We start from the raw sequence: 144,179 nt of genomic DNA on the forward strand, positions 1-144,179 counted from the left end.
AAACTCAGTAAAAGTGCTTTTTTTCCTTCCCTTGGAATATTATTTTCCAGCTAAGTCAAGTTTTTGTTTTTTAAATTTAACTCCTAAATAATTCTGCAATCTAATATTCACGTTGCTTTTTGAACTCTCTCTCTCTCTCTCTCTCTCTCTCTCTCTCTCTCTCTCTCTCTCTCTCTCTCTCTCTCTCTCTCTCTCTCTCTCTATCTATCTATCTATCTATCTATCTATCTATCTATCTACAGTATTTGACTTCTATGCCGTCCAATCCCGAAGGACTCAGGTTGTAAGCACCACCACTGCTTTGATTTTATGTTTTATATGATTTTTATGTTACCGAGATGTCATTTTTTTTGGCTATTCCATTTCCTGAGGTATAAACTGCCTTCCTACCAATCTTGTCCCTTTTCAAACTGCAGAAACAGGTTTGTGGGGAGACGAAAAAAAATAGGATGCAGTGTGAGCGCATTTGTTTAGTTTCGGCACTTCAAAAGGAAAAACGAGGGAGAGAGGAAGAGAGAGAGAACCAACTTTGCGCCAAGCTACTTATTATGGGTACTCCAAATATCTCATGCTCGAAGGAAACTGAGTAATCGAGACTGGATGCAATTTCCTGTTTTAAAAAAGCACCGATGGGAGGCAGAGCTTACAGAATCAGGGGGAAGAGGCTGAAACTTGCCCGTAAGTTTGCAGCTAAAACTTTCTAGAGAAGAACAAGGCGAGGGAGAAGGCAGAGCGCGCTCGCGGCTGAAGGCGTTTCTTCCACTTCTCTGGCGCTTGGGAAAACTTGGGAAAACTTGGAGAAGCGCACCGGGAGAAAAGTTTACACAAACTTTATAAAAGAGGATCAAGCAAGCGAGGGGCGATCCGGGGGTCGCGTCTTTTGTTTCCCGAGCTCCGGGTGACGGTAGGAGCCGTGCAGTGGAGCAGTTGGGCGGGGGAAAGAGAATTGCACGTGGAGGAGGCGAGATGACCGTCCGCTGGCTCGAGCGCGGCTGAAGACTCGTCCCAAAGTAAGTCCCCTCCTTTCCCTGCCAGGTGGTGGTGGCTGTTTTTCAAGAGCTCCTTTTGAAGGGGGGGCTTGCGGGATTTCTCCCCGCCGGCCGAGGGGGCTGGAGGCGGGTTGGGCTTTTCTGGGCGAGGGGGACGATCCAGGGGAAATGAGAGAGAGAGAGAGAGAGAGAGTCCGGGCTGACGCGGGGCGGGTTTTCTTCAGCGAAGCGTCTGATTCATCCTCCCCCAGCAGGGCTTGAAGCGTCTGGTGGGCCGGCCGGAGAGGGAGCGTCTTCAATGAACTTCGCTCTTGTCTGGCTCTGCGTCTCTGCGGGCGGCGGCGGCAGCGGCGTCTTCTCCTCCTCCTCGCCGGGCTCCTTCCGATGTCCCAGGTGCGAAGCGACCTCCCGAGCCCTTCCGCTGACTCGCCCGATGGAGAGCCCCGAGGGGAGTCCAGCCTCATCCCAGACCCCAGTACAGGTGGGTGGCCTTTCTTTTCCTTCCTTCCTTCCTTCCTTCCCTCCCTCCTTCCTTCCTTCCTTCCTCCTTTCTTTCCTCCTTCCCTCCCTTCTTTCCTTTCTTCCTTCTTTTCTTTCCTTTCCTTTCCTTTCCTTTTTCCTTCCTTCATTCACTTTGTTCTTTCCTTTCCTTTCGTCCTTTCCTTCCTTCTTTCTTTTCCTTTTTTCTTCCTCCCTCCCTCCCTCCTCTTTCCTCCCTCCCTCCCTTCTTTCCATTCTTTTTCCTTTCCTTTCCATCTTTCCTTCCTTCCATCCTTCCTGCCGTTCTTTCCTTTCCTTCTTTCCCCCTCTTCTTTTTTCCTTTCCTTTTTCCTTCTTTCCTTCCATCCTTCCTCCCCTTCTTTTCTTTCCCTTCCTTCCTTCCCTTTCCTTTCCCTTCCTTCTTTCCCCTTTCCCTTCCTTCCTTCCTTCCTTCCTTCCTTCCTTCCTTCCGTCCGTCCGTAATGGAAGGCATGGAAATCCATACCCCGTCTCTCTCTGCTCGGATTTTCAAATACTTCCAAGCAGAAACACAAATAAATATCTCTCTCCACCCCCTCCCTCGTCAGACTTTGCGTGTAGGTATGAAGTTTCACAAAGCTCCTTAATTCGCAGCGGCTGGTTCCCTCCCTTGGTGTTTTTTAGACACATTCCGATATACCCACCCTGCCTGGGCTGCCATTCCCCCCTCCCTCCCTGCCTCCCTCCCTGGAATCCATTTCCGAGGAAAGAAGGGCGCAGGGGCGACACTGGACTTCTCAGCCACCCCCGTCCTTTTTCCTCTCCGCCTCAACTTTGCTCCCGAAAGCTGCGGGCCACTTCTCTGGCTGAGCTCGGCCAGCGCTTGGTTGGGGGAAGGACCCTTTGGAGAGCCGAAAAGGGGAGGGGGCTGAGAGCGAGGGCCGTTGGCTTTGCAAGAGTATAATAGAATCGAATAGGATTCTTTATTGGCCAAGTGTGATTGGACACACCAGGAATTTGTCTTTGGTGCTTATGCTCTCCGTGTACATAAAAGACAAGATAAGTTCGTCGAGATTCAAGAAACTTTAAGGCTGGGCCTCCAGGCAGCGTCTCTTGCTGATTCTGGGCCAGCGCCTTTGGACACCCCCCCCCCCCGGGCTGATTCTTTCCCTGCCTCGCCTCCTGAGTTTTTAAAAGTTACTTGCTTGCATCCTCTCGCCCAATCTGGAGCCTTTGTCTCCCTTTGTTCCCTTTTAATTCTTTCAACAGATCTGGCTTGGAAGTGGGGCCGGGAAACAGGCTCGGTGCTCCAAACCAGGGGGTTGAATTCCACCATCCATGCAAGCAGCTTTGGGAGCCAAAATAGCTTTTGGGGTTTGGAAGGACACCACAGTGCTAATATTCACACAAGATTCCAAAAAAACCAGTTACGCTTTTTTTCTGGGTTTGCATAAAACACTGGAATAACCGAGCCAGCTGTGGAGATTCTCAGTCAAACAGGTCATGATTGTCTTAAAGGTGCTTCTTTAAAAAGACAACTAGACTATGTTTTTTTTCTTGAGGAAGAAGACCTTTCACTTCTCATCCAAGAAGCTTCATCAGTTCTGATGAACTCCTTGGATGATTAAGCGAAAGGTCTTCTTCCTCAAGAAAAAAAAAACATAGTCCAGTTGCCTTTTTAAAGAAGCACTTTGAGACAATCAAGTCAGCTAGGTTCAGTTAGTTAACCTAAGTCACAAAAACTCTAACTGCGATATAATATGTGACATGAATGCTTCTCTTGGGTCAATATCTGTCCTGGTTAAAGGTGTCATGTGAACAAAGTGGAACAGCCACTTCACACAAGAGTGGAAAATACAGATTGAGAGAATGAAGGCTGAATTTTGGTTCTGAATGGACAGCTATTGTGCTATGTAACTATCACCACACAAGTCTTATTGTGAGTTATTTCCCAAATTCTAACACTATGAACTATCTCCAAAGTAAGTTTTTAAATATTTTTAAAAGTGCATCTTCTTCTGCCCAGTCTATGATGAAGTTGTAGCTTTTCAGAAGTGCCTGAACTTCAACTTCCGGTGCCTAGAGCAGGGGTGTGTAACTGGATTTCTTTGAGGGTTGTATCAGCATTGTAGTTCTCTTCCGCAGGCCAGGCCAGAAGTGGGTGGGTGGAGATACAGGATGGATGCCTCCTGAAGCACCCTACTGGCCAAACAGGTGGGGGAAGGTGAGCATAATCTCCCCAATGCCCGTTTAGACTGGCAAAGTGCTGCAGAAGGCCATCCAAGTAAAAAAATGTAGCGCAGGGGGCCATGGGCAGCCTCCCAGGCTGAAAAAAAGGGTGCAAGGGGCATGTGCAGGCCCCCCAAGCCCCCCTTTGGCTGCCAGAGGCAATGGGCCAGTCCATTGCTATTTCCAGGACAGCCCTGTGGGCCAGATTTAAGCACCCACGGCATAGTTCCCTCTAAGCTGAGCAGTGAGCAATCGCTCACTTAAAAATCATCATCAACTCAGAGTTTTCCAAACCTGCCCAGAAGCCGAGAGGGAAAGAGTGAGAGGGAAGGAGAGAGAGAGGAAGAGAGAGAAACAGATAGAAAAAAGAGAGGAAGGAAAAGAGAAAGAAAAAGAATGGGAGTAAGGAAGAGAGGAAGAAAATCAAAATCTAGTTTGAAACTAGCTCAACTATTTAAGTGGCATTTTGATATTGAGTTGCCCTATTATGAGCTCACTGTTATAGACACACAGTACAGTATTTTATTTTGAAATTCTCTTAGGCAAAACAGGGTGGGTTTTTTATTTGTTTGTTTGTTTGTTTGTTTGTTTGTTTGTTTATTTTTTCTGTGCTGCCCAGTCCTGAAGGGACTGCCGCTCAGACACTATACTTTTCCGCCCACCCCCCCAAAAAATTAGAGGGAACAATGATCCACGGGCCGGATCTGGCCAATGGGCCTGAGTTTGATATGGGTCATTCTTTGTCAAGTGGACCAAGTGCCCACTTGACTGATTTTTGCACGTTATTTGAAAAGAAACCATCACAAAACAACACATGTGATAGGAAAAAATGTGCTCTTTCTAATGAAATAAAAAGGAAGATGATTGAACACGGGAAAACAGAACTCTGTTTCATCACCTTCAAACATCTTCATTAGAAAGAGCACATTTTTCCCTATCACTCTCTATTTTCTCACCTTCAATCATCTTCATTTTTATTTCATTAGAAACAGCATGTTTTCCCCCCTATCATATATGTTATTTTTGTGATGGTTTCTTTTCAAATAAGGCTTCAGTTTCACCTGGTCCACTTGACAAAGAATGACCTATATTCCTGACTTAAAGTGTCATAAGAACTCCACATCCCTATTTGAATCAACCCTTACTGTTTATATTATTATTTTACTAAGAAATATTAGATATAAAACAGAGAAAGGAGATGGAGGCAGATTTAAACAGAATGATTATCTATCTTTGCACTGTAAGATGAGCTATAAACTTCAGCAAGCAACCATAAAATGCCCTTATTATTCCACCAGTTATCTTTCTGTAACAGGCTTTAGATTTACCATGCTGGACTGTATGATTGGGGTTTTTAGTTGATTTTTAAAATTATTAGATTTGTGCTACATGTTTATGTCTGTATCTACTCTGAAAGCCGCCCTGAGTCTTCGAAGAGGGGCGGCATACCAATCTATTATTATTATTATTATTATTATTATTATTATTATTATTATTATTAATGCTGTTTCAACTCTTATATTCTAAATTAGGACAGACCTAACACAGAGATTGAATTAAATAGATACTGAGACTGTTTACAGTGTGAGTTGTCTGTTTAGGTTTTTGCACACATTGGAGGTGTGCTGATTTACACAATACTCCTTCTTTGTCCTATTTTCCTCACAACCACCACCCTGTGAAATGGGTTGGACTGAGAGACAGTGTCTGGTCTAACGTCATCCAGCTGCCTATCAAGTCTACAGTAAGGCAGGACTAGAACTCACAGTCTCCTGGTTGCTGACTTCTATTGACTGTTGACAATTTAAATAGACAAGTGCAAGGTTATGTATATTTATGTTTTCAATCTGATCCTAAAGCTTCAGTTATAAGCACAGATAGTAGAGAACAAAATGCCAAGCTCCAGGGAAATCGGAAGATCTAGGTCAGTGATGGCGAACCTTTTTTTCCCTCGGGTGCTGATAGCGCGTATGCGCTATCGTGCATGCGCAAGTGCCCACACCCATAATTCAATACCTGTGGATGGTAAAAATGGCCTCCCCATCCCCCCCAAAGACCCTCTGAAGGCCTGAAACAGCCCATTTTTCAAACTCTGGTCGGCCCGGTAGACCTATTTTTCACTCTCCCCAGACTCCAGAGGCAAAAATGCCCTCCCCCAATCCCCTGGAGACTCTCTGGAAGCCGAAAATGCCCTCCCCCCGAACCTTTGGATGAGCCGAAAATCAGCTGGCCAGCATACACATGTACAATATCTCCTTCTGCCGCACGAATCCCAGCGACCAGTTAGGTCCCACAGAGTGGGCCTTCTCCGGGTCCCGTCAACTAAACAATGTCATTTGGCGGGGTCCAGGGGAAGAGCCTTCTCTGTGGTGGCCCCGGTCCTCTGGAACCAACTTCCCCCAGAGATCAGAATTGCCCCCACCCTCCTCACCTTTCGTAAGCTCCTTAAAACCCACCTCTGTCGTCAGGCATGGGGGAATTGAGATATACCTTCCCCCTAGGCCTATACAATTTATGCATGGTATGTTTGTGTGTATGTTTGGTTTTTAATAAGGGCTTTTAGTAATTTAAATATTAGATTTGTTATATGCTGTTTCTTATTATTGTTGTTAGCCACCCCGAGTCTAAGGAGAAGGGCGGCATACAAATCTAATAAATAAATAAAATAAAATAAATAAATTGGAGCTGAGCTACAGTAACGGCTTGTGTACCAGCAGATATGGCTCCGCGTACCACTTGTGGCACCCAGGCCATAGGTTCGCCATCACTGATCTAGGCATTTCAAATGAGGATAAAAGTTTTTTGCAATCTTCTTCTCTCTACAAGAATCTGAACTACTAATGTTCAAAGCAAATTGGTGGTAGATAAGAGTAAAAGGAATTCAAGATCAGCTGGACTTAGATCTCTTGTGGGCACGAAGGGACTCAAGACTGATGGTGCATTTGACTCCTCCCTTGAACTCAGCTTGGTCATCTCCTACATAAAGGCTCTAATGAACATAAAGAGGATATAGTTGGGGGAAGCTGAATATAAAAATGGCACGAAATGTATATGTTAGGGAAAGTTGCATAGAAAAATAAATGTGCATTATCTTGGATTTTTATAATGCACTATTCATTTCAAGCTTTCATGAAACAGAGATGTGAATGCCATATGGTCAGATATAAATTATATATTTTAAAGAATACTGGCAGGAACTAGATATAGGATGAAGTATACTGTACTTCTTTCGGAAAATATGCGCTATTGAATTTACTCGGGTTTATTTTGGAAAAGTATATTTAGAATTATAATGTAAAAAATGTTGCTCATAAGTACTCAAAGCCCTTTCCTGCAATCCCTAGGGCCTCCCAAAAATCATGTCTCCATAATTTGGCTAGAACCTCCTGACAAACAGAAGAATAACGTCTTGCCTATTTTTTATAGAAAATAAACCTTAGCCTGCAATCCTGCCAAAACAGATGATCGTACACACCCAGAAATCACTATTTGCATGATGTCATGATATAATCAATTTGCCTACTGTTACTCTCAACTTTCTCACCTCCCCCATTAAATAACATGTAGCTTCTGGGCTACCCAACGGATCGCCAGACCTACAGTAAAAGTTCTTCTGGTGGATTTCTATATAGTTTACACTTTTGTGAAATAGTTTTTATAGGAAACCCAATTCTTTATGCCCATGAGAAATGCAGTGATCAGATTTTTCTGCAAACTATTACACTATTGTGAGTGTTGCCTCACCGAAATGTGTGCTGGGTTCTCTCTACAGTAATTATTTCCTGGGTGGACTTAATGTTGTAAGTACTGTCTTTCTGGATTACGCGAGGAATTAATTGTCAGCATAATCTGACAGATATTTATGAAGAAGCAATTCTCTTTGAGTGCAATGGAACTTACTCCCCAATGCATTTAAGACAGAAATCAAAGGCTATCACCTTATCTTAAAATGTGGCTCACATTATGGCATAAAAAAGTGAACATTAGGAAAACAATGATTGTACCCTGTTGTTTGTCACAAATCTCTGATAATGAAAGTCTACCTATGGGCAGTCTGTTCTGGCGGTCTCATGTTGCTTTGTGCAAATAGGTTAATGAATACAAGATAAAATCATGGAGATAAATTTGAAAATATTTGCTAGTTTATGTATATTCCCTGTGTAGATGTATCTTAAATTTGATGCTGCTTTTATAGATCCTACTTGCTTTAACCTGCAAGACTTCATCATCTATAAGGCATGAATGTGGTGCAAAAGGAGTAAATACAGTGGTACCTCTACCTAAGAACGCCTCTACTTACAAACTTTTCTAGATAAGAACCGGGTGTTCAAGATTTTTTTGCCTCTTCTCAAGAACCATTTTCTACTTACAAACCCGAGCCTCTGAAACTGTAACCGGAAAAGGCAGGAAGAAGCCTCTGTGGAGCCTCTCTAGGAATCTCCTGGGAGGAAACAGGGTTGGAAAAGGCAGGGAGAAGCTTCTGTGGGGCTCTTTAGGAATCTCCTGGGAGGAAACAGGGCCTCCGCCCTCCCTGTGGTTTCCCCAATCGCATGCATTATTTGCTTTTACGTTGATTCCTATGGGGAAAATTGCTTCTTCTTACAAACTTTTCTACTTAAGAACATGGTCACGGAACAAATTAAGTTCGTAAATAGAGGTACCTCTGTATCCTATAATCAGTCTAACAAATTTAGCAGTGTTTAATTTTGTCTTAATTTCAATTGTTTAGGAAACTTCAGGAAGGAATGCAGATTGTTTATATTGTTTTATTTCAGATCCCCAATGCAAATGTAAATCTTATACCAGTCAGAAAATTGATTCCCATTTCTGCTGCTGTGTGTTACCATAAAGAAAAGCCACTTGCTGCTCACCCGTGTTTGCATCATTCAGGATTTCTGATTTCAGAAAACAAAACAGGGATTGACTAAACCTGTAGGTACACTTTGGAAATGTTTAGCTGATTGAGGATCTACATCTTCAAAGAGAACTGACAGCTAAATACTAGTTCTTCTTAAGTAGAGATGTCTCACAAGTCCTTGCTCAACTATCAGACTACCAGAGGAATATTTTATTCCGCCCTCTTAATCTTGTATCCCAACTCCCTGCTCTCTTTGTAAAATCAATACAAAGCTAGTATGTCTCTGCTCATATAGTGGAATGGTATCAAGCTCCTTATTTTGTTAAAGGCCTTCTCATGATATGCACCCATCTTACAGAAATAGCAGGAGCTGGGAGGTCTGGCAAGCCGGTTGTCCCTTCCAGGGACCTCACATAGCATGTCCTTGTGGTGCAGCCACACAATGAAGTGTTGTTCTTTATGCAGTGGCAGCCATAGCTTGAAATGAAATTTCCCCATTTGAAGGAAAGTTCAAGGATGCAACAAAGAAAAGAGGGACTTAGCATGATGGCAAGTTTTGTTGTGGCATCATTGTGTCATTCAGAGGCTTAAAATGACCCATGAGCAAATCTTCATCATTGTCAAATTCTCAGAGAGAGGTTCTTGGATGACTTAGAATTCCTAGATTAAAAAAAAACACATCTTGACACTTTCAAGGTGATATGTCTATTGCAGTCTCAATGGTATTTTCTTGAAATGTAGTTCAGACTCTGACAGCCCATCTGTCTGGAACGCACACTGCATTTCAGACATAAACACTCCAGAGAATGTCCAGAGATACTTTACTAGAAGAGTCCTCCACTCGCAACAGAATTCCCTATGCAACTAGACTTATACTCCTAGGTTTAGAAAGCTTAGAACTATGTCACCTTAAACATGACCTAAGCATAGCCCATAAAATCATCTGCTATGATGTCCTTCCTGTCAATGACTACTTCAGCTTCAACCACAACAACACATGAACACACAACAGATACAAACTTAAAGTAAACCGCTCTAAACTCAACTGCAGGAAATACGACTTTAGTAACTGAGTAGTTGATGCATGGAACTCACTACCAGACTCTGTAGTATCTTCACCTCACCCCCAAATTTTATCCTTAGACTATCCACTGTTGACCTCTCCCGATTCCTAAGAGGTCATCAAGGGGCGTGCATAAGTGCACCAGAATGCCTTCCATCCCCTGTCCTAATATTTCTCTTTTATCAGTATCATGTATATAAGTATTATTATATCTTTGTATACCACCAATAGGTACTTGACAAAACAAACAAGAAAACAAACAAATAAATAAACAATAGATTTGAATAAAAGGCAGATCTGCTAGTCCACTAAACAGCTAGTTCACCCAAAGTATTCAGATATTTTAACTATAAAGTTTAACCGTATCAACAAACTCAGAAGATTAGAGGGGTTTGATTCCCTATTTAAATAATCATCAGCAAATATAAGCAATGAGAGAATCAATACAAGCCATAAGGCTTCTGCGTAGGAAACAGCCACAGATTAAGGTTAATGAAGCCATGAATGATGTCCTCATTTGTCCTTGTCCTCCCACTTCATTATAAAAAATATTAGCTTCTAGAAAGCTGGAGTTCTATATTACATCAAAATCAACAGACCTTAGATTAATGCCTGTAAGAGAATGTGTGGATGACTTTGGGAAATGAGGGGAAGAGATACTGCTTAGGAAACAGATAAGAGAGGCAGGAGCCCCCAGTGGCTTAATGGTCAAAGGGGGAAAAAGACTTAGGAAAGACTCGCCTAACTGATCAGGTGATTAAAAGTAGTGGCAGGAAGTTTGTATCTTCAGACTTGGGATATTCTATTAATATAACCTTACAATAAAGTAGAATTAGCTCATCTACTTATGTTTCCTGTCTGATTTGCTTGAGTGGACTGACTAGTATTGTCGGGATTTTTGTCTTGAAGTGGGGAGGTGGAGAAAAGAGCATTTATTTTCCAAGCTATGATTTATGAAGTCCCAAGCATGAAGGCCAATGTGGGCCACTAATTGTTGTGGTTGGCTCTGGCCCAACTCCTGCCCCAGGGAATGTGGAGGTGGAGGCAGAGGAAACGTCAACATGTCCTAGGCTTGTTTTGTTGCCGGCAGAGTCAGGGAGTGCAGTTTCCTCGGACGAAGAAGAAGGTGGGTGTGACTTGGGAGAGGGGGTCTTGGCACACAGCCCAGGAAGCCAATCTCCATTATCTTCGGTCGATTTGGATGAGGAAGTGTTAGACCCACGCAGGCGCAGACTTATGCATCGAAGAGACCAATTAAGGAAATATTACAGGAGATAAGAGAGGCCACTTGTGTTTGGGTGGGGCTCCAATAATTAGAGCTGCTGCTATAAATAGCAGTGTGTTAGTTTGGCCGTTGTGGAAGATTATCTGATTGCAGTTCTTCAGGATTGTGCCTCTCTGTGTCTGAACTTTGTTTGTGGAGTTTTCACGCCTTTGACACCAAAGCAGAGTAAAGTATGTGTGTGTTTCACTTCGTGGAACAAGGAGGGCTGTGATGTTTCTTCACAGCTACTAGCTAAGTACTTAAAGACTGATTAAGGGACTTGTACAGCCTACAAGGTTGTTTTGGGGAAGAGTGATCTTTGCAATACAAAAGGGGTGCTTTGTTTTTTTTTTTGAATTTTGTGATAAAGGACATTGTTTTGAATATTCAAACGTGTGTATGTCTGAAATGTGTACCTGTGAATTTTCGGGAGGCTTGTACCAGAGAGCCTGGCAGAAGACTAATTAGGGAAGAATTGTTGCCCATTAGGTTATTCAGAGCCTTTTTTGGATAACCGTTGGCTTTCACAAAATCAGGAAAAAATGCAGGGTCTCAACTCAGCTCAGTAGCAAACTAAAACATTCTTACCCTCCTCCTCCTCTCTGAAATAAGAAAAAGGGACATTTATTTTATGTGTTGATGTGGAATAGGAATGAGTATGCAGTCACTTAAAATAGATCTAGTAGAAGAAATTGTTACTTCATAGGCAAATGTGAAAACAAAGCCGAACAAACCATGGCAGTTATGACATGAGTGTCTCTTGCTCTTCTTTCCTGTCACTCACCTTTCCGTAATCAAAATTCTGTTTTGCTTTTTGATTTACACAGAACTGCATGAAATGTACATGCATTCCTAGAATTTTATTTTTCTGCTCTCTTGCTCCGGCCTTCCTCTTTTGCTGTTAGAACCAGTAGCTCTGTGGTATTTTTTAGGAAAAAAAGCACAATGATAGCACTAAATTGTCCCAGACATACAGGGCAGCTTTCTATCTATACCCAGCTAGTTTGCCCTGAGGTATAATGTGTGTCTTAAAAGCTATTCAGTATCCAGATCCTGCCTTAGCTGTGTTGTCCAGCCCCTCAAATACTTCCAAACAATGCATCTTTCACAAAACACTGGGGCTTTGCTCAGAGTTAAACTTGTTGAGCCAAGCAGAGCATGTATCTGGCTGCCAATCCATCCATTCTTCAGCCTAAATATTCAGCCTTTTTTAAAAATGGCGACCCTTCATGACATAGGAAAACCATCATTTTATGTGTCAGTTTCTTGGCTTAAATCTGCCTAATATTCAGGGCCTCACAATCTGGATTTTTCAGCAGGTAAAATGAGAACATTTTAAGTATAGCAAAGGAGAAGCTGAGTTGATTCTTTCTCTCAGAGATTAGTCCTACTCTTGCTATGGTGTGATATGTTTTCTTTTCTTCTAAATATGGAACCTTCCAGACAGCATCTGGCTGCAGGTGTTGTGCCAATGCAAACAGGGTCTTTATCCCTTTGCAGGAAAAGATTTGTACTGCAACTATTGGCACCAGATGTGGAGTGAGGGAGAGGCGGAACGTGACATCTATGCACAAAGTTTGATTGTACAAGAACCACTGTGGTGAAATAAGAAGGGTCCATATAATTCTATAATAGAGCAGACAGGATGATCATCTGTGATTTTGGGGGAGAAGCTGCTAACAACATTGTATCACATAGATATTGATCTGACTAAGTTTACATTTTGCTCTTATTTTGATCTGCTCATTTAAAATAATCAATATAAGTTGTATAGCTACTGAAATCTATTTAAACTGCAGCTGATAGCAATATCTTAATAACAGAAGTGGAGGCAATATTGCCTCTGAAGTCAAATGACTAGGGAAGTATCCTTCAAACTGGGCAACTTTGGCAAGAAGGCTGGACATGTTGGTTGGAATGGAAGTGAACACATCGTAAAAGTTACCAAGTTTGAAAAACCCTGGACTAGGGCATGCAGTAACACTTTTTGGTGGGAGACCTAATATAGAATATTTTTAATTCAAAGCCAAAAAATGCTTTGGAACACATAACACTTGATTTTAACTCTTAAAACTTTTCAGTTCCTGAGCTTGTGCAGCTATAGACATCAACTGTACGATTTTGAGAAAAGATGTAGCTATTTTAAAGAGGTGAAGGTACTGGTGCCCTTAAAATTCAGTGCATTAGTTTTGCCTTCAAATCCCAAACCACCCTGCAGTTTGATTTTTCCAAGGGGAAATTTTCTTTCTTTCTTTCTTTCTTTCTTTCTTTCTTTCTTTCTTTCTTTCTTTCTGTATGTATGTATGTATGTATGTATGTATGTATGTATGTATGTCCGCTTAACATATTTCTGATGATTTTAAGTTTATTGCTTTCAGTTTTCATTGTTTTACAAGATTTTTTTTTAATTTTAAAATATTTTGCAATCAAGAATCAAAACTAGAGCAAGGATTCACAACCACTATTCAACATAAATTCACTTTACATTTTCCTCCAATTTCATTGCTAACAGTTTCTAAAGGATTGTAAAACTGCTCCAACTCTTGGTGCATACAGTCCAAAATATTCAGGGTCTGAGCTGCTTAATTTCTGACTCAGCTATAAGGACACTGAGATCCCATCAAAACTATTACTGTCCTTTTGTCACTTTCTGCTTCCCATTTCCTGGACTCAATAATTTGTCGTTCCCCCTTCTCAAAAGGGTTTATCTTTGGAGTAAATCCGCTAAATATTTATTTCAAGAATCTTGATTGGAGATGGTGGCTGGGCGGGGGAGGGAACGGGGAACATCAGTTTGGCAGAAGCCAGCTGGTCTTCTATGAACCAGAAGATAAAAACAGAGAACACTCTAGTCAGTTTCTCATCTGTTCTCTTTCCTCTTCTCTCTTTCCCCAAGAAGAATTTCAGTTCCCCCACAAACAGTCAAAACAGCTCTGTGCATTCCTTCCCTCTTGCTGTTTCATCCACCAATTCTGCTTAAGGCAATTGTGGGAATTGTAGATGCCAATGGGTTGCGTTTTTCTTGTTTCACAGCTCACAGTGGCATTAGTATAAAAATAGAAGGAATCTCACCTCTGTTGTTAATTTATTATTATTATTTATTAGATTGTTATGCCGCCCCTCTCCAAGGACTCATAGCAACCATTCCATTGTTTTCTCCTTATGAACAGCAAAATACACTATACTAAATGCAATAGACTAAAATTGTGGTTGGGGGCACCAGCAGTTTTTTTTAAATCTCCCCATATTCAACTATTAGGAATGCTGCTTGGTACAGTATGTAGTCTCAGTGTGAATTGGGTGACTATATAAATTGAATAAAATGAATAAATCAACATATGCACAGGCCAGCACCTTTGAGAAGACAGCTTCCAACTTCTTTTGTGTGATTTGGGACTTATTGAGCCTCGGTGGTGCAGTGGTTAGAGTGTAGTACTGCAAGCTACTTCTACTGATCACTGGCTGCCAGCAGTTTGGCAGATCGAATCTCAGTAGGCTCAGGATGGCTCAGCCTTCCATCCTTCCAAGGTCGGTAAAATGAGGACCCAGATTGTTGGGGGAAATATGCTTACTCTCTGTAAACCGCTTAGAGAGGGATGAAAAGCACTGTGAAATCTAAATGCTACTGCTATTGTTATTAATCAAGATTGATGTGGAAGAATTCCCACTTCATTTATTTGTGAGCAGCTGATCATTGTTTTATCACACAGAGAAAGAGTGAAAATTCCTAAGAGGTCAGTAAGGGGCGAGTACAAGTGCACTAGAGTGCCTTCCGTCCCCTGTCCTATTACTCTCCCATATCTCCTATACCTTTCTTCTATTCCTATATCTCTTCTTCTATTCTTTCATAGATATATTTTACTATGAGTATCTCCTCTATAACCTTCATCATGTATTTTACTATGTGTGCGTGTGTATATATATTCCTCCAGTAAGGAAGGGTGTGGCTAGCTGATGAGGCCAGAACAAGGCCGAAATGGGACCATCCTACTCTCCCTTAATTTTTTTAAAAATTCCAGCTAAAAAAAATCATTTGACATATATATGACGGTCTTGGTATATTCGGGTTTCTTCCCGTGTAGGATTTAGAAATTTCTGGCGACGTTTCGACAAGGTCCCACTCGTCATCTTCAGGCTGGTGCTTCTGTCTTGTTCTAGGGCGAACACAGCGAGACCTGAGCTGCCTTCCTTCTATAAATACTGGTGGCTGGGTGTGGTTTGATGGCTCAGCAATTGCCTGCTGTGTAGAAACTTCCTGGTGAGTCAGTGGGGTAACACCTGGGGTCGTTGATGTAACTGAGGTATGCTGATTAGTTAATGATTGTGGATTAGGAGTGATATCCTGAGTAGTTGGAGCTTGCAGGCTACTTGGTTGTTTTGCAAAACTAAAACTCTCATTGTGTATTGGACAAAATAAATAAATAAATAGTGTGCAGAATGTATTCAACCTTCAGAATGTCTATGCTTAACTATAATCCAAGCATTGGGAAACAAGTATGTCTATTGATTTTTTTTATGTTATAAAAATGTCTATTGTAATAATAATAATAATAACAACAACAGAGTTGGAAAGGACCTTGGAAATCTTCTAATCCAAACCCCTGCATGGGCAGTAGTGTAGGATCTACTTCAGTCAAATGGTTATTCAACATCTTCTTAAAAACTTACAGTGTTGGAGAATTCACAATTTCTGGAGGCAAGTCTATTGCAAGACATATTTCTCAGAAAAAAAATCATTTATGGTTGTAATCTACCGTATGTATGATTTTAAACTGGTATCTCCAATTTAAACTGAAATTAAATCATTTACTGCAGACTGTCCCTCTGTAATTTTGTGACTCACTTCCCTTTCTCAAATAAATTTTAATTCCCTTTTGGGTGTGCTGTATAACCAAGAAATAACTGTTGAAATGTATCCTTGATGGTGCTTAGGGGAGGTAGAATTGGGGGAGAATTGTGTCCAGAAATGTTAAATCCAGGTTGTTAGGTGGAGAAGGTGATTCTATTAGCTCCCCACTCTGACATTGAGGTTTTGGTAGTAAAATCAGACAGAAATGTATTGTGGGAAGTTTTGAATCTGCTGAATTAATAATTTCACATGATATAAAATGTTCTTCAGATATGCAGTTAATGTGCTCACTTTATGTCAATGTTTCTTCCTTTCTACTATTATCAGCCTATATAATTCTATACACATTTTAGTTTACTATGCCGTCAGATTGTTGGGGGCAATATGCTTACGCTCTGTAAACCGCTTAGAGAGGGCTGTAAAAAGAACCATGAAGTGGTATATAAGTATAAGTGCTTATTGTTATTGCTAGACAAGGGGATTTTTTAAAGAAGCATTTTTAGTATTAAATAGTTGCCTGCAAGACGTTCAGCAATGAATGTTGTTACTAGAGCTCTTAAAGTAATAGACAGCATCTTAAAAAGAAAACCAGAGACACTGAGAATTGGTCATTATTAAACATTATTATTATTATTATTATTATTATTATTATTATTATTAATATCAATATTTAGATTTGTATGCCGCCCCTCTCCGAAGACTCAAGTTTAATACGAATAAAATACACAGGATGACACTGATCTGTTCTATTCCTAAATTAAAGAAAATCCTTATGTACAGATTATGTTTATGATTTATAATCTGCCTGGAATCACTTTGTGGGGGAGATGATGAGTAGCATAAAAATGCAATAAATAAATAAATAATGAGGATTGATGTTGCTCAAAAATCATAATAAGAGAATTGTATAGAAACAGGAATAAGAAGTTAGACATCAATGGTCAAAAGTAATTTTATGAAACAATTTCTCTTAAATGTTTGTTAGTTATCCTTTCAATGATAGCAAGTTTCCCTGAAACAGATTTTCCTCTGTCTCAATTTCTCCTTGACTCTTATCCAGATCCTTGTAGTTTCCAGTCACTTAATTCCAAGGATGGAAGATGTTTCTTTTCTCTTCTCGGCCAAGTTCCATCTGTGTTTTAAAAAGACACCGGTTTTCTCTCTAATAGAATTTCGTCCCCTGTCCAATTATCTTTCCTTTCTTTCACCTATCTTATATATTCTCCTCCTTTCATATATCCTCTCCTCTAAGTTCACTTTCACCCTCTTTTATATTATCACATGTCTATTTTTCTTCCTATGTATTTGTGTATTGGACAAATGAATAAATAAAATAAAATAAATAATAACAAGGGGGTGGAGGCTTTGGGTAATATGATGTTGCATTGACCCAGAGTGTACATCTTTCCTTAGGCAGATGAAAGTTCCATGTCTGAAATGAATTTGCATGTGTATTGAAACTCACCCATAGCAATAGCAATAACATTTAGACTTATATACCACTTCATATTGCTTTTACAGCCCTCTCTAAGCGGTTTACAGAATCAGGAAATTTCTCCCAACAATTTGGGACCTCATTTTACCCACTTCAGAAGGATGGAAGGTTGAGTCAACCTTCAGCTGGTGGTGAGATTTGAACTGCTGAACTACAGCTAGTAGTTAACTGCAGTGTAGCCTGCAGTGTAGCCTGCAGTGCTACACTGTAACCACTGTGCCACTCTGGTTCTTATGGCAACCCCTCTGGCTGTCATTGAATAAGTAGGGAAGATTGCCTGTCCATTCACTACACACCTCACCTCATTTTGTCTGGATATGTCACATACATCGAGGGCTGTTTTATTTTCATTGCTTTCTAAATGTAAATCTTGCATATTCAGGTCACTGATGTTCCCAGAGTGGCTTACCCTGAAATAAGACACAGACTGATATAACTGGATATAATTATAACTCTAACCAAAAGCAACACAGAAACATTGTGAAAGAAAACACTATTTTTTCTGCAGTTAAATGATTGCAACAAACCCTTCAATAGAAACACTGGAACTATGTTGGAATAGGCAAATCCCACGGGGGAAACAGAATTTTAAAGAGGCAGAGTGCTGTCCCCCTTCCCTCAGGCCTCTGATCAAATTTCATTAAACAGAAGGACTTGGGGCTTATTCAAGAGATTTTGCTGTCCAAGTGAAAGCACAAGATGGCTTCTTCATTAACCATTCTGGCTGGATTAACATCTGGTTGTTGTTGTTGTTTTAATTCTGCAGATGGGATAGCTTATTCCATTTATCCAATGGTAACAGTTTAGTCAATAAAAGTTAGCAGGAAGTCCAACACATTCAAATACAATCAAAGGGTGGATTTTATACCAATGTTCCAGGGTATCCTTAAAAAACCAATTCTTAATGCCACCTCCAAATTATAATACTGTGTAGTAGAAGTCAAGACTTGGCAAGAATTACTTGGAGTGGCCTCAATTATCTAGCCATTAATTGTTTATTGTCAATATATCACTACAGAGTTGACAAATAGTTGTAAGCAGGTTAAAAAAAATTGTACTTACCATATCTATCAGTTCCATCTCAAGCCTATTTTCAAGAGGTAGTGATTTCATTTTCTAGCTTAATTGCAACATGTGAAATATCTATATATGTTTAAAATAGCAATATACTGAAGAAAAGAGAAAAAGAACAATAAGCTGCCTTTTGCCCTGTTCAAAAGTTCAAATTTTAAAGCAAAACAAACAGATCCCCCTTCTGGGATCTGCTCTCTACTGCTTAAGCATTGCATTCTTGCACTTATTCTTAATTGGATTTCCTTCGAAATTGCCTAACTAGATTCTATTAGTTGCAGAAACCAAACAGTATCCCATTTGAGTATTCTTGAGTTTCATATTCTTATTTCTCATTCTTTCCCAAAATTGTAAAATCACATGCATGACAGGCTTCAGGCTATACTCTTTCCATCCATAGACTCCCTCATCTGATCTAGTTTAATCTATTTGAATCAAACATTATTGATGAAATGCCGTAAAATGGATGACGTAAGCAGTGATGGGCTCCTATGGGAATGGTCAGATACTCAATACTGGTAGAAAAACTTTGGTCAGATAGGCAAAACTGGTAGAAAATTTTTGAATTTTTTTTCTTTTTTTCCTTCTGGGCTCTGGGTATGTTTTTCCTATTGCAGTAAATGAGGTTGAATGTGTATAATTTTAGAAGAGCTCTGTGTGTGTGTGTACATATACATACATTTTATATAGTAGATAATATATATTTTTGTGTGCCTGTGTATGTACACATATGGCATATATACAAAGAATTAAATAGTATATTTTGGATGTTCAGTAATAGTAAATAGATAGGAAAATTGTATCTCTTTGAGGAGAGGAGAACACTAACCCTAACCCAAACCCTTGACGTGAGTGATGTCAAGTTGACCACCTTTAAGCCAGTCACATGACCTTTAAGCCACCCCGGACACCTGATCGTCGAGCCACACCCGCAAAATAAGCCACGCCCAGTAGTAGAAATTTTTGTAGCCCTTCATTGGATGTAAGTAAAGAAATCTTTTACAAAATGTTAAAGGTACAATATAAAAGGGGATTAACATCAAACAAATAGTAGATGGTAGCTATCCAAAGACCATCTAGTGACTTACAGAATAAGGAATAGAGCTGGAATAGAGCTCTTGTACATCTTCTAGTCTAGTCTTCTAGTCCAAGCTCCTCCTTAAACAGGAGACTCTATGGCTGTCCAGTCTCTTCTGGTGATGGAGCACCCACTTCTGGAGGCAAGTTGTTCCACAGATTATTTGTTCTCCCCAATAGAACATTTCTCTTTAATTCTAAATTGGATTTCTTTTTGATAAGTTTTCTTCTGTTTGTTACTTCTTGTCCTGCCCTCAGGTGCTTTAGAGAAAAGGGTGACGCTGTTCTCATGACAGCCCTTCAAATATTGGAAGACTGCTATCATGTCTCCCCTAATCTTACTTTCTAAGGACTAGAGTCACTAGACATTCCCAGTTCCCACAACCATTCATTGTATATTTTAGCTTCCAGTCTCCTCATCACATTTGTTGCTCTTTTCTGCATCCTTTCTATCTTTCTTTCTGTATTGTGATGACCAAAACTGTGGTTTTACCAGTGAAGATCCTACTTAAAATAGGAAATGTCCACCTTTGCAGCATTTGCATTATGGTTTTTTGTTGATATGTTGCATAATTTTTCATTGGCTGAAATAAAATTAATAAAACATACAATGTCGAACTTTGAAATCAGGGTCTGACTGTCTGTAAGAAATATTGCAATGGGGGGAAGCCTAAATTATCCTATCTTGAAGCAGGGATATATATCTATTCCATCCTTTTAGCCATTGATAATCTCGTGTGTCACTTTTCTCAACGTCATGCTGTCTGGGATGATAGGAATTATAGCCCATCACATCTGGGCAACACCGATTTAGCAACAATTAACCCATCTCCATTCTAAGAATGGAAGCACACAATTCAGTACAATAACACAAGAGTTTTCACAATGTTTGCTTGATATAATGTAGTTTGTTTCCTATTTTTAGATTGCTTCACATAAATCTACAATAGATGTCTAATTATGATATATCTATATCCATATAAGCCTATTATTAACTTTAAAATGGTCAGAAAGCTGAGATATTTGTATTAAAAATGTAATATTTTTCGAGAAGGAGCTGGGAAAACTTCAAAGAAAAGATTCTGGACTTCTAAATGATAGAGTCAAAAAATACTAATTGTTCTTAGATTTTTGACCTTGGAATTCCAGTAAAAGAACAAATAAGTGCCTTCTTGATCTTTTCAGATAATAAATTCAGTTATTTATTGCAGCATGCTGACTAGGGATATAATGGGAGCTGCAGCATTAATAGCTACTTCCCCAAATACAGTGACTCTCAACTCAACCAATGTAGTCCTGCATTAATAAGAGTTAACAGTCTAGCACAGGGGTATCAAATTTGATTTGATTGAGGGCCACATCAGGATTGTATTTGATCTTGGGGACAACTCAATGTCACCTATGGTGTCATTGCACTATGTGAACCGAGCACTCTGCCAGTAAAAACAAGGTCCCAAACTACATTTTTAGCTGCGATGGCCTCATTAAACTCTCTGCAAAAATGAAGCTCAGGGGGGCTTGCGAGCTCCATTTTTGCTGGCAGAGGCACCAGAGGCTAGTCATTTGCTGTTTCTGGGGCAGCCCCACAGACCAGATCTAAGCACCCCGCAGGCTCACACCCCTGGTCTAGCATATCTGGGAAGGGCCAGATCAAGGAAGAGTGCAATAGAATCCAATTATGCAGATGATGCTGTTGCCCTAAAAATATGGATAGTGGGAGGAGAGAATGGTGCTGATTTCAAAGCAAAATTATTTTATCCTGTTGCAAGATGTAAGAAATTCATGAGTCTGCAGAGAAGGGCGGCCTAGAAATCTAATTAATAAATAAATAAATTGCAGAAGAATTTGCACTTGCAAATGACAAGGGAAGAAAATGGAAGCACTGTTGACCCTTGACCCAATTCTTTACAAGCTAATATGACTTTTTTTCTCCATAATCCTTAAGGATTGCTCAAAGCACCTGGAACATGTCTTTACCCAACTGACTTACACAGTTTTACTGCACTTTTGCACAGAGAAAAATAATATGTCCACACCAGTCATTGCTCATAAATTCCAAGCTAGCTGTGATGGAGGCTAAAGATTAAAGGCAATGTGACAGCATCTGGAATGTAAGGATTTTGCAAGATATCATTAACTATATTTGTCTTTACAAAGTTCATGGATTTTATGTATGTGCTTGCCTTGCTTATGTCTAGGGTCCATATTTTATTTATTTATTTTGTCTAATACACAATGAGGGTTTTAGTGGGTATATATCTATATACACATAGTAAAATACATGATGAAGGTTATAGAGGAGATACTCATAGTAAAATATATCTAAGAAATAATAGAAAAGAAGGTATAGTAATAGAACATATCAATGAAAGAATAGAAGAAGAGATATAGGAATAGAGGAAAGGTATAGGAGATATAGGAGAGCAATAGGACAGGGGTCGGAAGGCACTCTAGTGCACTTGTACTCGCCCTTTACTGACCTCTTAGGAATCTGAATAGGTCAACCGTATATAATCCAAGGGTAAAGTGTTGGGGTTTTGGGGATGACACTATGGAGTCCGGTAATGAGTTCCATGCTTCGACAACTCGGTTACTGAAGTCATATTTTTTACAGTCAAGTTTGGAGCGATTAATATTAAGTTTAAATCTGTTGTGTGCTCTTGTGTTGTTGTGGTTGAAGCTGAAGTAGTCGCCGACAGGCAGGACGTTGCAGCATATGATCTTGTGGGCAATACTTAGATCTTGTTTAAGACGTCTTAGTTCTAGGCTTTCTAAGCCCAGGATTGAAAGTCTAGTCTCGTAGGGTATTCTGTTTCGAGTGGAGGAGTGAAGGGCTCTTCTGGTGAAGTATCTTTGGACATTTTCAAGGGTGTTAATGTCTGAGATGCGATATGGGTTCCAAACAGATGAGCAAACAGACAAGCTGTATGCTTAAGGATTTCCTCTGACTGGGAATTTCTTGTTGGCGTCCTGCAGTTTTTTCCCTCATTAAGGGACTTTTGAAGTAACATTATAATGTTGATTTTACAGTGGTGATAGGGGGAACTTTTGAAAGCACTGCAGGACCAGGTGAGGAACAGATCACCATGGAGAAAATTCATCTTTGAGGTCACTAAAAGCTGCAATTGATTTGATGGCATGTAATCAATCAATAACTAACCAAGAGCCACATATCAGTATTTAAGATCCTCTGGATTCATTTTTTAAAAAATCTGACACATCTCCATGCTGAAGTTGAAACATCTGTATCTATCCCATACTCAAAGCTTTGCCTGGCCTCACAGTTAAACAAAGAGAGGTAGATGCCTCAGGGAGTAGATGGAAAGAGGCAGCAGTAGAAGCTCTTTAGATACATTTTGAAACCTTCCAGCTTCTTCTTTCTGTTCAAGTTCTGGAATATTGAGAGGAAATTACTAGGAAATAACAAGGCTGGTAGGCAAAACTGGTAATTGGGTGAAAAAAAATCTTCCCAGAAAACATCAGTATTGTTGTGTTTTAAGAGCACAACATGAAATCACCAAAAATCAAGCTTGACTTAAAACTTTATCGACTAGTGTTGGTGAACCTTTTCAGCACAGAGTGCCAAAACACAAGTGCGGCGCATAGGGTGGGGAACACCGGAAACCAAAAGAGCAGCTCACTGGCACACACACGCAGAAGTGCCAGAAAGTGGAAGAGCAGCTCCCCAATGCATATCACTTGTTCTTCCAATTTCTGGCATGTAGGCACTCGTGAAGACCAGCTGGCTAGTGCCCAAGTGCATTCCGGAAACCGGAAGATCGGCTTCCTGGCACATGCATGCATGCCAGGCAGCTGTTCTTCTGGTTTCTGGTGTTCCCGGGTGCTTGAAATCCAGCTGGCTTATTATTATTATTATTATTATTATTATTATTATTATTATTATTAACAACAACAATAACAATAACAATTAGATTTATATGCCGCCCCTCTCCGGAGACTCGGAGCGGCTCACAACAACAAAACAGTACAAACCCAATTTAAAACCCTTAATATAAAAAAACAATCATACATCTCATACAAACCGTATGTGAAGCGGAAACGGTCCAGGGGAATCAATTTCCCCATGCCTGACAGCAGAGGTGGGTTTTAAGGATTTTGCGAAAGGCAAGGAGGGTGGGGGCAATCCTAATCTCTGGGGGGAGTTGATTTCAGAGGGTTGGGGCCGCCACAGAGAAAGCTCTTCCCCTGGGTCCCACCAGACAACATTGTTTTGTCGGCGGGATCCGGAGAAGGCCAACTCTGTGGGTCCTAACCAGTCGCTGGGATTCATGCGGCAGAAGACGGTTGCAGAGATATTCTGGTCCCATGCCATGAAGGGCTTTATAGGTCATAAACAACACTTTGAATTGTGACCGGAAACTGATCTGCAACCAATGCAGACTGCAGAGTATTGGTGTAACCTGGGCATACATGGGGAAGCCCATGATTGCTCTTGCAGCTGCATTCTACATGATCTGAAGTTTCTGAACACTCTTCAAAGGTAGCCCCATGTAGAGAGCGTTACAGTGTGCACACCGGAACCCAAAAGAGCAACGGACGATGGCTGGGGTATGCACTTCCGGCCCGTGAGCCATAGGCTCACCATCACAGTTATAAGCTATACAGCCCATTTTGATTTGAGGTGTGTATGTGTGTGTGGTGTGAGTCATATTTGTGTAGTGAGTTGTGAATCTCTAGATATGACAAAGCTGATGCAAAGTGGCAATACCATATCGCTCCCTTAGATATTCTTTCTTTCCTTCTACAATTTATGAGGGTAGGGAATGAGGAAGATATTTTTCTAACAAGATTAGGTTTATGCTATTGTTTTTGTTTGCATGCTGCTTGCCTCAATATGTTGCAAAATAATGTTTCCAATTTTTAATCCCTGGGGATGAGGAGAATTTGTACTGTATGTCTCAGATTCTTTGTAATGGTCTTGAAGTTTCAGGAGGCTTTGAACCTATGTAACCAATTCCTCTCGCCAATTGTTCATTTTGTATATGTGAATAAAAGTTTGGGGTCAAGACATTATATAGTGGGCATCTTAGGCTGAAGAAAAGTTTATATTGAAGATTTGCTTCTAACTTTTTCAACCCTGGTTGGCACTAATAACTTGCCCTAATCAAGTTAACAATACTGTCATACATTTTCCATTACATGTATTTATGCAAAATAACGACTATTTTGTTGTTCCTAGCCTTTCCTTGCAGTAATTGAAAAAATGTGGAATTACTGCATCATTACAGAGTCTTCAAGTCTTTTTATTTTTTTTAACTAATGCCTGCAGTAGCAATTACTCTGGAGAATTGGTTTTGTTGCTAAACATTCTATTTTTTTCAGCATTCTATTGTGTAGATACATTGCACAACTGAATTCCTAACTGGGCTTTACACATCAAATGCTTTGGCCTTTTGTGAGTCCCAAACAGTATAAAGTTTGAGGAGTTTGAAAAATTGAAAGAAAAACATTGTTCATAGAAAAGAAGGTAGCAGATGCAAAGGAACTAAAGCCATTCATGCCACGTTGCTTGCATCTTACCTAGAGACGTGTATATCTGCATCTATCTATAGTCTTCTAAACTGTGCTGTAAATCTTCAGTTTTATACATCTTCAGCTGATGAATAGAGTCCAGTTCTTGCAATATAGTGCCTTTGGGGTCTTTTTCTGCTGTTGTTTTTGTTGCTATTTTGTGCATGGTGCAAAATGGCAGATGGACATTTGGGGTTTTTTTTAACAGGATTAGGGTTCAGTGTATCTGCACCTACTTTCTCTCATTTGGTTAGGGTAAGCACACCCTCTCCTGGATTAGCCGGTCTTCCTCAGGGCAGCTACCCAGCTTTGAAACAATCTGTCATCTAATGATTGAGGGAATTGTTCATGGAGCTCAAACTGGCCTCTGTGTGGTATTTATTTATTTATTTGTTTGTTTGTTTATTTGTTTATTTGTTTGTTTGTTTGCTTGCTTGCTTGCTTGCTTGCTCGCTCGCTCGCTCGCTCGCTCTCTCACTCACTCACTCACTCACTCACTCACTTACTTACTTACTTACTTACTTACTTACTTATTTATTGGATTTGTATGCCGCCCCTCTCCATGGACTCGGGGCGGCTAACAACAGTGATAAAACAGCATGTAACAATCCAATACTAAAACAACTAAAAAAAACCCTTATTATAAAACCAAACATACATACATACAAACATACCATGCATAAATTGTAGAGAGCTGGGGGGGGGGGAATATCTCAGTTCCCCCATGCCTGACGGCAGAGGTGGGTTTTAAGGAGCTTACAAAAGGCGAGGAGGATGGGGGCAATTCTAATTTCTGGGGAGAGTTGGTTCCAGAGGGCCGGGGCTGCCACAGAGAAGGCTCTTCCCTGGGTCCCACCAAACGACATTGTTTAGTTGACGGGACTCGGAGAAGGCCCACTCTGTGGGATCTAACTGGTCGCTGGGATTCATGTGGCAGAAGGCGGTCCCGGAGATAATCTGGTCCGGTTTATATTTTCAATAAAAGGGCCTCTTGACTATGTTGCTTACAGATAGCTTACAGCTTGCTCCAATGGTCACTTGTGGTTAAGGTACTTCTCTTTCCTCTGAAGTTTCTGACCATGATGCTGGTGACTAGTTGCTCCTGTTTCCAGGAAGATAATGACAACAATCAACCCTGAGATTAGAGCATGTATGCCTTATAATTTGCTTTATCTACAAACTTTGTGACTGATTAATTCCATCTACAATTTTGCTTATTCACAGTTTTGTGGCTATTGATAATATGGTCGGTACAAAAATGTCCCATTTGCACATATATTATGAAACTCAGTGACTCAGGAGCAAACTATGCTGTTATCTGGCTTTCTTTGGTTTTCCTCTGAGTACAGAATAGGGTTTCATTTTGTTCCTTGTTCTTCTCTCTCACTATGTAAAGAAACACAGTGATGGGGAAAAGAAATTATCAGTAGGTTATTCAAGACATAAATTGTACTTTGGATTGAAACAAAAGATGATACAAAACCCGTGTATCTGTGTCAGGGCAAAAGTCCAAACGTTAAGACAATTGCAAAGTTGATCAAGATACTCTAGGCACATTTCAGAAGTGATGGGAAAGATGTTTAGTGCAGAGAAGTTAAACAGAATCTCTGATATTATGGTTTATTCCAGGATTAAAATAAATTAATTCTGATTATAAAATTGGGTATCTGAAGAATATGGGGTGTAATTCCTCTTATTTTGAAATATGTTTCAGAATATAGGAAATAAATGCTGAAATCCCAGAAGGCACTAGGGAGATATGCACATTTTAGGCCATACAATATTCTACATGACATATTATGTGATTATAAAAAATGCAAAATGTTACCCTTATATTACAATTGATAAACAATTACCATAAATTTTTTTCTTCTTATGTGAGGTATATATATATTTATTTATTCTACAAATAAATAGACTAAATTACCATTAAGGAAACATTAAATCATCTGCTAGTGCATCGTAATAGAAAATGTTGGAATTTTTCTCAAGTTGCCATTTTTATTCTCTTCATTGTTTATGATCTTTATCAACAAAGTTTGAATCCCGTACAGTTTAAACTTCATACACAAAATAAGTAGAATTGGAGTTATTTGAAAAGTAAAAATAAATCGAAAAGAGGACAATATTACACATTTTTGCAATATCACTAGGCTGATATTCAAAGGCTGAACATTTAGAAATGTCTATAGATGAGCATTCAGGTATATAATTTCATTTAAAATCAAAGGCTGTCTTGTCAAACCAATCAAAGCTGTCACTGTATGGTATTCTACAATCTACACTGAGGGATTAGTATGATTTACAGTAAAAGGAGTCAGATAAATTCAAATTATAATTCTCATTAATAATAATGTCCACTAGCTCCCATATATCTAATCTTCAATTAACTTCTCCAAAGATCTCTTAAAGGGTTATAGAAGCACAATTTCCTCTTGAAGAACCTGTGCTGGTTTGACCTGAGAAGGTTACACAATTACTGTACCAGCATGTCCTTGATTAGGCTTGCCATAATTTTTGTTAGCATGATGGTCCGTTTGAAAGGTCTACTGCTAACCAGATCTGTTCCACATGTGCTTTTTCTCAGCCTTTAAGCTCATGTCTGCATTGCTAGAGAAACAAACGAAGAATGGAAAGCACCACATTTATTTTTATTTATTAAAGAAATGTATATATAGCCATGTCACTTCCTTCCTTAAAGAAGTAACTTGCAACAGCAACTGCCAGTGTGTCTTAAATATGAAAACATTGTGCTGTCCTGTAATGATCTTTCCTAAATATTGCCAACCAGGATATCTAAAAAAATAAATAAATCAGAATTTTGGTAATGGTTTCGATAGTAAATATGATTTCCCACAGTTTGGTGGTAAAAGAAGCTGTGAGCTGCATTTTCTACCAATCTTTTAAGATGCTCCTATCTGTGTTAATAGCTTAAAGTGCCCTTATAATAAAACATTCCCAGCACACTGAATTGACCCTGAGTAGACAAGAGGGACAACCAGACAGGAAACAAGGCCCAGTAAACCACATTGTTTATATTGACTGTCCATATCTAAAGATGGTATAGTTAGCATACTCTCCTCGCAGGAAGGAATAAATAATAAGAACACCCAGACAGATTTCTCAAAAACAGTCCAATATCATTGTTGTGGTTAGCTCTGGCCCAGCTCCTGCCCCAAGGAATGTGCAGGTGGATGTGGGGGAGACATCCACATGCTGCAGGCCTGTTTTGCTCCCGATGGAATCTGCCGATGAAGCCTCCTCTGACCAAGGCAGCATGAGTGACAGGGAAGAGGGGAGTTTGGCAGACAGCCCAGGAGGAGATCAATCATCTGTATAATCCCTGGATTATGAACAAGAATTAATGACACATCCACACATGCGTAGAGTGATGCATAGGAGACAACAACTAAAGGATTATTACAAGAGAAAATGAGGCCACCTGTGGTTGGGTGGGGCTCCAGTAATTAGCAGCGTGTGGGTTTGGCCATTGTGAAAGAGTATCTGATCGCAGTTCTTCAGGAATCGTTTGTTGCTGTTTTCTGGACTTTGTTGATTTTTTCACGCCTTTGAAACCAAACCAGCGCAAAGTGTGTGTGTGTGTGTGTGTGTGTGTGTCTCACTTTGTTGGAAGAACAAGGGGTGTGTAGTTTCTTCACAGCTGCTAGCTAAGTACTTAATGACTGCTTAAGGGAAATTGTACAGACTACCCGGTTGTTTTGGGAAGAGTGCTCTTTGCAATACAAAAGGAGTGCTTAGTTTATTTTGAATTTTGTGATAAAGAACATTGTTTTGCATTTTCAAACATGTGTGTGTCTGCAATTTGTACCCTTGAATTTTCGGGAGGCTCCTATCAGAGAGCCCGGCAGAACAATCATACTATAAATGATGATACTATAAATGCTTCTGTCTTGCCTTTGAACTATAGTAGGCTAAAGATACGTAAACCATGGTTCTGCTTTTATCCAAGACTGCCAGTTTGGATGTAGTGTAGTTGTCTTCATGCTTAACACATCTAGTTTGCATCTTCAAAATGATTTGGTTGATTTAGGTAAGGCAGACTTTGTCCAGAACACAAAGCAATGAACTCCTTGGCCATTGCTGCCCCTTTTCTAAATATTTTGAATGTTAAACTGTGCTACCTGATAATTTCAGATTGAATGTAAGTGATTTAGTTGAACAACCAATTGCTAATTCTTCAGTGCTATAGAATGCAATGAACATTTGGGAGAAACTTTAAAGTGTATTAGTAACAATCTTGCTTAAATCCATATGTTTGTTTAACTTCATTCTCCATATTAATAAAACTCAATGTAATACAATCTTCTTAGGATACATGTATAATAAATGCCTTTTCCCATAAAAATGAAATTTAGGTTTAACACTGACAAAATGATGCCATATGCCAATGATGGCGAACCTTTTTTCCCTCAGGTACCAAAAGACCATGAGTGTGCACATGCCCAAGTGCCCATGCCCATAATTCAATACCTGGGGAGGGCAAAAACAGCCTCCCCCACCCGCTAGAGGCCCTCTGGAGGCCGGAAACGGCCTATTTTCCAACTTCCGGTGGGCCCAGTAGGCTCATGTTTTGTCTTCCCAAGCTCCAAAGGCTTTTCTGGAGCCAGAGGAGGGTAAAAACACCCTTCCCCATCCCACTGGAGGCTCTCTGGAAACAAAAAATGTCCTCCCAGAGCCTCTGTGTGAGCCAAAAATTAGCTGGCTGGCACGCATACGTTGCAGCTGAGCTAAGACAATGGCATGCATGCCAGCAGATATGGCTCTGTGTGTCACCTGTGGCACCCGTGCCATAGATTTGCCATCACTGGCATATGCAATAAGTCGCTGCCAATATATTTATAGAATATGGGATGCACTTTTTAAAATTACAGCATTTACCCCAAAGGAAGGCAAATACTGTATTAATTTGACATCCATCTCCAAAGGAAGAGTAAACAGGAAAAAAAATTAAAACAAGACAAAAAAGTCTTAGCTTAGCTTTCCTATACAGTACTTAGAATTTGATGTGGTTGGTTTTTGCCAGGAAAACTCCATTTTGTTGAATTCATTTTGCTCATTTCTATTCCTAGAAGTTTTCACTTTGGACATTAGCCTCTCATTCTTGGGCCTAACATCCTTGCCCTAAAATTCCTGGAAGGCTTCATGATAGCTTTATCAAAGAGCATGTACCATTCTGAATGAGGACAGCAGTGGAAACAAAGCTGGTCTCTTCTTCCTGTTGTAAACAGATTAGTTAGAATGTGCTAACTCCCCTTTTCTTGTTGCAGATAAATTAGCTAGAAAGCTTGGTATGTTAAATTAATGGTCTTATCAGTTAGATACAGAAGGGCCAAGGTCTGTAATATTTTAATAATTAACCCACCTGCTGGGTGGGCCATCCTCTACATGGGTGTGAATATTTTATTGCTTGCTAAGGATCATGTGCCTCTGTTTTCCAAAAGTATGTAAAAGCTATGCTAACTTGTGCATTGGGGACTCTCGATTTGTGTTTTAGTCCAGAGATGAGACTTATTTGTGCTGTACAGAATAAACAGGCCTGAAATTTCCTGCCTTGTGTGATAATTGACTACTTTGCACCAGAAAAGAACAATCCAGCATTGGGCTGGCTAATCAATAGTTTGGCCAACGGTTTGACCAATAGTTTGCCAAACTAGGATTAGCAACCTTACATTGAAATCAGTCCTGCAGATTCTGTTTCATTCTAAATATCAACATATCTCCTATGTATACATACCTATGTAATGGTGTGCATATATAACATATTTTTCGGAGTATAAGATGCACCTTAGTTTGGGGGGAAGAAAATGGGGGGGGGGGGAATCAACTTACCAGGTACAGTCGGCTCTTATCTAGAAAAGTTTTTAAGTAGGGGCATTTTTAGATAGAGATACCACTGTATTCATCTGGCTAGCATCCTTAGTCTGGTCAGCTTCAGCACATTACTTTATCCCCGGGTTAAGGCTGAAAAATAATCTTCTTCGGGAGGAGTAGCAATGAAAACAAGCCTGCAAAGACTTGGGACAGGAAAAAACTTCAGTATGGCAATGAAAAAATCCTGAAAACTGGGAAGGGAAGATTGTTAGCACCTCGTTAGGGCTGAAAAAACTTTTTCGGAGGGAGTAGCAATGAAAACAAGCCAGTAAGCCGGGAAGAGCTGGGAGGATTGTTATCACCTCCTTAGGGCTGGAAAAAAAAGCTTTGAAAAAGCTACATTCTGAGTATAAGACGCCCCCAAATTTTTAGCCTGTTTTAGAGGAAGGAAAGGTACATCTTCTACTCCGAAAAATGTGGTACTTGCCAAAAATTCAAGAGATGATATTTGGAATTTGTATCTATTCATTAAAATGTCTTTCCTTTAAAAATGGTTTATAAAACTGATTCACAAATCATTTTCTCAAGTCACTTTCTCACACACATAATGTAGAGGAGATGAGGAGAACTTGACTCTTCACTTGAGGTTTCATTACCCAACTAATTAACATCAACAGTTACCCAGTTTTCAACACTAATGTGTTGAACTCTAAAATAAATGCTTGGCCTTATTGCAAGGCACTCAAAAGCCCAATTGGGCTTATTATCAAGGGATGTCTTATTTGTGGGGAAACAGGGTAGTATTGTCCGACTATTCCTTTGGTAGCAGCTCTTTCTCTTGTCTTTCAAGGAGATTTCCTATTCCTCTACACATAAACAAACCATTCCTGCACCATTCAGTCATAATGATGGAGAGAGAGATCTGGAAAGCTCAACTCTGGGAAAGAAAGATAAAGAAAAGCTGAGGAAGTTGAGGCAATGAGAAGAAATAACTGGATAGAGAAGAAATGAAAAGAGAGCAAAACTTTTATTTGGATATCATAAAAAGATTTAAAGCTCACCATTTAAACAGCCTTCTTATATAAAGGATAATTTTCAAAGTCATCCAATATTTTCAGCCTGCTTATCTAAATAAACCAATTTGGAGGGGGGGGGGAGAATCCCTAATGTTCACATTGAAAAGTATGGTGATTGTGCTACAGGAAATTTATAGATTTCGCTATGTCACAGAAATGGCACAATTATTTTTCCCAATATGTTCTGTTTGTTCTTCTAAAGAATCTCATTTTTTTTTGTTCAGTTTAGTTTAGCCTTCAGAGAGGGCGGCATACAAATCTAATATATTATTATTATTATTATTATTATTATTATTATTATTATTATTATTATTATTTTAGTTAAGCCTATTTTAAAAAATTGTCCATCTTATTTGCAAATCAAACTTTTGGCATTCAATAATAGTGAAAATATGCAGCATAAATTTTGGCTTTAGAAAGTGCAGTAAAGATTTTGGGATCATATGCAGCCTAAAATTATGAGCCGGAAAGTTATGAATTGATATTTCCATAATGTTCAGATATGTATGTGCATATGAGGTCCATTTCTTATATCAGGAAGATTTTATGGAAAAAAACACAATATTTAGTTTTCCTTTCATTCATTTAGAAACATAGAAAAGAAGACTGATGGCAGAAAAAGACCTCATGATCCATCTAGTCTGCCCTTATACTATTTTTTGTATTTTATCTTAGGATGGATATATGTTTATCCCAGGCATGTTTAAATTCAGTTACTGTGGATTTATCAACCACGTCTGCTGGAAGTTTGTTCCAAGGATCTACTACTCTTTCAGTAAAATAATATTTTCTCATGTTGCTTTTGATCTTTCCCCGAACTAACTTCAGATTATGTCCCCTTGTTCTTGTGTTCACTTTCCTATTAAAAACACTTCCCTCCTGAACCTTATTTAACCCTTTGACATATTTAAATGTTTCGATCATGTCCCCCCTTTTCCTTCTGTCCTCCATACTACACAGATTGAGTTCATTAAGTGTTTCCTTATACGTTTTATGCTTAAGACCTTCCACCATTCTTGTAGCCCGTCTTTGGACCCGTTCAATTTTGTCAATATCTTTTTGTAGGTGAGGTCTCCAGAACTGAACACAGTATTCCAAATGTGGTCTCACCAGCACTCTATAAAAATAATAATGGATGTCAGCCTTCCTACAATGCATGTAAAATTTGTTATAAAACTCAGCTCCACTCTCCTTATTATAAGACCCAAGTGTCTGTCTATAAATATTCAGAGAGTCCAGCTGCTGCAAAAAACATGTCCTTCCATTTGTGGAATTATTTTTTAACCGATTTCACCAAAGAAATATACAAAATCTCAATAAACTTGGGAAAGTTTTATTGTTGATACAAAGAAAGTGCTCTGTTTACATATTCAATTGCTCATCCCCTCTTTTATACAGTTTTTTTGCCGTTTAATTTGTCATTTGTCATTTAAGAGCTTGAATCCAGAAATAAGGCTAAATTGTTCATCACTGATAATAAATGTTTATATTACAACATTGCCTAGAAGCATCTGATACCTTTTCTGGTATATATCACAGATAGGAAATAAATGACAAGTTCTGTATTACAATTATAACATTTACTAGACAGTGTATTTAACTGAGCACAGATTTATTATACCTTGAGGGATTTGCATTTCTATCCAGATATTTTTTTTGTTAAATGAATTATTTCCATTAAGAGATATACAAAAAAGGATGCCAAAACATGAGCGGATGAATAAAGGAAAGTAGTGATGCTTAGGTGCCCCATAAAATGGCTATAATGAGCTACTGTCAGTACACATTTGAAGATCCATCCAGAAACAGGTGGGGCTGAATGCTAAGCAAGCAGCAATCCAACCAGTTCCTTTTGCCTCATTAGTGTTCTTCTGAGTCTTTCAAGGGATAAAGCAAGAGATAGTTTTGATACTACAAAATGATAACCTATATAATACCTGCCAGGTTGTTTAGCACTGCTAACACGTTTGGTTATATAAAGTACCACTCACCCAACTTTTCATCCTATCAATTTCTCCACCAGGTTTTAGAACTTGGTGCATTTTGAAAGCACACCTCAGAGGCTGAGATGTAGGATGATCAGTATGTGGTCAAAATGGGTCAGATTTTTGAATGATACTATTAATTCCAGGCTTTTTTCTGAACCTTCTAGTTCTGAAAGTTGTACTACAAGTTTGAGTCAATTGCTGCTGCTGCGTCTGCACTCCTTACTTTTTTCCACTTTCCTCCTTCCTGGCCTTGGACGAGCCTCCCTCTCTCCTGCCCAGCTCCCCTCCAGCCTCACGTGGCCACCTCCCACCTGAGGTGCAAGCAGAAGGCGTGAGTGGAAGCAGCGCCGGTAGCATTTATGCTTCTGGCAGCACCTAATATCAATATCAATATCAACTTTATTTAGCTACCCAGCCTGAGGTGGGGGAGCAACCAAGGAAAGAGATCGCGGGAAACGCGAAGCAAATTGTCACCCCAGCGAGCGACACTGGTAAGGTTGTAAATCAAGGACTTAACAGTTCACTTGAACGATGATGATCGTTTAAGCCACTCCCACCTGATCACATACCTGGCAAGTCACTCCTACCCAGTCACATGACCATGAAGCCACACCCACAAAATAAGCCACACCCACAGTGTGGCAGTAAAACTTGGCTGCCTATTACTGGTCCCAACATTCTTTTTCTATTATGACAACCAAAACTGAATGTAGTATTCCAAGTGTGGCCTTACCAAGGCCTTATAAAGTTGTATTAACACTTCATGTGATCTTGATTCTATCCCTCTGTTAATGCAGCCTAGAACTGTGTTGGCTTTTTTGGCAGCTGCTGCACACTGCTGGCTCATATTTAAATGGTTGTCCACTAGATCCAAGTTCCCTCTCACAGTTACTACTGTTGAGCAATGTACCACATATACTGTACCTGTGCATTTTGTTTTTCTTGCCTAAATATAGAACCTTACTTTTTTCACCTTTGAATTTCATTTTGTTAGATAGCAGCCAATGTTCAAGTTTGACAAGTATTTTGTGCCTATCTTTTGGAGTGTTGGCTTTTCCTGACAGTTTGGTGTCATCTGCAAATTTGATGAGTTCCCCATCTATCCCCTTGTCCAAGTCATTGATGAAGAAGTTGAAGAATCAAAGACATCCCTACATTGTGGAATGTTGATGTTTCCTGAGCTTGTAGGGTTGTTGTTGTTGTTTTTTGCAAAGTTATATAGTCCATGTTTTGAACCAGGGGTTTGGTTATTTATGAGTAGCAGCTTGTTTACCTGTTTTGATCAGGGTTGTTGTGTATATTTGTCTGCTTGATCTCCTTTGCATGGTTGAATATATTGTTTATTCTAAAGTATCTCCAGACTCAAAGTTGACTCAGCCTTCCATCCTTCTGAGGTGGGTAAAATGAGGGCCCAGATTGTTGGGGGCAATATATGCTGTCTCTGTAAACCACTTAGGGCTGTAAAGCACTGTGAAGCGGTATATACAGTGTTCCCTCGATTTTCGCGGGTTCGAACTTCGCGAATAGCCTATACCACGGTTTTTCAAAAAATATTAATTAAAAAATACTTCCTATACCATGGTTTTTCCCACCCGATGATGTCATATGTCATCACCAAGCTAATAATTTTTGCAAATAACAAAAAAAATAATTATTGTTAATAAATAATTATGTTTATAAATATCAGGATCACTAAGTGTCTTATTCAATGGTGAGTACCAGCAATAATGGTGAGTAAATGGTTGTTAATGGAATGGGAAATGGTAATTTAGGGGTTTAAAGTGTTAAGGGATGGCTTGTGATACTGTTCATAGCCCAAAATGGTGTATTTACTTCCGCATCTCTACTTCGCGGAAATACGACTTTCGCGGGTGGTCTCGGAACGCATCCCCCGCAGAAATCGAGGGAACACTGTAAGTCCAAATGCTAATGGTATTTCTATGTTGGTTGCCCCTTATCTATGTGAAGAGTGCTGGGTATGTGATAATTCTTAAGGAAGGCATCTTTGGTGTGGCAGTCTAGAACTTTTCAAAATGGAAGATAATTATATCTTGGCTTTTGTAGATTTCTGTTATTCCCCTTTTATAGTTTATATATATGTTCAACAATAAAAATTAATACAAACTAAAGAAAAGAAAAGATAAAAATAGAAGGTGCAGATAGGAAAAAGAAAAAATAGAAAGAAGAAATAAGAATATAGTAAAAATAAGAAATGTATAAGGAAATATATAGTATTTATTACAACAAATATTTAAAAAATCATATTTATCACCACCTTTTAAAATGCAACAAATGATGTACTAAATCTCTGATCTATAACTAAATTGTTGAAAAGCTTCATTATTGCAGTCCTGATGTGAGCAAAAGACCATTAAGGGTACCAGAGGTAACAAATTTATTTTAACTTTGGTCAAATAAACCAACTTTATATTCCTCTTACTTTTAATGATCCCAAATCTTTAGTCTCTTCAAATAATCCTCTAGAACTTGATTTCTTTTCATTTTGTCTTCTTTGACCCTTCTCATACATTTCTTCAAAACTTCAACTCATCTCTTTTGTAAATATAATATGAGAAAATTATGCAGATACTCTTCTTGTTCGTTATCTGTATATTCCTTTCAACTATCCAGAAGGCTTTTGAATGTCCAGTGTAGCATTTTTACTATTTTTCTTATAGCCTTCCATTTTTAAATCCTCTTTCAAAATAGACTCAATCTTAACTTATTTGTTTCTCTTCCATATGGTCTTTTAAATATATATATATACTGTATATATATATATATGGAGAACAACACTTTTAAAATAAAGCGATGGTTGATTATTCAAAAATATTATTCAATATGCCCAATGTTAATATATTTTCCTTCATTCTGTATTTTATGTTGAGTTTAAGTGTTCTTCTCTTTTAATTGTAATTTTTAGCTCTTTTTACTTCCCTCTAATATCCAACCTTTAAAGCTCTAGCCTATCACGTATATTTTTTTAAAAAGAATTCAAAATGAAAGCATTTTCTCATGGGAAGGATTCTTTGCAATTAATTCCAATATCTTATTGCAAATTTATTGGATTCTTAGTCCTTTTATACTTTTACAAAATAAAATGTTTAATCACCCTTTTTCTGTTCCAGAAAAAAAAAGCAATTAAACTTATATTTAAAACTTCTTTAATTAAAACTCACCAAGTATTTTCAGACTTGTCAAACCAAAGGTTTCTAATAGCTGAAAATGGAATTATATGACCTCAGAAAATAGTCAGGGGAGGGGGACATATTCTTACGTAATGAATATTCTACTTTATCCTGAGGCTACATTAACAGAATCTTACAAATCTCCAGTTGTCTCCTTTACAGCCTCTTTCTGAGTTTCTTTCTCTGCTCATTCTGCAGCTGTGGGCTTATGAGGGGCAATGAAGTTGAGGCTGCTTTGGAAAAGCAGCTGCAGCAGGTAGAACCACTTCTCACCTCCAGTTCCCTCCTTCTTTTATACATTCACTTTACTTAGAAACATTCAGGCCAGTGTTGTAGCTGCCTGTGTTCCTTTAACCACACTCTGGTGTTTTCAGGGATGAGCAGATGTCCAGCCTCAGCCTGCCCACCTATGTTCTCAGCCAGGGGTCCCCCAAACTTGGCAACTTTAAGTCTTGTGGGCTTCAACTCCCAGAATTCTCCAACCAGCTGTGTCTGTGCTGGCTGGAGAATTCTGGAAGTTGAAGTCTACAAGTCTTAAAGTTGCCAAGTTTGAAGAGCTCTGCTCTTGGCTTACTAAATCAAATGCTACAACAGAATTGGGAAAGGGATGTAGGAGGAAAGGTAATAAGCAGACAGGGAAGTGGAAGCAATACCTGGAGTTTCACAACTATTATAAACAGGCAAGAGGATCATAGTTCAATTGTTAGGACTATAAAATTTGGTTATCAGCATATCATGAATTAATAGCTTTGCTGGGAGCTTGGTAGCAAGTAGAAGAGGAACAACCATAGTAAAATAGCATTTTATCCCAATTAGTATAAGAACTTTTGGTAAAAGGCAGGTTTTATGTTACTTTATAGATTTTGAGATTCATGTTTGAACTGAATATTAAAAGATTGAGTATAAAGATGTGTAAGTGGCAGGAGGATATGTGGCCCAGTAGAGGAGAATGGAGTTGACCCAGTGCAATAAACTATAGTGCACACTTGGGAAACAGGTAGTACATTGTTTACAGCTCTGTTATACTGTGGTGTTGGCAGGCCAAAGTCTCTAACTCCAAATGACTCCAGTCCTTGAAAAACAAAGAACTCCATTTGTGGATCCCCTCTTTTACTAATCATGGCACAGCAGGTAGAGTGCAGTACTGCAGGCCACTGAAGCTGACTGCTAGATCTGCAGGTCAGCGGTTCAGATCTCATCACCGGCTCAAGGTTGACTCAGCCTTCCATCCTTCCGAGGTGGGTAAAATGAGGACCCAGATTGTGGGGGCAATATGCTGGCTCTATTGAAAAGTGCTATTGCTAAGATGTTGTAAGCCGCCCTGAGTCTAAGGAGAAGGGCGGCATAAAAATCAATCAATCAATCAAATAAATGAATGAAAGAAAGAAAGAAAGAAAGAAAAAAAGAAGAAAGAAAGAGAGAGAGAAAGAGAAAAAGAGAGAAAGAGAGAAAGAGAGAAAGAAAGAAAGAAAGAGAAAGAAAGAAAGAAAGAAAGAAAGAAAGAAAGAAAGAAAGAAAGAAAGAAAGAATCCTCTACGCCGTGTTTCCCAACCTTGGCAACTTGAAGATAATTGGACTTCAACTCCCAGAATTCCCCAGGCTGGGAAATTCTGGGAGTTGAAATCCAGGTATCTTCAAGTTGCCAAGGTTGGGAAATATTGCTGTAGGCAGCATCTCTTCCTCAACACCCTTCTTCAAAGTTATTCCTATATACCATTACAGAAAAGCAGAAATAGCCATTTCCAAAAGTAATTATAAAAAGAAGTTAACTCAGTGCCCTTTTAAGACACCAAGTGTTGTTTGAGAAGAAGACTATCCCCACATCTCCCAAAGCTCTTTAACCCACCAGAAACCTCTATCTCATGGTCTCCTTTCAAGAAATAATTGTCTGAAACACTTGTGATTTCAAGACCTCTCATTAGCCAGGAGGAATTATGAAGAGGTGGCTTAACTTGCTGGCTCTTCATTCACTTTTTGTTTTGAGTGAAGCCTTCTTCAATTCACCATTTCTTGATATTATGGAAATCCATTGAGGTCCACTTAGGAATATCAAATCCTGAAGAGGTTAGGCATGTCCTTAGGAGCTTTAAAGTGAAAAACCAGTACTCTGAATTGCTCCCGAAAACACACTGGCAGCTTAAAAACTAGAGGTATTACACATAATGAATCACTGGCAACAATTAAATAACTAGTAACAATTACCACTGCAGCAGTTGACACTTCCAAATGCTGTTCAAGGGCAGCTCAACTTAACATTAGGATGACTAATATAAATTCCAACCATTGATTAGTTTTTAAAATATGATTATTCTAAGACAAGGAAGGAAGGAAGGATGAAAAGAAGGATGGAAGGATGGAAGGAAGGAGGGAGGGAGAGAGAGAGAGAGAAAGAGAGAGAAAGAAAGAAAAAGAAAGAAGGAAAGAAGAAAGAAAGAAAGAAAGAAAGAAAGAAAGAAAGAAAGAAAGAAACCTCCTTAGTGATTTCCAGAGTGATCTAAAGTGATGCCAAGAGTTGCTTTAGCTTGGCAAGATTTTTGTCTATAGTGAGGAACAATAGGAAAATAATAGAGTTGGAAGGGACCTTGGAGGTCTTCTAGTCCAACCTCCTTCTCAGCAGAAACCATAGACCATTTCAGACTAATGGTTGTCCAATGTCTTATTTAAAACTTTCAGTATTGGAACATCCACAACTTCTGGAGGCAAGTTGTTCCATTTCTCCTTAGTTCTACATTGCTTGTCTCCTTGATTAGTTTCCATCCATTGTTTCTTGTTCTGCCTTCAGGTACTTTGGAAAATAGGTTGACTCCCTCTTCTTTGTGGCAGTCCCTCAAGGTCCCTGCTTCAAAAACAATAAAGGACACTGCTTAGAGGACATGTATTTCTTGGTTCTTGGGTCTGTCAGTTACATAATTAACTAACTACACAGTATAGGGCTTAATTTTGGGGACACACTATGTCTATTTGTGTACCGTGTGCATGTGTATGTTTTATATATATATACACATGTTGTGTATGTGCTATAAAACCTTTCAGGAAATTATTGTGGAGTGTAACAAATATTTTTAAATAGTATAAACTTTCTGGTATTCCTTACAGTAATCTTAAGAGTCAATATGTCGAAAAGTCTGTTCAATCTTTCACTGATAAAAATGTTAAAATGGGAGGTTCGCCTTAGAATAATCCCAGTATTGAGGAGGGAAGAAATGGCAGGCCAAACCAATATTTGTCTTCCTGTTTTTAGACACCAAGCTGTATATGTTTGAAGTTTTTCAGAGACCTCCTTCTTGAAATATCACTGAGTGCATTGCTTTAAGCACGGCTGAACCAGATCAGGAAAAGTGCAAGGTATTTTAATGCATGACCTGGTCTTTTTCCCTTCCACAAAGCTGTAGGTTTCTTGGAATTTCTCTTATGCTGTAGAGTGTTATTTAAGGTATATATACCACAGTATAGGTAATACATTTGTGTGATCTGTGATACTCTTTAATAACAGTTCAATTCTCTTTTTGTGTGTATGTAGAAAGACTGCATGAGCCTGTCTGCTTAGCTAAAATAAGTTATGTCTCTGTGCTGTTTCTGTTAAAATCAAAGCAATTTATGTGGTTACCTGTGCATAATAGATCTGATAAGAGAATCTATGGGGAAGGGAAGACCAAGTAAATAATCCAATCTTTCAGTTAAAGGCAGAATGAATATGGAACATCTGGCTGTTACTATGATCACATAAGTTCTCAGATGATGTCTGAACACTCATTCACTTGATAATAGGTGGCATTCCATAAATCAGAATACACCTTATGAAATAACATGGGAAATATGTGGCTCTCTTAAGTTTTGCCAAATAGCAATTCCAAGCTTCCCTGGCTTGGAGTATGGCTAATAATGAAGAAGCTTTGAAGGAACAGTTGTACCTCTACTTACAAACTTAATTCGTTCCATGACCAGGTTCTTAAGTAGAAAAGTTTGTAAGAAGAAGCAATTTTTCCCACAGGAATCAATGTAAAAGCAAATAATGTGTGTGATTGGGGAAACCACAGGGAGGGTAGAGGCCCTATTTCCTCCCAGGAGATTCCTAGAGAGGCCCCACAGAGGCTTCTCCCCACCTTTTCTGGCTCTGTTTCCTCCCAAGAGATTCCTAGAGAGGCCCCATGGAGGCTTCTCCCTGCTTTTTCTGGCCCTGTTTCATCCCAGGAGATTCCTAGAGAGGCCCCATGGAGGCTTCTCCCCTCCTTTTCTGGTTACAGTTTTGGACGCTAGGTTTGTAAGTAGAAAATGGTTCTTGAGAAGAGGCAAAAAAATCTTGAACACCTCGTTCTTATCTAGAAAAGTTTGTAAGTAGATGCGTTCTTAGGTAGAGGTACCACTGTATAGGTTTTTCAACTTCTGACAACAGGTTCTCCATCTTGGATGATAATCCAGATTCACACTGTATTTAGGTAGTTACTGCTCAGCTGTTTGCTCCCAACTCAAAATTAGAAAAGTACTAAAAAGCATAGTTTCTAATTACAGAGGCAAGTTATATTTAGCAGGTAATATATATATATATATATATTGCAGCATATTTCTAGGTCTGCTTTTTGGCTTAAAACAGTTTCATAGCTGCTTGTAAACTACAATACAAATGCAAAAGTCAGCGTACAATACAATGAAGACAAGGTAAACACCAGCCCACTTAAACTGAGCTCACAATATCCAAATTAACATAATTGAAATAAAAATACCCAAATCCACAACATATCCTTCCTCTTACCTTAAAGAAAAACAAAGCTCTTCTCCTCCCCAAATATTGAATGAGTAGGAGTAAAAAAAAAACCCACAGACAAACAAACTCAACAGGTTTCTTGCCTCTTAGCAATATCTGCCTGGTTCAAACTTTATGGCAATCTGTAATTGTTGGAAAACCAGAAACTGCATGGTAATGGGAAAGGCAAATGAACAAAAGTCTGACTTGGTTGTGACATCTGAGTAGAGTCAAGGTGTTACTGATTCAATTAATAAGGTCTTGCAGCAGGAAAGATTGCAACTTCTGCAAAGTTCTGAGCATCACATGTCATAAAATAAAATATTGGGATTAGAAGACATATTACTTCTTTTTTATCCTAGATACAAAATAAACCAGATGCAATGTTGTGCTTATTCCACTCTTTGATTCTAGATTGAAAAAAGTATAACAGCAATTTTAAAAAAATAGAATTATGAGCAAAACACCTAATGCTTTGCAACTGGATGTTAAAATTAAATTAAAATTAAATCAAAATTGGTAGGAAATGTTTTACTAACACATTCTCCCTCCTTTGCTACTTTAACGGAGCACAACTATATATACCACTGGAGGGTTGGTGCCTTGAGTCCCATCCAGCAGTGGGCTAGCCAGAATGCTAAATTGCACTCGCCGCCGCGGCTTGTAAGTGCTTGCAGGGCCAGCACGATTTTGCTTCTGCACCTGTGGAGGTAGCAAAATCATGCACGGAGCTGCAGGTTCGCCCGTGTTTCGGCATGCGCGGAAGCAAAAAATCCTCACCGAAACACGAGCGCACCTTCGGCTCCATGAGTGATTTTGCTATCTTCACAGGTGCAGAAGCAAAATCGCGCTGGCCCTGCAAGCTCTTATGAGCCATGGCAACGAGTGCAATTTAGCGTTCCAGCTAGTAGCTCGCTGCTGGTCCCATCAAATGAGAGTCTCTAGGGTGTTAAAGAGAACCATGAGGAAGTACAGTGATCCCTTGGCACTTCGCGGTTCACCTTCCATGGCTTCAGTGCATCGCGGGTTGCTGAAGGAAACGGAAGTGGGCGTGCTACTGCGGCCATCCTACGATGCTGAGGGACAGGGGGAGGGGATGAAAGAAAGATGCATCGAGCTCTTCAGCACCTTCTTCTCCAACTTTGAACTTTGTGCCACAGTTTAATTCTGCTGTGTCTTTCTTTTGTCGTCTTCCCCCCCTGTCCCTGCCATCAACAAGGCAGCCTGCCAAATCAGTTTGGCTTGACAGCAGTGGGGAAGCAGCTGGGCAAGGAGTTGGAAGCGTGGGCAGCCAAGAAGCAAAAAGAAAAGAAAGACCCAGCTAGGCAGGCAAAAGGAGACTCAGACTTCACACTCACCTTGCCTCTACCTGGGATCGAACTCAAAACCTCCTGATTGTGAGACACGAGCTGCACCTCTAGGCCACAACAGACTTCTGTCAATTTAATAAGGACAGTGAGGTTGAACTCTGGAGAGTCCAGTCTGGTCTTTCTTGGAATTAGGTAATTTCCCAATTTAGTTTGCTCACACACTTTATTGGGGTGGAAGGCGACAGGATTGCTTGTAAATTATAATGTTATTTGTTTGTTTGTTTGTTTGTTTAATCTATAGGCATTTATATTTAAATGTAGAAGATGAGCAGAGGTAATGGTGGGAGGGATTTTTAGAGAATTTTTAATTTTTTAAAAATTCCTCACATAGAAAAGAGACCTGCGAAAGCATGGCTGAGGTTTCCAGTATGATAACAATAACATGATTGTTTTGTATTTTTGAAGAAAAGGCCAGTTTTCTTAAAGTAAACATTCAGGGAGGGAAGATCATGCACTGAAGTACCAAGCAAAGGCTTCTGTTTGATGAAGCTTGCCAATCGCTCGAGCATTCTGATACTAGTCAAAACAATCATTTCTGGAAAGGTTTCTACAATGCTGCTGTATGAGTCACCTCAAATCATTTGTTGGTGCAGATGTTTATGAATCACACAGAAAATAGCTTGTTAAACTACAGTACCCCTAGACTCTATCCCTCAGTCTTCATACTGGGCCCTGTGCTACACGGTGACTAAAATTATTTGTGTGCGGTCTGCCTTCTTTCCTCCCTGACTGCCTGCATGTAGGACCACTTGTTCTATTCAGAATAATGATGGGTCCAAAGCTCCTTATTTCCTGCCTTCAGCCCCCTGCCTGGCTGCAAGAGGAGGAGGAGGGGCTTGTTGTTACCGGCAGTGTAATTATGGGTGTTTGGTCTTACTCTCTTCACCTAAGGTGTAATTTACTTTATATAAAATGTGGCTCCACCCCTCCAAAGCTGGAGCATCCAGCTGCTCGTCTCGTGCGCAAATTGTTGCTATTCTGAGTGCCCAGCAGGAGCAGGAAGGAGACCAGAGAGTAGGAAGGAATAGTGCTGTGGTGAAACCGAAGAGGTTTTAGGGGTGAAGAGAGAGTTTTGTCAGCCTGCCCTCTCAGGGTCTCCATGGGAGTCTGGCTGCTGATTTCAGTGATTTCTCCAGTTTTCTTCTCATGCTTTGATATGCCTCTCTTTCAACAGGTTCTATTTCTACCCAATAACATTTTTTATTTATTTATTTATTTTTATTTATTTATTCTTTGTCCAATATACAATACATATGAAAGAGAATAGACATTAAGTAATATATATAATGATAGAAAGTAAGAAAGAAGAGAAGTAGGAGGAAAGGAGAGAAAATGTATGATATATGAGATAAGGAAAGAAGATTGGACAGGGGACGATAGGCACATCAATGCACTTATGTACGCCCCTTACTGGCCTCTTAGGAACCTGGAGAGGTCAATCGTGGAGAGTCTTAGGGAGAAATGTTGGGGGCTGGGGGCTGACACCACTGAGTCTGGCAATGAGTTCCACGCTTCGACAACTCTATTGTTAAAGTCATATTTTTTACAGTCAAGTTTGGAGCGGTTGATGTTAAGTTTGAATCTGTTGCGTGCTCTTGTGTTGTTGCTGTTGAAGCTGAAGTAGTCAACAATTGCATCAAGCCATCTCCCAATGACACACAGCTCACTGTTGTTGCTTCACAAATTCAACTCAATGCCATTTTAGTTGGTGCATGTTTTGCCAGAAAGGAAAAAAAGGAGCAATTACTATGAAGCACATACATAGCTGGGGTAATTTCAATACTTTTATTTCACAGCTTTGAGTCTTCTGTGGACTAAAAAAATGGACAAAACAAAGTGATCAATTTAAGTAAGTTTCAACGAGAAATGACAAATAGTACTAAAATCTAAACACAACAAGATTAAAGTTTTATTACAGGAATCTTGGCACATATAAAATAGTAGCATTAATCATAGAAACATAGAAGACTGACGGCAGAAAAAGACCTCATGATCCATCTAGTCTGCCCTTATACTATTTCCTGTATTTTTATCTTAGGATGGATATATGTTTATCCCAGGCATGTTTAAATTCAGTTACTGTGGATTTACCAACCACGTTTGCTGGAAGTTTGTTCCAAGGATCTACTACTCTTTCAGTAAAATAATATTTTCTCATTTTGCTTTTGATCTTTCCAACTAACTTCAGATTGTGTCCCCTTGTTCTTGTGTTCACTTTCCTATTAAAAACCCTTCCCTACTGAACCTTATTTAACCCTTTAACATATTTAAATGTTTCGATCATGTCCCCCCTTTTCCTTCTGTCCTCTAGACTATACAGATTGAGTTCATTAAGTCTTTCCTGATACGTTTTATGCTTAAGACCTTCCACCATTCTTGTAGCCCGTCTTTGGACCCGTTCAATTTTGTCAATATCTTTTTGTAGGTGAGGTCTCCAGAACTGAACACAATACTCCAAATGTGGTCTCACCAGCGCTCTATATAGCGGGATCACAATCTCTCTCTTCCTGCTTGTTATACCTCTAGTTTTGCAGCCAAGCATCCTACTTACTTTTCCTACCGCCTGACTGCTCACCCATTTTGAGACTGTCAGAAATCACTACCCCTAAATCCTTCTCTTCTGAATTTTTTGCTAACACAGAACTGCCAATACAATACTCAGATTGGATACTCAGTATCCACTTTTGCAATGTGTTTCTTGGTATATACAGTGAACCCTCGAGTTTCGCGTCCTCAAGTATCGCGAAAGGGCTATTTCGCGAGTTTTCAACCCGGAAGTAAACTCCACCATCTGCGCATGCGTGCCCTTCCACGCATGCGTAGATGGTGGAGTTTCCCCGCCGGGCAGAGGCTTCCCTGGGTCTTCCCCCCTTCCCCCAGAGGCTTCCCTGGGACACCCCAGCTCCGCTCCCCAGCTGGGAAGCAGATCTAGGGAGTCCCCACCGCGCGCGCGTTGCTGGGGAAAGCGTGCGCGCTTGGGGACATCCCAGCTCCGCTCCCCAGCTGGGAAGCGGATCTAGGGAGTCCCCACCGCGCGCGCGTTGCTGGGGAAAGCGTGCGCGCTTGGGGACATCCCAGCTCCGCTCCCCAGCTGGGAAGCGGATCTAGGGAGTCCCCACCGCGCGCGCGTTGCTGGGGAAAGCGTGCGCGCTTGGGGACATCCCAGCTCCGCTCCCCAGCTGGGAAGCGGATCTAGGGAGTCCCCACCGCGCGCGCGTTGCTGGGGAAAGCGTGCGCGCTTGGGGACATCCCAGCTCCGCTCCCCAGCTGGGAAGCGGATCTAGGGAGTCCCCACCGCGCGCGTTGCTGGGGAAAGCGCGCGCGCTTGGGGACATCCCAGCTCCGCTCCCCAGCTGGGAAGCGGATCTAGGGAGTCCCCACCGTGCGCGCGTTGCTGGGGAAAGCGCGCGCGCTTGGGGACATCCCAGCTCCGCTCCCCCAGCTGGGAAGCGGATCTAGGGAGTCCCCACCGCGCGCGCGTTGCTGGGGAAAGCGCGCGCGCTTGGGGACATCCCAGCTCCGCTCCCCAGCTGGGAAGCGGAGCTAGGGAGTCCCCACCGCGCGCGCGTTGCTGGGGAAAGCGCGCGCGCTTGGGGACATCCCAGCTCCGCTCCCCAGCTGGGAAGCGGAGCTAGGGAGTCCCCAAGCGCGCGCGCGCACCCCAGGCGCGAGCAACGGGGTGGGCGGGCGAAGGGCGGGTGGCAGTGGAAGCAAAAACACCATCTGCGCACGCGCAGATGGTGTTTTTACTTCCGCACCGCTACTTCGCTAAAAATCGATCATCGCGTGGGGTCCTGGAACGGAACCCTCGCGATGATCGAGGGTTCACTGTACTGTATTTGTACACAGCCCAGCCATACACAAATCCTTTCCTTTTCTCTTTTTGACACTGTGCCATAATTTCTCATGATGTCGGAAGCACATGATATTCTAGCCTGATTCAGCACTAAACTAAACCCAGCAGTGCCCTGAAAGGGGAAACATTATGGGAGGGGAGGATGGAGCACTCAGGCTCATATATAAGTCTGCTTCTAAAGCTAAAATGATACCCTGTCACATGTGTACATAAGGTATATCCAGATGGATCTTATTTAACAGAATAACAGAGTTGGAAGGTCTTCTAGTTCAACCCCCTGTTTATACAGGAAGGCCTATAACCAAGAGCCACAGTGGTTAGAATGCAGTACTGCAGGCTATTTAAGCTGCTTGCCTACGATTTAGCAGTTTGAACCTCACCAGGCTCAAGGTTGACTCAGCCTTCCATCCTTCTGAGGTCGGTAAAATGAGGACACAGATCGCTGGAGGCAATATGCTGACTCTGTAAACCACTTAGAGAGAACTACGTATAAAGCACTGTGAAGCAATATCTAAGTCTAAATGATATTGCTATTTCAGACAAATGGTTGCTCAATCTTATCTTAATAACCTTCAGTGTTGGAGCAGCCACAACTTCTGGAGGCAAGTCATTTCTCTGATTAATTGTTCCGTCAGGACATTTCTCTTTAGTTCTAGCTTAGTTCTCTCTATTCGTTTCCATTCATTGCTTCCTGTGCTCTTTCAGATGCTTTGTGGCACACCTTAAACATTGCTATCATATCTTTCTTTTCATCAAACTAGACACATCCATTTCTTGCAACTGTTCTTCATATGTTTTAGGCTTACATACCAGCCTAACAAATCCTTCTGTCTATAGAATTTTGAAGGCTGGGCTAATAGAGGCCCAGAAAATACCACACACATAAAACCCAAAAATAGGGATATTTGAATATTAAATATAAAATCAAAATGAGGATGCAGTAAAGCATTTGGCCTATATCTTCAAAATTGTGGGATTGTTTTCTGTCCTATGCAGTTTCTCATTTTCATTGTGGAAGAAGTAATATGTGAGAAAATGACAGCCAATATAAAATTGGGATGCTACAGATCACTGACAGATTCTGGGGAATGGGGGGGCAGTTTTGCTCATGCCCAAAATGGCAAGTGAACTACATGCAAATAACAGAGGGTCACAAATCCATTTACTCTTCATTCAACCACTGCCGATACATGATAATATATAATGGGATGACAGACAATGAAGTCCACTTTTTCTAGGCGTTTGCCCAGGTTCACCTGGTGCACCAGTTGCGGCCCTACCTGGACAAGGAGTCATTGCTCACAGTCTCTCATGCCCTTATCACCTCAAGGTTCGATTACTGCAATGCTCTCTACATGGGGCTACCTTTGAAAAGTGTTCGGAAACTTCAGATTGTGCAGAATGCGGCCGCGAGAGTTATCGTGGGGCTTCCCAGATTCGCCCAAGTTTCTACAACACTCCGTGGCCTGCACTGGCTGCCAATTAGTTTCCGGTCACAATTCAAAATGTTGGTTATGACCTTTAAAGCCCTACATGGCATTGGACCAGAATACCTCCGGAACTGCCTTCTACCGCACGAATCCCAGCGGCCGATAAGATCCCACAAAGTTGGCCTTCTCCGGGTCCCGTCGAACAAACAATGTCACTTGGCAGGCCCCAGGGGAAGAGCCTTCTCTGTGGCAGCCCCGGCCCTCTGGAATCAACTCCCCCCCGGAGATTAGAACAGTCCCCACCCCCCTTGTCTTTCGCAAATTACTCAAGACCCACCTTTATCGCCAGGCATGGGGGAACTAAGTCATCTCCCCCAGGCTTTTATATTTTATGTTTGGTATGTATGTGCTGTATGGTTTTTTAATTGTTGGGGTTTTAAATATCTTTTTTATTATTAGATTTGTTCTATTGTTCTATTGCCCATTTATTACTGTTGTGAGCCGCCCCGAGTCTTCGGAGAAGGGCGGCATACAAATCTAATAAATTATTATTATTATTATTATTTCTCTCTGCATACATAAAAGAGAGACAAACGCTCCTGTGATGATAGTTCCACTTTTATCCGCCTGGATTTTCACATGCTGTCCATACTATAAGTAAGCTATATTAATGCTGAAACTCTCTATTCCCTTGCAGGCCAAGATACAAATTCATGCCCTTCCTCCAGGCCAACTTCAGAGGTAGCATCAGCAATTTCAGACTTCATAACTTCTACTCCTAGTTCTCAGAATCAGACCACGGTTGTGAAAGAGGAAATCTCACTGGAAGAGCGTTCAACATCTCATAGATCCCCGATGAATGGAAATTCTTCATCCAACACAGAATCTGAGGGCAACTTCTCAGCAACAGAGGCAGTGACGTGTATGTTTTTTTCCTTCCAAACACATCATCTTTTTTTCCCTTTTCTTTTTTAAATTGAGAAACAAAATATCCCGATAAAATAAAATCAACTTACAAAATGAAAATAACTTTACAAAAAATAAAAGCAAATGTATGTAATATAGTGGGTGGACGGAAGCATCCCAAACATCTAAGCACCAATATTCAATATTTCTATTTAGAACAAATATTCTAAAGACAGAGTACGGTAATTTTTTAGGGAAACCAGTTTTAATATAGCTAATACCATAATAAAATTTTGAAAAAAAAATCCCTTATAATAGATTATTTTAAAAGACTCTTTGTCATTCTTTGAAAATTTTCAACTAAAGCAATTTCCCATGAATTTATGACTGTAACTTGTTGCGTATATCCTAAGATTTTTATTAATATTGCTTCTTCATTGCTTATTTGACCCCTATGACAATCATTAAGTGTTGTATCACATGATTCTTGACAAATGTATATTTTATTTTATGTACGTTGAGAGCATATGCACCAAGACAAATTCCTTGTGTGTCCAATCACACTTGGCCAATAAAAATTCTATTCTATTCTATTCTATTCTATTTAAATATCTCTGATTGACTGAAAGATTTATTTCCTTTTTACATTTCAGTGGTGATAACAAACTGGGCAGGCAACTGAATCAATATTTTTTTATTTATTTAAATATTTTTATTTACTAGTATTTATTTCTTAATATTTACAAAAAGAAATAGAAGAATATCATACAACTTAGGAAATAAGGTCAATAATTCAAAAGCAGGATTGGTTATGAAAGTTAGTTTTTCAATTTCTTCAAAAGCTTGTGACTAAAAACTTATGTGTATTTGGTGCATCCAATAAAGATGATAATGTAAACATTTATATTTACAGTCTCCCAAACATATTTGAAAAATCATTACAATGTCTACTTTTTGCAGATGGTAATTTTATTTATGAATTATGCTGGTGTTTAATTTTTGGTACCATGCTATAGAACAGGGATGTCAAACTCAATTTCATTAAGGGCCATATCAGGATTGTGTTTGACCTTGGGGGGGCAGGGGGCATGGCCCACTTGACATCATTCGTGTTGGGTGCCTGTGGTGGCCCAAGGGCTCTGCCACCAAAAATGGGCTCAGTTTTTGGCTGTGACAGTTTCCTTCAACCCTCTGCCAGTGAAAATAGCCCATGCCCCTCCCAAGCTACATTTTGCTGGCAGAGGTACTGTGGGCCGGTCTTTTGCTGATTCCAGGGCAGCCATGCATCTAAACACCCCATGGGCCAGTTATGGCCCCCAGACCTTGAGTTTGACACCCCTGCTATAGAACATTTGAATGCAGTTCTATGCTATAAATAGTTCCAATGAACATAGGGTTCATATCATAAACAATCCTCCTTGAACTTCTTAACCATTTCAAAAGAACCTGTTGCTGTTAACCTTAACAAATTCTATACTCTGTACTGTTAATAAACAGGCTTGCTTCGGATATGTTGTATTAATAGGTATGTTTAATTATTAAAACTGAATTTTGACTCTCAACATGTAACAAAAGTGGAAGGATGAGGTAGAAGCAAGTAGAATCATTGAGTTGAACTTGCTTGGGCTTGAAAGCTTGTTTTGGCTTGACATAAGGACAAAGTTGGTTTGTTCTCAGATGGGAGACTAACAGTAATGTTAGATTACCATATTTTTTTGGTGTATAAGATGCACCGTTTCCCCCCTTAAAAAGGCTGAAAATTTGGGTGCATCTTATTCTCCGAATGTAGCTTTTACCAAGCATTTTTTAGCCCTAACGAGATGTTAAGGCGATTTTCAGTCCTTTGCTAGCTAAGCAATCCTCTCTTTGCCTGCTTCTTTCATTGCTGCTTCTTCCAACAATCAGCTGAGCCTTTTTTCAGCCCTAACAAGGTTCTAACAGTGAAACAATATTTCCTTTCACGCTTTGCTAGCAAGCCATCTTTCACCTTTTTTTCAGCCCTAATGAGGTACTGTACTAACAAGTGAAGTGATCTTCTATGCTTTGCTAGTGAAGCAATGGTCCCTTTCCCTGATTTTCTCATTGTTTCTCTCTGAAGAGAAAGAAAAGTTTTAGAAATTGTTTCTTAATCTCCAACCAGGGGATTAAAAGCAAGCACATGGGCTCAAAACCAACAAACTAATGTGCTGAAGATGACAAGACTAAAGACTACTAGATGTATGCCTGGTAGGCAGATTATTTTTTCCCTATTTTTCTTCCCCCAAACTAAGGTGCATCTTATACGATAGCTGTCAGGACTGTAGGATAAATTGGGAAATAAAAAAGCAAACTAGAATCAAACAATGGTAATCTTTTCTTTCACTTTTACTAAGAAAATTGCCTGCTAGTGTACATGTAGCTGCCGGTTGAGCTCAGCTGAAGGGCAGTGCTCAGATTGAGTTGAATTCTAAAATCATAGAATCTCTGCAACTGAATATAGGAGCCAATTCTCTTTACTTGGTTGCTAGTATAATTTAGGAAGGAAACAACTTTTATACAATGTAGCCCAACTTACATTATAACAGTAGTTGAAGCCAAGTCAAAGGAAGGCCATATTGCTATTCTAAATATGAGAGTATGGCATTTTTATCAGTGCCTGAGCCTTTGAGTTAAAACTTTTTGCTACAAAATCTATTTTTTCCCAAATTAAAAAAAATCATATTTATTACATTTCCCATCTGTAAATGTGCCATACAAATTTCCTTAGGTATTTTTTTTTTCAGACAATTTTTTTCCTATTAGTTTGAGTGAACTCTCACTCTTTTTTATAGCTAGTTTGTGAGAAGCTCTCTGTTGACCACATAAATCTGAATCAAAGAGAACTTTAGAAATAATTTACATTGCTAATGGAGCACAAGGTGTTGGTCTGGTTTGAAAAGGGAGACTGTTGGAAGGCCAAGAAAAATTGTAATAATGTACTGGGAACAACATTCTTTATCATCAGCAAAATTCCCACCTATAATTATCTTATTAGGGGAGTACCCACTCTATAATTTTATCCCTAAAGTAATGATGATTATAATGGTTCATCTATGTCACTGCAGTTAGGGTCATGTCAGTGAATCCATATGCTCTTGGGCTCCATTGAACTCAGCCAGCAAAAGTCATTCTTAAACTTAGAGCTGAAGGTTTTTCCTCTCAGAAAGCATTTACATACAAAGACAGAACTTGCTCTTCTTATTCTGCAGATATAGTTATAGATACAGTTGGCAACCATTATTAGTAACAAACTTTCATGAAAAATAGCCATTAACATGCTAATGCAGCCTTTCCAAAGTCTCAAAAAGGCAGAAAGGAAACTACAGTGCAGACTGTTTTCAGAATGCTGATGTTTGCATACCTGGGTCATGGATGGGTCAAAAAACAAATTGCATTTAAGGAACAATTTCTTTTTAAAAGAAAAAAAAGGGGGGCACTGTATCCTAACAAGTAGCCTAAGAAATGTAAACTTGATTCAATTTTAGTTATAAAATTGTACAGTTGTACAGTGGTACCTTTATTTAAGAACGCCGCTACCTAAGAACTTTTCTCAGTAAGAACCAGGTGTTCAAGATTTTTTTGCCTCTACTTAAGAACCTGAGCCTGGAAAAATTTCCCAGGAAATTTGAGAGCGGCACGAAGGCCTGGCCAGTTTCCTGCCATTCACCCTTTAATCCCGGCCATCACAGGCTTTTCTGGGCTGCCAGAGGAGCCTTTCGGTGGCGCTTAAGGAGGCTTTGGCAGCCCAGAACAAACAGAGCATTTTATTTATTTAATTTATTTATTTATTGGATTTGTATGCTGCCCCTCTCCGCAGACTCAGGGCGGAATAAACCACTTCGCTGTGGTGATTCCTTCGTGCTGCTTCCCCTACAGCTGGCGCGAGGTTGCCTCCCGGAGCATCTGGGTGTGGAAAGGCAAAAGAGGGCGCTTTGCCCCGGCCAGATCAACTCCGCTTCAACCAAACCGAGGAGTCACCACAGTGAAGGAAAGGCGCTGGCTACAAAGCTGACCAGAGAGAGGAGAGGGGAGCCCTTCAGCATGGGAAGGAAGAGGTAGTAGGTAGCAGCAGCAGCCACCTTTTGGTCAAAGGAGCAGGAGGTTCCCTCCTCTCACCCGCCTGGGTTTCTCTCTCTGGCACAGTGTATGGGAGGCAACCTCGTACCGTGTGTATGAGAGGGAGAGGTGCGTGCTCCTCCTCCCCACCTCAGAGTCCCTCTTTTTTTTTTAGACTTAAAGTTTTAGATTTTTTGATTCCCCTCCCCTCACCTTCTTCTTCCTTCGGCAGTGACTGTCCTCCTTCTCTTCTTCCTCCTCCTCCTCCTCCCACCCAAAATTCTGAGCTTTTATTTCTTTCCTAATGGGTTTGCGCACATTATTTGCTTTTCCATTGATTCCTATGGGAAAAATTGCTTCTGCTTAAGAACGTTTCTACTTAAGAACCTGGTCACGGAACGAATTAAGTTCTTAAGTAGAGGATATAGGTGATATTTGTAGTAATATGCAGCAGTACCAGGGGTGGATTCTAACTTACCTCGCTTCCGGTTCACTTTCTCGCGGGCCATGTGGCTGCACTTAATGGGTGTGCACATGTGCAGTGTCAAAAAGTCAATTTTTTAAAAGCCAAAAACAAGGTGGTGGTGGAAGCGCAGTGCCGCGGAAACTCTACTTTTGCACACGTACAAAAAAATTTTCCCATAGGAATCAATAAAAAAATTCCCAATTTTTTTTAAATTGAAAAAAACACACCAGATTGCAGTGCCCATGGACCGGTTCTGACTGATCCAGTTCCATGCCATCATCTTGACATCATTAGCAGGTCACTACTGGTTCGAGTAAACCAGCCTGAACCTACCTCTGAGCAGTACATACAGTACCTCCTCTTAGTTCTTAGCCTCATAGTTATGAATCAAACAGGACAGTTGTGGCTAAGTGGTTAAGGGCAATATAAAATGCAACCAAACCTTGGTTTGGAATGCTTTGAGATCATCAACTGAAACATTTGTTATTTATTATTTATTAATTTGACTTCTATGCCACCCAATCCCAGTGGGAGTCAGTGTTCTCCAACCCCCAAATCATAGACAGCACCGGGCCACGGCATACCAAAAACCGGTCCATGCAAACAAGTGAAGCCCCATCCATGGGAGGCAGGCAGCATACAAAACCACACCCCCTCTGATTGGCGGAAAAACCTCTATCCTCTGATGCCCAAATGGTTGGGGGCTACTGTTCTAGAAGTCTTTAAAATAAAGCTTTAAAATAGTTAAAGATGGATATTTCATAATCATGAAAAATACTCATTGGTCAGTAATTGTTTCTATCTATTCTCCAGGAAAATAATCCAAATTATTATTCCGTTACATTCTTTAGGAGAAAAAATTGTCACAGAATGCTTTCATGCTTATTTCATGCAACCATTATTGATCAACTGGCTTGTAGATAAAAAAAATGCTCTTGATGTTTTATCTGTCTAGCTTTGCATTCTCTTATGCATTTGCCGCTGGGTTTGCAATGAAATTCTTCTTATAAATGACTGCACTAGAAGGAGAGTAGTACAGTTTTGTTGCTTTTGCAAGACTGAACATCCGATTTTATTGATCAAAGCAAAATCAAAGCAACAAATTATTTTCTGTATTCCCCTAAGGATGTATATTTAAGTGGAAGCCACAAGATTTGATTTGATTTGATTTGATTTGTATGCCGCCCCTTTCCGCAGACTCGGGGCGGCTAACAACAGTAAAAAGACAATATAAACAAATCTAATATTAAAAGTAATTTTAAAAAACCCAATTTAAGGAGCCAATCATACATACAGACATACCATGCATAAATTTTATAAGCCTAGGGGGAAGGGAATATCTCAATTGCCCCATGCCTGACGACAAAGGTGGGTTTTAAGAAACTTAGGAAAGGCAAGGAGGGTGGGGGCAACTCTGATATCTGAGTGGAGTTGGTTCCAGAGGGTCGGGGCCGCCACAGAGAAGGCTCTTCCCCTGGGTCCCGCCAAATGACATTGTTTAGTCGACGGGACCCGGAGAAGGCCAACTCTGTGGGACCTAACTGGTCGCTGGGATTCGTGCAGCAGAAGATGTTGAAAGAAAATGCAGGACATCCTGCATAAGCCACGCTCACAGTGTGGTATTAGAAATTTTGGTAGCCCTTCACTGCCCGTAACTAAAGAAACTGGGACTATACAGGCAGGCATCTACTATGCACTTCCTGGCTCCTCAGTATCTTGACACAAGGAGCATCTTGTGCTTGAAGGCCATGCATGGTGCTGTCAGCATGACTCAGTGTGGCCTTTTTCATCTGAGAAGTTCAGGAGCCCTGTCCAGCTGACACCCCAGAAAGAATATAGCTTCTGTTTCTTGAATTGGCTCATGGTGCCTTTAGCTTTCAGCACTTTCTGCTAATGCACTGCTGCTTTACAAAATCACAGAGAGGAAATTTTTAATCTCCCCCTCACAAAAAAAATTGCAAGATTTAATAGAGGGGATGGTTCATTGCTTTTAAAACAATCCTACCTTTTGTCTGATTGTGTTGTTTGTTTGTTTGTTTGTTTGTTTGTTTGCTTGCTTGCTTGCTTGCTTGCTTGCTTGCTTGCTTGTCTGTCTCTATGTCTCTCTGTCCATCCAGTTATTTATTTATTTACATCTATCTATCTATCTATCTATCTATCTATCTATCTATCTATCTATCTTCTATCTATCAACTCCCCCCACCCTCCTCGCCTTTCGTAAGCTCCTTAAAACCCACCTCTGCCATCAGGCATGGGGGAACTGAGATATTCTTTCCCCCTAGGCCTTTACAATTTATGCATGGTATGTTTGTATGTATGTTTGGTTTTACAATAAGGGTTTTTTAGTTTTTTTAGTATTGGGTTGTTACATGCTGTTTTTTATTACTGTTGTTAGCCGCCCCAAGTCTATGGAGAGGGGCGGCATACAAACAAACAAACAAACAAACAAACAAGCAAACAAATCTATCTATCTATCTATCTATCTATCTATCTATCTATCTATCTATCTTCTATCTATCATCTACCTACCTACCTATCTATCAATCATCTATCTATCTATCTATCTATCTATCTATCTATCTATCTGTTTGAATCCAGGAAATAATGAGGTGAGGCGAGTGTCATTTAACTTGAAGCCTTTAATGAAGGCTCGAACAAAGAACAGTACAACAGAAACCCAAATGGAGTCGCTCAGAACAGAATCACATTAGCTGAGCCTCACAGTGCAATTTATATGCAGCTGTCAAAGCAGTAGCCAATGAGAACCCAAGAATTTCCCGCTCAGCCACTGAGTTGGTTCTAACCAATCAGTGGCTGTAGCGGCAGTTAGCAAACGTCCTGAAGGGATATAACCTTTATCAATAGCAATAACATTTAGACTTAAATACCACTTCGTAATGCTTTTACAGCCCTCTCTAAGCGGTTTACAGAATCAGCATATTATCCCCAACAATCTGGCTCCTCATTTTACCCACCTCAGAAGGATGGAAGGCTGAGCCGGTGGTGAGATTTCAATCATATTTATATCGCCACCCATCTTACATGAAAGTGACAATTAAAAAATTATTAAAAAGGGGAGAAGAAGATATTAATCACAGTAAAGAGGCCGTATCAGTATCACTGCGTTCAGTTCTGGAGATCTCATCTACAAAAAGATATTGATAAAATTGAACGGGGGGACATGATCGAAACATTTAAATATGTTAAAGGGTTAAATAAGGTTCAGGAGAAAAGTGTTTTTAATAGGAAAGTGAACACAAAAACAAGGGGACACAATCTGAGGTTAGTTGGGGGAAAGATCAAAAGCAACATAAGAAAATATTATTTTACTGAAAGAGTAGTAGATGCTTCCAGCAGACGTGGTTGGTAAATCCACAGTAACTGAAATTAAACATGCCTGGGATAAACATATATCCATCCTAAGATAAAATACAAGAAATAGAATAAGGGCAGATTAGATGGACCATGAGGTCTTTTTCTGCTGTCAGTCTTCTATGTTTCTATCACAAAATCTCTCCAGTCCCCTGGCACCCTCAGGCCTGATAATATAGCCATATCTTGGGGGACTTTCAGAATATTGAGATGGAGATAATCTCACATGCATACACATACAATTCACATGTATTTATAGTTCATAACTTGTTTAAATTTTGCTTTGTTTCCTTCTAGTATCTTTCCTGGCCAAGATAATTTAAAATTTTCCATGGATCTGCCCATTGTCCGTTAAATCAACACATTTTATATACTCAAGGATCATTCTGTACTCTTCTAATTACAGAGTGCTTAATTATAGTTTTCAGAAAGTTAAACATTTGACTAATACTGGACAAGTTGGGATGGATTCTTTAAAAGTGTACAAAATGCTCCTTTACTTTTTCCCAATTATTTTGAGTAGCACTTTTTAAAAAGCTCACCATGTTCTGAATTCACATACTGTATTGTACTAAAGTGAGAATGTATTTTTGGCAGACTTTGGTTTAGTGCTTTATGTGAATCCAGCCAATTATGACTGATAACACTTGGTAAAAGTCCATGATGTAAATGTGTGAACCTGGCCATTTTCTGTATATCCTATTCATTCCAGACATAACATAGACTATACAAAATCTATGCACCAAAATTAGAACCTCACATGCATGAACTATTACATGAAACCCATAGAAGTATGTCTGATTTGAAAATACATGGCAGAATTGAAACATGGATTTCAAAATATCATGCCCTAAAAGAGTTTAGTTAAAGCACCACCATTATTTTTCAGTCTTTAAATTAGAATTTTTCTGAATTTATGCTTAAAGGAGTTTTGAGCATTCACAGCCAAACCACAATCAGTTAACATGTTGCCTCGAAAAGAGTGGTTACCATTAAGATCTGGTTACATCTTGCTCCTCAAGGAGCTGGTGTATATAGTTTCAAATCTGGCCTGCTGGTGATGTGGCAAATTACTGTATTTTTCAGTGCATAAGACACACTTCCCCCCACCAAAGTGGGTGGAAATGTCTGTGCATCTTATATCGCGAATGTTGCCATAGCCCTGCCCATCCCAAGTCTTCAGAGAGGGACGGCATACAAATCTAATAAATTATTATTATTATTATTATTATTATTATTATTATTATTATCCTCTGACCCCCACCCTTCAGTGTCTGCTTTCCAGCAATTTGCCTCCTTGCAACAAACAGCAGCAAACAGACTAGTCAGCTTCAGCATAGATTTAGCATGATTGACAGTTGGATCTGCTCACGGAATACCACCTATCAACTGTTCCAGGCAGTGGTGATCACCGCCCATTGCAAACACTGTCTATCCCTGCAACCTGAAATGGGCTGAAAATGGGATACACAGAAGCCAAAAACGGGAGACACGGAGACCAGAAATGGGGCACTTGGTCAATAGGAAGCAGCAGTGATGGGTGATGGTAATCCCCCCCAGCCTGGAACAGCTGATAGGTGGTATTCCAGGAGGCAGATCCAACCACCAAACAGCTGCTCATGCTAAATCAGGTTGCGCTGAAGCTGACCAGGCTGTTTGCTGCAAGAAGGCAAATTGCTGGGAGGCAAAGGCAGAGGCAGATTCTTCCACCCCCTTTGTATTCCTCCCCAAAAGCTAGATGTGTCTTACAGTCCGTAGCATCTTATAGTCCAAAAAATATGGTAAATCGTGTATACATATGATCTCTTAGGCATAAATTCTTAGCAAGGATCATTGAATAAAATGCAGCCACACAGTTACAGTTAGACAAGAGTTTTATTGTCACATGGTTTATAGTGGAAAATAGCTGGATAACAAATCAGCCAGCACTGGGTTAGGCTTAGGTTAGGGTTAGTGCTCAAAGAAGATAATAAAGCTGCTTAACACAGAAAAGGTCACTGCCCCAAGGCATCACATACAGCCAAGGAGTTCTGTCTTATACCACTACCACCAAGGAATACTTAAAATCAGGATAACGTTTGTATTTTTTTTCAAGCAGTTTTTCCCAGATAACTCAATTTCCTTAAGGGGTTTCTATTTGTTTGTTTTGGATTTGTGCTGTGATCTTGAGTACAGTTACTAATATATACATGCAATTAAAGGTTTATGGAAATACTTCCAAATATGTATTTCCTTTTTAATTTTTTTTAAAAAACTGACACAAAATGAGTATTTAAATTACCCTTTTCATGGAAAACATGTTGCATTACATAGATTCAATTTTGGCATGTGCAACTTTCTGAGTTTTAAAACTCATAAATCATTCTTACGAACTCTGAATATGATTGTTCATTACTATTTATTATTAGCTTAATATACTTCTATTCCATCTTTCTGCCTGATAGCAGGCCCCAATGAGACTGAAGGTTAGGGAGAATGAATGCTTTAATGCTCTTTAAAAACTCTACTGATTTACAGATGTTCACTTTCTAGGTCTTAGGAATTGTTGAAATGCAGAAAAATATCATATCATTCCTTAATCTACATGTTTAGTTTAGCTTTATTTTTTGGTCATATATAGTCTGACTGGATGGTGGGGAATGGAAGAATTTATCATTTTTGCAGACCGCTAGTCATTTGTATTCTTTTAGAGAGTTTAGAGAGTTGTTGAGGCCACCTGGGTTGTTGTGTCGTCAGTGTCACCTGAGTATTGCAAATAGGTGTGGAGCCGTCTTGGAACTGTTGAGAGAACTGGACTGTGGACTGGAGATAGGTGATGTCGTATCTCTCCCCCTCTGTTGAGAGAAGGACATTCAGTTTTGACACAGATGGCCTCTTTGACCCCTCTTTCAAACCAGCGGTCCTCTTCATCCAGAATGTGGACTTTGCTGTCTTCAAAAGAATGATCTATGTTTGTCTTTTAAATGCCGATGGGCTGCTGAATCTAGTCCTGATGGGTTTTTTCTCCTATGTTGTACCATGTGTTTAGGAAGTGGTGTTTTTGTTTCCCCAATGTACTGATCTGCTCATGGCTCACTATAGTACATTGTGCTACATATACCATGTTGCTCAGTTTGGGTGTTTTAGCTTTAGGGTGAACAAGCTTCTTCAGTTTAAAGTGTGCATGTATGTTGTGTTGACTGAAGATCCTCCTGAGCTTTTCTGATATTCCTGCAACATATGGAATGACAATATTGATTGTTTTATTGTTCTCTGCGTTGTCTGTTATGGAGGAGCTCCTGTTGGGTCTTTTTTGAGATTTGATGAAGACCCACTTGGGACATTCACTATTTTGAAAGACCGTACTATTTTAACTTTTGGAAAAAAATATTTCCAGACAGTAAATTTCTATGCATATGTAGCATATGGATTATATAGTATATGTCCTGGGTTTGAAGAGCTTTGTAGCTGTGTTAAAGGTCAAAAATGATTATTGTTATGGGAAGAGGAACCATCTCATCCTTAGCTACTTTCTTCTTCTTCTTCTTCTTCTTCTTCTTCTTCTTCTTCTTCTTCTTCTTCTTCTTCTTCCTCCTCCTCTTCTTCCTCTTCTTCCTCTTCCTCTTCTTCTCTTCTTCTGTACTGCTCCTCATAGGAACAGCTGCTGTCCTCCCTTACAACATAATTATCTTTGATTACTACATCATGTTTGTTTGCATCTATCATGAGAGAAATTTATCTATGCTAAACTTGTGACCAACCTTTGTTGCTCACAATTGAAGCTACTTCTCTGAGAGCTGACTCATGATGGAACAAATCATTGCTAATCCCTTAGTTGCCCTGAAACAGAAGCAATACAGTAATATGAAGAGACTTTTAATCATTGTTATAAAGAAGCTTTACTTCAGTTATGAGTTAAAATTTAAAAAAGATCTTAGTCACAGGAAAGGACATTGCTGGAAACCATTTTTTGTTACATGCCTAGTTAATAGGTTTAATTACAGTAAGGACTGTAGAGGGAAAGCAGACTTTAAAAATAGAGTTATTTTTCAGAATGCTTTCTGAGACATTAAAGCCAATAAAATGATTGCTCCAGGAGCAAGTTAGGCATAGGAGAAACAATAAGAAGAAATAGATATAATTCCAAGAAATTGAAATAATTCTAAGAAATCTATTCTTTTTTGCTCCATTAATAAAATACTATTATAAAAATGATAGCACAGGATCTTAATTCAAGATAAAATAATGCTCATGTCCCAAATGTGCTTTTGTCAAGAGGCAACTGGACTTTCTGGTTTTTATGGTTTAAACCCTGCTCCAGAAAATCCAGTTGCCTCTTGAAAAAGCACCTTTGGGACAACCATGACCTGGATGACTGAGAATCCCCAAAGATTCTGCCACTCCCAACTTAATCTTGTGGAAGCTACAGTTACAATTTTATGCTGTTCTATACAGTGATACCTTGTCTTACAAACTTAATTGGTTCCGGGCATAGTTCCCTCTAAGCTGAGCAGTGAGCAATCGCTCACTTAAAAATCATCATCAACTCAGAGTTTTCCAAACCTGCCCAGAAGCCGAGAGGAAAATTTTATTATTATTTCTGTGCCGCCCAGTCCCAAAGGGACTGCCGCTCAGACACTATACTTTTCCGCCCACCCCCAAAAAAATTTAGGGAGAACACTGGTTCCGGGACGAGGTTCTTAAGGTGAAAAGTTTGTAAGACGAAACAATGTACCCCATAGGAATCAATGGAAAAGCGATTAATGCATGCAAGCCCAAAATTCACCCCTTTTGCCAGCTGAAGCGCCCGTTTTTGTACTGCTGGGATTCCCCTGAGCTCCCGTCCATGGGAAACCCCACCTCCGGACTTCTGTGTTTTTGCAATGCTGGGATTCCCCTGCAGCATCACAAAAACACAGAAGTCCAGAGGTGGGGTTTCCCATGGAGGGGAGCCTCAGGGGAATCCCAGCAGCGCAAAAATGGGCGCTTCACTGGCAACAGAAGTCCGGAGGCGGGGCATCCCAGCGGCAGCGGTGGGTTTGTAAGGTGAAAATAGTTTGTAAGAAGAGGCAAAAAAAATCTTAAACCCCGGGTTTGTATCTTAAAAAGTTTGTATGACGAGGCGTTTGTAAGATGAGGTATCACTGTATCTGTTTTTATCCAGGTACATTTCAAAAGATTATTCCTGGTTTAAAAAATTAGCCATAGGGTTAAAAAAATTAGCCACAGATTCATCTGATTACTCTGCTTCTACCCAATTCTGCAGTGATATAGATATTACATAAAGTCTTGTTAGAATTTTTTTCACTTTTTTAAAATGTATGCATCAATTGATGAGTTAACTTAAAATTCTGTATAAAATAGTGCTAATAACTGAAAAAGAAGAAAAATACATCCAGGAAATTGAAAGAAATCCAGATAGTGAGCATTTCGTTGATACTGAATTAAAAAAAGATGATTTGCTGTTTAAAGTTTATTTCCTTTTCACACAGTGTATGTTATCAAGTTAAGATGTACACAAAGCTTAGTACAATTAGAATTTTTTTAAAGAAAAAAATTGTCTTTCCTCTTCCAACAGGTCAGCCTCAAAGCCGAGTCACTGTCCAGATTCCTTCAGACTTGACTTGTGTCCCATTGCTACAAAATGGTGCTGGATATATATCAGATGACCTCAAGAATTCGAAGGGAGAGACTGGCAATGGGATCTTATGTTCCGAACTTCGATCATTGTCAAGTGCCCAGAAGCCTCATCGGAAATTACAGTCTCATCATTCCATCAACAGCCACATCAGCAAAAAAAGCAAGGGCAGCTCCAAATCAGTATCTTCTCAGATCCCTAATGAAGCACAGGAAGGTAGCTCTCTGCTTGCATGACTATTTTCACCTACTTTTTAAAATAATTTTTTAAATAATTTTTTAAATTAATTTTTAACAAATTTATATTACACACAGCATAAAACAGTGCATAGTGAAATGTGCCCACCACCCAGACACACACACATTCCCCACCACCAAATAGGGGGTGTTTCTTGTATAGTCCACTTTGACCCAAGAGCAATATATCTATTTACATATTATAGAGTGATTCCAATTTATTTCTTGTAGCTTGGTCTCAGATTCTGCTTGTCATATATCGTCTTACCTTGTCCCACCATCCCATCAGTTGTCCCAACTCAGTTTCATTATCCGAATTTATCCTTTTATCCATAATTTCAAATTGAATATGTTTATGTTTATCCACCATGTACCTATACCAATTTTGCATTGTCCATTTTGTCGCATCCTTCCAACCCAAAACTATTACTGCCTGAGCGCTACTATTTTCACCTACTTGGAGTCCTCCAGGCTTAAAGGTGCCAAGGTTGGAGACCCCCTGCTCTAAATGAGAGAGAAAAACCATGTTCCTACTTGGTCCTTTCATAGTGACACAATCCAAGAACAGCCTCCAGAACTGTGAAATTGGTTAGACTTTGATTCCCCTTGAGCAGTTTTTTGTAACTTTAGTAACTTTGATATGTAAGGACCAGGCGGGGGTTGCTGTTACCACCACTACCAGTGCGCTGCGCACATGGTTTCACATCTCCAGTATGCACATGCATGCGCCCGAATGAGATTTTGTTTCTGCACATGCGCAGGAAGCAAACTCTCACAAGGGGACATGCATGTGAGATGTTGTTGGAGCCGTTTTGCTTCCGCACATGCGCAGAAGCAAAAAACCACCAAAATCTCCCATGCATGCAAGTCCCCTTGCAAGATTTTGCTTCCTGAGCATGCGCAGAAACAAAATCTCATTCAGATGTGCTTGTGCGCATGCCAGGGACACAAACCTGTATGCACAGCTCAATTTTCTTTACCAGTACGGCATCCTTATCTCTACCGGTAGCAATCCGCTACAGGTATGGACTTCCCCTAATCAGCCATGTTCAGTGGAAAGATTCTGGGAGTTGACGTCCATACATCTTAAATAGATTGGGGAATATATCTGATTTAGATTGCAAAGATTCAAAACAAGAGGAATAGAGACAGAAGAGATATAATGAAGGTATATAGCATAGTTCAATGCCTGGGGACAGCAAAAATGGCTGCCCCCCCCCCCCCCGGCCCTCTGGCGGCCATTTTCCAAACTCTGGTGCACCTAGTAGTCCCTTTTTTCACCCTCTCCAGGCTCCAGAGGCTCCTCTAGAGCCTGGGGAGAGCAAAATGCCCTCTCCCCAGAGACTCTGCAGAAGCAAATATTGCCCTCCCAGAGCCTCCTGGTGAGCCAAAAAGCAGCTGGCTGGCACATACATGCACATTGGAATTGAGCTAGGGTAACGGCTCACGTGCCAGCAGATATGGCTCTGTGTGCCACCTGTGGCACCCATACCATAGGTTCGCCATCACTGGTATATAGGATGAGAAAGAGAAAAGCATAGTTCTCATCCAACCTCAGAGATTGAAGAGCTTGTTCATTTACTTTAGTTTTGAAATTCCCTCCCCTTTCAGAACTTAGTTAATTAAGATAGGATATCAGCTCTAAGTCTTCAACCGGTTCTTCACCTTGGGAGGTTTATTAAGAAATGGGCTTGCTTTTTAAAACATGAGTCATCGATCCCACAACATTGGTATACAGTGATCCCCCGGGTATTGCGATCCCGATCATTGCGAAACGGCTATATGGCGATTTTTGAACCCGGAAGTAAAAACACCATCTGCACATGCGTGCCCTTTTTTTCTATGGGCACGCATGCGTAGATGGCGCCGGGCAGATCAGCTGCTGGGCAGCTTCCCTGGGTCTTCCCCCTCTTGCTTGTGGGAGGGCGAAGCCCCCCCCAGCACCCGCTCGCCCACCGTTCGCCTGGCCACCCACCGTTCGCCGCTCGCCCGCCCTTCGCCCGGCCACCCGCCGTTCGCTTCGCTGCTCGCCCCGGCCACCCGGGTTCGTTTGGCTTCGGGACATGCCGGCAGCGACGTTTTAAAACAGCCGCGCAGCTTCCCAACCAACTGAGTCCCGAAGTTCGCCTTTGACTTCGGGACTCAGTTGGGAAACCGCGCGGCTGTTTTAAAACGTCGCCGCCGGCATGTTCCGAAGCCAAACGAACCCGGGTGGCCGGGGCGAGCAGCGAGCGAACGGCGGGTGGCCGGGCGAAGGGCGGGCGAGCGGCAGGCGCGGCAGCAGCGAGGAGTTTGCGTGGGCAGCGGGGAAATCCCAATCTTCGGCTCCTCGCTGCTGCGGCGGAAGTAAAAACACCATCTGCGCATGCGCAGATGGTGTTTTTACTTCCGCAGCGCTACTTCGCGCAAAACCGATCATTGCGAGGGGTCCTGGAACGGAACCCTCGCAATGATCGGGGGATCACTGTACTTTCCATTCAGATTTATCCACTAACATGGCCAAAGGGCGGTGGAAGAAATCCTGTATCTTTTGGATTAAGGGAATTACTTATATTGCCACTATCCTCGAAAGCATTAACTCAAAACAGGAAAGCACTGGGCAATCGTGCCTTTATTCATTTAGCTTTAATTATTTCTGGGTCCCTGTGTGGGAATAGCATTTTGGGAATCACAATAGAGCAATTTTGTTGTGTATAAGTTTGGGGAAAGTTTTCTGCCTTTGAAACTAGGCAGGTCAGGAGTTTGGATTCCATTGCTCCTTTCTGTGTTTTGTCCACACACTTACATTTTGTTTTTCAATATAAATGCCAAACTCCTGCTTCGCTGTCTATTTTTCCTCACCCTTGCAAATTGCATTCCTGAGTGTATTATGTTTTTTTGGTTTTAACTATCAAGAAGACACTGTAGAAATAGGAGAAGATAGTTTAAAAAAGAATAAGTACTGTAAGCCAATACTCATTTATTTGTGAGACGATTTAGGAGAAATTCCACAACTATTCGCAATTCCGGAATCTTTCCTTTTTTTGCAGTCTTTCTGTCCTATCACAAAATTCCCAAAAGTTAGTTGACTGCTTTCCTGTCATTTTAATGTGGGAAACGCAAGATGTGTTATAACCACTTGCAATCATTCAAACTTGCAACAATGTTGAATAGGGAAGACTTACGACGAGGCCTCAGAGCTCTAGTCATCGTAATATCCCCACAGTCACATGATCATGGTCTGGGGGTTTGGCATGGGCCTCACAATTACAGTATCACAGGGAGCAGGAGCCCAGCAATCACAATGTCCAACATTCCCTATCAGCTTTCCACAAATGAAGTCAGCAGTAAGTCACGGTAGCACAGTCACATGACATCATGCTTTAAGGCTATGTTGCCCAATGACATCAATTCCGGTCCCAACTTCCAAGTCCAAGGACTACCTATATAGCAAAACTGTTATGAAAACCTTAATATAGGCATCATCTCTATTCAAGGGTTCCAAAAACAAACCACCTAAGGGAAGTCCAAGTCCATGTGAGAGTTTTATATTGAATTTCCAGTGTTGTTCTTGCAGGATTCTTCTTGTAGGAGATCAGTGTTATGTGAGCAATATCCTTGAAGACCAAGGCTTATCTGGCACACCCTAGATAGATTTTATAGCCACTTGTCCTTAAAGCTCTCTCAAAATCAAGAAAGAAACAAGTACATTCTGCACAAGGATCTCATCCAATATCACATCATCCAATGTAGTCAGTACTCCCCCAATTTTTTCCCCCAATCTTTTTTAAAACACTGATCTTGGACCTTAATATTGTTTTAAGGTATTTTAAAGATGTACTTTCATTTTTGAATTTACTGGGGGCTAGTGGTTATTCTGCCAGAGAAGCAGTTGTTTCCAAGAAATTGATGGAAAAACCCTTGCTTACCATCTTTTTCAGAATTGTAGGACATCTGGCCCATCATGAAATCATAATAATTAATAATAATAATAATAATTTATTGGATTTGTATGCCGCCCCTCTCCGTAGACTCCGGGCGGCTAACAACAATGATAAAAACAGCATGTGACAATCCAATAATAAAACAACTAAAAACCCTTATTATAAATACCATTGACAATGTGCGGTATGTTTAAAAGGACAGTCCTGCCATGCCCTTCAGGGTTATATAAAATACATCTGTCAGAAGAGCTAATGCTAGGGTCATGGAGAACAGGATTGCCCCCACCCTCCTCGCCTTTCGTAAGCTCCTTAAAAGCCACCTTTGTCGTCAGGCATGGGGGAATTGAGATATTCCCTTCCCCCTAGGCCTATACAATTTATGCATGGTATGCTTGTGTGTATGTTTGGTGTTTTAAATAAGGGTTTTTAAATTATTTTAAATATTAGATTTGTTACATGTTGTTTCATTATTGTTGTTAGCCGCCCCGAGTCTACGGAGAGGGGCGGCATACAAACCAAACCAAACCAAACCAAACCAAACCAAACCAAACCAAATCAAACCAAATCAAATCAAATCAAATCAAATCAAATCAATCAATAAAATGGAGGGGCTTTAGTTCTGCAAAAAATCTAGCAGGGCTACAAATATCCCTCTCGGTGCTATAAATAGTGAGACCAGGAAGGGTTCATCAAAACCCATCCCTACTATCTCTGGAATTTTATTGAGAGCTCCGAAGGCATTATCCTCTAATTTATACTCTCCTGCATTTCTTCCATTCCCCTGTTTACCTTTCAAAGAAAATCTGTAAAGTATAGAAAGACTATCTATCTACACTGTCAATTGATAGTACTATGAGCTGTGCATCTGGAAGTACGCCTATTCTGATCCATGGAAGCAAGAGTTTTATATTATGAGGCCCAGCCACTGCTACCACCTCCATCTGCATTCGCAGGGTTTTCACAAAATCTCCTAAGGCTGGTCCTAAGTTCTTTCACTTGCTGATTGGTTTGTTTCAATATTAGTGCTCTTCTTGGCCTCCTTAGAGCTTCAGAGTGATGCCTTTGCAGCATCCTGCTGTGCTCTGGCTATGCAAAAAGTTGTCCTTCATGTCTTCTTCCTTCCAATGTTGATCCAGCCTTCCTGCCCTGTTTCAGCCTCTTGTGCTTGGCTACATGTGGCCTGCTTTTGATAGTCTTGTCTCTTTTCTGATTCCAGACTGCTGCGTCCACTGTATTCTCTCCTGCCTCTTCTGCGAGTTCCTGACCCTCTGCAACATCATGCTGGACTGCGCCACTTGTGGCTCCTGCAGCTCTGAGGATTCTTGCATCTGTTGCTGCTGCTGTGGCTCTGGGGAATGTGCTGATTGTGACCTGCCCTGTGACATGGATTGTGGCATCATTGATGCCTGCTGCGAATCAGCCGATTGCCTGGAGATCTGCATGGAGTGCTGTGGCCTTTGTTTTTCTTCCTGAAGTCAAATCTTGACCTTTCAACAGGAGCTCCAAGCAGGACCCTTAGGGGAAAACTGTGCTAATTACGTCTCTGTTGTTCTTCTTTAGTTATCAGATGGCTGAGGTTGGAGAAGTTCCAAGTTTGAAACCAGAGACCTGAGTAGAAGAGTTGACAGAGTTAAGTCTATTGGATTCGATTCTGGGCTCAGAAACTGTTTAGAAAATGTGGTTCTTTTTTTCCCCGGACTGCAATGACAAGTTTGAAGAAGTAGCAGGATGGAGTAATTGCCTTTATTCTTTCTCTTTGCCCTCACATCAAAACTTTCCACACGGAGGCTGGGGAATAGCAGTGTTCCTGCTGCCTGAGCCAAATACCAGAGAAGATTAGTTGCACGGCTAGCTATGCCGGTTGGTTGAGATCTGAAGCTATTACACAATGCCAAAGATCATTACAGACATGCCTAGGCTGTGTTTAGTATGACAATATGTTGTTCCACCTACTGGTCCAGCTGCGGGGGTTGTTCTAACTTTGGCAGTTACTGCTGCCTTATCTGATGCTCACTAGTTGGTAATTAGCTTCCTGCTAGGCATCCAAAGTCATGGCAGCTCCCCTAATGTTTTCATGCAGTTGTTCTGGATTTATCCCTGACACACCAGCTAAATTCTTCCAGTGCCATGATACAGGGAACAGCCTCTAATTCATCTATGTTAATGTGGATCTACTTGGTATCCGTCATCAATTAGGAGGAGATCTTTCCTGTGAATTCTTGGACGGGATCCATATCTCATTGCTGCTGCTCCATCCTCCATTTGTCCTTTGATTGGGACACGTCAGTGTCGGCATTGAATCATTCCATAAGACCAGAACATGCCGCTCTTCATGTTCAATGTACAGCATTGAGGGCCTTTTTGCCACCACTGACATCTGTCAGGAAAAAGCTTTTGAACAGATTGGGAGAGATTATTGGTCTAAAAGGAGACAAGGGAAATTGTTGTCCTTTGCTTTTTCCCACAGCAGGAAAACACTAAACCTAACTCAAAGACACCGGATATGAGTCACTTACTATTCAAAAACAAAATCATATCCTTTTCAAAAGAAAATTGACAATATGACATCAAGACATCCAGGATCTTGGGGGGAGTAGATGAGACAATTTGTAGCATGTAAGGGCAGTCGTCTGCCTCTTTGTAGTATGGGAAAAGTTTTATATTTTGTCTGTTGCTGTTACTGTAAATAAAAATATTTTTCACTTTTGACTTAAAATATTTCAGTGTTGTGTATTGGCTTGGGAATTGAAACTACTATATATTCAGGGGTGGGCTGCTGCCCGGACAGGGAGGAACACAGTGGGGTAGCGAAAATGGAGCTCCACCCCAGAGCACCCAATTTGCACAGAAAGAAGTTGAAAGAAAATGCACGCTTCTCCTAAATTCTGCTGTCCCCTGGGATTGCGATGTCGATGATCCATACTTTCTTTTTCTCCACAATCAGGATGTTTGGTGCATTATGCTTCAGAATTCGGTCAGTCTGAAGTTGGAAGTCCCACACACAGTAGTTTTGTTTGCTCATTTTCGACTACTTTTTCGGGCTCATGATCCCACCAGTTCTTTGCCACTGGTAAATGGTAGTTCCGGCATAAGTTCCAGTGGATCATCTGTGCCACAGCATCATGTCTATGCTTGTAGTCAGTCTGTGCAATCTTTCTGCAGCAGCTGAGTATGTGATCGATTGTTTCATCTGTTTCTTTACAGAGTCTGCACTTTGGATCGTCTGTTGATTTTTCAATTCTGGTTTTGATAGCATTTGTTCTAATGGCCTGTTCTTGTGCCGCCAATATTAGTCCTTCTGTCTCCTTTTTGAGTGTTCCACTTGTAAGCCATGACCGGGTCTTTTCTTTATCCACTTTGCCTTCAATCTTCTCCAAGAACTGGCCATGCAATGCTTTGTTCCACCAACTGTCCATATGACATTGAGTTACAGTTTTTCTGTACTGGTCCTTAGTTTGCTTCACCTTAAGAAGCTTCCTAAAAGGTTTGGTAGCCCTTCACGGTATATATTTCAATTTAAATGTTTCTATATATAAATATAATCACTGAAGGGCCACCCGCCATCAGCGCTATTGGTACACTCCTAGGCGTGCGCCCCTGGCATGGGATTCGGCTTCTGCGCATGTGCGTAGAATGAAATCTCACACAAGGACACTCGCTCATGGTAGATTTTGGCAATTTTCACTAATTTCTCTGCTTCCGCACACGTGCCGGGGGGGGGGCATTGAGTATGCACAGCGGTGTACTCATCACCATTTTTACCAAGTGTTGATCCCAGTTGTACTGGCTGTGGCCCATTACTGAATATAATGCCACAATACAAAATATATCTACAGAATGCCTCTTCTTGAAATTTCGAATGTACAAATTTCAACAATTTGTATTCTTTATAGTAGGGGTCCCAAACTTTTTACACAGGGGGCCAGTTCACTGTCCCTCAGACTGTTGGAGGGCCGGACTATTAAAAAAACCTATGAACAAATCCCTATGCACACTGCACATACCTTATTTTAAAGTAAGAAACAAAATGGGAACGTACTATTTAGAGGGGGGAAAGAAGTCTGAAATTCATATATGTTTATGTTTTGTTTTAATTTTCTTTTGTTAACATCTGATTGGCTATACAAGGTTTTCTTGGCTAATAGAAAAAATGTATAAAGAAAGAAGGAAGCACTTTGGCATAATGGTTAATAAGTTAGAAATATAATTGGTGTACTTTTTTGAGGAGGGAATTTAATTAAAAGAAAATGAATGTAACTGGATGACAAAATTAGAAAAAAAACTTTTGCAACTTTTTGATGATTGATATTAGTTATTAACAAAATACCGCATTTTATTGATGGAAAATTAGATGTGCTCCTGTCACTCACCCGCGGGCCGGATAAATGGCCTCAGCGGGCCGCATGTGGCCCATGGGCCATAGTTTGGGGACTGCTGCTTTATAGTGTAAGCATGCAGGTCTGTGAGGGCCGTAATGGGCAGCCAAAAATTTTACTGCCACACTGTGGGTGTGGCTTAATGGTCATGTGACTGTGTAAGAGTGGCTTGCCGGCCATGTGACCAGGTGGGAGTGACTTTAACAATCATCATCGTTCAAATGAACTGTTAAGTCCTCGACTTACAACCTTACCAGTGTCGCTCGCTAGGATGACAATTTGCTTCGCATTTCCCACATTCTCCTTCTTGGGTCGCCCCCCCCATCTCAAGCTGGGCAGTTAGGCGAATGGGTGCTGCCAGAAGCATAAATACTGCCAGAGCCACTTCCACCCACGCATTCTGCTTGCACCCCAGGCAGGAGGTGGCCGCATGAGGCTGGAGGAGAGCCAGGCTGGAGAGAGGGAAGCTCTTCCGAGGCCAGGAAGGAGGAAAGAGGAAAAAAGCAAGAAGTACAGCAGCAGCAGGGGGGAAAAGGAGAGCTGAGCCTAGACTAGTTATCCAGGAAGTGACAACCACCGATTAGATGGAGTTGCGCATGCATCTTCATTTCTGCCAGTGGAACCATCCTGCCTGCTGCCCACCCTGTGTGAGGGGAATTTACACACACTTATTTTGTATTACCAGTAAATGAAATTGCTTTAAAAATTGCAGCTATCCATCAATAATGGGTCTTGGAAATAGAAACATAGAAGACTGAGGGCAGAAAAAGACCTCATGGTCCATCTAATCTGCCCTTATACTATTTCCTGTATTTTATCTTACAATGGATATATGTTTATCCCAGGCATGTTTAAATTCAGTTACTGTGGATTTACCAACCACGTCTGCTGGAAGTGTGTTCCAAGGATCTACTACTCTTTCAGTGAAATAATATTTTCTCACGTTGCTTTTGATCTTTCCCCCAACTAACTTCAGATTGTGCCCCCCTGTTCTTGTGTTCACTTTCCTATTAAAAACCCTTCCCTACTGAACCTTATTTAACCCTTTAACATATTTAAAGGTTTCGATCATGTCCCCCCCTTTTCCTTCTGTTCTCCAGACTATACAGATTGAGTTCATTAAGTCTTTCCTGATACATTTTATGCTTAAGACCTTCCACCATTCTTGTAGCCCGTCTTTGGACCCGTTCAATTTTGTCAATATCTTTTTGTAGGTGAGGTCTCTAGAACTGAACACAGTATTCCAAATGTGGTCTCACCAGCGCTCTATATAAGGGGATCACAATCTCCTTCTTGCTTGTTATACCTCTAGCTATGCAGCCAAGCATCCTACTTGCTTTTCCTACTGCCCGACCACACTGCTCACCCATTTTGAGACTGTCAGAAATCACTACCCCTAAATCCTTCTCTTCTGAAGTTTTTGCTAACACAGAACTGCCAATGTAATACTCAGATTGAGGATTCCTTTTCCCCAAGTGCATTATTGTACATTTGGAAACATTAAACTGCAGTTTCCATTATGTGTTCCAAAATATTGTTTTAATACATCATGCAAGAATCAGAAATGTTTCTAAACTTTGAATCAGTTATCTAGCATAGGAGTAGGAATGCTAACACAAATATATACACAAACACCAAACTTTGAAAATAAAATCATGTTAAATGGCAAACAGTCGTTTAGATATCAAATTCTTTCAAGAACAGAAATTTTCCTTATCTTTGGGAGTTATATGAATAAAGGATACACCCAACATCCACCATTCAAAAGGATATTTCACGTGCAAAACATCTTCTGGAATTCACCTTAAATCCATTAGAAGTATAATATTTTTTTATCTTCTGTTTCTTTTAATTATTTAACCCCACCCCACCCACCCCAATATAATTTTGCTACCCACCTGAACTATAGGCATGTCCTAAGCTTGGCCATCTGGCTGGGAGAATACTGCAGATATGAGCAAGGGAAGAGTTAATCAGGCTTTAGGGAATTAATTAACAACAGATGTCTTTAGTTTCAATTAATTAATCTCTTGCCACATTTGGTTTTTACAGTTCCCTGGGAAGCCATTCTGCAATGACCAGCTGTTCAGATGCCAAGACAAGCTCAGTGCTCATAGGGTTGGTGGCTCGCGTAGGAACTGGGCAGGGAGTAAATGAGTTTGTTGTTCTTCTATTTGTGTTGTGCCAACTAGCAGACAAGCAGACTCTTCCTGGTGTTAGCAGAAGTGACGCACTGCACATCAGTCTTCTCAGACAATTTCCCAAGGATTTATGGGTCAGTGGCCAGGAATAACTGCCACCTGGTACTGTGTGTTTTTGGAGATGTTAAAACTCAGTCCATATTAGAAAAAAAAAGTAGCGTTTTGATCAGTGACAAAGGAAATAAGGGCAACAGATTCATACATTTGCAGGGAATTTTTTTTTAATGAGGTGATTTATCTTCAACTGATGATTCACATGTACAGCAAATATTTGCTGAGTTGCAAATTGTCGTGCTGAGTAAGCACTAGTCTCATGGGGAGTGGGGGGCAGAGATGCTTTTTAAAAGGGGAATGGATAACCAATAACTCTGGGGCATATAGACTCATAAAGTGTTCTGTCGGGCTCTCTGGTAGAATCCTCCCAAAAATTCACAGGAACAAATTTCAGACACACCCACGTTTGAAAATTCAAAACAATGTTCTTTATAATGAAAATTCACTTAAACTAAGCCCTCTTTTGGTATAGCAAAGAGCACTCGTCTCCAAACAAACTGGTAATTGGTACAAGTCCCTTATCAGTTCTGAGATACTTAGATTGCAGCTGTGAGGCAATTCAAAGTCCTTCTTCTTTCACAAAGTGAAACACACTTTGCTCTGGTTTAGTTTCAAAGCAGGGAAAAATCAGCATACAAAAAGTCAAAGTCAGTAAAGCAGTCATGAAACACAACGATCAGATAATCCTCCACAATGGCCAAACCCGCAGGCTGCTATTTATAGCAGCCTCACTAATTACCACAGCCCCACCCAACCACAGGTGGCCTCATTTTCTTTGATAATAATCTCTCAGTTGTTGTTGCCTATGCATCGCTCTCCGCATGCGTGGCTGTATCATTAACTCTTGTTCTGAATCCAAGGAGGAGCTAGATAATTGATCTCTTTCTGAGCCGTCTGCCACACTCTCCTCCTCCCTGTCATTCATGTCTTCTTGGTCAGAGGAGCCTTGGTCAGATTCCACCGGGGGCAAAACAGGCCTGCAGCATGTGGATGTCTTCCCCAAATCCACAGTCCTTGGGGCAGGAGCTGGGCTAGAGCTAACCACAACATAAAGCAACAGAAGATTAGGCACAAGCACTTCTTAAGTTAGGAGATGCAGACAGAGGAAAGGCATAAACTCTTTAGATTACAGTATAGATTTTCTTTCCAAAGGATTTTTGATGCTCTGATAAAGACAAGAGCAGATTATTCAGAAACAAGAATCATTGTCTATGCCAGGGATTCCTGATACCTCCCCCCCCCCCCATTGGTCAATGGACTGACACCAGTCCACAACATGCCAGCAACAAGTGGCAAACAAGTGAAGCCCCATCTGACTATTGCAACACACTCTACATGGGGCTAGTCCTGTAAAGCATTCAGATACTTCAATTAGTCTAGAATGAAGCCGCATGAGAGGTTGTGGGGACACCTAGGTACACCCACATCACACCAACCTTCCGCTAGCTGCACTGGCTTCCAATCGATCTCTGGACCAATTCAAGGTGTTGGTTATTATTTATTAAAGTCCTACATGGCTTAAGGCCAGACTATCTGCAGGACAATATTCTACCGCATAGCTCCCAGTGACCGATAAGGGTCCACAGAATTGGTCTTCTCCAGGTTCAGTCAGCCAGGCAGTGTTGGTTGGCAGGGCCACGAGGGAGGGCCTTCTCTGTGGCAGCACCACCACTCTGGAACCAACTACCTTCTGAGATCTGTACTGCCCCCCACCCTACTGGCCTTCCTGAAAGCCTTAAAGACCTGGCTCTGCCGGTGGGCCTGGGGCCATTGAATAAATAATACACCTCCCAGATCCAGTCACAAAAAAATGTGAATGTTTTTATTAAGGGATTTTAAATGATTTTTAAAATTGTTGTTAGATGATATTCTTGTTGTAAGCTGCTGGCAGCATGCAAAAAAACACTGCCTCTCATTCACAGAAAAACCTTTCTTAATGGAACCGGTTCCTGGTGGCCAAACTTTAAGGGCCACTGCTCTATGCCAATTGGTTTATTCCTAATAATAATAATAATAATAATAATAATAATAATAATAATTATTATTATTATTATTATTATTATTATTATTATGTCAATACAACACAGCAAACGAGATCACTATGCTGGATTTCGTATTTCATCACCAGTCGGACGCTTCCCAAGCAATAATTATTATTCCCAATAATAATAATAATAATAATTATTATTATTATTATTATTATTATTATGTCAATACAACACAGCAAACGAGATCACTATGCTGGATTTCATATTTCATCACCAGTCGGACGCTTCCCAAGCAATTATGTTTGCCAATCCCAGTAAAGTGACCTTTTGCAATTGACAGATGGAGATTTTGTCAATTCCGATGGTTTTCAAATATCCGCTGAGATCCTTTGGCACTGCGCCCAGCATGCCAAGTTCCACTGGGACCACTTTCACTGGCTTATGCCAGAGTCGTTGCAGCTCGATTTTTACATCTTTGTATTTCACTAATTTCTCTAGCTGCTTCTCCTCAATTCTGCTGTCCCCTGGGATTGCAATATTGATGATTCATACTTTCTTTTTCTCCACAATCAGGATGTCTGGCGTGTTATGCTTCAGAATTCGGTCAATCTGAAGTTGGAAGTTCCACAGTAGTTTTGCTTGCTCATTTTCAACCACTTTTTCGGGCTTATGATCCCTCCAGTTCTTTGCCTCTGGTAAATGGTAGTTCCGGCACAAGTTCCAGTGGATCATCTGTGCCACAGCATCATGTCTATTATTATTATTATTATTATTATTATTATTATTATTATTATTATTATTATTATCATCATCATCATCATCATTATCATCATCATCATCATCATTATTATTATTTAGATTTGTATGCCGAAGACTCGGGGTAGCTCACAACACAATATCAATACAATATAGAAACAAATCTAATGTTAAAAAATTGAAAAAACTACCCTACTAAGACTTGAATTAGGATCTCCTTCCAGAGCTTCCTGGATAAAAATATCTAGAATATTCTTAGAATGCCACCTAAAATACTGAAACTAAACTGGAAGTCATTCTTTGGTTCAGCTCATGCAGATAATTTAACTTTCCATTCTACCTGTGGCTTTATTCAGGCAATATCAGTGATGGCTTTGGAGAAAGCTACCTCTAACACAAACGATGCACTTTTGGTTTCAAGACAAAAGATAAAAGGTATCTTCTATCAATAGAATATGATAAAATTATGCATCAGACAATTTTTATTACATCTTCATTTTTTTAAAGTACCGTTTAAAGATTATCCCCCCCCAAGCAAAAATGTGATTTATATTAGCTAACTTTAATATCCTGACCTTAAATCTAGTACAGAGGCATCGCAGTAACAATCCTTATCGTGCCATTGCCTGTGTTCAATGAAACAACATCTGACATTTTTGTGCACTAGATCAGGTCTGGCAATTTTATTACTGTATTGCATCCAGTCTGTGTTTGTGTTAAACAGAGTCCAAAACTGTACAGTTTTTATTAGCAGATATTTCCACAGACACATTCCAGAAGTCACTAGATTTTTCTACATGACATTTGTCATGAAAAGTCAGTGGGATCAACCCCACCCAAGCCTGGATTGGCCAAATGTCATTTATGGAACTAATATGTGCTTTTCCATGTCAGCTACTGCCTTATTGATTATTAATATTTTATTATTTTACTTTCTGAGTGTATGCATAAATCATATTCATTTCTATGTGTCTTCTGTTGTATCCTGGAATGGCTACCTTGTAACGCTGTAAATAGTTTGTTCCTCTTTTCTAGCGCTGTCTGAGCCCAAGCAGGAAGTCGCTCCTGATTGGCTCAGACGCGGCCGGCTCTAGCTTTGGCGGGAACCGCAAAAGTATAAAAGAAGCGGTTTCTCCCGGCAGAGCCAGTCGGTACTCGCTGAATTGTCACTTTACCTTGCTGAGCTGTCACTTGTTCTCTGAGCTGAATAAAAGTACCGATTGCTCAAAACCCTGTCTCTGGGTCTACTTCACTGGCGACGAACGAACGGAAGAAACTTCGCGTGCAACATGGACAAAATCCAGATCGGCCAGGCTCCAGAACTCTTCGATTCCGAGAAAATGACATGGGACGAGTACATGGCCACCTTCGAGATATTCCTCGAGGCGGCGGGAATGCAGGACGCCGGAGCCGATCGCAGACGGGCTATTTTTCTCAACTACTGCGGCGCAGAGATCCGTAGACTTGCCCAAACTCTCACCGAACCAGAACAAGCAAGAGCCACAGCGTGGGACGTCCTTCAACAGAAACTAGCGAGCCATTTCAAACCAACCAGACCAGCCATGGTTTACCGGCATCAATTTCACATGATGGCTCAGAGAGAAACCGAGTCGATCAGCCAATTCACAACGCGGCTTCGAACGGTACTTGCTCAATGCAAGTTTCAAGACCCGGAAGCTCGCCTCACCGACGCCTTGGTTTTCGGCATGAAGAGCAACACAGTGAGAAATAAACTCCTCACCGAAGAAGAGCCGACTCTACAAACCGTGATTAAATTAGCGCAAACCGCGGAAGCAGCCGACGCAGCGGCAAGAGAATTAAAAGAGCACGGAAGGCGAGAAATCATTGCCAAAATCGACGCCGAGTCTCCCAGCGCCATGGGAACAGACGACCGCAGCCAGCCAACTAGCAACGGGGACAACTGCCTCCTCCTGCAAGACCAGCCGAGACACCCTAGAGCTACTCACCCAGCCCCCTGCGCGGGCTGCCGGGGAAATCACCAGCGCCATCGATGCCCTTTCCGAGACGCTACTTGCCACCGTTGCAACCGGAGAGGCCACATCGCCATCGCATGCAGGGCAACGGCACCAGAAGAAACTTTTGCCACACAACAATACCAGCGACCTCAAAACCACCCCCCCCAATCGCGAGAAAGGAGACCGTTCCGCAACTCGGGTCAAAGGAATTACTCCACCGCTAACCGAGACTACAATAGAGGTAACTCTCAATTTTCCGTGAATAACACGGCAACCAAAAAGGGGGCTAAAATTGTTATCTCATTGTTACTAAATAACCAGCCTTGCTCAATGGAGCTGGATACGGGCTCGAGATATACCATCATGCCCTGGGAAAAATTTAAGCTATATATGCCTAATGTGTCTAAGGCTGACCTAATTCAAACCTCTTTGGTGATCAGAGACTTCCAAGGGGGGGTAATCTCGGTCCTGGGAACAGCAAATGTACCTATTGCATTTAAGAATGTTAAATGTACCCTTCCCATGCTTATTGTGACGGGGGCCAAACACTCCCTGCTAGGTCTAGCGTGGATGGAACCGTTGGGGATCGAAATTTCGGGTGTGTGTAATGTAAACTGTGATATTATGCCTAACTTTGTGAAAGAGTTCCCTGAAGTGTTCAGCCCCACCTTAGGATTGTATAAGGGACCCCCTATATCTTTCTCTATTGACCCCAAGGTCCCACCGGTTAGACTGAAACCTCGCAGGGTTCCCTTTCCGCTTCTCCCCAAGCTAGACATACAGCTGGACAAACTCATTAGTCAAGGTATCTTGGTCCCTGTGGAACAGGGGCCATGGGAAACTCCCATAGTGACACCCCTGAAGCCAGATGGCTCCTTAAGAGTTTGCGCTGATTACAAATCAACCCTGAATAAGGCACTCCAACACCACCCCTACCCCATTCCGGTTGTGCAACAACTCTTACACTCCCTGGGGGAGGGGAAAAGGTTCGCAAAGATCGACCTGGCGCAGGCTTACCAGCAACTTCCGGTCGATGAACAAACAGCAAACGCTCAAACGATTGTAACACACAGGGGGGCTTTCAAATGCACGAGGTTACAGTTTGGGGTAAGCATAGCCCCAGGAATATTCCAGAGCATCATGGAACGCCTATTGTCAGGGGTAAATGGGGCAATTCCATATTTTGATGACATCTTAATTGCAGGGGAAAACCAGGAACAAGTGAACAAAAGAATAAGGGAAGTACTTAAGAGGCTACAGGACAAAGGGTTACGAATCAAGCCTGATAAATGTGTCTGGGGAACTGACAGTATTGAATTCCTTGGGTATAAGATAGATAAAGAAGGTATCCACCCCACAACAGAGAAGCTGAGAGCAATTAGAGAAGCCCCAGAGCCACGAGATAAGTGTGAGTTGCAGGCATTTTTGGGCCTCCTTAATTTTTATTCCGTTTTTTTAAAGCAGAAGGCAACAGTAGCAGAGCCTCTCCATCGTTTACTCCAGAAGGAAGCCCGCTGGACATGGGGGAAAACTGAACGTGAAGCTTTTTGTCAAATAAAAAATTTATTAACGTCTAAAAGTGTAGTAGTCCAATATAGTGCTTCACTACCCATTAGGCTCACGTGCGACGCTTCGCCGTACGGCATAGGAGGAGTTTTAGCTCACGTTCTACCCAATAAGACAGAGGCCCCGATAGCATTTTTTTCAAGAACCATGACCAGCACGGAGAGGAATTATAGCCAATTAGACAAGGAGGCTCTAGCATTAGTGGCAGGGGTAAAGAAGTTTCACAATTACATTTTTGGAAGAAGCTTTGAGCTAGTCACTGACCACAAACCCCTACTAGGCCTGCTAGCCCCCAACAAGCCCACTCCACCTTTTATGTCTCCAAGACTAATCAGATGGGCCCTTTTCCTCTCAGGGTATCAGTATGAGCTCACCCACAAGGGGGGGAAGGAAATCAATCATGCAGACGGCCTCAGCAGATGCCCCATAGCAGACTTAGTAGAAGACCCTGTTCCTGCCACAGATGTGCTAATGATAGAACTCGAGGAAAACCCACTAACCACAGCAAAAGAGGTAGCTGCACACACGCAGCAAGACCAAATCCTTAAACAAGTGGTGAACTGTGTTCTAAAGGGATGGCAAAATGATATTGTTAAACCTGAATTGTGTGATTTTAAAAACAAAAGGCTTGAATTATCATATGTAAAAGGTTGTTTGCTGTGGGGGGATAGAGTGATCATCCCCAAACGCCTAAGGGAAAAGGTACTCAGAATGTTACACGTGGGCCATCCTGGGATTGTCAGGATGAAGAGCCTAGCAAGGGGGCATTTATGGTGGCCAGGGCTAGATGCTGATATTGAAAGTTGGGTTTCAAAGTGTGACCCGTGCCAAGAGTCAAGGCCCAGTCCCCCCAAAACAACTCCGGCTGAGTGGGAACAGCCTGCTGGCCCTTGGTCTAGGATCCACATTGATTTTGCTGGCCCAGTGGGGTCTCAGTACTTTCTAATAGTGGTTGATGCCTTCTCCAAATGGTTGGAAATAATAGCAATGAACAACATAACCACAAGTGCCACTATCAAGGTATTGAGCAGATTGTTTGCATCCCATGGTTGCCCTGATCTACTAGTGTCTGACAATGGGCCACAGCTAACAGCCAGGCAATTCGAATTATTCCTAGATGGCCTAGGGGTCAGGCATGCCCTCATCTCGCCTTACTCGCCCTGGGCTAACGGGTTGGCAGAACGTTACGTAAGGGTGGCAAAGGAGGCATTGCACAGGTCAGGCCCTGGGGATGTGCAACAGAACTTGGACCAATTCTTATTAACCCAGCACATTACCCCTAACTCGCACACACATGTAAGCCCTGCAGAGTTATTGATGGGGAGAAAGTTGAGGTCACCATTAGACAGGTTAAATCCAAGGTTCTGTGTGAATAATAACCAAATGTGTATGAAACCAGAAAGAGAAATGTATTTGGGACAAAATGTATATGTAAAATGTTTTGATGGAAATGTAAACTGGATGAAGGGAATTATTGTTAAGCAAAACGCACCCAAGACTTATGTTGTTAAACTGGAGGATGGTCGTTTGTGGAAACGACACATAGACCACATTCGGAAACGAACTGAAAACCAATTGCAACAACCCGCTGACTTGGACTCTCCCCCTTCAACAGACTTTAGTACATTGCCCGAACTAAGAAACACGCAAAGAGACTTATCGGGCCAGGGGGAACCATCCAGCGACGCCGAGCCATCCTCGTCCTCCGAGGCCTTCGTTGGGCCCGCCAGGCCAAGTCCGCCGCACCGGGAGAGCAGCGGCGAGCCATCCTCCACAGTCAGTGGCGAAGGAGAAATTGGACTGCGCAGGTCAGCGCGAGAGCCTCGGAGGCCTCACCGATTGGACGACTTCGTCACATGGCTTTCTTGATGGATGAGTCCAACTATGAGGGGAGGGGTGTTGTATCCTGGAATGGCTACCTTGTAACGCTGTAAATAGTTTGTTCCTCTTTTCCAGCGCTGTCTGAGCCCAAGCAGGAAGTCGCTCCTGATTGGCTCAGACGCGGCCGGCTCTAGCTTTGGCGGGAACCGCAAAAGTATAAAAGAAGCGGTTTCTCCCGGCAGAGCCAGTCGGTACTCGCTGAATTGTCACTTTACCTTGCTGAGCTGTCACTTGTTCTCTGAGCTGAATAAAAGTACCGATTGCTCAAAACCCTGTCTCTGGGTCTACTTCATCTTCAATTTATTCTATTATTTATTATTATTTATAATTATTATTTATTATGTTATATTATATTTATTATAATTTATATTATTATTTATTTCTATTTTTAATTTAATCTTTGACAAAAAAAAAGTTAAACCATCTCAGACTCTAAATTCCCTGGAATCATATAGCTGAAATTCAATGTGTATCACAGAAAAATAGACTGCAATTTCATACTAATCTTGATTGAAATCAAGCTGTTTGAAAACACCTTTAGAAAAGTTTATCATAGGCTATTGTAGCATTAAATTCCAGCCACTCCACATGCATGCCCTAAATTACTTGTTCTGTTTAAGGTTTACAGTAATGTTATTGTAATCCTAAACACTATAATTTGAAAAAAGTTTGCCCCCCTGGCTTCTGAAAGTATAAAGTGTGATTGTTTCATGAAAGAAGAGTGTAAACAAATATGACAATTATGGGTGAATGGCACACATATTGTGTTTTAGATTTACAGGTGGTTTTGCCTTATCTGAACTTGGAAGGTAAGAAGGATTAGGTTTGTCTAATTCTTGGCAATTTGCTATTTTATGATTATTAAGAAGGCTACTTAAAGTCAGCAGGAGCCAAAATAATTTATTTTATGTGAATTTCCTGGCCATTGTCTGTATGTAGGGTTGCAGCCACAGTAGAACAATTTGAGATAATGCAGCCCAACATTTGACTTGGCTGTGTGAAAACTTACTTAAGTCATAAAGTCATTGTGAATGCCCTTGTTATTATCATTCTATTGTTGCATGAACTAAATTTGTTTCAAATAACAAATTAAAATTGTGAGGATGAATCAAAATTGCTGAATGAAAAAAAAACCAAGTAGGTAGAAGACCTTGAATACATTTTTAAAAAGAGTGATTGAATTTATTGTGCAAATATGTTTTATTGTGCAACACTTTCCATACAAAATTTCCCTGTGTGGTATTCCTTTTATTTCTTTCCTGGGAGAAATATGTTGATATTTCAAGTGCAACTTGATGAGCCAAGATCAGATCAAGATCTAAATCCTGATTCTAATTTTTATCCTTTCCAAACTGAAGGGATTACTGTATGATATTTGCAAAGGATCTGATCTTTACTGAGATTATGGTTTGACTTCTGCTTTGATCTACTTTTATATAATAGCAATTTTGATACTCAACAAACATCAGGACATGTTGAAATCACAGGGTCTCCTAGTACTATAGCAAATAGACATACCGTACATTCACATGCAAGAAGCTCTTAGGGAAAGCTTTTCCAGTTAACTAACCTATGCAGTGCTTATTCTATGAAGAAAGAACAGTCAAATGGACTATATGTTTATTGCCTTGGTCAGCATCATCGGCAAATGAGAGATCATAACTTCAGGAAAATAAATATCCCCAGAGCCTACAAATCCCTTAAACCAGTGAAGGGCTACCAATTTTTTTACTACCACACTGTGGGCACGGTTTATGCAGGATGCCCTGCGTTTTCTTTCAACATTTTTCATTGCAAATTGGGTGCTCTGGGGTGGAGCTCCATTTTCGCTACCCCACTGCATTCACCCCCATCTGGGCAGTAGCCCTCCCCTGCCCTAAATTATTTTTATGTCACTCTAAGCACATAAGCAGTACAGATTTAAAGGGTCAATACAGGACCAAGCAATGCTTTAACTTTCGCAAAGCTAAATGGCCTAGGGATCATAAAAATGGTAAATGTGATGGCAGTTACATTCAAACATAGGAGGAACCCAACTTTGGGTTACCTGCAAAAAATGTTTTGTTAGGAAGAAAAGGGAAGGAGATGTTCTGCTCTGGCCTACTCAGATTGGAATAAAGGGAGAATCCACATGCAGAGATTTCAAATCAAACACATTTATATTGAAAATAGGATTTATATAAGGTCAGCCATTTTTGTCCATATTGGCAGCTTTCACAGTTAAATTAGCCAAGAGAAGCGGGCTGCAGCCGATGTTCAAAGCTAATTAAAACATTCCTCAGTGAGATAATGTCCTTTGATCACACACAGTTCTCCAGGTTTTGCTCAAACGGCTGCTTCTCTGCTCGATGGATTTAAAAGAATAATAGCAGTTTGCCAGCAAAGCATTTCTGGAACCCCAAATCTAGGACAGTCACAATTACAAATGTTGGATCTCCACACCTTCTTTACTCATGATTCCTTTACTCATGTCCGGGTTGGTCAACTGTTTCCTAGAGATATAACTGTCTAGACTTTCTTTCATAGACTCACCTTCTGGAACTTTCCCCATAAAGATATTCTTGCCTACTTTGTAACCTTCTGACCCAGGCATCTAATAGGGACTCCTGATCCCCAATGTTTCTCTCTTGCTCTGACTCAGACATTACCATCATTGGTGTTTCTACAGTCCCTGGGAGATTCCTTGGGTGTCTCAAGTTCTAATTCCCCCTCAGTCTCACTCTCTGACTCAGTTGTCAAAAACACTGGCCTAGGATACCAAGATGGACCCGATTCATCCTCCTTAGAATCTGTGACTAACTGAGCTGGTTGGGGATCACTCACCATAGGAGATAGCTTCAAATCAGTTATGTCTTCAAGTGAGGAAATAACTGATTTTTACTAGCCATTCATAAGAGACTAGTACTAGCCATTCAGTCACAATGTGTTGGAGGGTGGGGGCATGGGCTAATAAACACTTGGACTCTTAAATATCCATTAGATTGCCTAAGGATGATGTTTGTGAAAAGGTAAGTTGCTATCAGATTGTGCTTCTAAATTGCTACCTGCATTGGAATGATGTGGGAGGGATGTGAGTAAACCATTGCAATGGCCTTACACTCTATTTAGAGAAACAGCCAACTCTCCTCTCTTTTCTAGATCAGGGGTACGCAGTCTTAGAGCCATTGAAGCATTATGACTTTCTGAAAGAGAGTAGTGCATGGCCAAAAATGATTCTTGTTCCTTTTTTTGCCTGCCAGTGATTTTGGCTGTGTATTTCAACTGTGTCAAATGCCTTCTGCACGATATATCTATGGCTGCACAATGCTCCTGTAACAGAGCTGATGATTAATAAAAGTTTACAGGACTTGCCTAGGCAATTTTAGCTGCTCTTAGGCAAAAACACTTTATACATGACATTTTATTACTAGTGACAGGTAGAAGAAAAAGGAACAAGAGCCCCCCTCCCCCGCTTTCCCAATTTCTGAAGAAAGTGATTAAAACTCTCTGGACTCTTATGTTTTTTTTAAACTTAACTTAAATTGTGGGATAAAATGGGGATGGGAGTAGAAAATAAACCTGTTTCCATTCCAATCCCATTCTTATAAAGTCTCTTGGAATTTTCAGAAATGCCACTGAATTTCAAAGGCACAATCTTGGAATTTTTAGGGGGATGCAAATGAGATGTTGGGTGGGTTCCTGGTGGTGCTGAATGTGTCCCATGGATTTCACACTCCTGCTCTGGAGGCCTAGAGTGGCTTCTACCTGTGCATAATAGCAGAGGCAGCTTCTGTGGTCTGAGTTATAGGCAGGAGTGGGTTCCTCCTGGTTTGGACCAGATCGCCTGAACCATTAGTGACCTGCTGGTGATGTAATTTGGGTGACACAGAATCAGTTAATTTTTTTATTTATTTATTTATTTGTCCAATACACAATACATATGGAAGAGAATAGACATGAAGTAATACAGTATATATAAAGATAATATGTAAAAATAAAGGAGAAGATATATGAAAGGAAGAAAATATATATGATATATGAGATAAAGGAGAGACAATTGGACAGGGGACGAAAGGCACACTAGTGCACTTATGTATGCCCCTTACTGGCCTCTTAGGAACCTGGAGAGGTCAATCGTGGATAGTCTAAGGGAGAAATGTTGGGGGTTAGGGGTTGACACTATTGAGTCCGGTAATGAGTTCCACGCTTCGACAACTCGATTGTCATATTTTTTACAGTCAAGTTTGGAGCGGTTAATATTAAGTTTGAATCTGTTGCGTGCTCTTGTGTTGTTGCGGTTGAAGCTGAAGTAGCCATTGACCGGTAGGACGTTGCAGCATATGATCTTGTGGGCAATACTTAAATCGCATTTTAGGCGCCGTAGTTCTAAGCTTTCTAGACCCAGGATTGTCTGTGCTGGTCCGTGCTCACCACAATCTTTTTTTTTTCTGAATTTTTGGTCAATTTTCCTGTGTTCGGATGGCTTGTCCTCGTTCTGTGCCCCCAAGTTAAAACTAATCTTTATTTCTTCACCTGAAGCACAGCTGATCAGCTCCTCATCTGTGTTTTGGGGTGAATCCACTTTCTGAGATGCACGGAAGTGAAATTGCATGAGGGGATCCACATGCACAAGCTGAGTGAGTGTGTGTGCGTGAAACATCACGATGCAAATCGCTGGCGAAGGTTAAGTAGAACCTACCCCTGATTATAGGGGGGTTTTTTTCTGGGAAACTGGATGTTAAGATAGAGAGGAGAAAAAGAGCAGGCTATACTGCAATGCCTGGAGCCCAACCTCTTCTCCACAAATATTTTTTTAAAAAACCAGAGGATGTGGGCAAGAAAAACAGATTTGTTTAATATTGCAAAGAAAATGTTCCTAACAAAGCCAAGAGTATTTTTCTGAATTATATTTGGAAGTTGGGAACAAGGAAGAATTTACTGGATCAGGCCCGGCTGAAATGGACATCCTCTGAATCAGGGGTCCCCAAACTTGGCAACTTTAAGACTTGTAGACTTCAACTCCCAGAATTCTCCAGCCAGCTATCTGGCTGGAGAATTCTGGGAGTTGAAGTCCATAAGTCTTAAAGTTGCCAAGATTGAAGACCTCTGCTCTGAATGGTCTGACACCAGTATTGGGTTGTAAGCCAGCAGGGGCCACACTATGTACCGGTAGCGAAAATGGAGCTGTGCGCACAGCTCCATGTCACCAGAATGTGTGCATGCACATTCATGCCCTGGAAAGATTTTGCTTCTGTGCATGTGCAAGAAGCAAAATCTCACAAGAGGACATACATGCGTGTGAGAGTTTGCTGATTTTTTTGCTTTATGCGCAGAAGGAAAAAAAAATCGCCAAAATCTCTTGCAGTTCTGGAGACCTCACCTACAAAAAGATATTGACAAAATTGAACGGGTCCAAAGACGGGCTACAAGAATGGTGGAAGGTCTTAATGAAACAAATGACAAATTAAATGGGAAAAAAACTGTATAAAAGAGGGGATGAGCAATTGAATATGTAAACAGAGCACTTTCTTTGTATCAACAATAAAACTTTCCCAAGTTTATTGAGATTTTGTATATTTCTTTGGTGAAATCAGTTAAAAAATAATTCCACAAATGGAAGGACATGTTTTTTGCAGCAGCTGGACTCTCTGAATATTTATAGACAGACACTTGGGTCTTATAATAAGGAGACTGGAGCTGAGTTTTATAACAAATTTTACATGCATTGTAGGAAGGCTAACATCCATTATTATTTTTATAGAGTGCTGGAATACTGTGTTCAGTTCTGGAAACCTCACCTACAAAAAGATATTGACAAAATTGAACGGGTCCAAAGACGGGCTACAAGAATGGTGGAAGGTCTTAAGCATAAAAGGTATCAGGAAAGACTTAATGAACTCAATCTGTATAGTCTGGAGGACAGAAGGAAATGGGAGGACATGATCAAAACATTTAAATATGTTAAAGGGTTAAATAAGGTTCAGGAGGGAAGTGTTTTTAATAGGAAAGTGAACACAAGAACAAGGGGACACAATCTGAAGTTAGTTGGGGGAAAGATCAAAGGCAACATGAGAAAATATTATTTTACTGAAAGAGTAGTAGATCCTTGGAACAAACTTCCAGCAGACGTGGTTGGTAAATCCACAGTAACTGAATTTAAACATGCCTGGGATAAACATAGATCCATTGTAAGATAAAATACAGGAAATAGTATAAGGGCAGACTAGATGGACCATGAGGTCTTTTTCTGCCGTCAGTCTTCTATGTTTCTACGTCTGTGCCCTCTCGTGATATTTTGCTTCCTGTGCATGTGCAGAAGCAAAATCTCGCTGGGGCGTGCACCCATGCATGCCCCGATGTAGAACTGCATGCACATTGTTCCAGTACCAGCGGTAAGTAGCAACCCCCGCCTGTCTGACACCTATTATGTCCAGTGATGGGCTACTACCACACTGGGTGTGGCTTATGTATTTTGTTTCAACATCTTTCAGTGCAAATTGGGTGCTCTGGGGTGGAGTTCCAAATTTTGCTACCGGAACTGCGTTCCTGACCATACCCGTAGGAGCCCATCACTGGTTATGTCTCACCTGGCTGATCTGGAATTGCATTTCTTCCCAGTTTTTCAGGGAGGGATGATCCTATGACAAATAGCCCAAGCGGTGATTGTTCAGCGATAGTATGTGGCTAGCACTGCTATACTATCCTCTTGTGGATAACAGCCAAAATCTTCTCTGCTCGAGTTCTTTCTGGCACGTTCTTTCACTTAAAGCAATCATTGCTTTTCTGCCTCCAACGCTATTTTGAGTTTTCCAACAGAACAGCAATAAAACACACCTTTTCCTTTTCAACTGCACAGCTTTTCTCCTGGTTGGTCAGGAACCAGATTGGGGCCTGCGGTGGAGTGCAGCGAAATGGCCTCCGAGGCCAGTCACTTGACTTTCTTCTCATCTCCAAGGGCCTCTGTTGGTCACCTCCCCTTAACACACACACACAAAAATGGTTTCCTCCCCTATAACAAGCTGAACATTGAAAAAGCATGGAAACACATGGTGCTGAAATGAGCCAAGCCAAGCCAAAAAGAAAAATAAATCCATGGGAGATGAAGACTTTTGTTTAATCACCAGGCTGCACTGGGCTCTCTCTGTTAAAGCAGTGCCAGCGCAGAGAAGGCTGCAGTCTATTAAACTTCCTTTGAGAGCCTGCCAGACTGACAACAGCTGGAAGAAATTAACATTTCAGATCTATCAGCCAACTTCGCTGCTTTTCCCTCCAGAAAACAAATGGCTTGACAGCTATAGTCTTGGCAGTTTCGCCTTGTCCTGCTCACTTCAGACAATTGCTGGCGTGATTTTTGCATTTCTAAGATTCTCTTAACTTCTATCACCTTCTCCTCAACCTGCAAAGAGAACAAATAACCGGGGGGGGGGGGGCAGGGAGAAACAATCCAGTAAAGAGGGTTGTGGATTGAAAAGTGCTTATAGGTCTGCTTTCATAGAAGGCCTACTTCTGTGAAATCTGCACTGACATGGATAAATAGGTACCAAGGGAGATGTATAACCTAGGCGAAGAAACAAACAAAACATTGACAAAATGTCCTCATTACTTCAAGCCAGGGGTGAAATGTTCCGGGTTTGCTCATGCCTGTCAATCATCAGAGAGCCGGTCGCGAAGGGAGTGCGAGGCTCCGCCCACCAGCCCAGTTGCCGCCATTTGGGTACTTTTACCTTCTGCAAATGCACAGAATGTTTTGAGCATCCATAGAGGGTAAAAGAAACCAAATGGCGGCATCCAGGCTGGTAGGCTCGCCAACAACTGACAGGCATGAGTGAACTGGGAGCCTTTCACCCCTGCTCCAAGCTCACTGAAATATCAACTGCTGTTCTCTTCAATAACTCAAAAAAGTTAAGAGAATTGGTCATGACGTTCATTTATTATTTTTGTTTTTCTGATATGGCTCCAAGAGTTGGTAACAGATGAAGCACAATACAGTGGAAATTTAGTTTAAAATAAGCCTGTTGTATACAAAATTGAAATACAGTATTAAAAAAATTAAGGAACTTGGGGGGAAAAAGAAAATTAAAATATCTTTACTCAATATCAAAGAGAAAAATTGGAGTATCACTGAATGAATTTCTGAAGGAATAAATTCTAGAACATTTTAACTTGGATCAACTCAGGTTTCTTGCCTTCACCTCTTTTGAAGAAGTTAATATTTTAGGGAGCAGAAAAAGAACATTAGTAAAGAAGATGGGAAATGTTGGCCTAGCATTCAATGATTTGCAGACAAAAATTGTTCTTTATTAGTTGAGTAGCCTTACAGCCAGTAAAAAACTGAAATGTTTTTAATTGCATGGCAGTAGTGTAGAATTATGTGGGATAATATCATCAAAGCTTTCCACTAATCAGTCCAAAAGGATACAGTTGAACATGGACTTCTGACCCTAACCTCTTATATTCTACAGGTTGTCCTCAATTTACAACCAATTACCATACTGAAGTTACAATGGACCCAAAAAATGGAACATACGACCCAGATTTGAAGTTCCAACATCCAGGGAACTTCATGAACACATTTTGATGCTCAGCAAAATACTACCTCAAAAAATGCAATAAGTAGAATTATCTTAAGAAATAGGTAAATTGTGCTTTTAATATTCTGTCATCATATGATCAAGAATTATATTTCCCCCCAAAAAACAGCATTTGCTGGAGGGGGGGGGATGCCCCAGAGCAAACAATGAGTTTTCTTAATGACTTCTGCATTCCCTTTATGACTGCCATTTAAAAAGGTCATGAAATTGTGTGTGGTCACTATATGATCTGCTTTATGACTGCCATGATTTATTGCATGCTCAATTACAGTCATAAGTTAAGGACTACCAGTATCCATTGCTTCATTCTGGCTCTTTGGGGCTTTTGACCATAAGAGTATAGTCAATAACAAGACTATTATAATCCCCTAAATATATTCAACAGCCATAAATAAAGCATTCTTTGCCTCTTTCTATTTTTAAATAGAATTTCGTCCTGCTTGACGAAATGCAATAAACAGAACTATCTTAAGAAATAAACAAATTCTGCTTTTAAAAGAGACAGACTAATTTGTCTTTGCAATTTAAAGATTTGCATTTTACCTGATTTACCTTCACCTCTAATTTCTCCCCAGTTGAAGACTTTAGTTCTGTCTTGAAACCCTTTGCATTTTTATTGACCAGTAGTGGAAGAATTCCAAATCTGATCTGCATTGCTATCTTATAACGTCTTGTGGGAACAGAAGCACTTTGGTTCCTGTAATATTTAACACAAGGCCAAATTGGCTGACTGACATCAAGGTTGTGCCAAACTACAATCTGTTTGGAAACTTTAGCCTCTCAGCACAGCCCTGAGAGAAAATAAACCATAGTTTTATAAATTCTGTTTTGCTATTAGTCTTGAGGAGAACAAATGCAAGTTATTTGAAGTTAAGTCTGGCTGGTACAAAAACGCACATTCTGGGGTTCTCCAGAATTTTTAGGCTTCAACTCTCATTAGCCCAAGCCAGCAATGACAAGAATTTGGGGAGGTATATCTTGAAACTTCTGGGTGATGCCAACTTTTCTATCCCTGTAGGTGAAGAGAAGTCTGAAATATAATGTGAATAATAGAGGCCAAGAAAATGAATACTTCTGAGAATGTTATGGGAAATTTTATCCAAAGACATATGTAAGAATTTGTTCTCACTCCAGAAACAGATCAATTCCTAAGTGTGACTGCCCTTGGCCATAATCTTCAATTGCAAACTGGCAGATAAAACTATTATTGTGGTAAATTTTCCCAGGAATTTAGCCCCCATATCTCCAAAATTCTTCTGAAAATCTGGCCCAGCTGATAAAATGCTACCAGTGCATGTCTGGTTATTTGGTCCATAGGATTGACACTGGCTAAGATTGGATCCAATACTTTGGGCATTTGAGGAAAGTTGTTATAAATAAACAACATGGAAATTATTTAAATTTCTCAGGCAGCTTAGTGATATCTAAACTTATTTGAAGGATGATTGCGTCTCATTGTTGCAGTTATAAAAAATAAACTCACATAATAAATAAGATAATTCTCCCCATCCCAAGATAAAATGTTGGTTGTTGCAGCTCATTTCACATTGGTTATCCTGAACCTTTGTACATCGAATTGGCATTCATTTCCTGTTAAAAACTTTATCATTGCATTGTGACTAGAAGCAGATGTTTCCTACCTTTATCATTCTGCTTATTTGCTTTTTCACTGATGAAAAGCTATGTGACCTCAGTTTGTCTGTCATAAGATTTAATCCCACACTCTAACTTTATGAATCCCACCTTCAGTTTTCATATAATTAAATTTCCCCCCTAAATAAACGGTCAGTCAGACCCTTTATGAATATGAGACAAGAAAAAGTCTTTGTGTTGATACATATATTCAAGTTTAACATTCCAGATTTGTCCGATAATATAATAGTTGATAGCTCAAGTGCTGTTTCTTTAGTTCCTACATGTAAAGAATACTTTTGTATAGCAGAGAGAAGATTTTTAAAAGGTAGAAGATAAAATGCCATATATCCTGACTGCCTCAGTTTCCTCAAGTTTATCCATTGTTGTCTACCAATTGCTTGTAATAAGCCAGAATGAAATAGCCATGAAAAATACACTTTATTGATTTCATGGGATCTCTACCTACAACATGTCAAATCTATATTTATAGACCAAATAGACCTATAAGACAGAAAGAGTAAAAATAAGTCATCCAGAAAATTTTGTATGGAGAGACCAATTTTTGAACCTGTTCCTTCAAACAAAACCAGAACTTCCATTAGAATGTGTGACATTCATTTTATTACAATTTGAACCCAGATTCCATAATTCCATATTACCAGATTACTAACAGTGAATGTAGGTTATGTGACATCTTATATTTAAATATTATGACAAAAGGCATTCCCTCATGTGTCAATGTGACAGTGTAAATTTCCATTCTGCTTTACTAGGGTGTTTTGGTTTGGGGTTTTGTATTTTGTTGTTGTTGTTGTTGGTTGGGGGTTTTTTTGTTTGCTTGTTTTGTTTTTTGGATTTCAATGACATTAAGATCTGAGGAATATCAGATCAGATTCACCTGAACTGTATTTGGTTCTCTTCAAAAATAATCTGCAGAGATGAAACAGTGCAGGGACACAGCTAGTGTTTCAAGAACCATATTTTGGAATCAATTAAATAAGGAATTTCTTTGGCCTAGTCAACGTCACCAAAGATCAAAATATGATGTTTTATCACTTTAAAATTTGTCTCATGAGCAAAAACAAAAACTAAATTTTGATAGGTGATTTTAGATTCTGCATTGCTGCTCAGATCCTTATCAAATATGGTGCTGAATACAGTGGTACCTCTACCTAAGAACACCTCTACCTATGAACTTTTCTAGATAAGAACCAGGTGTTCAAGATTTTTTTGCCTCTTCTCAAGAACCATTTTCCACTTACAAACCTGACCCTCCGAAACTGTAACCGGAAAAGGCAGGGAGAAGCCTCCATGGGGTCTCTCTAGGAATCTCCTGGGAGAAAACAGGGCCAGAAAAGGTGGGGATAAGCCTCTGTGAGGCCTCTCTAGAAATCTCCTGGGAGGAAATAGGGCTGGAAAAGGCAGGGAGAAGCCACCATGGGGCCTCTCTAGGAATTTCCTTGGAGGAAACAGGGCCAGAAAAGGCAGGGAGAAGCCACCATGGGGTCTCTCTAGGAATCTCCTGGGAGGAAACAGGGCCTCCACCCTCCCTGTGGTTTCCCTAATCGCAGACATTATTTGCTTTTACATTGATTCCTATGGGAAAAATTGTTTCTTCTTACAAACTTTTCTACTTAAGAACCTGATCACGGAACAAATTAAGTTCGTAAGTAGAGGTACCACTGTATTTTCATTTTAAAAGCATGGCAGGGAAAGTTCACCCAAATAAATGCCCACAGCTAGAACGGATACAATAAGCATTTTCTTTTCTGAAGCTAACAGGTTATGAGCCCTTCATGGCACCGGACCAGAATATCTTCGGGACCGCCTCCTGCCGCACGAATCCCAGCGACCGGTTAGGTCCCATAGAGTTGGCCTTCTCCGGGTCCCGTCGACTAAACAATGTCGTCTGGCGGGACCCAGGGGAAGAGCCTTCTCTGTGGGGGCCCCGACCCTCTGGAACCAGCTCCCCCCTGAGATTAGGATTGCCCCCACCCTCCCTGCCTTTCGTAAACTCCTTAAGACCCACCTTTGCCGTCAGGCATGGGGGAACTAAAACACCTCCCCCTTGCCCATGTTGTTTTGTTGATTGATTGACTGTGTGCCTGTTTTTTATATATACTGTTTTTTATGAGATTATTAATTTAAATTGGAACTGGATGGGTGGGCATTGGATTTGGTATTGTGTACTGTACTGTTTTTTATTATTGTTGTGAGCCGCCCCGAGTTTGTGGAGAGGGGCGGCATATAAATCCAATAAACCTAACCTAAACCTAACCTGGTCTCAGACCAACCAAAAGCAAAAGCCTCAAAATTACACAAGTCTTACAAAAGATGCTGATTAAAAATAGTTTAAGTATGCTTGCAAAAGGCCTCAAATACAGAAATAATAATTGCTTTACAAAATATCTGATGCATACAACAATCAATCAATCTGAATAGAGCTGGAAGGGTTCTTGGAGATCTTCTAGTCCAACCCCCTGCTCAAGCAGGAGACCGTATACCATTTCAGGCAGGTGGCTGTGCAGTCTCTTAAAAACCTTCAGTGACCCACAACTTCTGAAAGCAAGCTGTTAAGTGTTCTCACTGTTAGTAAGGTTCCACATAGTTCCAGGTTGCTTCTCTTCTTGATTAGTTTCCACCCATTATTTCTTGCCTTGCCTTCTGGTGCTTTGGAAAATAAGTTGGCCCCCTCTTCTTTGTGGCAACCACTCAAATACTGAAAGATTGCTATCATGTTCTTTTCTCTAGACTAGCCAACCCCGAATCCTGTAACCATTGTTCATATGTTTTAGTCTCCTTACCTTGCGATAAACATGTTACCTAGCTCTCTGTTATGAACAACAGTGAAATTTTATGCCACAAAAACATCACAAACTTAGAATAAATGTTTTCAGTACTTTGCTATCATATCACCCCTAGTCCTTCTTCTCATTAAACCAGATAGACCCAATTCTTCATGTGTTTTAACCTCCAGGAGGTGCCAAGGAGGTGCTGAGACTTTTACTCTAACAAACTGACCCATACTTGACCACAGAAAGAAGTGAAATAAAAAGACCAGCACAGCATATCCTTGAATCAACAACCTCTACCAAAGCCATAAATTCTGTAGGTATTTAAATCATTCCCAGCATGTTATTGGCACAGTTATAAAATTCCATACTTCAAAAATGGAACAGAAAAATGCAACTGTTGTTGGTTATTGCCTATAAAGCCCTATATAGTTTAGGACCAGACTATTTATCTGCTGCATACCTCCCAGTGACCGCAGAGGAGGGCCTTCTCTGTGGTAGCCCCGGCTCTTTGAATACTCCCCGAGGTCCATACCACCCCCACCCTACTGGCTTTCCAAAAGACCTTGAAAACCAGTCTCTGCCGGCAGGCCTGGGGGCCGTGAGAACTGATATCTTTTAATCCCAGCCTAGACATGATTTGATTGGGATGCTTGACTGTAGTGATAATATTTAAAGGGTCTTATTATTATTATTAATTGTTGCATTTTAATCATTTTATACTGTTTTTATTTTTGTTGTAAGCTGCCCTGAGTCCTTCAGGAGTGAGTGGTATACAAATCTAGATAGATAGATAGATAGATAGATAGATAGATAGATAGATGGATGGATGGATGGATGGATGGATGGATGGATGGATGGATGGATGGATGGATGGATGGATGGATGGATGGATAGATAGATAGATAGATAGATAGATAGATAGATAGATAGATAGATAATGATGATGATGATAATAATAATAATAATCATCATCATCATTATCATCATCATCATTTATTAGACGTGTGCCACCCCTCTCCGAAGAATCGGGGCGGCTCGCAACAGCAATAAAACTGTACAATACAAATCTAATATTTAAAACTATAACTAAAAACCCACTATCTTAAAAAACAATCAATACTATACAGTCACAACCACACATAACTCTTAATAGTCAGAGAAGGGGATACATTAATTGCCCCATGGCTGGTGACATAGATAGGTCTTCAGGGTCTGCAGAAGGCGAGAGAGAGAGATAGGTAGGTAGGTAGGTAGGTAGGTAGGTAGGTAGGTAAGTAGATAGATAGATAGATAGATAGATAGATAGATAGATAGATAGATAGATAGATAGATAGGCAGGCAGGCAGGCAGGCAGGCAGGCAGGCAGGCAGGCAGGCAGGCAGGCAGGCAGGCAGGCAGGCAGGCAGGCAGGCAGGCAGGCAGGCAGGCAGGCAGATGATAGGTAGGTCGGTCGGTAGGTAGGTAGGTAGGTAGAATACAAATAGTCCCCAACTTACAACAACAAAGGAGCCCAAAATGTATGTTGCCAAGTGAGAAATTTGTTTTAAGTGAGTTTTGCACCCATTTTACAACCTGTCTTGCCATAGTTATTAAGTGAATGATTGCAGTTGCTAATTTAGTAACCCAGTTGTTAAATGAATCTGGCATCTCCACTGACTTTGATTGTCAGAGGGTTGCAGAAGGGGATCACATGACCCTGGGACACCACAACAACAGTGATAAATAATAGCCAGCTGTCAGAGTCACGTTCAGAAGTTCACTGGTCAGAGGCAGAAAAGATACCAGGAACTGGAGACTTTGAAGAACAAAGACAATGCAGCAGGAATTCTTTTGAAGAAGTTTTACTCTACTTTGTATCAAAACTATATTCTATTTTTTCTATATACAGAAAACAATACTATCTTACTATACAACACCACCACTAACTACAGACTGCTAATCACGAACCACTTCAAACCACTACTAACCGCTAACCACAATGAACCACAAACCACCACACCTATGCAAAGATGCATTACTGTTTATACAATTCTAAACCAATCAGGTTGTAGCTTATTCATCATGACTCAGCAGTCTTTTCACTTTGCATTATTACAGCCTTTCAACTGTAAATGGAATATTACTTTAGGACAGTACTAATCCTGACACCAAATGTCTGAATTTTGATCAAGGAACCATGGGGATGCTGCAAATGGTTGTGAGTGTGAAAAATTGTTATAAGTCACTTTTTTCAGTGATGTAACTTTGAACGGTCATTAAATGAGCTGTTGCAAGTTAAAGACAACCTGCATAAGGAATCTGTTTAAAACAATTATAGAGAAGCACAATCATTAAAATAAAAATTCAGTTGTCCACAATCACAATGATGGAAACATCAACTTTAAAGTTCTTTAGTTACAATGCCTCCATTCATGATTAGTTCGTACCATATCTGGACATTTCTTCATTTCCAATAACTATTCCTAATCCAATGGCAAGAAGTGATCTCTTCCTCCCTCCTCCCCTCATCACAATCTTTTTTGTGAACTTTTATGCTCTCTCCACCCCCACCCCCACACACCCCGTGCTACCCCACTCCTTTTTCGCTTTTTTTTTTCTTACCAAGGAAAAAAAGCCAGAATAGCTTCATCATGTTCCTTGATGGGAAACCTTTATCTGTAAAATTGCCTATAGCAGTGGTGGCCAATCTTTTTTGGCTCGGATGCCAAAAGGGTTTGTGTATGTGCCATAGCATTTGCATGCATGCCCACACCCAAGGGTGGGCAGCAGGCAGGACGGGGTGGAACGCAATTCCACTGGCGGATATGAAGCTGCATGCACAGCTCCAGCTGACTGGCGGCAGTCACTTCCGGGATTATCAGTCTCGGCAGGGCTCTCCTTTTTTTCCCCTGCTGCTGCTGCTGCTGCTGTGCGTTCCTCACTGTTTTCCTTTTTACTCCTTCCTGGCCTCGGACGAGCTTCCCTCCCTCCTGCCCGGCTCCCCTCCAGCCTTACGCGACCACCTCCCAAGGCCAGGAGAGCCGCGCTGCGCCAAAGCAGTCTGGGCTGCGGTCTTTTTCCCCTAACGAAGCCCTCACTCTGCCCACAGCTGAGATGAAAAGGCATCGTACGGCAATAACAGTTCACTTGAACGATGATGATCGTTCAAGCCACTCCCACCTGGTCACATGGCTAGCAAGCCACTCCTACCCAGTCACATGACCATCAGGCCACACCCTCAAAATAAGCCACACCCACAGTGTGGCAGTAAAATTTTTGGCTGCCTATTACTGCCCACACACATAATGCAATGCCCTCCCACACACATATACACACAACTCCCGCACTGCCCCTTGCATGCACATAACCCCCACCCATGCACACAGGCCTTACTGAAGCCTCTGGGCCTGTTGAACTGTTTTTCGACATCTCCAGGGTTCAGGAGATTTTCCTGAGGCCTGGAGAGCGCGAAAATGGCCAAAAAGAAGGCCGAAAAATCAATTGACTAGTACACACATGCACACTGGACCTGACATAGGGCAACGTCTCGCATGCCCTCAGATATGGCTCCATGTGCCACCTGTGGCACCCGTGCCACAGGTTCACTATCACTGGCCTATGGGGAGTCCCATGAAACTTTTTTTCTCTAAGTGGATTCTTATTTGAGAAGTGGGCAAATACATTGCATTTTTCCTAGCTCAGTAAATAAATGTTGGGCTTTCTTTGTTTGGATGCTTTGTTCCTCCTCGAGTACAATGTGTGTTTACTTAATTGGGCATTTCAGTTACACAATATTTTATCTCTGCCATTTGTCAGATTCATATCCAGCTGAATAAGGGTCTTTTCCCCCCTCCTCCAGTTTTATTTCGGGGCAATCGGGGCCAAACCTAAGAAGGCAGAAGGTCCCCTGCCCAAGAAAATGCCACATTCCTACTATACCTGCCTTTTCTACAAGGGTTTGTGAGGCGAGTGAAAAGACTGGGCTGACTGACCACAAAATACCGACCCTGTTAATTCTAGCAAAGGTTTTTCTGCAAAGGCTGTCAGGAAGAGGTGCCTCATAAAATCAAATAGTGATTTCCTGTTGCAGCTGGCAGGGGTTGTTTTCTTTATAACACACTGCTGAAATTGGAGAGGAGATGGTGTTTAAACATCTCGCTCCTGGAAGAGTTGCTGTGCGCCTGAGACAGAGCCAGCAGTCAAAGTGCATAAGGAAAGGACAGACGCCAACATTCGAAAGCCATTAACTGGGAATATTTGGGAGGATAATTAAAGAACATACCTTTAACCCTCTTTGAAAATAGACTGAAAGGGCGTATGTCTTGGACCTATGGAGGGAAAATATGGTGATTTTTAAAACTTTTTTTTAATGCATACCTTTTATTTAAAAAACTAAACTATCCTAACCCAAATAAACTATCTGCATAAGTTCATAAAACAGAATATCCTACGAAAATAGACTAACAATCCTGGGCCTAGAAAGCCTAGAACTACGGCGCCTAAAACACGATTTGAGTATTGCCCACAAGATCATATGCTGCAACGTCCTACCGGTCAATGACTACTTCAGCTTCAACCGCAACAACACAAGAGCACGCAACAGATTCAAACTTAATACGAACCGCTCCAAACTTGACTGTAAAAAATATGATTTCAACAATCGAGTTATCGAAGCGTGGAACTCATTGCCGGACTCAATTGTGTCAACCCCTAACCCCCAACATTTCTCCCTTAGACTCTCCATGATTGACCTCTCCAGGTTCCTAAGAGGCCAGTAAGAGCACTGGTGTGCCTTTCGTCCCCTGTCCAATTGTCTTTCCTTTCTCTCACTTATCATATATGTTTTCTTTCTTTCATATATCCTCTCCTCTAAGTTCACTTTACACTTATATATACTACTACATGTCTATTTTTCTTCCTATGTATTTGTGTATTGGACAAATGAATAAATAAGTAAATAAAATAAATAAGGCAATTTGATCACACTCATGATTGATTTCTAAAAAGAACTTCTGAGGTTCAGGCCTTGTGGAGAAGTGTTACTTGGCACTTGGGCTGCATTTGTTGTCCAACACCCCATCACAGCCAGCAGTGTTAAAGGACATATGGCAAAGGAAACGCCATCTGAATCCACTCTGGAATCAGACCTATCTACTCCCGCATCCTCTCTTGGCAAGTCCCCAAGGAGGTACAGTCAGATCAGCTGCTGTTTTGTAACCTCTGACATTTAACACACTTGTATTCAACAATGCCTGTGAACAGCTTACTGGTCTTCACTGCAGCTCTCCAGATCAGATGGACCGCAATTTCCAAGATCGCCACGTTGGTTGGTGATTGTCAGGCTTAGTTCCACTCATCTGGAGAGGGTCTGAGTGTGATAATAGTAGATCTGGGAAGGCAGCCATCACCTTATCATAAGAGCTCGATGGTTATCTCTAATGCCAGACAAATGACAAGCGATGTTACGTGCAAATAAGGACTTGCTTCTGTTTTTTTAGATAAAAGACAGTATTTTAGGAAAAACTCAAAAAGACACACTAGTGAGTCACTGGAAAAATAAACAAACAGACTGTGAACCAGTGTTTTTCAAACTTGGCAACTTTACGATGTGTGGGTTTCAACTCTCAGAATTCCCATGCTGGTAAACAATACACGTTTTAAGAAAAAACTAGAGGATTCTGGGGTGCTGCTTTGCTTTTTCTTTAAAAAAACAACAACGAAGAATTATTAGAAAGAACCCCCTCGCTCTTCAGAAAATCAGACACAGAGTAAGAGAAAAGGCACCAGAAACTTTCATAATCGTGCTGAAGAGAACTTTCATTACTGGAGATACATGAAAAGTGAGAAAAGCTCATCTTTTCTCTGTTTATGTTTGCATTGCTTAACAAAAACCATTTCTTTTGGACTCAAAAATGTGATGGTACCAGCATGACACAGTGGTTAAGATACAGACGTTACTCTAATAATGAATGGTGGAGTTGCAAACTTTTGCCAATGCAAACTAAGCTGTCCACACCCAGAGGTTGGGAGAAGACAGGAAGGAGCCAGCTTCCCATTTACTGTATGTATACATATACATATACGTAACAGATTTTTTGCTGATAGTGAAAAGGAAGGGAGACTAGTATAGATCTATTTCAAGCTATTTTGCTTACATCAGCTAGCCATACCCTTACTGGGATTTGAATCAGGGGAATCTGCCTGTAAGGCAGTAGCTTTAACCTCTAGACCACAAGTTCTCCTCCTCTCAGCTTGTACCAGAGAAGAGTTATATGGTTTTTTTTCCTGTCGAATCATATATACAGTGCATTAGAAACCAACCATTCCCATCCTCTACCTATCACTATGACCAACTAGGTCCAAATTGCAGACAGGTGCAGTACAGTTGTCACCCCCCACAATGAGTGATTGATTGATTGAGTTGATTGATTGGGTTAAATAAGGGTTCAGGAAGGAAGTGTTTTCAATAGGAAAGTAAACACAAGAACAAGGGGGCACAATCTGAGGTTAGTTGGGGGAAAGATTAGAAGTAACATGAAAAAATATTATTTTACTGAAATAGTAGATGCTTGGAACAAACTTCCAGCAGACGTGGTTGGTAAATCCACAGTAACTGAATTTAAACATGCCTGGGATAAACATAGATCAATCCTAAGATAAAATACAGGAAATAGTATAAGGGCAGACTAGATGGATCATGAGGTCTTTTTCTGCCGATAATCTTCTATGTTTCTATGTTTCTATGATTGACTGGTTTGATTGATGTGTTGACTCCTCAACCACCTGGACTAGTCTCTGCAGCTTTTCTTGGCACCGGTTTGGAATTAGTTTGCCATTTTCTCCTTCCTAGGGCTGATAGAGTGATTGGTTCAAGGTCACCTAAACGACTTTGTGCCTAAGGTGGGACTAGAACTCCCAATCTTCCAGTTTCTAGCCTGATGCCTTAACTATTACAGCCAAATGGCTCACATTTGAGGTGCAGTCAAGACTAAATTCCAAATTTGTTCCCTCTGCTTTAGAAATTAATTAAAACCTACACCTCAGGTTCTGAAACTCTGAGGGTGGACCCACAGCTTTCTGCATCAGCTATAAATCTATAAAGCTATATTCTCTCCTTTCTTCCTTGATCTCAGTGGCAAAACTTGGGAAACTAAGGCATTAAAGTAAGAAGAAAAAGCATAGAAAGACCTGGGAATATTTTGCTGGCCACATTTAGATGAAATGAAAATTTTGATAATACAAAGCAACATTCATCACTCTCTGGTTGACGAGATCAAAGAAAAGCTCAGATGTTGGCTGAAATTCTGCCAAGTCAAAGAGCCTGGCCAGGTTTTGCTTGTCATTGGATGGCCTGCTAAAGGCCATTTTGCTCTTTAAATAATTGATTGTTCTCCTTATCTCTTCAGTTAACATTTGTCAATGGGATTACTCCAAGAAACTAGATTATTTACAAACCGCCCACTCCTCCAAAATGGATTTTAATACTATCCCAGCACAGATACCATCCCAAAACAAACATGGCATCAGATTATCTCCCTCTGCCACACTGGCTTTGGTCCCAGTAAAAGGTGAGCTTTATTGTGGCAGAAAGATTTAATATAGCAGTTTTATAGTTGGGCTGCTCCTGCTGGCTGTGACTGATAGGATTCAGACTTAGGTTACATTAGATTTATTGCACAGATGTTAGATATTTGCTAAGATCTAGAATAATGCTGTTTTAACTTAGATTGAAACTCTTTGGACTTTTCCACATAGTCATTGGTTTCCCTGCCTATTCTGTTGTACTTCTCATCCTCACATTCGTAAGAACTCCTCTTGAGAAGACAAACTCCCTCCTGCTGAGTAATTGGAGATCACAGTTCCACAGCATCCTTATCTCACTCTAACCATTGCTCCCTCGCAAGCCTTTTCATGTCAAGATAAAACTAACCTTTTCTGCCTACACAAAGCTGCTGGGCTACAAGAAGACAGACAAAGGCCTTTGGCACAATACTGAGGTAAGAACTGGTAGGAATCCTCTCTTCTCACCAATGGAAGCCATGTACATTTGGGGTTGCAAAATGAAAGCTTCGACAAAGGAATTGATTTGTTGCTAAGCTGCAATAAAACTGGTCCAGTTGGGCAAGGATGAAGATATGCAAATGGTAGCGTATGGAGTGGTCCCAACAAGTGCAGTTTTTTTTAGGTCAAAATCATTCAAGGAACAAAATGGGGTGCCACAACTTCTAAGGGCTTAAGTTCACATTGCTTTGATGTGGAAGATGTTCAGATATCCCATAATGGAAATTGTTAAAGGAAAAACATCTGCATTTTGCAAATATATTGTATGTATCTACTGTTGTGATTCAGCCTGAGGCTCCTCAGGGACTGGCTGGAGGAGGAGGAGGACAGTGACCAGGAGGGGGAGGACCAGGCAGACGGGGGAGAGGAACATCAGGAGGAGGAGGGGGAGAGCAGCCTGAGACCCCCGGGGGGGGCTCTCCCCAGCTAGTAGCCTGGATTCATTGGATGAAGACGCACAGGCTATAATAGACATGAGGCAGAGACAAAGAAGGGGCCAATTAGAAAGATATTTCCATCCCTGAATTGGCAACAGCTGGGTTTGGGTGTGGTTCTCCTCCTCAGCAGGGTTGAAAAGGCAGGCCCGCCCTTACAGTCTCGTGGAGAGTTATCAATTGGGAGTCCTGTGACCTTGCTTCGATTCTTGGCGTCTCTGATCTTGACTTGTGGCCTAGAAGCCTGGAAGACTTGGGGGAGGCGTGGGTTTTATTATCTCCAGAGTTGTTTTTGCCAGCAAGAATCCTGCTTTATTGCGTGGCCTTCGTGAAACCTCTGTGAAACTGCATCGAGTTCCTGTCTGTAAGAACAGTTTTTGTTACCTGTGCTTGCTTTCCCGTATATAAACTGCCTTTGCTTTTTAGCAGTGTGTCTGGATACTCTTTTTGGTTGGTGTTGGCGTCTGGGGGGACCCAGACAGAACATCTACTATGGCTTATTTTTGACAGCTATTCCATGTGGAATCTTAACCATCCCAGCCTATAGACAGCATAGTAGAATAATTGTATGTTTCAAGAATTTGCCTCTTTCTTCCTATTCCTCTCAAAAAGCATCATGATCGTCAAGCATCTAATTGTCTCAGCATATCTAGAAAAGAAAACAAGAAACCAGAGGGAAGGAAGGATAAGCATGGGGCTGGTCAGATACACAGAACCAGTAGAAAAAGTTTGGTCAAGTATGCAGAACCGGTAGGAAAAAAAATGATTTTTTTTTCTTTTTTTCCCTTCTAGGCTCTGGGTATGTTTTTCCTATTGCAGTAAATTTATGAGGTTGAATGTGTATAATTTTAGAAGAGCTGTGTGTGCGTGTGTGTACATACACTTTATATAGTAGATTATTTTTGTGTGTCTGTGTGTAATATGTATGTACATTTATGGCATATATACATAGAATTAAAGAGTATATTTTGGATGTTCAGTAATAGTAAGGGAAATTATATCTCTTTGAGGCGAGGAGAGGCCAGGCACCCTAACCCTAATACAAACCCTTGATATGAGTGACGTCAAGTTGGCCACCTTTAAGCCAATCACATGACCTTTAAGCAGTGCAGGGCTACCAAAATTTTTACTACCACACTGTGGGCATGGCTTATGCAGGATGCCCTGCATTTTCTTTCAACATCTTTCAGTGCAAATTGAGAGCTCTTGGGTAGAGTGGGTTGCTACCCAACTCTGCTCCCCCTCGTCCGGACAGTAGACCACCCTTGCCTTTAAGCCACCCCCTGGTCACATAATCGTTAAGCCAATCCCACCTGGTCACATGGTCAGCAAGCCACACCCACAAAATAAGCCACGCCCACAGTGTGTTAGTAAAAAAAATTGCAACCCTTCACTGGATGGCATCCCCATGTGTAAAAGCCTTGTATCTTAAATGCTCTCCCTGCAATTTTTAATGGCCATTTCAAACGTGACAAACCTGGTCCATTTAAACAAACTTTTGAATGTAGTTCTGCCGTATAAGCTATTACTATTGGGATTAAATGCAGACAGGATTTATTAGGGGAAGAAGAATACTAAGGGCTGAATACACTGTTTTGAAGTTTGGAAGGATTTGGAAATTAAATGAGATCATAGTTTACTAACCCAAGGTCCAAAACAGCCATTAACTACTTTACCACAACCATAGTAACTCTAACGTTTGCATAGCTGTACCTGAGAGCAAGAGTTAGCCTCTGTGTGATATTTAGACCTGCAAGAGCTATTTTATGAGAGCTTTTTTCTATCAGGGTTCCTTCTGATTTGAATGCCTGGTTTCTTGACATTGTAATGAACTGGCCAATAAATTAAATATCAAAGAGAGATACTACTGCCCTCTGCTGGGAAGAATGGAAATTCTTGTAGAAAGAGGTTTGAGAAAGGAAGGGGAGGGATCTTTAAAAGAAACTTTAAAACATTCTGATCTCTTTCTCTGGCACAGATTTTCTATGGTAAATCTCAAGAATGTTTTTGAGATCTGGGTTTACAATTCAGTGGGGGAAAAATACTGTGAGAGCATTGTGCTCCTTGATGCCACACTATAAATACATTCAGACAACCTGGTCTCTTCAATATTACACAATTTCTAAGCCTGTTTTTCCCAATCTGGTGCCTTCTGATTATATTATATCCCAGCATAATAAAAAGTTATACATATTTAAAAGTTCATAGTTAGATAGCCCCTGCGTTTCCCAAATGCCATCTGCTAAACAAATAATTCCCTCAACACTGTCAAACTTTACTAAGTCTGCACTACTATTACAACTAGTTTTTTCTCATCATTCCTATCACCCATCTCCTCCCATTTATGTTGCTTGTATCCTTAAGATTTTTATTAATATTGATTGTTTCTTCATTGCTTAGTTGACCCCTATGGCAATCATTAAGTGTTGTCCTTCATGATTCTTGACAAATGTATCTTTTTCTTTTATGTACACTGAGAGCATTTGCACCAAAGACAAATTCCTTATGTGTCCAATCATGTAGGAACATATTTTAGATTACCTTTGGTAAAGAAAACCAACTTTCTACTCTTTCCTTTTGCTTCTAGTAATTGTGATCTTTAATTTATTTGATAAGCTTGATATCTCTTCACTTTTTTTCCTTTTCCCATCTCATAGGCTTTTTCAAACCCTACGAAACATGATGATATTTGGCTAACTCATCTAAGGCAATGACAGTCATACAGACTTGCCATAAGATAATAACAGGTACAATTATATAACTTCATGTAAAAGGAAGTTGTTGGGAATCTGTGAAAGATTGCAATACTGTACTTTATAACTAGAAAGTGCATGTACAAACAGACCACAAACCACTAATTGCTCTTTCTGACAGATCTCTGAATTCAATCTACCATTCATGTCCAAATGTTGATGCATATACCTCAGAAATATGAATTGCATGCAATTTATGTACAAAAAATTAGGACAAATGTCAACTTTTAATAAAAATTATATTAAAAAAAGATTGACAAGGGCTAGCCTGAGACTCATGGATAATATGTTATTACCACTGGAATCCACAAACATAGGAAGGCTGTTTTTAAAAATAGCAGATTGAGTTTCATAAATCTTTCAGCAAGACATGAAGGCCATATTCAAAGCAAGATTATAGAATCGGGGTGGTGCAGTGGTTAGAGTGCAGCACTGCAGGCTACTTCAGCTAACTGTTAGTTATAGTTCAGCAGTTCAAATCTCACCACCGGTTCAAGGTTGACTCAGCCTTCCATCCTTCCAAGGCGGGTAAAATGAGGACCCAGATTGTTGGGGGCAATAAGCTGATTCTGTAAACCGCTTAGAGAGGGCTGTAAAAGCACTGTGAAGCGGTACATAAGTCTAAATGCTTGCTACAAGTTGCAATCCAATGCTGTTTAAAATGTCTACACTGTCAGCAGTTTGAGCCCATCCATATCCAGTTATATATAAAGGAGCATTGCTCTTTTTAAAAGTCAGCATTGCTCTTTTCATCTACATTTATGTTTTAAAGTAAGCCTTGTTTAGATGAGAAGGGGAACACAACTCAAAATAAAAGAGAATCAATTAATTCTACAAAATGAAAGATCTTCCTTCCAAAAATTTAGCTGAAGTATAGGAAGACTTGACAGAGGAATGTTTTTTGGATTAAATAATAAAACGGCACCATATTGTATCCCCAAAAGTGTTTTGATCAATCCAAAATATAATGTCTAATTTTCTCCAATTAAAAATTGTGCATTTTAAAGGGTTAAATAAGGTCCAGGAGGGAAGTGTTTTTAATAGGAAAGTGAACACAAGAACAAGGGGACACAATCTGAAGTTAGTTGGGGGAAAGATCAAAAGCAACATGAGAAAATATTATTTTACTGAAAGAGTAGTAGATCCTTGGAACAAACTTCCAGCAGATGTGGTAGATAAATCCACAGTAACTGAATTTAAACATGCCTGGGATAAACATATATCCATCCTAAGATAAAATACAGAAAATAGTATAAGGGCAGACTAGATGGACCATGAGGTCTTTTTCTGCCGTCAGACTTCTATGTTTCTATGTTTCTATGTTTCTTCCATTCTTTTCAGACAATTTTCTTCCATGCAGAACTCACAAAGAAAACAAATTCATTCTTTGTGCATGAAATGAGCATTTTTATGTTTCAATATAGATAATTGAATCAAAGCATCACTTTGATCAAATCAAAGGTAATAGCTGGGCCAGTTATGCTGGTTAATGGATTGGATTCCATTTTTCAGAAATCACCCACCGTTTGTCACATGGGCCACATAGACATGAAATACCCAAACCTCACCAGCATTATGGAGAAGAAACACAGTTTACATGGCCTAGTATCACAGAAATTAGACTCCATCTGTGAATACGTTTACTGCTGCTTCTCTTGTTTGAGTTGGGATTATCTTAGTGCCTCACAAAGCAGCAGCCTGTTTACAGTTACTACAAGAAATGTTAAGATCTGCCTAGGAGCTTTTAGGATAGTTGGATTTACCCTAAACTGTTATTTAAGCTATTTTGAAATTCTAGAGTCCTAGTATTTAATTGAATTAATTTAAGCATAAAACGTATCAGGAAAGACTTAATGAACTCAATCTGTATAGTCTGGAGCAGTGATTTTCAACCTTTTTTGAGCCGCGGCACACTTTTTACATTTACAAAACCATGGGGCACATTGAGGGCGGGGGGGGGGGCGGCTAAAAAAATATTGGACAAAAAAATTCTCTCTCTTCCTCCCTTTCGCTCTATTTCTCTCTCCCTCTTTCTCTCCCTTCCTCTTTTTTTCTCTCTTCCTTCTTTCCTCTTTTTTGCTCTCTTTCTCTCTCCCTCCCTCTATGTCTTTCTCTCTCCCACCTTCCCTCCCTCTCTTTCTCTCTCTCTCTCTTGCTTTCTTTCTTTCTCTCTCTTGCTCTCTCTCTTGCTTTCTTTCTCTCTTGTTCTCTTTCTTTCTCTCTCTTGCTTGCTTTCTCTCTTGTTTGCTTTCTCTTTCTCTCTCTTTCTTTCTCTCTCTCTCTCTTGTTTGCTTTCTCTGAGCTTCGCGGCACACCTGACCATGTCTCGGGGCACACTGGTTGAAAAACACTGGTCTGGAGGACAGAAGGAAAAGGGGGGACATGATCGAAACATTTAAATATGTTAAAGAGTTAAATAAGGTCCAGGAGGGAAGTGTTTTTAATAGGAAAGTGAACACAAGAACAAGGGGACACAATCTGAAGCTAGTTGGGGGAAAGATCAAAAGCAACGTGAGAAAATATTATTTTACTGAAAGAGTAGTAGATCCTTGGAACAAACTTCCAGCAGACGTAGTTGGTAAATCCACAGTAACTGAATTTAAACATGCCTGGGATAAACATATATCCATCCTAAGATAAAATACAGGAAATAGTATAAGGGCAGACTAGATGGACCATGAGGTCTTTTTCTGCCGTCAGACTTCTATGTTTCTATACTGTACATTCTCTGTAAAGGTAAATTGTCTAAGAGCTTTCATAATCTGAAGTAATTAGGAGACAAAACCAAGAACCTGGCTTCCTTATAACTTACTCTGAATAGGATAAATTATGTAATTATTAATTTATTATTAATCATGAAATGTTTAATAATTTAAATATCCTTCCAACCTTCACCTGAATTTTTCAGAGTACAGTGAGGAAATGGAGCTTTTGTAAATTTGATATACAAACTTTTAAAAATTCAAAGTGATAATGATCAGTGGAGATAAATGCCGCCCAAAACTTACAGAACATCCCCATATCATCTGTTCTGTCGAGCTCTCTGGTAGAATCCTCCCGAAAATTCACAGATACAAATTTCAGACACACACACACATTTGAAAATTCAAAACAATGTTCTTTATACCGAAAATTTAAATAAACGAAGCCCTCTTTTTGTATAGCAAAGAGCACTCGTCTCCAAACAAACTGGTAATTTGTACAAGTCGCTTATCAGTTCTGAGATACTTAGCTTGTAGCTGTGAGGCAATTCAAGTCCTTCTCCTTTGAAACACACTTTGCTCTGGTTTACTTTCAAAGCGGGGGAAAATCAGCATACAAAGGTCAAAGTCAGCAAGACAGGCACGAAACACAACGATCAGATAATCCTCCACAATGGCCAAACCCACAGGCTGCTATTTATAGCAGCCTCACTAATTACCACAGCCCCACCCAACCACAGGTGGCCTCATTTTCTTTGATAATAATCTCTCAGTTGTTGCTGCCTATGCATCGCTCTCCGCATGCGTGGCTGTATCATTAACTCTTGTTCTGAATCCAAGGAGGAGCTAGATAATTGATCTTCTTCTGATCTGTCTGCCACACTCTCCTCTTCCCTGTCACTCATGTCTTCTTGGTCAGAGGAGCCTTCATCATCAGATTCCACTGGGAGCAAAACAGCCCTGCGGCATGTGGATGTCTCCCCCACATCCACAGTCCTTGGGGCAGGAGCTGGGCCAGAGCTAACCACAACAATCATCCAAGACTTTAGATTTTTTTTTCTTTAGATTTATCATTTGATAACAATTTACATTTTTAATTTTTTTAAAATTTGGAATCAAGAACTTACACATTCTAATCTGTCCCAGAGTAGGAGAAATTTTATTTTGACACCAGATGAATCATATCAAATGAATATTCTATTTTTTAATGTACTAATCACCTAGTTAAATTTACAAAGTACAGAAAAAATATGGAACCACTGAGTAGAGAGACAGCTGAGAAAGTTTTCTGTGTTCCATGTTTATCTTTCCCTCTCTTTGATGTTTCTTTTGCTAATCTCATGATTTTGTTCCTGTTGTGTTTGTTTAAAAATATTCGCAGAAAATCTGCGATTGGTTAAGACGCGGCTATTCAGAAAATAGCCGCGAAAGTTAAATGTGTGTCAGTTGGAAAAAGCCCGCGTTTAAAAGAGTATAAAAGGGCAACGGGTTAGCCGTTGCCCTCATTCCGGCTAACCTACCGTTTCCAGTTTGTTGTAACCTCTCTTGCAATGAATAAACCAGTTTGATTTAACTACCGGAGTCCTGACTTTTCAGTGGCGACGAGGAGGTCGAACTCCCGCTAACGCAGCCATGAACTCGGCCATGGCTCCACCGCCGCCTGTATTCAACTCCGAGACGGAAGCTTGGACCTCGTATATGTCCAAATTCACATTTTTCCTGAAAGCGAGCAATCTACATGACGCCGATGACGAGAGGAAGAAAGCTATATTCCTCGCTTATTGCGGCACAGAAGTCTACAGCCTAGCCTCTACACTCGTTGACCCAGACACCCTGGAAACTGTCGCATGGTCAACTCTACAAGCAAAACTTGCCGCTCATTACCAGCCGACGACTCCTGTCCGCGTATACCGCCATCAATTCGCTCAGATGAGGCAAGCGGACGGAGAATCCACCAACGATTTTATAACTCGGCTACGCGCACTCCTTCCGAAGTGCAAATACAAGGATCCAGAGGAACAATTAATTGACCGCCTAATTTTCGGTCTAACCAATATCACGCTCCAGAAGAAATACTTAGTTGATGAGGATGCCTCTCTCCAAGACATTCTTAAGGCAGCAAAAGCCTCCGAGGTATCTGAAACATCTGTTGCCGAAATTAAACGCGCAACCTCAACCGTTCATCACATTCCTGATGAATCACCTTGGCTCGCCTGCTCTCCTGATGAAAAACACTCGGAATCCGCTACTCCAGACGACACCTGTCTCCAGATCCGAAGAACCTCCGACCATGACGCCAAAGACGCCGCCCGTGTAGACAGATGTGCCGGCTGCAACGGAAATCACCCTCGTTTTCGCTGCCATTTCAAGGACGCCTATTGCCGCCGTTGCCAGCGCCGCGGCCACATCGCTGAAGTCTGCCGTGCCGCCAACCCAACTCCAGCTACTCAGCAGAACCAACGACCCTATTTTTCACCGAGGAATCGACGACCACCGTTTTCACGCAACGTTTCCCGCCCGGCTGACAACTCACCCTCTTCTACCCAACGAGGTAACTCCCCTTCTTCCGTAAACTGCAATTTCCCCGCTGCGGAAAACAAACTATTTGTTTCTCTTTTCCTCAACGGCCACCCCTGCCAAATGGAATTAGACACCGGTTCCAGACATTCCATAATGCCTTGGGAAAAACTTAGATTATATTTACCTCGTGTAAAACAAACTGACTTGCAACCTTGGGAACCGGGTTTGAGTGATTTTCAGGGCCATTCAATTCCAGTATTAGGATGTTTAAATGTTCCTATTGCGTTTAAAAAATTTCAAGGGTTTTTACCTCTGTTAGTGGTTGACGGTCCTAAACACACGTTACTGGGACTTAGATGGTTACGACCTTTAGGCATTGAAATTTCAGGGGTTAACAATGTATGTGACTCTTTTGACCCAAATGATTTGTTGAAAGAATTTCCCGAAGTTTTTTCTAGCACTCTGGGTAAATATACAGGCAGCCCCATATCGTTTAATCTGGACCCAAATATTTCGCCTATTCGATTAAAGCCCCGCAGAATTCCCATTCCACTTTTGCCTAAAGTGGATGAACAATTGGACAAATTGATAGCTCAGGGCATTTTAGTTCCCACTGATCATGCCAAATGGGAAACCCCTATTGTAACACCTGTTAAGCCGGACGGCTCTATTAGAATTTGCGCAGATTATAAAGCCACGATTAATAAAGCACTACAGCATAATGCCTACCCAATCCCAGTAGTGCAACAACTCTTGCACACCTTAGGAAATGGGTCCATCTTCGCGAAGTTGGACCTGGCACAGGCATATCAACAGCTCACCGTAGATCAGGACACCTCTGAAGCCCAGACAATCGTAACTCATAGAGGTGCCTTTAAATGCACCCGGCTCCAGTTTGGAGTCTCTACCGCCCCAGGTATCTTTCAGGGTCTGATGGAACGCATTTTAAATAATATTCCTGGGGTCGTTCCATATTTCGACGATGTATTAATATCAGCCACATCCAAATCTGAGTTATGGGACAGAATCAGGCGCGTTTTAACTAAATTTAAAGAAACAGGACTCCATTTAAAAGCAGACAAATGTTCTTGGGCTGTGCCCAAAGTTGAATTTTTGGGTTTTACCATAGATCGTTTCGGAATTCACCCCACAAATGACAAAGTTGATGCCATAAGGAATGCCCCCACCCCCTCAGATAAGACAGACTTACAAGCATTCCTAGGACTCCTTAACTTTTATTCCGTCTTTCTTAAACAGAAAGCGACGGTGGCAGAACCGCTTCATAACCTCCTAAAGAAAGACTCTGCCTGGACGTGGGGACCAAAAGAACAAGCCGCTTTCACAGCAGTAAAAAATTTACTTTCCTCCAACAGTGTCTTAGTACAATATAATGTAGCTATGCCTTTGTCCCTAACATGCGACGCTTCACCGTTCGGCATAGGAGCCGTTCTCAGCCATAACTTCCCGGACGGCACAGAAGCCCCAATAGCCTATTATTCTAAAACTCTTTCGGCGGCTGAAAGGAACTACTCCCAGCTTGACAAGGAGGCGTTAGCCCTTGTCGCTGGAGTTAAACGATTTCATTATTACCTTTGTGGTCGGCCCTTTACGTTAATCACCGACCATAAGCCGCTTTTAGGTATTTTGGCGGGAAACAAACAAACTCCCGCCTTTCTTTCCCCTCGCATGACTCGTTGGACTATTTTCTTAGCCGCTTACAATTATACATTAATCCACAGGGGGGGGAAAGAGATAGGAAATGCTGATGCATTAAGCAGGTGCCCCCAAACAGAATTAGTCAATGATCCAGCCCCTGCCTCAAGCGTTTTATTAATTGAAACTAGTAAACAAACGTTATTAACAGCAACAGAAATAGCCAATCAGACACAAGTAGATCCAATTTTGAAGTACATTAAACAATGGATATTAAAGGGATGGCCAATTGAACAACAACCAAACCAATTTCAACCTTTTAAGAATAGACAGTTTGAATTAAATGTGTTAAAAGACTGTATATTATGGGGAGACAGGGTTGTTATTCCTAAATCCTTACAGAAGCAAGCATTGCAGTTATTGCATATAGGTCACCCAGGAATAGTCAAAATGAAGAACATTGCCAGAAGTCATTTATGGTGGCCAGGTTTGGACAAGGACATAGAGTCATGGGTGGGTGGTTGTGTACCCTGCCAGAGAACAAGACCCAACCCACCAAAAGTCACACCATCAGAGTGGCCAACACCAAGAGGGCCCTGGTCTAGAATACATATTGACTTTGCAGGACCAATCAGGGGCCAATCCTTTTTACTGGTTGTGGATGCATACTCCAAGTGGCTGGAAATTGAACTCATGGCATCCACAACTACTAGCGCAACTATAAAGGCATTAAGGAAAATGTTTGCCACACATGGTATTCCAGATATTTTGGTATCTGACAACGGGCCTCAGTTAACAGCCCGTCAAATGGAACTATTTCTTGCAGACCAGGGCATAAAGCATGTGCTCACTCCACCTCATTTTCCCCAAGCTAATGGGCAAGCAGAACGAATGGTTAGAACCACAAAGGAAGCATTAAACAAAGCACCATTAGGAGATTGGCAACAACAAATTGATGAATTTTTAACCATTCAGCACATTACGCCGTCAGCGTCCACAAACAAAAGCCCGGCAGAACTTTTAATGGGCAGAAACCTCCGTTCTAAATTAGACAGAATTCACCCAAATTACCAAAATGACCAAAAAGAAATAAAAGTGCAAAGTGAGAGACAGTTTAACATCGGGGATTTAGTTTATGCAAAAGACTTTGATTCCAACGATAAATGGAAAGATGGAACAGTACTAGATAAAACAGGTTTAAAAACATACATCGTAATATTAACAGATGGGCGCAGTTGGCATCGGCATGTCGACCAACTACGCAAGAGAATGAAGACTAACCCAGACATTTTGCCTACTGTAGACAAACCAATAGAGGACTTACCAGAACCACCTCGAGACTCCAGCGATGGCTGCTTGTTGCCCCTGGCGGCCGGCGAAGATCAAAATGCATCATCGCAACCAGGCCCGTCAGAGACTAGCCTTAGCGGAGCAACGGAGCCAGCCGTCCAGGCAAGCAGCTCCCAGCAAAATGAACTGCGCAGGTCCCAGAGATCTGTAAAACCACCAATCCGCTTGCAGGACTATGTGACGTGGATTAACACGTAATCATGGTCTCAGCCAAAGAGGGAGGGGTGTTGTGTTTGTTTAAAAATATTCGCAGAAAATCTGCGATTGGTTAAGACGCGGCTATTCAGAAAATAGCCGCGAAAGTTAAATGTGTGTCAGTTGGAAAAAGCCCGCGTTTAAAAGAGTATAAAAGGGCAACGGGTTAGCCGTTGCCCTCATTCCGGCTAACCTACCGTTTCCAGTTTGTTGTAACCTCTCTTGCAATGAATAAACCAGTTTGATTTAACTACCGGAGTCCTGACTTTTCAGTTCCTACTAAGAAGATCTAGCTAAGAGCTAGGTTTTGCTGGTCCCCTCCCCCTATATTTCCTGTAATAAACTTTCTTTCTGTTAAAGTTCTAAAGATTTGCTCCAGTAGTTGCTCAGGTTCTGCTCTCTAAAAACAGATGTTGCCTAACATTCTGCTGAGTCAGGGTTAATAGGAATGGATGCAGGAGACGGTGCCACGACTGAGTCAACTGAGGGATGGTTATTAGAGTGTAAAACATCCCAGCATTAATTTTGATTTGTGCAAAATAAAAAGTGAGCAAGGTTGCATTTGGAGGATGCTTCACAAGAACCCAATGAATTGTTAAGATCGTCTTTGTTCACCTCTATCACCCACTCTTTAATGCTTCATGTGTTGCATTACAAAAACATCTGCTGTTAAAGTCTTGACAACCCATACTTCATTTTCAGTAGTTGTTAATGACTAAAACTCAAGAAGAGGAGAATTGCCTGAAACTTCATATTGCCCATTAAATCAGGTGTCCGATATAGTAAAATTATGAAATAAACCACTCTGCCGTGGGCTTTAGTGACAGTGATGAAAGCCAGGGGTGGGTTCCTCCCAGTTTGGACCGGATCTCCTGAACCAGTTGTGATCTGCTGCTGATGCCATGAATCCAATTCTGTTGGTGCCGGACCATGGGTGCTGCCATCTTTTTTTAATTATTTTTTTTCTCCTGTTTGGATGGCTTCTCTTATTTTGCTGCTTAAAAAAAGAGCCCTCCCACCTGCCCCGACCTTTATTTTTTCACTGGAAGCACATCTGATCAGCTCTTCAGCTGTGTTTTGGGCCGATTCCAGCTACTGAGCATGCACAGAAATGAAATTGTACATGTGTGCAAGTAGAGAATGGCACGCAAAACATTGTGATGCAAAAGGTAAGTGGAACCCATCCCTGATGAAAATAAGAGCAATAGTTTCATTGAATCAAAGCAAACTACACTTCCACACTTACCGAGAGACAGACAGATACACAGGTGGTGTTGGGTTAGGATTAGGGACACCCAGGTTTAAATCCAGTCTCAGTTATAGAAGCTCGTCAGATGACTTTGGACAATTCACCTTCTCTCTCAGCCTGTGTGAATTTACAGAAAGGTTATCTTAGGGAAAATGTATAGGAAGAAGAATTCGTGTGTACACCAGCTAGTATGTATGCCAACTCAGCCTTCCGGTGAAAAAATGGAACATAATCAAATCAATAGTCTAATGATAGTAATTATTGCATTTCAATCAGCACTAAAAGATTTTGAACAAAAATCTGATGCAAAAACGTAATGCTTAATTTGTGCAAAAATCCCACGAGAAGACGTTTTGGAACTATTATTGATGATATGATACATTATATATAATAACTGAGGCCTTTAACCAGAACATGTGAGTTTAATCAGAACATGCCAACCGGGCAGGTACAGGCTTAAGAACCAAAACAAGAGTACACAGACTTATATACAGGACGCCTTCTGAGGCAGCTACCAATCACATACAGAGGAAAGTTCCCGCTTACAAGTAACTGGGCTTACGCGCCCAATCAGCACCCTGGAGAGGGATACGCGAGCTAGATTCTGACAGCCGGCTGTTACTATGCAGACACAGCACTCCTGCCCCTTCGGCTGACACAGACATAATCTTTTAAATACACCGGTCTGCGACAGATTCTCTCGGAGCGCCGGGGCTCTGTGGAATGCTCTGAACCCTCGATCTCGGCCGGATGGATCGGTTTGGGAGCCTGGCCCACCTCCTCTTCCCTGCTATACGTCGAGGAAGGATTTCCTGAAGTTTCTGCTGCCGTGGGCGGTTCCTGAAAACACTCCCCCTGGAACTCATTGGCTTCCCGATCTCCATGCCGATCCTCCCTATTAAGTCTAATCTGATCCAGGTGTCTTTTCCAAATTCGCCCGTCCCTTAGCTCTACCTCGAACGAACGAGGCCCCAGTTCCCTGCATACTGTACCTTTCTCCCAATTCTTTTGGCCCGAATAGGCACGGGCAAATACCGCGTCTCCCACAGACACCTCACGTCTGGCAGCTTCTGGCCATTGTACTGTTCCCGCATACCCTGGGTGCAGCCTGTCAAGAATAATCCGCAATTTGCGGCCCATTAAAAGCTCCGCTGGCGTCCTTCCCGTGGTTACACATGGGGTGGTATGTTGGGCCATGAGCACATCAGCCAATCTAGCCTTCCAAGAGTTCTGGGGCAACCTTTTGAGGGACTCTTTAATTGACCTAACTGCCCGTTCCGCCTGGCCATTACTGGCCGGATGCCAAGGCGAGGTTAAGGCATGTCTAATGCCAGCAGTAGCCAAAAATGATTCAAATAGGACTGATGTGAACTGCGGGCCGTTATCCGAGACTAGCAGGTCCGGGAATCCATGTGTGGCAAATAGGGTCATCAAAGATTCTATGATGGCCTGTGACTGAGTGGACTGCAACTGGGCCACCTCTACCCACTTGGAGTATGCATCCACGGTGATTAAAAATGTTTGCCCCATGAAGGGACCGGCCAAATCTATGTGCAAGCGTGTCCAGGGGCTAGCTGGTGGTTCCCATGTTAAGGGTTCAGCCCGTGGGGGTAAAGACCTGCTCTCCTGGCAAACAGCACAGTTAGCCACACACTGCTCTACTTCCTTATCTAATGCTGGCCACCACACGTAATCCCTGGCCAGACCCTTCATTCTAACTATTCCAGGGTGCCCCTTGTGCAGCAGGGACAACACCTGGTTCCTCAGCTTGCCTGGTATAACCACTCTGCCACCCCTTAAAAGAACTCCTCTCTCTACTGAGAACTCCGTGTGACAGCGGAAAAACGGAATGAACTGGTCAGCTGGGGTAGAGAGTGGCCACCCCCTCAAAACCCATTGCCTTACCTGGGCCAGAATGCGGTCTTTCCCTGTCTCTCTAGATACCTCGGGGGCAGCCAATACTAATGGCCCGTCTGTCAGAGCAAAAACGGAGCTGGCAGGTGCAGGGTCTGTTAATTCCTCATGTACTGGGCACCTGCTGAGTGCGTCGGCATGTGCTATGTGACGACCCGGTTTGTAAGTTAACGTGTATGTGTAATTGGCCAAAAAGACAATCCAGCGTGTCATACGCGGAGACAACACAGCTGGGCTCTGGCGGTTACCTGAGAGTAACCCTAACAAGGGCTGGTGGTCCGTTACTAACTCGAACCTTCTGCCATACAAATACTCGTGGAAACGGCAAACTCCCGCCACTAGGGCCAATGCCTCCTTATCTATTTGCCCATAGTTTCTTTCTGCCGTGGCCAAAGTCCGAGAAAAAAACGCCAAGGGGGCTTCCGAGCCGTTTGGCAATCTGTGGCTGAGGACTGCCCCCACTCCGTACCTGGAAGCGTCACAGGTGAGAACTAATGGCAGACTAGGGGAATACTGAGCTAGGACACTGTTTGAGGTGAGTATTCCTTTGACCCCTCTGAAAGAAGCTTCTTCCCGCTCCCCCCAGTGCCAAGCAGACCGCTTGTCCAGAAGCCTATGCAACGGCTCTGCCACCGAAGCCTTGTGCAGGATAAACACCGCATAGAAGTTCAAGAGACCAAGGAAAGCCTGCAGCTCCTCCTTCGACTGGGGTCTGGGGGCATCCCAAATGGCCCTAGTCTTTTCAGGGGTGGGATGGATTCCTTTTTCATCCACCCTGAAACCCAGGAAATCAACCTCTGGAACCCCAAAGACACACTTTTTTGATTTGAGCTTCAGTCCCGCTTCTTGAAATTTAAGCAATACCTTCTTAACCCTGCAAAGAAGTTCGTCCTCGGAACTCCCCGAGACCAGGACATCGTCAAAGTAGGGCACCGTGCCTTCCAGCCCATACAGCAACCGCTCCATCAATCCCTGAAAGATCCCCGGTGCAATAGAGACCCCAAATTGTAGCCTGTGGCACCTGAACACCCCTCTATGTGTTATAATCGCCTGGGCTTCTGCAGTCAAGGGGTCTACGGGGAGCTGCTGGTAAGCCTGGGATAGGTCAAGCTTGGCAAAGATCTTGCCATTACCCAGAGTGTGAAGTAACTGCTGCACCACTGGGAGCGGGTATGAGTGGTGAGCCAGGGCCTTATTAACAGTGCATTTATAATCCCCGCACAATCTCAATCCCCCATCCCCTTTAAAAGCGATGACCAGTGGGGTCTCCCAGACAGCCTGGTCAACTGGCTCTAACACCCCTTGGGCAATCAGACGGTCCAATTCAGCATCAACTTTTGGCCTGAGGGGAATGGGCACCCTGCGGGGCTTCAGCCTCACTGCTGGTACTTTGGGATCAAGGCTGAAAGTAATCGGGGTTCCGGTGTAGCAACCCAGCTTGTCATCGAAGACGGAGGGGAATTCCTTAGTAAGCCCTTGAAATACTGATTCCCCTCTCACAGCGTTCACCCCCGCAACAGAAAAGCCCAAAGACTTAAACCAGTCTAAACCCAGGAGGCTGGAGAATGGCCCGTCCACCACCATCAGAGGCAACCTGCCCATGAACGATTTGAATATGACAGGGAATCTCCCTTCCCCCAACACCGGAATGGGCGCCCCTTGGTAGTCCCGTAAAGTCACAGTACATGGCTGTAACCGATTCTTGCTCAACCCGGGCATGCATTTCTTGATGGTGGCACAGGAAACCAATGAATGCGCGGAGCCCGTGTCCACTTGCATGGAGCAATTCACGCCTCCCAGGAGAACTGTCACGGAGATCTTGTCAGAAGAAACTGATGTTTTCCTCACAAACGTAGAAGCTGGGCGCGGGCAGCTATAGATGGCATTGCAGTCATCCCTCTTATTGGAAGAAAATCTCCTCTGCCAACGGGGATTGAAGCCTTGGAACTCCCTCTGCTCTCTAGGGGCGGCTGGAGGGGACCTCTGGGAACGGCAGACTCTCGCAATGTGGCCTCTGGCCCCGCAACGCCGGCAAGCCGCTTCTTTAAACGAGCAATTTGACCGATAATGGTTTCCCCCGCAACCCCTGCATGGGGACAGAGGGGGGCGGGGGCGACTAGCAGGAGGCTCACGACCCCTAGAAGCACCCAGCTGGCAGACTTCCTCCTCCTCAACTTCGCTGCCGACCTCCTTTTCCGCAGCGGCTTTCGGGTTCTCTGGCACCGCTGGCACTTTGGCCGTTGCGTTCACCGAGCTATCCATGGCTGCCAGAGATTGTGTGGAAAGCTCAAAAGCATGAGCTTCAGCTAAAGCTGTCTGAAAAGTCAAATCCCGGGTGGCCAGCAAGCGGCGTTTAAGGCGGCCATCCCGGATTCCGAACACTAGCCTGTCCAGCAAGTAATCATTCAAATCCGTAAACTCACAATACAATGCAGCCCGGCGGAGAGCGGCCACAAACTCATTAATGGATTCACCCTCTGCCTGGTTTCTCTGATAAAAAATGTAGCGCCGGGCACAACGGGACGGGGCTGGGGCATAATGATCTTGGAGAGTTGACAGGAAAGTCTCCCAAGGCACATCGTGGATAGAGACTGGAGCGAATAAAGCTCTGGCCGTCTCGAACATTTCGGGGCCGCAGAAACCGAGAAAATAAGACCTTTTACGGTCCCCAGAAATCTCGGTATACCCATTTGAGATTAGGAAGCAGTCGAAGCGGGCAACGTAGGAATCCCAGGTCTCCCCTTGTGGGTTGAAAGGGGGAAAAGTAAGCTGTACAGACATTGTCACTTACTGCAGACACAGATGCGAATGGAAATGCAGGGCTGAAATCTCGTCGCCAGTATAATAACTGAGGCCTTTAACCAGAACATGTGAGTTTAATCAGAACATGCCAACCGGGCAGGTACAGGCTTAAGAACCAAAACAAGAGTACACAGACTTATATACAGGACGCCTTCTGAGGCAGCTACCAATCACATACAGAGGAAAGTTCCCGCTTACAAGTAACTGGGCTTACGTGCCCAATCAGCACCCTGGAGAGGGATACGCGAGCTAGATTCTGACAGCCGGCTGTTACTATGCAGACACAGCATTATATATGATATATTGAGATTTCAGATTTCACAGTCCAAATTCTTCAGAATCATTTTATGTTTAGTAATTTGTCAGATTACATATTTAACCTATGGCTTACATGTGCTGGGAAGCTTGAATTAGTTTCACTTTCCAACACAGAAATGTGCACAAATGATCATCAGAGCAATATGAAGGATATGTGGGGGGAAAGCCCTATACCTTTTGTTCTGCCGGGCTCCCTGGTAGGAGCCTCCCAAAAACTCAAGGGTACAAATTTCAGACACACACACACACGTTTGAAAATTCAAAACAATGTTCTTTATCACAAAATTCAAAATAAACTAAGCATTCTTTTTGTATTGCAAAGAGCACTCTTCCCAAAACAACTGGGTAGTCTGTACAATTTTCCTTAAGCAGTCATTAAGTACTTAGCTAGCAGCTGTGAAGAAACTTCACACCCCTTCTTCTTCCAATGAAGTGAGATACACACACACACGTTGCTCTGCTTTGCTTTCAAAGGTGAGAAAAAGCAACAAATTCCAGCAACACAAGATTCCTGACGAACTCCGATCAGATATTCTTCCACAACGGCCAAACACACATGCTGCTATTTATAGCAGCAGCCCTAATTACTGGAGCCCCACCCAAACACAGGTGGCCTCCCTTATTTCCTGTAATATGTTCTTATTTGGTCTCTTCTACGCATAATTCTGTGCTTGCGTGGGTCCAAAATGTCATCATCTAAATCAACAGAAGATAAGGGAGAGTGACTGCCTGGGCTGTGTGCCAAGCCCTTCTCTGCCGAGTCACTCCCACCTTCTTCTTTTTCGTCCGAGGAAACTAAACTCTGAACTGATTCTGTCGGCAATAACACAGGCCTATGACATGTTGAAGTTTCCCCTGCATCCACCTCCCCATTCCCTGGGGCAGGAGCCAACCACAACACCTTTGATGGTGAAACTATGGCATGTATGCCAGATGAGGCACATAGAATCCTCTGTATGGGCGGGCACGCAGTTACCCCAGCCCAGCTCAAATTGTGTTTCTCCACCGCGTTTCATTCAATCAATTCCAACTTCTCCCAAAAGAAAAAAAATCATGAAGTTGGAACTGATTGAACTTTTTCACTCTTGCACTTCACAATGGAGGAATCTGGGTCCTGTCCTCCTTCTGAAGTCCATTATGACCTGGAGCCACAATGCAACCCTGCGTTGGGTGAGGGTGGCAAAAAAAAAAAAGGAATTGCTTTTCCTGCAGAGCTGCCTGTCTAGAGACACCCCATCTCTCCAGTGGGTGCACTGCTCCTGGGCTTTTTGGCCTTCGGACATCATTCCCATCACTCAGCACCAGTTTAGCGGTTTCTCCCCTCCCTCCCACAAAGGGGAGAGAGAGAAACAGACAGAGGCAGAGAGAGAGAAAGCGGGGCGGGAGGGAAAGAGAGAGGGGAAGGGAAAAAAAGAAAGAGAAAGAGGGGGGATGTTACAAAAGTTTTTCTTTTTTTATTGTTGCTAAATATACTGTTCAAAAAAATAAAGGGAACACTTCAACAACACCATATAACTCCAACTAAATCAAACTTCTGTGAAATCAAACTGTCCACTTAGGACACAACACTGATTGACAATCAATTTCATTTTGTTGTCAGCACATTCAACTTTGCACAGAACAAAGTATTAAATGAGAATATTTCATTCATTCACATCTAGGACACAGTCTCCTAATCATCTTTGTTTCTCTGCACTCCTCTGGATAAATGTCCAAATTGAGTTCTCAGAAAAGTATTTCAGATACTTTTAGTTCACTTGCAAATGTAAAGTGATTTCCGAAAAGAAAATTTCAACAATATATAATCTCCATATATTTGGATCAAATATTTGTTAAAATTAAAGTGATTCTTCAATATAAGAATTACATTTTTACATTACCAGGAAAAAGTTTACCATCTGTATTTTTTCTATATTTAGAGAACTGTACTGGTGTGATAGGCTACAAATTATGACATAGTTTAGCCTATACTCAATTCTACTGATGTCAGTCAGTTAAAGAAAGCTAAACCAGTTGTTTTTTTTTATTTGTTTTTTCCAATACACAATGAGGGTTTTAGTGGGTATATATATCTATATACACATAGTAAAATACATGATGAAGGTTATAGAGGAGATACTCATAGTAAAATATATCTAAGAAATAATAGAAAAGAAGATATAGTAATAGAACATATCAATGAAAGAATAGAAGAAGAGATATAGGAATAGAAGAAAGGTATATACAATTTATGAATGGTATGTGTGTATGTATGTGTGTTTAGAAAATGGGGTTTTTTAAATGTTTTTAGTAGAAATTTAGATTTGTTATAAATTGTTTTTCACTTTGTTGTGAGCCGCCCCGAGTCTGCGGAGAGGGGCGGCATACAAATCTAAATAAATAAATAAATAAATAAATAGGAGATATAGGAGAGCAATAGGACAGGGGACGGAAGGCACTCTCATGCACTTGTCTTTTGAAAAAGCACCTTTGGGTCAACCATAACCTGGATGACTGAGAATCTCCATAGACATCCTTGGCATCTTTAAAAAATCTGGCAGAGAAGAAACCATAGCTGATTAGTCGTTTTGATGTGTATAACTTTAGGGGTATATCTGAATGGGAAGTGAGTCCTTGAAAAGTGATTTTTGATTCTCTGTTCCAGAAGGCTCCAGGATGAGCCATGGTCCCTGATTCAAACAGGCACCCCAAGGAGAGGTTTATATTCCTGAATAGAAACAGAAGAAAGAGATTTGGCAGTGGGGGAAGAAAGCAGCCTGCATTTCATTTTTTTTTTTTGCAAGCATTGCTGAGTATGAAAGGAAAACCCTTGTCCTTTTGTCCCTACACTCGCCCTCTACAGATACACATGCAAAATCTAATTAAAATTTAGCAGAATAGTGGGGGAGGGGGGGGCTGACACGGGTTTTTTTTAGGTTAAAAAAAAAAGAGCAGTGAGAGAAAAAAAAGAGAGAGCTCTTTAACAAAGGCCATAATATTAACAGGGCCGATTCGTCAGCCACTACCTGATAATATAGAGTCAGGAAAAGCTTTATTAACATTGGAAGCCTGGGTTCTTTGTTAATTATGGGCTTGCTAATGATTTGGAATATTGGCCAGTTCCGGGGGATGTTGATGAATAGAGACCTCGCTAAGATTTATTCCTAATTATCTCATTTGTCTCCCTCCATTACTTTTTATGGCTGAAATTTATGGAGCTATTACTGGGGACATCGCTGCAGCTGAGAGATTATTTGGGAAGGGAGAGATGTTTAATAATAATAATAATAATAATAATAATAATAATAATAATAATACCTGATTAAAAGGAAACGATTATGCTACAATGAGAATGAGCAGAAGGATATTTTATACTCTCCCTTCATCCAGCTTCCCCCACTCCACTCCCCTTTCGTGTCTCTTGGCTTATATTTAAGATGAAGTCATGTCCTTCCTAGGAAAGCTGGAGGAAGGTTGAAAGAACAGTTTGGAAATTCCTTTTGGTAGTTTTTCAAGTCTTTTTCTAGGCCCCTTTGCCTTACTCATTCACACACACAAACACACACACAAAGACAATATTGCATCTCCTATCCCAATGTCGTCCATCTTTGTTTATGCCTGGTCTCCATCAACCTCATTACATGACATCAACCCAGGAGTGAAATGCTACCGGTTTGGCCCGTTTCAGGCATACCGATAACAGCAGCTGCTGGTGGTTTGGAAAATCATAGTGGCGGCAGTGCGAGGCTCCATTCATTTGCCCAGATGTCACCATTCTGTCTTTTTTTAAACCTCTGCGCATGTGCAAAGCCTTCTGTGATGGTGGCGAGCACACGAGCAATGTGCGCGCTTCTGTACTGCTACGGAAGGTAAATAGATTTTGCCGCTGCATCAACCTGTCACAATTCAGCGAAGAGGTGTCATTTAGAACAAAAACATTAATTTCTCAGTGATGTTACTGAAGTTATGCATCTGTCTGAACATGTCGTAGAAATCATTAGTAAGTTATAATCTCTCTATTATATTGTGGCATATTTTCACAAACTTTTTAGTGGGCTCTCCAGCATCTTTAAGGTTTAAAGCAAAATAAGATACAAAAAAGAGTTATTCTAAGGCTGGGACAATTCATACTGATAGTATGATAGCTAGGTCTTAATTTCTGGCTACCTTGATTCCTAGTCAGTACAGAGTACAGAGATGAGAAGTCTATGGAAGTAAGTAAATGGAGAATGGAAATTACACATAAACACTTTTACAGAAAAGGGGCATTCTTATGGATAGACAATAGAAACCATTGTGTTGTGACTAAAATGTATTTAATTTGGTAAAATCCTATCAGGAGAAACAGTTTCTCCGGTAAGCCCATGACTGCGAGAGCAGTCATGGGCTTACCTAGGTATGCCCATGTTTCACCATCACTCCGCAGTCTGCATTGGCTGCCGATCAATTTCCGGTCACAATTCAAAGTGTTGGTTATGACCTTTAAAGCCCTTCATGGCACTGGACCAGAATATCTCCTGGACCGCCTCCTGCCGCACGAATCCCAGCGACCGATTAGATCCCACAGAGTGAGCCTTCTCCGGGTCCCGTCAACTAAATAATGTCGGTTGACGGGCCCCAGGGGAAGAGCCTTCTCTGTGGCGGCACCGGCTCTCTGGAACCAACTACCCCCAGAGATTAGAACTGCCCCTACTCTTCCTGCCTTCCGTAAACTCCTTAAAACCCTTTGCCGTCAGGCATGGGGGAATTGAAACACCTCCCCCGGGCTTGTTCAATTTTATACATGGTATGCTTGTGTGTGTGTCTGTTAGTATATGGGGTTCTTTTAAATCTTTAAATATCTTAAAGTTATTTGAATTATTTATGATTTGTTATATCTTGTTGTGAGCCGCCCCGAGTCTTCGGAGAGGGGCGGCATACAAATCTAAATAATAAATAAATAAATAAATAAATAAATAAATAAAAGTTTAAGTTCTACATCCTATATATGCCAGTTCCAGCAGCAAAAATGACAGATTAGTTTCTCCATATTCTTACAATTGTTTGACATGTCATCAAATCCTTCAACTGCATTCTGCTGGGGGAAAATCACACCAAAATAAGTACATTTTGTCCCAAACAATACTGAATTCATGTTTTCTCATAACCACAAAGGGCCTTTCAGGGCCATTGTAGATACTTTCGGTATGCAGTTATGGTTAGGGATGAACATTTGAAGTACCAAGAATATCAGATCAATGGAACATTATACAAGTTGTCTATACAATTTGTCATAATACCAGTCTATGAGCATTCCTTCAAAAGGTAAATTACCAGTGGAGTAATAAACCTTCAGCCAGAAAAAAATACAATTGTTAAGAGAGTGGAACTGACTAATCAAGAATCTCAATGGGAGGAGCTCATTGAAATGAGAAAAGACTGTTCATACTAGTTACCTAATATCTAAATGTAAATGTCAGTTGTTTTAGATCCTATTGTTTCATTTTCCATGAGCGTCACCCACCAAACCTCCACACCATCTCTGAAACACATTATTGCAATGATTGCTTTTGGAAACTTGAGTTGATTTTCCCAGAACACAGCTGAAATGACACAAATCAGTGTTTTGCTAAAGATCACAAGAGAGTCAAAGCACACACCAAGAATAAAACGCCTCAAAAGCCAAAAAATCCTTATAAATACCTCAGCCATGACTAGAACAAATGTCATTCAAGACTTGTTGAGACTGGCTCATCATGCAGATCAAATTTCTACCTGTTAAACTCATAGCAAGAATAGCTTTGGTTTTGGTGCCCCCCACTTCAGCAGTCCAAACACCTCCAGGGCAACAAATACTATTTGTGTTATTTATATCCTATTTCAGGGTCTGAGTGGCGTTTTCTTTCCGTGACATCAGAATGAAAGGTTAATGAGCCCCTTTAAGAAAGGGTAAGAGGGACATGAAATTGTTGCTCAGCTTCAGCGCAGGGCCTGGCCTGAAAAGTTATTTCAAGCAGCCAGGCAGCTCACATAGGATCCTATCCCAGCACTAGCATGGGGATTGGGGTTTTGCTAATGAAACTTGCCTGGGGTAATTATTTTAATCTGGGTTATTGAGATGGAAAGCAGCCCTTTCGGTGTCTGCAAATTTATAATAGCATGAGGGGGGGCACAGAGAGACCCCCTCCTCTCCACAAGAGCCTTGCTTCCCTTTGATCCTTTGTGTAAGGCCTCTTATCAGCAGGCGAGTAGGTTTACATAGTGAAAGATAGAGGAATAATACTCAGCCAAGATAAGCCACAGCCCAGTCTTGCCTTTGTGTAGCAAATTTGATAGCACTGGGAAAATGTTTACGGGGAGACTTTGGGAGGGAATTAGTCCCAATGCAGCTGAGAAAAATAATTGACTTGAATTATAATTAGAAGGGTGCTGGGTGGGATTTCTATTGCCGTGGTTGGATCTGTATGCTCATCTTGGTTAGCTGTCAACACTTCTAGATTTTTAGAATCAAACACCATAATTTTAGAATGACTTTGTTTTCTACACTTCCTACAGTTGGTAGCTGGAATACAGAATTTCACAGAAGAAAACAAATCAACGATGTTTAGTTTTACGTGGTGTGGAGTTCTCTATTAATCCTGTACTTTAAGAAATGAAGGGCTAGCCCTTGTAACATACATTGTACATTGGTTTTAAAAAGACCCACATTGCAAGAGTTGAAACCTCTGGCATTATTGCAGGTATCTAGTGATGGGTCCGTACCAAATTTTGCGGTGTTCAGTATGCCGAACACGAACCCGAATTTTTTTCAAACTTCGGGCAAAGTTCGGGGTCGTGTTTGATGTTCGGAGCTTTGATGTCACCGGCAGGTTGCTAAGGACACCAAGGTGATCACTTCCTGGATTCCATGGAATCCAGGAAGTGATCACCTTGGCGTCCTTAGCAACCTGCCGGTGACATCAAAGCTCTGCCCCTGGAATCTCTTCGTGGGAGGGATTCCCGGTTCGGGTTTGGGTTCGGTTCAGGTTTGGCCGAATTTTGCATAAAGTTCGTCCGAACTTGCCGAACCCGAACACTGTTGCTTTCGCCCATCACTACAGGTATCCCATCCCTCAGAGGTCTTTGGAGTAGAGATTAAAGAAATTTCACCGGAAACCCCATTAATTTTCCAGGGAGCACAAGTAAAAATATACATAAAGATGGAGTCAGTTGCTATACAAAATGTAATACTGAAAGAAGCACTTCCCTTTATCAACTCAAAAACCTGCAGAAAAAAAATGTCTTCCTTGGCAGAAGTGCATGCATTGCTGTAAACTGTGAACAAAAAGAGCTAATTCTATTTTAAAACTTAGTTGGGATTACAAAATCCTTTTTTGAAAATTTCATTTTAACAAGGAATAGGCTTGGAAAAATTTGTATGTTAAGTGAATCCAAGAAAAATGTCTTTGAACCACTTAGCACAGTGATGGCGAACCTATGACACGGGTGCCACAAGTGGCACACGGAGCCATATCTGCCGGCATGCGAACTGTTGTCTTAGCTCAGCTCCAGCACACATGTCCACATCAGCCAGCTGATTTTCAGCTCGCATGGAGGCTCTGGGAGAGCATTTTCAGTTTCTGGAAGGGCTCTGGGGAGATAGAGTAGGGTGTTTTTGTCCTCCCCAGGCTCCAGGGAAGCCTTTGGAGCCTGGGCAGGGTGAAAATCGGGCCTACTGGTCCCACCAGAAGTTGGGAAATGGGCTGTTTTTGGCCTCCAGAGGGCCTCCAGGGGTGCGGGGGATGCAATTTTTGCCCTCCCCAGGCATTGAATTATGGATGTGGGCACTCATACAGGCATGAAATTGTGTGTGCACATACTTTCGGCACCTAAGGGGAAAAAGGTTTGCCATCACTGGCCTAGTACATTTGAAAAGGCTATATATAAAAATTCAGTACTTTCATAAAGTTCCAAATTAAGAGAAATACATATGTCTTTTACACTTTTTAAAATCTATTAATAAAAATGATATAGAATTTTATCCTATTATCATGTGTAGTATAAAAAAGAATGGGGAGTAAAATTATCTGCACATTCAATTGTAAAACTCTTGGCATACCTGTATAATAAGAAATTTTATTTTTCAGGAGGGGTGTTTTTTTGTTTGTTTGTTTTTGTATCTCATCCCTCTGATTCATATCCATCACTCAAGACAACTTACAGTTTAAAAGACAAAAAAGCGAAGCTTAGTACCTTACAAAATATCTGCTGAAAATAATAAAATTGTAAAATATACTGTATATACATAATTTTCTAGGAAATTACATTCCTAGATTATGGTGTCATAATTTTCTCTATGAAAATTCTCTATGCATTGAGAATTTCTCTATGAAAATTCTTTATGCTTTGAGAATTTCAGAGTTTCAAGATACATCTCCATTTTAAAATGTGGTCAATCCTAAATAGATATAGACTGTTCTATAGTCCAGTGTTTCCCAACCTTGGCAACTTGAAGCTATCTGGACTTCAACTCCCAGAATTCCCCAGCCAGCATTCGCTATAGTCAACTGAACTGTGAAGTTGCAATTCTTCTTTCAATTGTGTACTGAATTTGGAAGAATCATCAGACAATGATTCAGGCATAATCATCACACATCAATCAGTTGTCCTAGGAGAGGGGTCGGCAACCTTAAACACTCAAAGAGCCACAAAGGTCCTAACAGGAAGCCCCTTGTTCAATTCTGGAGCCAACCGGAAGTCCACTTCCAGTCATAGAGTCTCCTCCTAGTGCGGCATCCTTTTTCTTCTACCTGTCCTAACCAAAAGCCCTATCAATTGTGGAGCTGGCTGGTAGAGGGATGAAAGAGCCACATGCAGCTCCAGAGCTGTGGACTGCTGACCCCCATCCTAGGAGAACGACTGGTTTCAAAGCAGTCTAAATCAAAGCTTCTATTTCATATTCTGAATCAACTCACAACTCATATTCAACTCCACAATATGAGTTGATCCAGAATATTTAGTCTTAGAAAACAAGACTGAAACACTATCCTATTACAGAGAAGGCAAAAGTTCAGATCCAAAAATGGGGGCACAGACCTCCCTGTGAGAAATTGGCATCCTCGTGGGTATGGCCCTATTCCCAAGCAGTAAATATTTCTTCTTTCTTTTTAGAAAAAAAAAAATCACAGCAACACGCAGTATTTTTAAGAATATAAAGTTTAACAGCTTTGGTGTCACACTTAAAAACAAACCCAGTTCAGTTACTGGGGTGGGGGTTGTTAATTTTATTTTTAAAAGCACAGTGGACTATGCTACTCTTCTATTATAATTAAAAACAGATAAATGATGGGATGAATCTGCAATTACTATAACATCTATTTTCCTCATCTGATTTGCCTCTTGTGAGCTTTCCGTTGCTTTCATTGTATAACCTGGAATTCTCATTACCTTATCCCATAATTAGGGATTACTGGTGGCGTTTACATTTTATATGCCACAACGGCAAATACAGTTTTTATTAGATAAGTGAAAATAAGGTTATGTTAGTAATACTAGCGGCTTTTCCTTTTCAAGTACATCAACTGGCATGAGCTTACTTATAAGATGATAGAAACATAGAAACATAGAAGACTGACAGCAGAAAAAGACCTCATGGTCCATCTAGTCTGCCCTTATACTATTTCCTGTATTTTATCTTACAATGGATATATATTTATCCCAGGCATGTTTAAATTCAGTTACTGTGGATTTACCAACCACATCTGCTGGAAGTTTGTTCCAAGGATCTACAGTACTACTCTTTCAGTAAAATAATATTTTCTCATGTTGCCTTTGATCTTTCCCCCAACTAACTTCAGATCACTGGCAATCAAAACTATTTCATAGCAAAGTTATTTATTATAAAGGCAAACTAACTGATTGGCACTTACATATGTGATAGAATCCCCACATTTTATTGGGTCAATTAAGTAGGCCTGCAAAAAGCATTGGGATATCTAAACAAAACCCAAACGCCCAGCATTTGGCTTTTTATCACCATCAAATGAGTGCTTCACTTTTTTCAATCATCCAAGTTAGAGGCTATTTTCTTAAAAAGTAAAACATTAGTTCCTTCATGTTTAATAAGGGGAGGGGGGAAGATTGGAAGATCTTGGATTCTGTAACCCAACAAGACAGACACCAACTTCAGAGGATAATCCGAATTGCAGAAAAAACAGTTACTGCCAACCTACCTTCCACTGAGGATCTATATACTGCATGAGTCAAAAAGAGGGCGGTGAAAATATTTACACATCCTGGACAAACTGTTTCAACTCCTACCCTCAAAATGGCGCTATAGAGCACTGCATACTGCACACCAAGATAACTAGACACAAGAACAGTTCCCCCTTACAATGCCATCGCTCTGCTAAAATTCCCTTACCACTGTCAAACTAGTCACTAAGGCTGAATTACTATTATTATTAGCCTTCTCATCGTTCCTATCACCCATCTCCTCCCACTTATGACTGTATGACTGTAACTTGTTGCTTGTATCCTTATGATTTATATTAATATTTATTGTCTCCCGGTTGCTTATTTGTACCCTATGATAATCATTAAGTGTTGTACTTCATGATTCTTGACAAATGTATATTTTCTTTTATGTACACTGCAAGCATATGCACCAAAGACAATTCACACTTGGCCAATAAAGAATTCTATTCTATTTTATTCTATCTTGGACAAATGCTGTATCACGTGTAATAACTGCATCTTTAATTGACTTTCCTCCACCATCATTCTAGAAGACTATTAAAAAATTATAGTATATTGAACACCTCACTAAAGTACCCTGACTATTCAGAAGACAGAGCTCAGAAACAAATAATGTGCCTGTCCCAGGAACTGAAAATAGGACAGAGTCAAAAAGTACCTCAAGAACATAACCTTGAGGTTCCCAAGAGCCTTGGTGCCTTTGTCAAACCCCCCACCCCCGCCCCAAAACTCTGTAGCCTCCAAAAAGGACAAAGGGACTAAAAAACCTGAAGTTAAAGGAATAGCTACCTAAGTGAAGAAAGTAAAACAATCAATAATGAACATAACTCAAAGCCCTTGGGGTTAGATAAACTTGATTGTGAAGTGTCTTGAGATAGCTTTATATTCTAATACCTATCCAATCATCCCAAAAGAACAATATGAAGAACAGATTCCATATTTCAATGATTTATCTTTACAGCTCATTGATGGCCACCTCCAGAAATCTAGTAGGATGGGAGAATAAAAGCAGTGACATCTCATTTATGTATTATATGAGAAGGTTTGACTCTTTTTTTTTTAATTACAGGAAACATGACTTTCTGACTCAAAAATCTGAATCCCTTTTCCGTGAGGCAATCTGGTAGCCTAGCTTGCTTATTTCCTTTGCACTTCATTTTGAAATTCTTCATGGAGTGCTGTCAGTGATGAGCTCCTACGAGTACGGTCAGATAAACAGTACCGGTAGCAAAATTTTGGTCAGATACAAAGTACCCGTAGCAAAAATTTCATTTTTTTTCTTTTTTTTCCTTTCTGGGCTCTGGGTATGTTTTTCCTATCACAGTAAATGAGTTTGAATGTGTATAATTTTAGAAGAACTGGGTGTGCATGTTTGTACATACACTTTATATAGTAGATAATCAGGGTTGGGCTACTGCCCGGACGCGGGGGGGACGCAGTGCGGTAGCAAAAATGGAGCTCTACCCCAGAGCACTCAATTTGCACTGAAAGATGTTGAAGCAAAATGCATAAGCCATACCCCACCGTGTAGTAGTAAAAATTTTGGTAGCCCATCACTGAGTGCTGTGTAATAGCTGTACTACATTTAACAAAAAGTGGTAGCTTTATTTACTAATGTTACCACAGTAACAGAATTTAAACATGCCTGGGATAAACATATATCTATCATAAGATAAATACAGAAAATAGTATAAGGGCAGACTAGATGGATCATGAGGTCTTTTTCTGCCGTCAGTCTTCTATGTCTCTATGTTTATAACATACTACGGTAATTAGAACTGTATATTGGTAACATGCAAATGAAATTCCCACATGCAGAGCCTTGGTGGTGTAGTGGTTAGAGTGCAGTACTGCAAGCAATTGCTGCTAATTACCAGCTGCCAGCAGTTTGGCAGATCGAATCTCAGTAGGCTCAAGGTTGACTCAGCCTTCAATTCTTCCAAAGTCGGTAAAATGAGGACCCAGATTGTTGGGGGCAATATTCTTACTCTCTATAAACCTCTGAGAGAGGCTGTAAAGCGCTGTGAAGCAGAACATAAATCTAAATGCTAAATGCTAGTATGCCTTTATAATTCTCACAGTTGATTTTCCTTTCTAGCAAACTACATAGCTAAAATGTTCCTTTTCATTCAGTTGTTCTTCATCAATAGTGTTCCCAACAGCGATCAATTTTCCAGGAATTTTAATGATCCAGGTTACCACCATACTTCTATGTGGCCTGTGATATGTTATTACAGAGGAAGACAAATTAAACAGTAATCCCAACAGGAAGGCATTTTACTAAAGTCCTAAAATCTGATTCAGCTGAAAGTGCTGAAAATGATATTGTTACTAGCAATAGTAGGGAAGGCAAATCAATTCTAAGTCATTTCTCCAACTAAATGCAGTTATTACAGGGGGGGGGGAGAATATCCATGCCTCCTCCCTCATACCTCGCTGCAGCCAGTAAGGGCCCACAGAGTTGGTCTACTCCAGGTCCCGTCCGCCAAACAATGTCAGTTCGCAGGTCCTCGAGAAGAGCCTTCTCTGTGGTGGTTCCGACCCTTTGGAACCAACTGCCTCCAGAGATCTGCATTATCTGCAGAGATCTACCAGTCTACCGGAAAGCCATTAACACCTGGCTTTTCCAGCAGGCCTGGAATTAGGCTGATTGCAAGTATGTATGTTTTTGTTATTACTGACTTTTATTATTAGATTTTAACTGTTTTTAGCTGCTCAGAGTCCGTTAGGAGTGAGCGACATATAAATACAATAAATAGATAAATAGATAAATAATCAATAAATAGATAAATAGATAAATAGATAAATAGATAAATAGATAAATTTTGTACACACATTATTGTGATACACTTAATCTTGCAGAGTGAGCGACATATAAATGCGATAAATAGATAAATAGATAAATAGATAAATAGATAAATAGATAAATAGATAAATAGATAAATAGATAAATAGATAAATAGATAAATAGATAAATAGATAAATAGATACATAGATACATAGATAAATAGATAAATAGATAAATAGATAAATAAATAGATAAATAGATAAATAGATAAATAGATAAATAGATAAATAGATAAATAGATAAATAGATAAATAGATAAATAGATAAATAGATAAATTTTGTACACACATTATTGTGATACACTTAATCTTGCGTGTTGTTAACCCGGGTCTAACATCCATGCTAATTTAGATGTGGTTCTAGATTTGCAAATTGCCTATAGAAAACTTGAGGAAAATCAATACTTTGAGCCAATACTTTGAGTCAAGTACTTTAATACTTCGAGTAAGATTTTCCCCACATTCAAAAGATTTAGCATCTATTTTTTATGGATGCAGAAAGATTGCTGTTCACCACCAGTCCCAGGTTTCTCTTAACATGTCTGCCAGTCAAGAAAAAAGCCCCAATGGAGAACTTCCACACTCCCATCCTTGCCATAGCTCATCAGCACAGATGGCAAAAGCTAAATGTTATGATAAGGTATTTCTCCCAAATTTCCCTCCTAATAGAATTACCACACTGCAATTATCCTGCAAGCCTGAAAAACTGCCAGAATCCCAATTAGGAATCTGAGGATATAATTGCCTCTTAATTAGAAAGATTTGTCAAATGCAAATAATTTCCTTAGCTCCTGATTTCTGCTCTTCTTTTTACTTAAAATCTAGCTATTTCCTTTCTACCTGCCCTTTTTCCACTTGCATTTTTCTGCCACAGTTCCATTAGTTCGATTATTGTGACAGCTGAACTGGATGACAGAAGTTAAGCCATGTTTATATTTCATGGGCGGGAAATATGCTTTAAAGAAAGAGGGGAGTCAAACAGGACCCCAAGAGAAACAAAACAAAAATGTTTTCTTGAGACCTGAATAAAATATAAAACTTTGAACATGTAAACGGTGCCAATGACCCTTCAATCCTTCCATTCTCAAACTGGGGTCGTCCAATTCTGCTGGACACAACTGAACAGCCTGGAGAAGAGTGATTTAAAATTAGGGATGGTCTACTTGTTGATGAAGATTCTATATTTTTCTTATTCTGTTATTGACCAATAGCTTTTCCTAGACAGAATAGGAATCTTAATATTAGCCTCATCAAAATTTATCAATGCCGTTTACGAAACATTAATTTAAACTGGATTTCAGTTTAAAACTCTCAACTCAGCCTATTGAAAAGGTTGGGACTTGGCTGAAACAGGCAAATTTGACAACTATATCAAAGGTTTAAAAAAATTAAATGAATGATTTTTTTTTCATGTGTTTGTGACCTCTGAATTTATTTTTGTGAATCCAGATGGCAGTTTCCATGACTGATGGTAAACTAAAGTAAGGCTGGCAGAAAAATAAACTTATTGGGGATAACTGGCCAGTTTAATCAAAATACTAATGAAGTTTGTGTGATTGCATCTGTAGATGGCATACAAAGTAACAAGTAGGAAGAAAGAGGTAATAAATAGCATGGGGCTAATCTATACATTTACTACATATGTATATATACTGTGTATAATGTATATGTATATGTCACATGTTTTTGCTGAATTTGAAAATTAAAGGAGACTAGGATAGATCTATTTGGCCTTGTTCTGGCCTCATCAGCTAGCCATACCCTCTCACTGGGATTTGAACTTGCAGCCTTTGCCTTGTAAGGCAGAGAATTAACCTCTAGGCTACAGTATCTAATCCCTTCAGCTTTGTACCCATCTTTGTATATACATAGATGTATATTTGTTTTCGTAGATTTTCACGGGTACACGTATGACGGTCTTGGTATATTCGGGTTTCTTCCCGTGTAGGATTTGGAAATTTCTGGCGACGTTTCGACGAGGTCTCACTCGTCATCTTCAGGCTGGTGTTTCTGTCCTTGTTCTAAGGCGAACACTGCGAGACCTGAGCTGCCTTCCTTCTATAAATACTGGTGGCTGGGTGTGGTTTGATGGCTCAGCAATTGCCTGCTGTGTAGAAACTTCCTGGTGAGTCAGTGGGGTAACAATTGATTAGTCAGCATACCTCAGCTATATCAATGACCCCAATTGTTACCCCACTGACTCACCAGGAAGTTTCTACACAGCAGGCAATTGCTGAGCCATCAAACCACACCCAGCCACCAGTATTTATAGAAGGAAGGCAGCTCAGGTCTCACAGTGTTCACCTTAGAACAAGGACAGAAACACCAGCCTGAAGATGACGAGTGAGACCTCGTCGAAACGTCGCCAGAAATTTCCAAATCCTACACGGGAAGAAACCCGAATATACCAAGACCATCATAGATGTATATGTATACACATAATGAATGTGTATAATGTGTATGTATATGTATACATATATGCATGTACATATGTATATGCACATATGTATACACAGTGTGTGTATATATGTGTTCTTCTGCATTGAATTATCCAAACAATTTTATCTCTCTGAATCTTAGGGGTTCATCAATGCTCCTTTGAAAATATTGTTAAACCAGAACAGTGTTCCTCAAACAATCTGAAGGTATGTAATACCCTTTATTTCATTAGATCTTTCTGAAAAGTGGACTTTTACCATGCACCATAATCTTGACCAAACATCAAAATAAGCAGACTGTTCTACTGGGTCTAAGATTTCCTTTGACAAATCTGTCCCCAGACATTAGAATAATTGGAACACAGATTTGGAGGACCATTGAATCCAACCTTTTCTTCAATGCTGGAATCCACATTAAAGGATTTCTGACTATGACTGTCTAAGCTCTGTTGAACACATCTAGTAAAGAAGAGCTTACCAACCCGCTAGCTAATTGGTTGTACTGTCAAATTACTCTTATGAAGCTTTTTCTAACTTTTCAGCAGAATCAGATTTTCTCTTACTTAATGTCATTATTTTCTACTGGGCATGTTGGAATAATGAAGAACAGGTACTGATTTTCTATGTGTAATCCTTTCAAATAACCAAAGAACACTACTAGTCTTTTCTTCTCAAATTAAGCATTCCCAGTTCTTGTGATCTTTTTAGTTCTCCGATGATCCTCATTGCTCTTCTCATAACATATTCTAGTTTGTATGAATATTTTTTTAATATACAAGGTGGATTGTAGCTAGTACAAAATAAAAAGGAATGATTATTTTCTGTAAATAGGATAATTTTCTCTTGTCCACACAGCTTAATGTTACAGTATGTTGTCTTTTTACAGCTGTTTTATGCTCCTGATACATATTCAATATGTAATCAATTATATTTCCAAGAACTTTCCCCAATATGTAATTAATTATTTTTCCAAAAACTACAATCAAGGCAAGTATATCTGTATATATTATGTCTATAGCATTCCCACAACTTGACAAGGAAGATATCTAATTAACAAATTAAAATGTTTGCAAATTTAATTTTCCCTATCCCCCCTGATTTTTGCATTAAAGTTCCCCTTCTAAGTAAAATTCTTTCTGATACTTGAAGAATATTATTAGTCTTCTCTTGTCAAATGAAAAATTTCTACTCTTTTAAATCATTCTTTGCTTAGGAAAAGATAAACTACAATGATTACTGTATTAGAGAAAATACATTTTAAAGCCAGAAATTCCTCTTTAGAAAGTTAGGAGAAAGTTCTAGTTTAATTTGTGTAGATTTCAAATTTTATTTCCAGGGTATTAGAATAGACAAGTCACTTTATGGATGCCCCATAAAAGTTCTCAAATGTTGGAATAAACCTGATTATATTTCTTATCTAGTTCAAGTGCCCATCCTGTATTTCTGGGTACAATTTCCTGGTACAAAACAAATTCTACTGTTAGAGAAGACATAAGCCAAAATAGGAATTAAGTAGCTTTGCCTTTTCTTTGCCACTAGGCAGCATTTCAGTTTTCACTGAGAAGGTGGCATAATGTTTCTTTTCTGTTTCTTTTATTTTCAACATACATAAAGAAGCTATTCTAATATTCTCATCCTTTGATAAACTAAGCTCATTCTGAGTGTTAGCTTTTCTGTGTGCATTCTTCCTTGGTGAACTGTATCTTACTGCTTCTCTGTGTGTCTATTTTCTTGTCTTCAAATTTGTATTAAGACTTTTGTACAGCAAGTGGCTTTTTCTGTGATCCTTCTGTGATTTTTGCAATTTTGCTTTCAGCATTTCCTATTTTAGAAACTCTGACCTATTTTGCAGTTTGATTCCAGTTAACTTTTTTTGTAGGCAAATTTATCCACGAGAGGTTGATTTTAATACAACTTTTAATGCATCTGTTAAAATCTCTTTATCTGAAATTTCCTGTGAAGGACAAGTAATATTTTTCTACTTTCCTCTACCCTCCAAGAAGACAGTGGGCAGAAGTATAAGTCAGAAACTTATTTGTAAACTTTGACTCTCAACATCTGTCAGATTAAAGTACCCCTTCACTACTATTTCATATCCTTTTGAAAGATATGAACGATGCTTCTGAAAAGCATTATCCATGTCTTCTTGATCGGGCAATAATAGATGCTAACAATTGTAAACCAGATGTAAAGTTTATTCACTTGCATTTCTGAACATGTGTAGACAGTGAAGGGCTACCAAAATTTTTACTATCACACTGTTGGCGTGGCTTATGCAGGATGCCCTGCATTTTATTTCAACATCTTTCAGTGCAAATTGGATGCTCTGGAGTGGAGCTACATTTTCGCTACCCTACTGCGTCCCCCCCCCCAATCTGGGCAGTAGCCCATCCCTGTGTGTAGATATTTTGAACATAGAGTGCCATTCTTCCTCCATTTTTGTTATTTCTATTCTTTTTGAATTATGTATATCCTTCAATTTTTATACTGTATTCATCATGGGGACAATCCACCAGAGGTTCATTATTCCTATTATGATTCATCTTTATTTTGTGTACTTAAATATTACAGTATACTTGGATAAAGAAGTCAGTTGTGGATGTTATTTTTGATTTTTTTTTCCCACTGAGGGGTTTAATTGGCCTCATCACAACAATATGATCACTTTCTCTTACAATGAACAGGTCTTGATCTGATTTTAAACTTCAGAAGTCAGTTTAGATTTTCTTGATAAAATGTGCAGGGCTTTGAGAAACACATCCTTGTGGGATACAATAAATTCTTTGCCAGTAGTCCATTATTCAGGACACCTATTCTATGGTTTCAGAAATTAATTCTCCTGTATCATAGATAAAGATGACCATTTTCTGTTCTCTTTAAAGACCACTAGAATGAATGAGAACAGCCGTATTGTCTTGAGCTTCCTTCCCAAATAGCTGATGTAATATGGTTGAAGTTGTTCTCTGCTATTTCATTTATCCCTCCGTGGATTAGCAATGAACATTAGAAGCATCATTAAAACACTTAAGTATTCTTTTTATTCTTCCCCATCCTCTTTAGAGGAACACTTCTAAATATTGTTAATGTTTTTAACAGTTGTTTGTGTGTTTTATTCTTAACAAGCTTAATACTGGATTACAAAATTATCACTTTGGATTCTTTAGTCTGTGAAAAATTCTAATGAAGCAATTTAAAATATTCTCTTTTAACGCAAAGTTAATGTAGCAAGAAAAATGTCTTATTAATGAAAGCATCACAATGCTGTTATCTTGAAAACTAAGCTAAGTACTGCAATTCATGGGCATTTGTTTCTACTATCTATAAACTTTATTTTTTCTTCATATTTAGATACCTGCCCAAGTGCAGCTAAAGAGTTCATCCATCTACCAGAATAGGTTACAATCTATGTAAAATATATTATACATAGCCATTAAGCCGATGAAGGTTTATTTTGCTACCATAGAATAATTTGGCTGCTTTTCTAGAATTAAAAAATAATGCTTTGGATTTATTGATACATTGCTAGTATAAGATCAGGAACTTCAGACAAAGATCAACCTTTTTCTAGTGGTTCTTCCAAGCAATTTTAATTCCATTTTCTTTTCTTTTTTTAGTCCAGCATTTTTATTATATATTTTGTATATGCATTAAATATAGAAATTGACAGTATGTATACTCAATGCACTCATTTCCAAATTGAACCATTTGGTTGGTCCATATTTTTTAAATTTTTTGCTTCCTAGTCATTGTAAAAATTATTCACTAGACAGATGAGGTGCCTGGTACACCTATATTTTCAAGAACTTTCCACAATTTTTTTGGCTCCTACATAGTCAAAAGCTTTTGTATAGTTAAGTAAGCAAACAGAGACTTCTTTGACCTGCCTCTTTAAAATTTGTGAAAAGTTATCAATATGATCTTGAGTACTCCTGCCTCTTATGTATCCAGCTTGTATATCTGGCAAATCTTATTCTATACAAAATTGAAGTCTAGATTGCATAGTAGCGTGCATTCTTTTAGGAGCATGAAACACAAGTGCATTTGTGCAAGTGCTTTTAGCACAATAAAGTCCCTTTTTAGTTTTAAAAAGAAATTTGACTTTTCCAGTTCTTTGATGACTGCCATGTTTTCCATTCCTGCTTACAGAATTGCATGTAATACTTCACTGCTTTATTGAAGTGCTGAAGAATCTTAGAAGATTCTTTAAAAATTCTTGTAGCTTTTTTCAGCTTTATTTTCTAAAATGCACTTACTTCATTCCCTAGAAATCTGTCTTTAGCTCAGTGAAACATTTGTAAATATTATTGACTTGTTTATTTACAATTCTTTCATATATTTGTATATCTTCTGTATTTAATCTTCAGGATGAAAAATCCCCATCTTTGCATAATAAATTCACTTGATTTCTGGAATACTTTTAAATATATTTTCCTTTCTACATAATTTCTTTCAAACTGCATTGTTTAGATACTAATCCTTATCTATATCGGCTCTTCTGAAATTCAGTTTTTAGTTGAATCAATTTCCTTCTCTCTAGATTTTTGTATGTCATTCTTCAGCTATTTTCAACATGCCAACAATTGCCATTTGTGTGTGGGAGTGTTGTTTTTTGTTTGTTTTGGTTTTTTGTTTGATAATTGGAGGCATTATAATTTACTTCTTCTTTAATCATGTCACAAATCTCAGTCGAGAAACTTCAGGCATTCTAATTATCAAATCTAATCCTTTAAATCTATACTTTATAAAGATATAAAGTCGTGTTGGTGTGATAACTTTATTTTTACTAGTTTTAATTGTAAATCACAAACTAGAAATTTTGTCACTTGAGATTTCAGGCAATTGACGCAAATAATAGTCCACCTGACTGCTGAGTTAAGATTCTAGGAGGGGAATATAGGAAGAGAATGGAGTCACTGTAGGAGTTCTATGAAAAGTATCTATCTCAAAGATACTTGAGATGTATCTATTTCATAGCAAAATGTAGTTAAATCCTCTCCTGTCTTGCTATGGTTCTCCACCTGCAAAACTGGCTACCAGAATTGGTTCCAAAGTTCCTGGTTCAAAGCTTTATATACAACTTTGTTTATAAAGAACCATGGTATATAAGGAGTTAACTGCTATAAAACACATGTATGCAAAAAAAGAGAAACTTTGGCTAGAAGTTAGAAAAAAATAATACAAACAAGTTAAATAAAGAAATAAGAAAAATTGTTAAAATGTGATCAACAAATTTAATGAAAATAGTAAATAATATAGATGTAGGATAGAGTGTGTGTGTGTGTTTGTGTGTGTGCGTATGTGTATATAATGCTAGAAGAAATAATATTGAGAAATGTGAATATATCTGGAAATGAAATAGTTGTAAAAGTGGTTAGCATTTTTGTATATCTTGTTTATATATTGTTTGTTTTTAACTAAAAAACTCAATAAAGATTATCAATTTTTTTTTAAAAAACCCACAGGTATGCAAGTACTGCATATAAAAATATAGCACTATGAGTAAGAAAAAGATAAAAATCAATCAATCATCAACATTCTGAGTTTGATCAAACAGTTAATCCTACCCCAGATCAGAAATGCAAAGAAAGTGAAAAACCTGGGACATAGTAACTGAGGTCTGTTGATTTTAGAAAGAGTTGATTAAAAGGGGATAGTATCCAGGCTGCATGGAGAACACCTCAGGAGGGGTTAATTGGCCAGTTTGCCAAATGATGAACTTACTTTGTTATGTTGCCAAATCATAATCCTGTATTAATTAATTAGCAGCTGGAAAGTGTTCTAAACACTTTCTTCTGGTCGGCTGCCAAACAGCTCTGTAGAATGGGAAGTCTCCTGAGCTAGGGCTCATCTTTCTGAATGTAAACCTTCAAGCCAGCAAGTAGCAAGGCTGAGGGGTATCAGATGGAGAGAGGAGGAGCAGCAACAGGCAGGGTAGGGCCTTTCTGAAGAGGGATTTACCAGTCCTATTGTTCCGGGAGCCTCTCTGCTACAAGAGGCCCTTCAGTTAAAAAGGCAACAGGAGGAGTGGGGCGGGAGAAGCGTGGTTTTCCTAATTAACAATTAGCACAGAGTGTGCTGCTAATTATGTGGTTCTGTGTAATTAAGAAGCTAATTAGTGCAGTGTCAATTAAGATTTAATTAGCACCCTTGTCAAAAATACTTGAAAGAGCAGTTTATGTACAAGTACTTCAATAATTCAATGGCCATGATCTCCCTGGCGCGGGGAAACAATCTTCTTGGCTAACCTCTGATTTGAGTAGATGAGCAGCTCTCCAGAGTTTATTGATATTGTCCTCTCAAACTGCTGCTTGTCTCTCTGTAACGGACACTTTTATTGAGTCTGCGAGACACTTGCTCTCTGATGTGCTGAACAGTCGAGGCATAATTCCACCGACACGTTTGTTTTCCCACGACAGATGGCATTAGTCGAATGAGGCTTTCATGGGGGTAATTGTTCTGATACAGCCTTGGTTTGCAGAGCCTGGAGGTGGGGCAGGGAAACCAGGGGGGCGTCCAAATTTTGCTTCTCAGGAAGCTCTGGCTGACAACACACCAAGGCAATTGGAGGAATGCCGAGCACTGACATCAGAAAGAGTGCATAACACTGTTGTAGCTCATGTTGACAGGAATGCCTGTTTGACAGCATTCCCATTTCTGTAATGAAAATGGCTGGGAGTTTTGTTGTTATTGTAGAGTGGAAGAGGGAGGGAGGAAGAAAAGAAAGATCAATATACTGATTCAGCACTTGGTCCCTATCCTGAGATTTCCATAAGCCAATTTGTCACTTTTTGAAAGCGTGAATGTTTATGTTCAAGCTCTTTGTCCACGGAGAATCTTTTAAAGAAAAAAGAGAAATGCAACCTCTTCGAAGACAGAGATGGGAGAATTCAGTTCTAACACATCCTGAAAGGGGTGACTGCCTTGCTCTGGAAAAATTAAGCCTGCAGTTTCCTGTTATGTTTTGCATGCTGTTACGAAGAGAGATCCCTGATTGGATCAGACACAGATCCCTGATTGGATCAGACACAGATCCCTGATTGGATCAGACACAGATCCCTGATTGGATCAGACACAGCCAATAGGAGCCTGCAGGCTGACCAATAGGAAGCCTGCATAGACGATCAATCAGGAGCTTCAGCACGAGGACTGGAATCAATGTCACCAATCCCAGCGCTGGCAACAAAGTACTGTATATAAGTGTGGGTTTTTGCCAGGGTTTCTCAATCTCTCGCTAGATTCTTTCCAGCCTGCGAGCTGGGCTCTCTGGATGCTCCTGCTGATCAAATAAAGAGCTGTTGTCACTTTCCTTTTGCCTCTGCCTCTGATTTAACATTTCCAATTTGGTACTGAACCAAAAATAGCAATAGCAATATCATTTAGACTTATATACCGCTTCATAGTGCTTTTACAGCCCTCTCTAAGCGGTTTACGGAATCAGCATATCTGGGTCCTCATTTTATCTGACTCGGAAGGATGGAAGGCTGAGTCAACCTTGAGCCGGTGGTGAGATGGCTAAAAACTAGATGGTTTTGATTTCGTGAGTTCCAGACTAGATTTAAAGATTGGATTTTCTTGGATAAAAAAATATCGGGACAAGTAAAAACAGAATACAAACTGCACTATAAATACAGTAAGTTCAACATTTATTTAGATGTTTTTTTATTAGGGGGGTTTACTAAGAAGTAACTTCAGCTTCAATTTCGCTGCTTGATATTGCAGAAACTCTTGTTGAAGCTGTACGTGTATGTAACTTAAAAACCTGTGATAACATGCAAATACAAAGCAAGCTGTTAAAATGATGCCTGGGAATCACCACTTACTTTGGGACAAAGATGTTTGTGATGATCAGTCATGGATGAGCATATCTTCACTTTTACATCATGCCCTCCACATAAAATAAGCTCCCCTCATCCTCCAGAAAGGTGGGACCTTTGAAGTGTGAACAGCCACTTGCAATTCAATCACAAAATTCAGTCAATGACTGGTAGCAATAGGGAACACTTCCAACAGC

The 144,179-nt window shown here is 40.6% G+C and overlaps 1 protein-coding gene across 2 annotated transcripts; it reads left to right on the forward strand.

The window, feature by feature from the left end:
• Positions 1–631: 631 nt before the first annotated feature.
• On the forward strand, positions 632–69,677 carry LOC139165664 (myoD family inhibitor-like). Of its 2 annotated transcripts, none has more exons than XM_070748881.1 (5): positions 632–1,010; positions 1,241–1,470; positions 49,065–49,289; positions 62,743–63,018; positions 68,178–69,677. In XM_070748881.1, the coding sequence occupies exons 2-5, from the start codon at positions 1,374–1,376 to the stop codon at positions 68,432–68,434; spliced, it is 855 nt and encodes a 284-aa protein (XP_070604982.1). In that variant the 5' UTR covers positions 632–1,010; positions 1,241–1,373; the 3' UTR covers positions 68,435–69,677. The 2 variants fall into 2 exon arrangements, with proteins under 2 accessions (XP_070604982.1, XP_070604981.1); XM_070748880.1 differs by having other exon boundaries at positions 646–1,010; positions 1,244–1,470.
• Positions 69,678–144,179: the final 74,502 nt, after the last annotated feature.

The sequence above is a fragment of the Erythrolamprus reginae genome, chromosome 3, assembly GCF_031021105.1.
Source record: "Erythrolamprus reginae isolate rEryReg1 chromosome 3, rEryReg1.hap1, whole genome shotgun sequence".
Taxonomy (NCBI): Eukaryota; Metazoa; Chordata; class Lepidosauria; order Squamata; family Dipsadidae; genus Erythrolamprus; species Erythrolamprus reginae.

Excerpts from the sequence above, each read along its gene's own strand:
- LOC139165664 (XM_070748881.1), top strand. The coding sequence starts at position 1,374 with ATGTCCCAGGTGCGAAGCGACCTCCCGAGCCCTTCCGCTGACTCGCCC. Across the intron at positions 1,471-49,064 it reads CATCCCAGACCCCAGTACAG|GCCAAGATACAAATTCATGC; the intron begins GTGGGTGGCCTT and ends ATTCCCTTGCAG. Across the intron at positions 49,290-62,742 it reads AGCAACAGAGGCAGTGACGT|GTCAGCCTCAAAGCCGAGTC; the intron begins GTATGTTTTTTT and ends CTCTTCCAACAG.